Below are 105,816 nucleotides of genomic sequence, written 5' to 3'. Positions count from 1 at the left end.
CCCCCTGCTGACAACTGACTCCCAGGGTAGGAGTATTGGAAGGAAAGGCACACCTCCCCAACCCAGGCCACGTGGGATACGGAAGGGGAAGCCTGGGCACCACTAGTCCTTCCCTTAGAGCCTTGCATCCTCTTCAGGCCCCTGAACAGAAAGCAGACACACTGAACTCTGAGGAAATGTTTAAAAAAATTTTTAACTTTTAAGTCCTTGCGTCTTACAACATTCTGGCACATCTCTTGCATCAGCAAAACCAGTAAAAAGATTTGTGATACATTGGTCAGAGCATGGATAAAAAGAAACTCTCGTGAACTTGTCAAAGAATAATTTTCGAAAGTTAGAAACAACACAGTAAACACAGGTCAAAAGATTTCTTTAACTTATTACCAAAGGATCCCAAAGGATGATAAAAGACGATACTGGAAGAGAATGCAGGAATAACATTACAAAGTCAAATGATTAACGTCCTACAAGGCTAAACAACTATGACCTCCTTTCTACTAGAGAAAATGAATAGGTCACTCTACCAAATAAAAATCATTTGCAGCTTATCAAGTTAACACCAGGCCTTACAGAGTCTGGGCCCTAATCAATCCATCAAACAAAAAGGGTCAGTTAGCCATTAGGTGGATTTGGTTAGATAATGCTCTACTACAATGACTTCCCAAACATTTTGGTCTTAGGACTCCTTCACAGTCTTAAAAATTATTGAGATCTCCAAGAGCTTTTGTTTATGTGGGTTATATTTATTCATATACATAGCATTAGAAATTAAAACAAAATTTAAGCATATTAATGCACTTAAAAACAACAAACCATTTTAACATAAATGACATTTTTTTAAATCTCTATATTCTAACACAAAAAAATATTCGTGAGCTGAGCGGCATCATTTTAAAGCTTTCCAGATCACTGGCATTTCAAAATAATAATTTATTGATGACATTAATTCAATAATTACAAGGTTACAAAGACTATAACAGGCATAACCAAAGATAGCTGGTAAAAATACTGAGAACAACCTGAGTTAAGCTCTAAAAACTCCTGTATGCTTATCCTCAGCCTACCAATTTAGATAATTCTAGACAACACAAGAATAACCAAGGACGCCTCCCATTAGCTGTCATAGTGATAACAGCATCATATATCATACAGCTTTTGGAAAACTCTATCCATTCATAGAAGAATGAGAGTGAAAAAGGCAAATAATGTCCTAGAATTGTGAAAATAGTTTGAATTTCACAGACCCCCTGAAAGGTCCTGGACCACACTTCAAGAACCACTGCTCTTACGTGACACTGAAAAGGCATACAGGAATCTATTTTCTTATTTCAAGTTTTGATATGCTTTCTAAACATATTTTTAATAAGAATGTAATTTGGTATACAGCCTTTTAAAGGCCATTTGACCTTTGAGCTCAAGACTCCTACAGAAATATTCATAGATAAAACACACATAGAGTGTGTATCACTGTAAATTCAGCAGTGATCACTGTAGTCTCATTAACATTAGAGAAAAATTGGAAACGAATTTCCCCATAGGGGAATGATTTAAAAAGTGAAAGCATATATGCATACATGCATATATTTACATATATATATAAATATTCATGACATACTGGCAAATGAAAAATTTGCAAAGCAATATCTATGACAATTTTTCTATTTAAAAACAAAATTTATATAAGCATATTTATATATTTGTAAATATATGTATCTTAAAAGTCTGGAAATATACACCAAACTTAACAGTGGCATCTCTGGGTAATATGATGAGAAGAGTATAGGGCAAAACAAACCTCATTTTTTATTTTATACACTACTGGATTATTTGAATTTTTACAATGAGCATATTACTCTTGTCATAAAACAACAACAACAAAATGAAAAACAAGGTAACTGAGAGATACAGTGGCTAAATGCAATGTGATATCCTGAACCAAATCATCAGAAAGGACACGATGGAAGACTGGAGAAGCCCAAATATAGCCACTATTTTAGCTTTACAAATTAAATAAAAACATAAAAATAACCAGAAAAACATACAGATGCTATATGTTTGCAAAGACTTGACCCAGGAAATGGTGGTACTGCCCTCTGCTAACCGGACAAAGACTGCCGCAAACCACAATATGGAAACCCTCACACAACCTATGAAAAGTTCCTAAATGAAGACATTGTAGGTTGTCCTGGGGGTGCACAAAGACACATTCAAGTTGACTGGGACAAAAGATCAACAGAAGACCCAGAAAGTGTTCCAAACAGGAGCCACAGTGTGTCACAGGGTGCGCTGCACGGCAGGGCACAGTCTAGGACAAGAGTGATCAAGAATGGAAATGTCAATTCAGGTATGTTCTGAATATCTGTCTTCTTTATTACTCCATGTACTCACATTTACTGGTTTTCTCCTCTCCCAGTTTTGAAATGATCGTTTCCTATGCTGCTCCCATCATTTCCTATGCTGCTCCCAAGAAGCCCCCAGCTATGCCAAGAGGAGACTGTTCTGGAACAAGTCTGCCGTCTGAAGCTCCTGCTTCCACCATAGTCAAAGTGGCTTCTCCTCTCCCGGAGTGACCACTCGGTCCATTTCAGCCTTGTGTATCAGGCAAATAGTGACTGGACAAAGGAAGTCAATAGGGCAACTCTTAAATGCTTATTAAAATGCTGACAACCCCCCCCCCCCGGCCCCCGCCCTGGCCTCTTCCTTCAGCAGGACTTTCCTATCTTCTTCTCCCCTCACAACAGTAGCAGCCGTGAGCTCTACTGTGCTTGGCACTGCCATTTTCGCATTTAAATGAAGATACTAGTCCATTTTGGAATGTAAATGTCTCCTTTTTCATGGAAAAGAGGAAGGTGACAATAGTAGTAAATACAATAAACAAGTTGAGCAAATTTTAAATATGTCCAAAATATATTTCTACAATCTGATACTTGTGATATATGAACAAGGTACAAAATGAAATACACAGAATGATTTCAACTGCGTCACCTTAACAAGTTAGAGAAACTTCATTTGTCTGATTGGACAGTTGAGGGTCTTAAGAAATTCCTAATTTTAAAGATATGGTGGGGATTTTTTTTTAAGTCCTTACCGTCTAGAGATACACACTGAAATATATAGGAATAAAATAAGATACCTGGGCATTTGCTTCAAAATAATCTCAGGTGGGATGGGGTGGGGAGGGATAAGTGAGGTGTGGATGAAAATAAGACTGGCCACAGACAAAGTATTGAAGCTGCATGACAGTTTTGAAAAGGGGTGTCATTACATTACTCTCTATACTTTTACATATGTTTGAAATTTTCCAAAATGAAATGCTTTTTAAAAAAACATAAAAAGGAGACGGGGCGCCTGGGTGGCTCAGTCAGTTAAGCATCTGCCTTCAGCTCAGGTCATGATCCCAGGGTCCTGGGATCGAGCCCCACGTCAGGCTCCCTGCTCAGCGGGGAGTCTGCTTCTCCCACTCCCTGTTCCTGCTCTCTCTCGCTCACTCTCATGGGTGCACGTTCTCTCTCTAATAAATAAAATCTTTTTTTAAAAAAGCCATAAAAAGGAGAAAATTTTTTTAAAGAGGCTTACTCTAAAACTGAGGACTATGATGAATGAAGAAATTAAATTAAAAGTCTAGATTAAAACAGTGGACTACCCCTCTCCTTATGCTCCAAATTCCTTGAAATGATTTTTTTTTTTTAAAGAACTGGAGATTTACAACAGGGAAGGAGTACAAAATAAAGGGTAATATTGGGGTGCCAGTGGTTTTGAGAAACTCTTAAGTTCCTCACAGCGGTTCTTAAAATGTGGTCCTCCAGACAAACTTCATCAGCATCACCTGTAAACTTCTTAGAAATGCAAATTCACAGGCTACATACTAACCTCCTTTATTATAATCTTTAGGGGTAGGGCCCTACAATCTGGATTTAACAAGCCTTCCAGGTATTCTGATGTCTGCTGAAGTTGGGGGACCACTGTAAAGCTGATCAGAATGACAAAAAACAAGAGTGGAGAGCCTCAGTCCAAACCAGCCCATGAGACAACAATCAAAAAGGTAAAAGCAATCCCAAGGATACCCTAAGCTGAGTCAACAAGTGACAGAAAAGTGGGGGCCTCCAGCCACGACTGTCAAGTCCTAAACTTGCCCACTTCCAAAACTAAGTGGTTGGTGGGAGTGGGAGAGTTCTGCCCTGGAGAGAAGAGCTCTATCCTCAGAATAAAGCCCTCTGTATTTTGGCCAACAGAGGCACAGTGACTGTCCAGTGATGGGGCTGAGGATGGGACAAGAGCCTAAATCTCCCGCCCACTCCCCATCCACGTATTCTAAAAAGTCTGCATGAACAAGCCCCCTTTTCTCAGTCAAGGTAAAGTCTTCTGGAGAAAAGAAGGCTCATACCAATGTGGGGAAAATCCACACCCACCTACCAGTACATTAATCAAGTGAATCTCTTTCATAGGTAAGAATGATCCTTTAAAAGACAACAAATAGTGGTAAAGATAATTAGTAAATTGAACAAATTAAGACAGTTGGCAATAGAGAACACAAGTAATTGAAAGAATAGAAAATAATGTGAAGATTCCAATTGATATCCCCAGAAATGTAACGGTACCACATCTATGAAAAAAGCAGTTAGACCAAGAAAGCAATCTTGAATATTTAAAAACAAATTACTAAACTTAAAATGAAATAGAAATGCTAAAATACTAATGTAATGGACATGCCTGAAGAGGGAATCAGTAATCTGGACAATAACAGCTGAAGAAGTCTTCCAGAATGGAGCAAAAAGACCAAGACAAAATATAAATGTCCAGCAACAGAGGATCGCAAGAGGTCCCACGCTCACTCAATAAGAGTTCCAGAAAAATGAAACCAATAAAATGGAAAGTCATTAAAGAAATCATTTTAGAAAATGCCCTTCATCCAAGAATGGTACAATTTTTCAGAGTGAAAGGACCATGGGGTATGACAAACGTCCCACATACCTAGACACATAATGGTGAAACTTTTAGGACTCAAAGCATAAAAGGAAAATCCTCAAAGTTTTTCAATGACAGAAAAAATAGGTTTTTATCAATAAATAGAGAAGATGAAAGAATCAGATTGGTGTCTGGTTTTTAAGTCAACAATACTGGACGCTAGCAAACCATCATGTTAGGGCTTCAAAATTCTGAAGGGAAAGGATTTAGAATCTAACACCCTAAACTCAATTTTTAAAAAATTTAAGTGAAGGATTCAACCTGATGGATTAATTGATGATCTGCTGCAATAAACCAAAAAACTAACCTTGGGATGAAAGAAAAAGCCGTGAGAAGGAACCAGTAGAATTTACAGTTGTCTAAATAACTATGCATACTGTTAAAACACACACAAACACACACATCAAGATAACACAGATTAATCTGAAACAAATCCCACATGATGACACCAGGTGAAGAGGTCCGGGTGGGGAAGAGCAAGAATGCTAAGGGAGAAGCGCGGGAGATAACAGCCACTGTATCTGCAAACTCAGAGAGAAGAATCACCACTAAAGGAAGAGCAGTAGGTTTAATTCTTTCCAAAGCACTAGAAAGAAAAACTAAGAGAAAAAACAATACTCAATCATGTCGCTGAAATGCTGAAGATACAAAATAAAATGGCAGGGATGGTCCAAACATTTCAATAATTTCAATTAATATAAATGGATTAAATTCCCCAGAGACTATTAGATTGAACTCCCAAAAAGCTGTTTTGACTACATTAATTGGGGGAAATAGGTCAATGCCAAGAGTATTAAGGACAGAGAGTACGGAGGACAAACAAGAGTACTTCCCAGTTATAAAAGGCACAACTCAACCAAGAGTCATCATATGATGCTTTCTTTCACATTCAGAAATCAATTCGTTACATGAACAGTAAGATAGGAATGTAAACTGTATGAACAATTAACAAGCTAAACCCAAAAAACCTCGTATCCAAGAAAAGGCACCCCTCTCCCCAAAAACATTCACAGAATATTTACAAATATTAACTGCGTGTTCCATAAAGTAGAAACCACATGGGCTATATTCTAGGTGCTTAAAAATGTTAAATGCACTTGAAGAATTCCTGGGTTAAATATATAAAGGCAACTGAATGTGAAATTACCCGCTAGAAATAAACAGCAACAGTGACCAGAGCTCAAGACTGCCAGACATAGCCGAGGCAGTTTTCAGAACAGCATTTTCAGTCTTAAATATATTTATTAGAAAGCAAGAGAAATTGAAAATAAAAATTTTTGCACAATACACTTTAAAGCAGTGATTGTGAACATTTCTGGAGTCATAAGGGTCTGTGAAAGCAGCCTAGGAGTCTGAAATCATTTATGTATTTAAAGCCAATGGAATTTGTATGCCAACCTGTGATAAAACTGCAGTCTAAATCACACCTTAGAATATCAACCCAGTTTGTAACACTGGTTACTTTATCCTGATGAGATGAATTGGCTTAAGAGTCATAATTAGGAATAATATAAAAATTAAACTGAATTCCTTAAAGTCAGGCAAGGCCTCATTCATTTTTATATTTTCAATTCATGCATACTGGTGGCACGTAAGATAGCACTCAACAGTGTTATATAAACCGAATTAAGTAATGTGCTGAACAGATAACTTTCTAAAACATGGGATTCACTGCAGGAGGAGAACGAAAAAGAATAAGTCTATATGGTGGTTACAAAGTTGGGAAACACCGACCTAAGTATCAATTTGATCTCAGGTCTGTAATATCACAGTGTTACATGCCAGATATTCCAGGATTCTGGATAGGATCTTACAAATATATAGGAGCAAGAGATCTTTCTTCAGGGCCACCATCAGCTTTCTTGCCTTTTTCTTGCAGGCAAGATTCATGGACTTCAATAATCACGATGTCAGATAAAGTCAATTTTTCAACAACAGACTAATTTTTTTAAAAAACCCAGTCAAAAGGGGAGGGCTCCAGCTCTAGCTAGCACAAGTGACTATAACGTAATATCAAAATCTCTGGTATTAAAGGACTCAAAAAGATTATTTAAAACATTTTTTTAAAGGGTTCAATTAATAGGCTCATACGATGAATTTTAATTACATCTTAAAACTGGTTTTAAGGTTTTACATTATTTCACAAACTACTGTTTTGGCTATGAATTAGATGGACCTCGTCAAGTACCATGCTTTACATAGTTTTCAACAGAGAAATTAAAAAGGTCCAATTTTGAACCATACTCAAAAGAAGCACTCTCAGTGAATCTAAACACACACAGTGGACTTATCTATATTAATATTCCAAATTCAGTATCTGAACTACTTAAGCAGTGCCAATAGATGAATTTCAAAATGCCCTTTGAACTAAACACGGAAATCTTAAATTTTAAGACTTTCTGAGTGTATTAATTTGATATGTTTTATTTTTTAAATAACCCCCTTGCTACAGTTAAAGAATGATTCTTCCTCTCCTGCATTAAAAACAAAACGACTATACGTCTCTCCCTAACCTACCATTTTGCTTAGCTGAATTAAACATTTTTAAAGCTTTTTTCTTTACTACTAAACCAGTATCTTCGATTCTTTTTTTTTTTTTTTAAAGATTTTATTTATTTATTCAATAGAGATAGAGACAGCCAGCGAGAGAGGGAACACAAGCACGGGGAGTGGGAGAGGAAGAAGCAGGCTCCCAGCGGAGGAGCCCAATGTGGGACTCGATCCCGCAGACGCTTAACGACTGCGCTACCCAGGCGTCCCAGTATCTTCGATTCTTAACTGTCCCCTGAGCAGACTTTCTTACCTGACAGCAATACATACAAATAAACATAAATAAAAATAGAATTCTGCCAGCAAATATGCACAACCCCAACAATACAGACACAGTCTTAAAAATCAGTTAGGTATTTATTTGCATAGATTCAAAGGAAAGAATTAAAAATCCAACATAATATCCCATGAGGTCTACAGTTTAATTACGAATCCAGTTTTTTTTTTTTAAAGGTTTTCCTCCACTAACTTTAGGATGGGACTATGTCACATGATGCTGAAATATCAGATACCTATACATCTTTAGTTTTTGCAGAATTAGTATTAAGTCCAAAAAAGTCCTTTTTGATGATGTATCGAACACACTGCAAAATCACATTTCTTTCATGTCGAATGTCCGGAGCTAAAAGCTAAAAAATAATAAATAAAATGATTAGCGGGTAAATAAAATATATCCAAGAAACACAATCTAAAATATTATATGTGTCTTCCCATATAAAGAACACAGAACAATAAAGATATATACTTATACTTATTATAATTTATAATATATTTATAATATAATACATATTTAAATATATATTTTAAATTATTTTGTCAAAAAATAATACAAGAACATTTCCTTTTAACGTATACCAAGACTATCTAGCTTTTTAAATAGCACAAATGTTCACATTTGGGGTCCTCTCTAGGAGTATCTAACAAAGGACAGGAAATACAGGTTTAAAAGTTTGCAATTCTTTAAGCGACAAATCATGTCAAGGAGGACCCTCCTACACCCAAACTTACAAACAGTACAGAAACTGATAAACAGATATAGTAAATACAGTAATGATGAAACCAGCAGTAAAAAATCCCAACATTTCTGGACTTTCGCAACTTTTCATTTTTGTGTTTATTGTAATTGAAGGAAATCTAAAAATCCCTGGTATTGAGAAGAAATCCATAACCAAGGAATCATATGTGATTTGCCAAAAAGGACAAGATCATTCGATTTATTTTCTGATGTCATTAGTTAGTTTAGAAACATCACAAAGGAATGAACATTCAGCGAAGAGATGACTTAATTTACCACTTACAAGGTATTTTGAAAATTCAATTTACTTTACATAAGCACTGAAATTTACAAAATAGAGATTCCCATTTCCGATCAATTTAAACCAGAAGTAACTGTGTCTACATGTAACACCTCAAAGAGTGTAGCCACAGAACAATTCAGCTATAGCATAAACACTTAGGTGACAGGGCTAAAACAACTTTCACACATTGTCAATAGTTCTACAACTCTAGTAAAAATTTCAGAATATTTTCTATTACTTTTAGCATGAAAGAACTGGCATCTTTGAACAGCTTCATGTCCATTACTTAGAATCAAAAGATGTGCTTCTTCCTCTTTTAAAATCTGAAGAAACAGATTTTTCAGCACATCATTCTAAGAATAAAGTCAATAACGCACAAAATAAACACATAAAAACCTCTTTCTCCCTTCAGTCTGCCTTTCTATTTAGTTGTGATTTCAATGGAAACTTTAAAAATGTCACTACACCTCAATACATATTTCCTTACCAATTAGTTAAATCTATAGATTCTTTTATTTTAAGCAGTTTTGAAAAGTGTAACTACTCCACATTTGCTGAACACTGGCTATATTCCAAATGCAGCTTCAAAATTAAGATACACAAATGAGTCTTCAAGGAGCAAATGTCTTTGGTAAACTTTAAAAACACACACGCATGAACCCATGCAGAAACCCAGTAGCTCTATCTTCATCATCTGAGAACACAGATTAGAATGTAAAGAAAAATCATTTACCATTTCCAGGAGATATGGGTGGCGTGTCCTTGGTTCAAATAACGATTGATAGTTGTGATAATCTTTTTTCCTCTTAGGGTTTGTCGTTTTAAAACTCTTCTTTTGGCTCTCGTGCTTTCTAACAGTCACTTTAACACTGGGACTTGGGCTCCTCGGAGTATTGCTCGGAAGAACCTCATCTGCCACCACAATGTCTGCTTCAGTCTTAATGGGAGCTTCTACGTGCAATGAAAAACAAATACAAAGATAACAACAAAAAACAGGTAAACTTCCAAAAGAGCCATAATACTGCCCCCCAGCAGCCATAATACTGGCCCTTATTAATAAAAACTAGGCATTTTCAATGTAGTATGATATTTTTCAAATTGGAAATATAACTGCCAAGAACTGAAGAGATTACCATAAAGAGTTAAAGAAAGCGATCTCTATGAAGGAAACAATACCAGATAGAAACTTGGATCTACACAAAGGAATGAAGAGTGTCAGAAATGTCAATATGTGCATAAATACAAAAGATATTTTTTTTTAATTTAAAATAGGTTTTAAAGATAACTGACTATTCTATGCAAAAACAGTAACAATGTATGTGGAATTTATAAAATCTGTAGAAAACCTAGTAACAACAGCACAGAGGAGGGGAAAAAGAGAGTGTAAGTATATTACTATAAAATTCTTTTTTTTTTTTTTAAAGATTTTATTTATTTATTCGACAGAGATAGAGACAGCCAGCGAGAGAGGGAACACAAGCAGGGGGAGTGGGAGAGGAAGAAGCAGGCTCATAGCAGAGGAGCCTGATGGGGCTTGATCCCATAACGCCGGGATCACGCCCTGAGCCGAAGGCAGACGCTTAACCGCTGTGCCACCTAGGCGCCCCTATTGCTATAAAATTCTTAAATCCTATATGAAGTGAGATAATATTACTGAAAGTATATTGTGATAAGTTGAAGTTGCATACTATATACTCTAGATAGACCAACTCCTAAAAAGTAAAACAAAGAGGTTCAATGAATAAACCCATATTTGCACTGCCCTAATAAGGCAGCATAAATCCAAAGGCAGGAAAAGAAGGAAAACAGAACAAAGGGTGAGATAAGAAGAAACAAGCCATATCAATAATTACAATATATATAAATAGTTTAAACATCCCACTTAAAAGGGTGAGTGGTCAGACTGGGGCGGGCTGGTGGGGAACAACAAGACCAACTACATAATGTCTACAAGAAACCAACTTTAAATTATAGGCAGTTCTTGCTTTCACAAACAGAACTGAAACTAAATCTCAGTTACCAAGGAAGTACAAAGCAAGGACTGCCTGTGACCAGTCACAGGTTAAAAGTAAAAGGAGAAAGAAAAGACCATGCATACATCAATCATAAAAAAGTTGGACTGGCTATATCAGTATCAGACAAAGGAGACTTCAGAACAGGGACTATAATCACGGACAAAGGACAGTTCATAATGATAAAGAAATCAATTCAGCAAGAAAGCAAAACAATAACACCTAATAACAGAGTTTCACTATACAAGTAGCAAAAGCTCACAGAGCTGAAACAAGAAATAGACAAGTCCATTATTAAGGTTGGAAACTTTTAACACTCTGCTTTCAGTAACTGAAGAACAATTAAACAGAAAATGAGCAGGGATATAGAAGACCTAAGTACCACTAACAACTCAAATTGACACACTGAACCCAATATACATTTTTGCCAAGTTCACATGAGCATTCACTTGGTTAGGCTAGAAAACAAGTCTCAATAAACTGGAAAAACAAAAACACTCTGAAAGTGTACAAAGTATGTTCTCTGACCGTTAACAGAATTAAAGTCATTAACAGAAAACTATCTACAAAACCTCCAAATCTCTGGAAACTAAACAACATACATCTAAATAACCCATGTATTAAAGAACAAATCACAAGAGACATTAGAAAATATTTTTAAAACAATAAAAACGAAAACATAACATAAATTTGTAGGATGCAGCTAAAAGCAATGCATGGAGGTAAATTAATAGCTTTGATTGCTTTTATTAGAAATGAAGGGAAAAAAGAGAAAAAAAATCAAAAATAAAAAAAAAGAAATGAAAAAGAATCTAAGATCAATTATCTGAACTTCCACTATATGAGATAGAGAGTGAGAAGGGAAGAAATAACAGAGTGAAAATCAATGAATTAGAAATAGCCAATAGAGAAAAAGCAATAAACCCAGAAGTTGGTTCACTCTAAAAAGATTAATAAAATTAATAAACTGCTAGCAAGAGTGATCAAGAAAAAAGGAAAAAATGCCATTTAATAATATGAAGAATCAAAGAGAGGACATCACTATAGATCTTACAGATATCACAAGAAAATGTTGTGAGCAACCTTATGCCAATAAATTTGACAAATTAGATGAAACAAATTTTTTTGAAAAACACAAATTACCAAAGCTGAACAAGAAAAAATAGAAAACCTAAATAGTCCTATATCTATTAAGGAAATTTAATTCATAATTTAAAATCTACCCCCCCCAAAATGCTAGGTACAGATGACTCCACTATTGAATTCTACAAACAAGAAAAAATGACAGCAATCCTACACAAATCCTTAAAAAAGAGGAGGAAGAAACAGATCCCAACTCATACCAAATCCAGAGAAAAGTAATCCATTACAGGAAAAGAAAAAGACAAACCAATAATCCTTCGTGAACACGGAGGTAAAAATCTTTAATAAATTATTAGCAAATCAAATCCAGCAATGTATTAAAAAGGTAACACACCATGACTAAGTAGATTTTATTCCAAGAATACAAGATTGGTTTGATATTTGATAATCAATCAATGTATTTCACCATATTAACAGAATAAAGAAGAAAAACCATATGATTAGTTGAAAACTCACAAGTTTTAAGGCTCCCCTCCTCTCATCCCTAAAATGGTTATTCTGTATTTTTTGATAAGCTGATGTGATATAAAGACTTCAATTCTAGACGCTGGGAGACTGGGTTCAATTGCCTGGACAAGAGTGTAGGAGTCTAATCATATCCCTCAAAACCTTTACACCCAAATGTTACATAGGACCAAATGTGTTAATTATGTTTGAAGGGAAGTACAGGGTAGTGTTAGAAGCACAAACCCTGGTCCCAAACTGTTCAAGCTCTAGTTCCATCACATACTACTTGTGATCTTGGGGCAAGCTACTTATCTCTGCCTAAATATCCCCATAAATAATGGCAGCTGCTTCATGAGGTTATTGCAATAATTAAATGAGTAAAGCACATAAAACGGCCTGACACAGAATAAGCACTATACAAGAATTTGTTATGACGGAGCACCTGGGTGGCTCAGTTGGTTAAGCACCCAACTCTTGATTTTAGCTCAGGTCATGATCTCGGGGTTGTGAGATTGAGTCCCCATGCCAGGCTTTGCGCTGAGCATGGAGCCTGCTTGAGATCCTCTCTCCCCATCCATCCCACCTGAGTGCACATGCGCATGCATGCTATCTCAAAAAAAAAAAAATTGCTACGATGAGAGTGGTTTGATGAGCCCTCAAAGTGATGGAAAAAAGAAAAACAATTAGAGAAATGGAACCATAAAAGAATGGAGCAAAGAATTCAAAGTGGTTTGTAGAGTTCAAAACTTTGGGAATAACAAAAGACAAAAAGAAAAACCAAGGTACTACTTTTTATTTCCTTCCCCTTCAAGTATTGATCTTCTGGGCGCCTGAGTGGCTCAGTCAGTTAAGCCTCTACCTTCCACTCAGGTCATGACCCTGGAGTCCTGGATCTCGAGCCCTGAGACAGTCTCCTTGCTCAGTGGGGAGTCTGCTTCTCCCTCTGCCCCTCCCCCTACTCATGGTTTCTCTCTTTCTCTCAGATAAATAAAATCTTTAAAAAAAAAAAAAAGTATTGATCTTCCAATCCAGGAATACAAAAGTCAAATGAATCAGAGCTTACACTGTCAATTTTCTGCTAAGGAATAAGGAACTGGGACCATTTATATTTTTCTTGAGGCTCACAACATTTCCCAGCTTAGTACCATATTTTAATGCCATATTTACCAATCCAAATGAATTTAAAATATAACCATTGAATTTTTTCAAACCTATAAATCACACTTTTTGATTTGTGGCCTTTAAAACTGAGTTTTCAACTTGGAGGACCCCAGTCATAGCCCAAACCAGTTTGAAAAAAACAGTTTTGGAGAGCTACAAAACTGCGCTTAACTTCTAACATGGCAAAACAAAAACAAAAAACGAACATGCAAAATCTGGAAGAGATATCAAACTAACCCATCTGGAAGTATTACTCACTGACATTTTCCTTCCTATGTGTATCTTAATGATTTTGACGTCCCCAGAGCCAAGCAGAGCCTCTTGTTTTGCTTCAGTCTTTCTTGAGGGGCCCCTTCCTTGTTTAAAACTCTTTCTGGAAAAGCACTAGCCATGTTTAGATCCTCAATACACCTTTGTATTAATTCCTAAGTTGAGAAAGATCATAACTATGATGACACAAGTGTTAAAATCTGTGAGGCATCAAACAGCTCCTCTCCATTTAGAATCCACTTAAATAAGCAGCCGTCTAGAAGCTACTTCATGGTTCAGAGAAAGCCCACTTTATTTCTTTGGTTTATTTTTTCCAAAGTCCCTATGTGTCAATACCCTATCCTATAGCCCAGAATTTACAATGGAAGTTGGAAACTTGCTAGTGACCTGGATGGCTTAATAAAGCTGAATTCAAAATACATACAATAATTCTTAAGCATTAGGAATGTAAAGCAAGGGCTTTTTCCTTCAGACAGGGGATTTCAGATAATTAGTAAAAATAAATTCATATAAAATAAAATTTATCTTTTAATAGATAATATCTATAAGAAAACACTACGCATTTCTGTGCAGGAAGACAGAAAATGTAACACAGAGAACGACTATAATGAAAGACAATACAGTTGGCTTTTTTTTAGATTTTTAAGTCCCTAAACCTAGGCTTTACATCAGCTCTCCCACATACTAGCTTTGTAAATTTGTCTTCTTTAAGCTTAAGGTTCTACAAATGAAGTAGTGGGAACTCAAAGATCCCTCCCGGTTTCCTTTCTTCCTTCTAATTTAAAAATGGTGGCAGCCTCAAAATGAAGACCTGAGGGGCGCCTGGGTGGCTCAGTTGGTTAAACATCTGCCTTCGGCTCAGGTCATGATCCTGGCATCGAGTCCCGCATGCGCTCCTTGCTCAGCAGGGAGCCTGCATCTCCCTCTGCCTGCCGCTCCCCCTGCTTGTGTGCGCGCAAATAAAGACATGAGAATGAAAGTATTAAATGTTTTATCTTAACAGAGAGAGAGAGAGTGAAGAGAGCACTAGTGCAGCTTGTTTTTGTAACATTCAGTAATCTGGTAATAGCTTTCATTGCTATCACCTGTCATAAATACAAGCGATAAGCAGGAAATGTAATATGTGTTTAAAGAATAACTCCATCTTCATATCAGTGTACTGGAAACAAGAGTAAAGAAATAAAAACTGTTTTCTTAAAATCAAAATAAAAACAAGAAGAGGTAACCATCTGTTAAGAAATACTCTGATAAAACCAAAGTAGTTTATATTTCAAAATTCAAGTAGCTTTTAACCAGCTACCATAGTAAACCATGGTTCATTAAAAAAGAAGAAAAAAACCCCTACGTTACAGATACATCTAAACATTATCCTTCATATTAAATCCCAACTCTTTCTCCTTCAACATCTTCCAACTATACAAACAGTGATTATTCCTAGCTTAAACAACATTAAAAGTGCCGCTATCTTTATCCAATTACACTCAAATCTTCCCTTCTTTCTACACACTCACTTGTAGACCCTGTACTCTTATCTTCAGTTCAGCTCCTACTGTGATTACGCATCTTGTCCAGAGACACAAACACATGAATTCTCTCACGGTTGGTAAAGCCCAAATAAATTGACCATGCAAAGCCAGGTTTCCACAACAGAAGGGCACAGACTTATTCACTCAACATATGCTAATTATTTATATGAACCTTAGGTTTAGAATTGCCACGCTACAACAGATCAGAAACATACTCACAACTTTTAGGTGACCCCCAAAAAATATGCTAGATTAAGCTGGTTTGTTGTCATCTTTAAAGGTTAGACATGTATCCTGTACATCACTGATTTCTCAGAAAGAACCCTGAAAGAATTCCATTTCATCCAGTCTTTAAAACACACAGGCTAATTTGACACAAGTATAGGGTTACTGTGTTCTCCAAATGAGGTAATTTATGTAAATGTGCCCCATAAAAAACAATGCTCTACATACATGTAAGGAATTCTGTCATTCACTTTGTCACAAAGGACCTCTCTTCACCTAACAAAGGTGCTATAAACATGTTACGACAATGGCTCTTGAGAGTAGAAAAAAGAAATTAACTTTCTTTGCACTTTCTTTGCTCTTTTAGAATTTTCTTTGATTCCATTAATGGAATATTCTCTGCTGCTCTTCCTAGTCTGTCATTATATTATTTTGGCCTTTTTCTCCTAGACTAGCAACACATTTACTCGTTTCTCAAGTTTTCCTTTATCCCATGCTAACATCAAACGAAAAATGTGAAGACTAAATAAAGAATGTGCCTGACACATCTTGTCCTCAGAAAGACACACAGGAAGGGATGTTACTGATGCACCGTGTACATCAAATTCAAACAGCAACTGAACGAAACCCACCCACCTGTAACAAATGAGGCCATGACTTACCTTCTGGCTCGCTCTCTGACCCCGAGAGACTGCCATAGCTGCTCATGAGTGAGCACAGGGCTGGCGTCACTTCCTTGGGTATGACAGTACCTTGTGGCTTCTCCTCTTTATCAGACTCTGAAACAGAGCGGGAAAGAAGTAAAACAGTATACCAACCACATCCACCGGCATAAAAAAGAAAGCTGACAGCCCCCCCTTCACATGCTAGTAAAAAGAAAGTCATTTCTGATCATTTGCTTAATCTGCCCCCAAAACAAAATTCAGGAAACCTGAACATTTTCCCTTGGTTTAAACCTTCATGGTCAGAGAATCTACTTGCCCCAGAGAGAAGACAGAGGCCAATGGAAGCTGTAGCACAGCTCAATTACTTGCCATGCTCCACAGGTTATGGAATTTGGGCCTTCTCTAAATTAATTATACAGTCTTCGCTACTAATTTATTTTACTTTATTTAGGCTATTGTGCTATTAATTAATTTTATTAAGGTAGAAGGAAGGCCAAGGCCAGAAATTCATTAACTTCACTGGATTAGGATGATTGACTATAAAAATTAGATTTAGGAATAAGTAATATAAAAATATCTACTTTTTTTGTTTTTTATTTTATTTTACTTATTTGAGAGAGAGAGATTGAGAGACCGAATGGGAGGAGGGGCAGAGGGAGAAGCAGACTTCCTGTGGAGCAGGGAACCGACGTGGGACTCCATCTGGGATCATGACCTGAGCCAAGGCAGACACTTAACCAACTGAGCCACCCAGGCGCCCTACCCTTTTTGTTTTTAAGACTGGTTTCAAGGGCACAAATAATAGTTAAACCATTCTATATATAAAGGCATAGTCAAAGAGTAATGCTGAAATGAATTCACCTGAAGTTTTTATTATTTAGAACTTCTAAGAACTTAAGTAAACAAGCCAAGCCAGAGAATTTGGCCAATACCAAAGAGCCTGCCAAAGGTAGGGTTTGATCAGAGCCCAGTGAGCCTAATTGTAGCCTCAGGACACCACCTATTACATTGATTTTGGCAGCTCTTAAAATGTGTTAAATCTATTCTAAACAACCAATAAAAAATAAAGCCTGACTGAAGAATGAAGACAGGAAGTAACCTGTCTATGTAATGTACCAGCTCAATCCACAACCAATATGAAACGTTTCAAGACAGCATTTAACATTCACCAAGTCAGTCCAGGGGAAAACAAAACATGCCAGTAGGAATGGGGTTTACTTCCGTATGAATATGGAACTACCATCTGCCGGTGGATGAAGTTAAATACCGTCTCCTCCACCCATCCACGCTACGCAGCACCACACCCTCTGAAAACTGCTCCTTATCAATTTTAAGCTAACTTATTATCTTTTCTCATGAATTAATAAGGGGAAAGAAAAATAATGCAGTTCTACATACAAATTACCAGTGGACTAAACAGAAGTCTACAACAATATTAATATGGAGACTGCTCATCTCACTGTTTGAATGATGATAAGCCAAACTATTATTTCCTTCTAAGACCCAAAGAGAGGTACTGAAAAGCACAGTACAGTTGACTATAATGCTCTTTAAAAGTATGAGCTTGCTTAATTCTTAGGAGGTATCATTTTCACTATTAATTACAGATGATGAAACCAAAATTCAGAGAATCTGAGTAACTTTTCCTTCAGGTAACAAAAGTAGACAACAGTTGGCTCAAAGTTAAATCTGGGCTACCTGACTCCAAATCCCAAGTCTTAACTAATGGGCTAGAATCTCTCCTACAGATACATAAAGTCCTTTTATTAAAGGACTTTTATTAACATGAAGCCATCCTACCAAACTGTCTCTATGGTCAATAATAATGCTATTAAGTGTCTTCTTCCAGCTATGGTTCCATTTCTCTGTTCCCTGTTATAGCAAAACTCTAAACAACTATCTGATGCACTTTGATATAAACAAGTACAAGCTGCAGGAGGGAAAGGGTTTGACTTTGTTCAGTACTGTATCATAAGAGCCTAGAACAGTACGTAAGTACTGAACAAATATTTGAAGAACAAACTGTTGCATGAATGAGTAAAGACGAGTTCAGAAAAGGCTAACTGGTACAAGACGACAGGGCTGTGAAAAGGTAGAGCCACAACACAAACCTAGTTCTGTCTGGATTCAAAGCTCATCTTTCTTTCTCTTTCTTTCTTTCTTTCTTTCTTTCTTTCTTTCTTTCTTTCTTTCTTTCTTTTTTCTTTCCTTTAATAACGTGACTCCATTTTTATTTTTAAAAATCATATACATGTAATAAGAAAAATATTAAAAGGATATATAACAAATGTGAGCAATGGCTGTCTCTGTAAGTAGAGGTTTTTTAAAATGCTCTTCAGTTTTTTCTGTTTTTATAATCAGAACATAATAGAAAAACATAGGGAAATAAACCCTGGAGGAAAGTGTTTCCTTACAATTCAATTCGAGAAGTGGAGGGCAAGGCTTTAATAGGCCTACATATCCCCTCTTTTCCCGCCTTCCCCTTTTTTAAAACCTTATATTTGAAACACTTTTAGATCTACACAAATGTTGCAAAGACAGTACAGAGAACTTCCATATACCCTGCCACCTAGCTTCCCCCTTACATAAGCATGGCACAGCATAGCAACCAATTTAACACTGGTGTAATACTACTGAAACTACAGTATTGTGATTTCACTAGTTTTTCCACTAATACCCTTTTCTTGCTTCAGAATCTAAGCCATCATATCACATTATGCATTTAGTCATCATGACTTCTTATGTGTGTCTTCTCCAAATCTGTGACAATCTGTCAGCATTTCCTTGTCTTTAATGAACTTGACACTTTTGAAGACTACTGGTCAGTTATTGTAGAATGGCCCTTAGCTAAGGTCTATCTGATGTTTTTTTTTTGTTTTGTTTTTTTTTTTGTTTTGTTTTTTTAAGATTTTATTTATTTATTCGATAGAGATAGAGACAGCCAGAGAGAGAGGGAACACAAGCAGGGGGAGTGGGAGAGGAAGAAGCAGGCTCATAGTGGAGGAGCCTGATGTGGGGCTCGATCCCATAATGCAGGGATCACGCCCTGAGCCGAAGGCAGACGCTTTAACCGCTGTGCCACCCAGGCGCCCCAATATCTGATGTTTTTTGATGATTACACAGAGGCTATGGATTTTAGGTAGTGCCCTTCTCATCGCATCATACCAGGAGTCCATGACATCAACATGACTTATTACTAGTGGTGGTAACCTTGAGCTCGTGGTGCTCTGCCTGGTTTCTTTGCTATAAAGTTACGATTTTCCTCTTTCATTATTCTTTTTTTTTTTAAGGATTCATTACGTCTAGCCCACATTCAAGGGGAAGAGAATTAAGCTCCCCCGTCTTAGAGTAAGGAATATCAAAGAAATTTAGACATGTTAAAACCACCATAGTAAGTAATATTTAAGGGGAGATATTTTGAAACTACATAAATACCCTGTTTTAAAGTTTTGCCACTAATTTTATTATTCATCAGGTCTCGCCTGAAACAATTATTACTGTGGTATTTTAATGGTGACTTTTTGTTTCCTTCATTTCTTCTACATTTATTAATTAGAATTTTTCTGAAAGATCTGTCCCTCCCTCCCCATTTCTTATTTATAACAGTATAGACTCATTGATATTTATTTTATTCTTTGGGTTATAATCTATTACTATTTATTCTGTGGCTTGAATTGTTCCAACTTTGGCTATTTGGAGCATTTTCCAGTTGGTCCCTATATCCTTCTGACATGCCACAATCCTGATGGTTTTTTGAGCACTTTCTAACCTTCTGGCACTATTAAGATGCTCTAGGTTCACTTTGTTATTTTCTCTGTCCCAGCTCTACAATCAATCGTTTCTCCAAAAGGCCCTGGTTTCTTCAACTGGAGAACCACAATCTGGATGCCTGGCATACTCATTACCAGGACTGTCACAAAGTTCACTATACTGGAATGTCTCCCCATGGGTAAGAGTTAGGAGTTCACACAAATGAACAATTGCTCCCTTAGGTCGTCCTCCCTCAGTTATGTTTCAGGAATCCATGACACATAATAACACTTTGAAAAGAGGTATCGTCCTTTTGGCCCTATCAAAACATCCTTTAAAGTGACTTTTCATCTGAAAAAAGGGGGGGCTGTTCCCAAAGTCCCTTGGATCTACTAGCAGTTCAAATATAGGCATTTTCAGCAGTTGGAAAGATTACGTTGAAGGCACTTACTGGCTGACAAAATAATACTGAAGAAAATTCATTCACTTTTTAACAAAAACAGCCAAAACACCTCTCTAAACTAAAAATGCCAGTATAAAGACAGGAGTAATGAAGATGATAAAATCAAACTTTAAAATGATTACAAAATACCAGCTCAAATAATTGCTCTTACTGCTAAAACCCTAGCAATACTTCTCTTAGAGTAAATCTCACCTCTCTATCTCATACATACCCATCATGTGCCCTCTGACCAAATATATATATATATTAATCTAAAATTTATCACTGGACTATGAATTTCTTGAAGTTTCAGAGAAACTTCTCTGAATTACAATGGTGGACAAGCAGAATGTAGGACCTCAAGTAAATCCCTGCTGACATGAGAAGGAAAAAAAACAAAAAACAAAAAACGCCCTTTGTAAATCTTGTGTAAGTATAAACACTAATTGTAAAAGCTTCCTGTCTGGATTCTTTCTACAGCTTCTTTCTTTCTTTTTTTTTTTTTTTAAGATTTTATTTATTTATTTATTTATTTGACAGAGACAGACAGCCAGAGAGAGAGAGAGACCACAAACAGGGGGAGTGGGAGAGGATGAAGCAGGCTCCTAGCAGAGGAGCCTGATGTGGGGCTCGATCCCAGAACGCTGGGATCACACCCTGACCCAAAGGCAGACCCTTAACGACTGCGCCACCCAGGCGCCCCTCTACAGCTTATTTCTTTACTTGTCTCTCCCCACTTCATCCCCTTACTATTTCTTATTGCCTTTATGAACTGAAACACAATTACATGCTCTAGCCCCAAGAAGACCTATAGATAAAGTACCCTAAAGAAAACGCAATATGTTGAAAAAGTCACCCTAAAAAATGGAAACCTTGCTTTATGATTTCCAACTCTCAAAAACAAACATTAACAATGAGCATTCCTGACAGCTGATGGGCTAGCTTATATTCTTATTTTAACATCTACATTTAAACACCAGAAGCCCACCTAGCTTAATGTCAGTGCATACACTGATGTCCCCCCATGTTCGATGACAATAGCGATATTTAAACTATAATGAGTGAATAACAAATTGGATCTTTTTCATTTTGTGAATGCGAAGGCACTTCAGTCACTGATGGTTGATGCACCTTACTGACCAGCTCTTCGCTTTCTAGCTCAGACAACACTTGTTAAAACCACAGGTCAGGAAAGTCATAAAACATGTTGTATATACATTTAAACAACAGCCACAAAATAAACGTGGCCCTACCTAATGAAATACCAAAAAAAAAAAAAAAAAAATTTAAAACAACAACAACACCTAGAGGACAATAGTTAGCAGAACATACAAGGAACTAAAAAATAAATAAATAAAAAACGGCACCATTAAGGACGTCTAGTGAAAACAGGCCATATTCAAAACTGATTAATTTGGAGACTCAAATTACAGGCTTTCCCTTTGAAACAATATCAATCCCCAGTTTAAAGCACCTGCACAATTAATGAAAGTTCACATACTACCAATTATCACAAAAAATACTGATTTTCTAAGCATGATATGAAACACATCTGTGAATATCCTTAAGAACTGTTGTTTAGGGGCGCCTGGGTGGCACAGCGGTTAAGCGTCTGCCTTCGGCTCAGGGCGTGATCCCGGCGTTATGGGATCGGAGCCCCACATCAGGCTCTTCTGCTATGAGCCTGCTTCTTCCTCTCCCACTCCCCCTGCTTGTGTACCCTCTCTCGCTGGCTGTCTCTATCTCTGTCAAAAAAAAAAAAAAACAAAAAAAAAAAAAAAAAAAAAGAACTGTTGTTTAAAATGTGAATGCTGTTATCCAGATAAGGTTCTGAGCCAAAAAAAAGGAAAAAAAAATATAAGGCATCAGGACATCGTCATTTTAAAAGTGAAATTAGTGATGAAAAGTATTAACTGCCACCTGAGAGCATGAACAGGGCCACATCACTGCAATGCTGCCCTGCCAACAACAACCTAAATAATGGGCACAACAACTGGTCTTAAGGTTGAGAGAAGCAAGAGAGAAGAGAGAAGCAAGAGAGGCCCAGAGAGAAGCAAGCTGCTTCCAAACAAGTGTCACACTGACAGATCAGAGAGCAGACATGCTGGGACTATCTGGGCATGTGAAAAAATGGCACATGTCGTTTTCTGTAACTATACTTGCAGTGAAAAGTTGAAGAACCAACGGTCTAAACATCGATTTGGAAAATGTAAACGTCCAGAAGAAATCCCAGGTAAAGGATAACATAAATTTAAATGAAATCTTTCCTACAAAATTAAGTTACCCTAACTTGATCATTGGTTTTTCCTTAAAGAATAATATTATAAATGTATAACTTAAATTGTAAGATTTTTATATTCAAAACTTACATAATCATCTTTGACCCTCAGCATAGGTAAAGGTTTCCACATTTACACCAAACAAAATTACTTGAGGCCTTTCATACAATTGCTCTTAGGAATCTGACTAAACACTTTCTACCATGAGGATGAAAGATACTACTGTTTCTCACATCTAAAGCATCTGCTGAAGACCTAGATACAGGCTTAAATAAAGCAAAATACATAATCATCTTTTTGTTGGTATTTCACCAGATTACCACCAACTGAAATATTTCTTTAAAAATGAGAAAACAGGGGCACCTGGGTGGCTCAGTCAGTTAAACGTCAGCCTTTGGCTCAGGTCATGATCTCAGGATCCTGGGATCAAGCCCCACTTCAAGCTCTGTACTCAGCAGGGAGTCTGCCTCTCCCTCTCACTCTCCCTCTGTGCTCTCCCCCCTCTCTCTTATATAAATAAATAAAATCTTTAAAACAAATAAAAATGAGAAAACAGAGGGCGGCCTGGCTGGCTCAGTCCATAGAGCATGCAACTCTCAATCTCAGGGTCGTGAGTTCAAGCCCCACGTTGGGTGTAGAGATTACTTTAAAAAAAAAAAAAAAGCGAGAGAGAAAGAAAACAGAATTACCCACCTACCAAAGCTAACAGAATGAAGACTATTCAACATTGAGTCCCTTGAATGTTCATTTAGAGAATTGCATGAAGAATTACATAATTTTCAGATTAGTAATTTACTAATTATAACAGTAGTTTTTGTATTTGTGTTTCAAGTATTTTAATGACATGAAAGTTTATATTTGGACAGAGGGTTTTTATCATCAAGGTCACTCACTGTAAATCTGAAGAAGTGTGTGGGGCTCTAACAACTTTTGAAGGAAAACAATCAGTGCCCAAGAGTAAACTCAGCACTGGCCCCAAATGTTATCTGCCTTTTCCTCGCTAACAGCAAGGATAAAAAGATGCCTTTCCTAAACTCTCTCCCACATCTCCAACTATCCTAGGCTCATACAATATTTTTTTAGATAAATTCAGACTTCACATTTAGAAGAAGCGTAGTGTCTAGTAGAATCAGACTCTTAAATTCAAACTCTGGCACCGCTGCCAACTAACAGCGGGGCTGAGGTAAAGTACGTACCCTGTGCTCCTGAGTTCTAACATGCAAGTAGCGGCACATGCTCATTGAAAGAGGTCTGGGATGAGGAAAAGAGTTCGCATGTAGAAAGCATGTAGCCCACCCTAAGTACCTTACTCAGTAAGTGTTAGTGGGTGTTAAAATAATTACTATTATTCTAACTAAGTTATATCTTATTAATCTTAGCCCAAACCATTCCCTTATGCCACAATCCTTTCCATCCTAATTCAGTTAGTTATTCCAATTTCTTCCCATCCGTAAGTTTAATAATTTGCCACGTGCTTATCATAGAAGCCATTGTCTTCTAAGCTAAACAGAGCGTGCTAGCATCAGTCCACTCACTAATACCACTCCTTTGCAGAAGAGAAAACACATACAATAAGATAAAGCCTCATGATGTTATTGGAAGGAAAGGTGGTAGAAATATTTACACCTACATTTTCACTTTTCGGAAGGGGAAATGGAGCCTCAGAGGCTGGATGATTTTCTGTGTGGTTAGCAGCATTCTGGTCCTTTAATTTTTCAACTTATTAAGCAAGAGTAAGGGAATTCAAAGCTTATAGCAATATATTCTATGCGCTGAGGAAGAACAGTATCAAATACAATGAAATAATATTATTTACCCAAAGAGAGCACATTCATGCTCAGCAGCATAAACAATAAAGGCTTCCGCTGAAATTACGCACCTCATAGGTGGGGAGAAACAAACAAAATTGAGCAAATTTGAATCTACAGCATCAATACATTCAAAAGAATCTTTTTTTTTTTAAAGATTTATTTATTTTAGAGAGAGAGTCAGAGCGCAGGGGGAGAGGGGGTGGCAGAGGGAGAGAGACAGAGAGAATCCCAAGCAGACTCTTCTCTGAGAGCAGAGCCCAATGTGGGGCTTCTTCTCATGACCCTGAGATCATGACCTGAGCCAAAAATCAAAAGTCGGACACTTATCCTGCTGAGTCACCCAGGTGCCCCCATACAGAACAATCTTAAGAACATTTCCAAGATTACACCATACTATGAAAATTAACCAATAAATATCATCTTTCTTTCACATCCTGCCTGTCTCATGCACCCACTCCCCAAGATTCAGAAAAGATGTCCTGACATGAGGGTTTTGACAAAACACTCCTACTACAAATAAAAACAAAAGCATTGTTATATTTTTTATATATATATACATATTTGCCATTAAATTCTCCACAAACAATGCTGTGAAGAATCCACTTGAGCATCGTGTCGACACACTTACAAACACCCTACTTGCCTGTTCAGCTTACCAGAATCAGTGCTGACCAGAACACCCAGGGGGTCTGCACCTGCTTCAGGTGCATCTCCAGGCTTCGAATCACAGGCTGCTTTGTGTCCAACATGGTCATTTTTCCATTTGTGATGCCTGCCCGGACTTCTGATCTTTGCCATCTGTGAATGTCTGGACATCCCCTTCATCTTGCTGCAGTGAGAAAAATGCAATTCTATATATAAAAGACGCTGATCTCTCAAGAAAAATCTAAAGGAGGGTACTGAATGCAAAAGAAACTTAGCTGCCATATCAATTATGTGTAGCCTAGTACACTAAAGAAATCCAAATAAATAAACTCAATGGCTTCCAAAGACAGGGAACTTTATGGTAGATCTTGAAAAGAATAACACACCACAATATACTAAACTTTATTAATTCTGAGATGCATATTTCCTCCCATATTTTAACCCCTCCGAAAATGGCCTATGTTGTATGATCAACAGCGGTCAATAGGCAGAAGAATTCTTTCATTCTGATTGTACATAAAATAAAAGTGTTTTTTAGATTTTAAAGTGTGTTAACTCTTGTCTATTCATTTTCCAGGAGTCTTAAAAGTTTCTGACGCATTTACAAATATGCTGCCTTGTTTGACCTTCATGACAACTCTTTGAAAGTAGATTAGACAGGTATTATTCTCTTCACTTTACAGGATAAACTTAAAGATCATAAACTGAGCACAATTTCACAGCTACCTCAAATCAAGTGCCCTCTCAACAACTATAATTACTTCTCTTAGAAGGAAAACAAATGCTTGTTTGAGCATATTCTAAGGTAAACCGTGTAGGAAAAAATTTTCCAAAAAAGGTTCATTATACATTCTCAACAGACAACAATACAAGGTATCCTTTGGTAGGGCTGAGTTTTCACAAAAATACTTGTTTTTTCTGATTTGTCATTTATTGGCAGAATTCTTTTTTTTTTTTCATTAATAATGGAGGCTGCAGTTAGGAATACAGAAGTTAGGAATCTGGGTTCAAATCCCAATTTTGCCACTTACTAGCTGTGCCTCGTGGACAATATTGATAACCCTGCGTTTGTTTACTCCCTCATTTGTTGAAAGGGAATCGTAGAGACATAGAATTAATATAAAGTGCCACATTGAGCCCTTAATAAATGGTAGTTCTTATCATAACAATTTCTAAATAATTTTCTAAACCAACATATTTGGTTAATATTTCTGCAATCCAAAGGTTCTTAATCCTTTTAGGGTCACCATAATCCTTATCGAGTCTCATTCCAAAAAATCATATACATACTCCAAATTTTGCAGAAAACTATGGGCCAATTTCCAATGTGCAACCACAGAAGTCAGGCCTCAACAGTATCATCACAGGTAAAACAGGTAGTTTTGGCCTCAGGCCCAAGGGCCCCATGAGAATAATGAAGAGATGCCACTTTCCTTAGGCTGATTCACAGGTGCCTTCCCTGTATCCTGCTCCTATAGTACCTGACTACAGATGGCCTTTAAATGATCATCTTAAGGTATTCACATCAGTGAATGAGTTAGAATGACTTGTTTTTTATAAGATTTTTTTAAAAGATTTTATCTATTTATTTGAGAGAGAGAGAGAAAGAGAGAGACAGAACAAATGGGGGAGAGGGACAGAGGGAGAGGAAGAAGCAGAAGCAGGCTCCCTGCTGAGCAGGGAGTCTGATGTGGGACTCAATCCCAGGACCCTGGAATCATGACCTGAGTCAAAGGCTGACACTTAACCGACTGAGCCACCCAGGGGCCCTAAGATTTTGTGTTTTTTTTAAGTTATCTCCACACTCAACATGAGGCTAGATACAACCCCAAGATCAAGTCTCACGCTCTACCAACTAAGCCAGCCAGGTGCCTCTGGAATGACCTTACCTGATCAGACCAATAAGACTTCACTGAAAGTGGTACATCTGGTATTTGCACTACCCCCACCTTCGAGGGAGTAGTTCCTTTACACTGTTGATTGACAATAATTTAAAAGGAAAAGTTTATTTAGTCAACACTCAAAAATACTTATACACAAAGTATAATGTAAGATGTAGATACATATAAAGTAGAGATTAAGGAATAATTATAACCAAAATGCTAACAGAAAAGAAGTAGAACATTAAAAAATTATTTCATTAATTCAAAAGAAGGCGGGGGGGGGCGCCTGACTGGCTCAGTCGGTTAAGTGTCCAACTCTTGATCTCCACTTAGGTCTTGATCTCAGGGTCTTATTGATCTCAGAGTCATGAGTTCAAGCCCCTTGTTGGGGCTGGGTGTGGAGCCTACTTAAAACAACAAAAACAAACAAACAAAAGAAGGCAAGGAAGGAAATAAAGAAAAAAATAGGTCATATTAAAAAAGAACAAATAGAACAATGGTAGACTAAAACCCAACTATATTAGTAATTACTTTAAATGTAATGAAAAGATACAGATTGTTGGCCGAGATAATAAAAAATAAGACCAAATTATATATTCTCTAAGAAATACACTTTTAAGTATACAGATACAAAAGTTTAAAAGGAAAGGGTTGAAAACACTATCCTTTCCCCACTGCACCATATTGCCATCAGCCATAAGTCAGGTGACTGTTTGCCAGAGGATCTGTCCTGTTTACCTATCTTTGGACAACACCACACTACCTTCATCTCTTTCTTAGCTGTCTAGATCCTTCGGGTTTTCATATAAATTTTAAAGCTTATCAATACTAACTCCCCCTTCCACCACCCTACAAAACAAAACAAAATTTGCTAGGATTTTGATTGGGATAAATTTGGAGAGAAAATCATATAGAGTCTTCTAGTCCATGAACATTACGTATATCCCTCCATTTATTTAGCCCTTTATTTTTAAGCAACATTTTACAGTTTTTAGTACAGAGGTCTTATAAGACTTTTGTTAGACGTATTCCTAGGTATTTAATATTTTGATGCTATCACAAATAGTATCTTCTAATTTTCATTTTCTAATTATTGTTAGCATGTAGACATATAATTGCTTTTTTAAAATACTGATTTTATATGTATTCAGCACACTTGCTAAATTCACTATTAACTCTAATTATAGATTTGTTTGGATTTTTTTTTACAGACACAATCACGTCAACTTTTAACAAATGACAGTTACTTCTTCCTTTTCAATTTTGTATGTCCTTTTTTTTTTTTTTTTTCTTTATTGTACTGTCCAAGACCTCCCTATGATGTTGAATAAAAGTGGTAATAGTGGCCATCTCTGTCTTGTTCTCAATCTTGGGGGAAAACAATCAGTATTTCACTACTAAGTATAATCTGGCTATAGGTTGTTTGTAGATATCCCTTATTAGATTGAGGGAATTATCTTTTATTCCTAGTTTGTCAAAAGTTTTTTTCATAACTGGATATTGAGTTTTATCAAAAATTTTTTGTTATTTAAGATAATCGTATCATTTTATTCTGTTTTGTTCACGTGATGAATAACATTTGATTTTCAAATACCAAACTAACCTTGCTCCTAAAATAAATCCCACTTAGTAATGATGTATATCCTTTTTTCCTACTTCCAGACTGATTTGCTAACATTTTGTTTAAGACTTTTGTGTCTCTGCTCAACAGATATTTGCTTCTGATTTTCCTTTATTATAATGTCAACTTTTGTTATCAAGACTATACTGGACTCTTAAAATGAGTTGGAAGGGCACCTGAGTGGCTCAGTCAGTTAAGCTTCCAAATCTTGATTTCAGCTCAGGTCATGATCTTGGGGTTGTGAAATCAAGCCCCCTGTCGGGCTCTGCATTGGGTGTGCAGCCTGCTTGAGATTCTCTCTCTCCCTCTGTCCCCATTCCCCACTCTTGCTCTTTCTCTCAAAAAAAAAAAAAAAAAATTTAAATGAGTTGGAAAGTGTTCTCTTATTTTTTATTTGCTGGAAAAATTTTTGTAAGACTGGTATTTATTTTATAAATGTTTGGAATTTTTTGTAAAAAGGTTTTTAATTATGGATTTCATTTCACTAACAAATACAAAATTATTGTTTTTTTTGAGTCAGTCTTAAAAATTTACATTTTAAATGTACTGCTTAAAATAAATAAATAAGTAAATAAATGCTTAATTTCTAAGCACTGGAATTTTTTTAGCTATCTTTTTGCTATTGATTTTTAGCTTATCTTATGTTGGTCAAAATAAAACTTTTGTATTGTTTCAATCCTTTGGAAATTATTCATATTTGTTCTATGATCTGTTTGATACAATGTATACTCTTTACATAAACAAAAAGTTGTTGGGAATATAAATATTCTAGATTAGACTAGTTGTATTCAAATCTTCTAAATCCTACAGCTCATTTTCTAATAAATACAGGGAAAGGTGTGTTAAAAATCTTCAAGTCTGTGAATTCATCTAGTTCTCCTTTGAGGCAGTCAATAATTTTTGCTTTATGTATTTTAAAGTTATGTTACTAGTCGCATATAGATTTATGGATTATTCTGTCTTCCTGTTGCTTCCTGTTCCTTTTAATATTAAAAAATATCCATACATATCTCCAGTAACACTTCTTTCTTTAACACCTAGTTTGTCTGATAATAATACTATTGTTATCAGGTTACTTTTGGTTGGTGTTTGCATAGTAGAACAAAATTGGTGCTGGATCAACCACAATTCATATGGGGAGGGAAGTAGAAAAGAATCCCAATCCTTATGCTATGTGTAAAAATTAATTCAAGACACAAACATGAATAGTAAAGAAATAAATCTAAAAGAAAACATAGAAGAATAGCTTCATGACCTTGCTGTAAGAAAAGATTTCTTAAATGGAACACAACACTGGTCATGAATTGGACTTCATGAAAATTAAGAACTTTTATTATCAAAAGACACCATTAGGGACTTCTGTTTATGGCCAAAATAAAGTAACAGGGACTAGATTTATTCTCCCACTTCAAACAACCAAAAATCTAGGCAAAACACAGAAGTGTACCAGAAATGGTTAACTATGTAGGTATCCCAGCCTTCAGCCAGGCTAGATTAGCCATCAGCTAACCAATGCCCAGCTGTGACTGAGCCTTGTCAAGATCAGCAGATATGTCTAACTGAACTCCAAATGACCCCGGTTGTTTGAACAATTAATACTTACTACTATATGGGGGGAAAAAGGACACCCATTAAGACAGTAAAAAGGCAAATCACGAATTGTGAGGGTGTACTTGCAATATATCTACTCTACTCAAGAAAGGATTTGTGTCTAAGTAAATAACTCCTACCAATCAAGAGAAGCAACCCAATTAAAAACTGGTCAAAAACTTGACGAGGAAATACCAAAATGGCTGATAAGCATATAAAAAAATTTCCAACATCATTAGTCAAGAGGGAAATGGGAGGACATGAGGAAACGGTGTAACCAAGCATGAACCAAAGACAGAGCAATTAGATGCACGAGCAGGAATGTAAACTGGTACAACCATTACGGAAAATTGTTTGGCTTTATCTATTAAAACTAAACATACAGGTGCCCAATGATTCAGCATATATATATATGACCAGTGAAAATGAGAACTTAGGTCCCCAAAAGACACGTAAAAGAATGTTCACTGCAGCCTATATTCATAATAACCCAAACTGGAAACAACCCAAATATCCAAAAGTAGAATGGATATTCTCACAAATGAGTAATACACAACAATAAGAATGAACAGTTTAGAGCTACACACAATATGGGTGAGTACTGCAAAACAATTCCACACCACAGAAATCACACACCAAAAAATACACATCATATGATTCTACTTATATAAGGTTCCAAGAGCACGTAAAATAAATCTATGATTACAGAAATCAGAAAAGAGGTTATCTTTGTGGGGAGACAATGAACTAGGGAAAGCTTAAGGAAAATTTATGAGATGAAGATGTTCTGAATATTATTAATCTGTGTGGAGGTTACATGGGTGTGTAGGTGTGTGTATGTGTATAAATTTGAGTTGTACACTTGAGATTTGTGTCTTTTATTTATATTAAAAATAAACTTCAGTTAAAAAAATAAAATGGAAAAAATTCTGAAAAAAATTCTATGAAGGTGAGGGGTTGGGGAAAATAGGGTGTCTCATACATTGCTGGTGGGAGAGTTAACTATGATAGATACTTGGCAGTCAGCCATTAATACTACTAATACACATGAATATAGGGCGCCCAGGAGGCTCAGTCAGTTAAGCTTCCGACTCTTGACTGAAGCTCAGGTCATGGTCTCGGGATCATGGGATTGAGCCTCAAATCAGGCTCTGTGTCAACAGGAAGTCTGCTCGGGATTCTCTTCCTCTCCCCCTCCCTCTGCCCCTCTCTGCCATGCTCTCTCTCCATTGCTCTCTCTAATAAATAAATCTTAAAAAACAATAAAAAACAAAAAATAAAAAACAAAAACAAATACAAATACACATATTATCTTCTGACTCAGCAAGTCCACTTCTAGGAATCCATCCTCAGGAATACCTGCATATGTGTAAAACGTATATACAGGGCAATAATGTCAAATTTTTATTAGTAAAAGACTGGTAAGAACTTAAGTATCTGACAATAGGAAATTGGCTTCAAAAAAAAAAAAAACAACAAAACCCTGTGGGACACCTAAGGGTTCTACACATCCTTGAAGAATGAGGAAGCTAGTTATGCATTAATATCTCCAAGTATATCATTTGGCTAAAAAAAGCAAAGTGTAGAATAGTGTCAAAAAGGAAAAAAAGACTATTATCTCATGTGCTATATACAAATGAAGTATCTCTGGAAGGATAAAATGGGTTGTCTCTGGGAAGGAGAACCGTTTAGTTAGGAGACAAAGACAAAAGACCTACCTTAATAAATAATATAAATAACATCTTTTTGAAAACCACATGAATATAGGGTACTACTTATTTAAAAATATAATTTAAAGAAATTCTGAAGTAAAAAAGTTATAAAAGATAAGATTTCAGAATTAAGAGTGTAGAAATTTTAAGATTTGGGTACACGCTCTTGTTTATTATTTGTAAGTATACTCGTTTGAAATAAGCATGGAGAATGCAAGCAATTTTAAGGAACTTACCCATACTGTGTCGTTGTCAAAACTGCTCCTCTCTTTTCCTTTTCAAGTTTTAACTTTTTCTTTCTTTCAATATTGGCCAGAGTTGGGTAGTTTCTAAGAAATAATAAAAGTCAATTATAAAAGGGCTTTTAGAGTACAAATTTAATTATGCAATCAAGCAATTACTGCATTTAGCAATTTTTGTTTAATTAATGACTAATACAATAAATCATTTTAAATCTTTAATTCTTTCTAGAATTTTTTTTTTTTTTAGATTTTTTATTTATTTACTTGACAGAGATAGAGACAGCCAGCGAGAGAGGGAACACAAGCAGGGGGAGTGAGAGAGGAAGAAGCAGGCTCACAGCGGAGGAGCCTGATGTGGGGCTCAATCCCAGAACGCCGGGATCACGCTCTGAGCCGAAGGCAGACGCTCAACGACTGCGCCACCCAGGCGCCCCTAGAATTTTTTTTAAGGGAAATAAGTAGCCTGTGCCAATGCTACTCAAAATGTAAACCAGCTGTCAGTCTACAAACTTTGCTACCAGTCTATGTGCAGGTAAGGAGCTTACACTAGAAACTGAATTAAATATCATAAAATGTGCTCAAACTGATACAGTTCATTTACTTGCCATGTACCCATAAATGCTATTTAAAAAAAATAAGTCTGTGCAACTACTTATGCAAATACATACTAGGTACACCCAAAGCTACCAAAATGAGAAAGAAAAAGTTCTCAAAAGAGGTAGTCTGGTAGAAGGATAAGAAAAACACACAAATAACTAAAACAAAGGTCAAAACATAATAAAAATACCCCAAAGAGTAAAAACACGAGGTGGAAGGAAAAGATCATATCTAGCTGGAGAAATCCAGAAATCCAGAAAGATGAAAGAAGCTGGTCTTACATGGAGTTGATAAATAGAAATTAGGTGGAAAAGCTTCAGTGTTCTAAGTAGAGCAAACAATGCAAACAAGCCAAGACCTCAGAAGGTGTCAAGATATCCAGGGAATGGCAAGTGGTTCATTATGTATAGTTACAAGCAAGGGAGGCCATGGCCATTAAATAACGTGCCTTGAATACCAGATTAGAAATTTTATATTTAATTCAGTGGCAATGGGGAGCCACTGAAACTTAAGAACAGGGAGAGATATGTACAAGGCAGTGATTAAGATTAAATCTGATGACAGCGTGCAAGGTGAATTGCTCTGACAAAGCTTTCTTTCTTCTTCGGCCAGTTGTGCAGAGATGCGAGCACCAAACTCTGGTGGTGAGGGGAACGGATCCTAGGAGTGTAAGAAAGTACAAAGGGAGGGGAAACATAGACAGCCCGCTACCACTCAGCTTGGCTAGTCATCAGAGTAAATTTTAAGAAATACCAACAAATTGCATTCTGCCATTGTTTCTAGGACATTGTCCCCCGCTGCTTCTTTTCTTTTTTTTCTTTTTTTTAACATCTGCATAACTGACTTGACTGGCACAGACAGTATGAAACCTTTAGGTTGGCCACACTGGAAGATAAGCATGGAAATGACATTGAGTAAGTGGTGAAATAATTAGAAAAAAAGGCAATGAATTTCAATGAGGACAGTGCAAAGTATTCCAGCCAAGATCTATCCAGCCAAGAAAAGTAAACTCCATAAATAAAAGATGATGAATGTACAAGCTATAAATAAACATAAGAGGGAAAGATCAAGGTCATAGGAGATAAAAATCTGACAGCCAGTCAGCACCATATGACTGGACTTCTGGAAAGCAAACATCATCCAAGGTTATGTGAAATGGAGTCTGGCGCATGTACAAGTGTGAAATCTTCCTCTCGTAGAACTCAAAAGTGGTCAGAAACTCTCAGGGCACTGTGTCCAGCTTTGTGCTTCTAAACTGAAAAGGAATGTTAAGGAAAAATAAAACTTGGATGGGATTCAGAAGAGACTCAAAGATGATTAACAGGCTGAAAACTAAAACCTCTGAGGAAAGATGAAAGGAACTGGAACTATTTGCAGCCTCTAAAAGAGGAAGAGAAGTGACAATAAATGCTCTTACAGAAAGGATGGTAGCCAGCTGGTCTCAATCTGAAGACAGAAATATGCAGAAGCAGAAATGGTGAGAAAAACAGTGATGACTTTCACAGGCCCCACGCTGTCTAGGCATATAACTCACAGCTACTCAACACCCTTCACGTCTCCGAAACGCACTTATTCTTACTACTAGGGTCTCTTCAACATTTTTCTTCTGAGTATTGCAGACCCTTAACATGTTGAGCCATATGCTGAACAATAAAGATTTGGTACTACAGTGTACCGTGTACAAGCGGGCAGATGCTACCTAAGTGCTTCCCAACGGAAAAAATGTAAATGCTTGTTATGGCAAGTGGATTTTACATGAGATCTAAGAAAGAATTCCTTAAACAAGATATTAAGGATGTTGTGCAAACTCCTTTGGTGGAAGTCTTTTAAAACAGCTCACTTTCTCTTTCTGGCAGATCAAAGTACCACTTCCTGAAAGTTAAGGGATCTTTCAATAGCCCTTGCAAAGCTAGAAGATGCCACTTTTCAGTGCTTAAAGTAAAACCCTCTTCCAAAATGTATACCATTCTTATTTACACTGAACCTAGAGACTAAAACCTAGGAAAAACAAAGGCACTAGAAAGCAAATGATCCCCCCCCAAAAAAAAAAGGAAACCAGAAACACAAAACCATGTTACACATACAAAAAAAAAAAAAAATCAGAAAGCCCCCTCCAGCAACATAATACTGAAATACAAGAATAAGGAGAAGTCTGGAGCTTTGATACATGAAAACCAAAACACAGTTAAGATTCCTAAAGTACACTTGAAATAAATCCAAAGACTGTTGAGAAAAAAAATCATATACTGTCTGAGGTTACACAATTACAAAATACAGACAAAACTTAGTCTGGTGTCTCCTGTTAGAGAATACCCGGGTATGATGAACTTACAAAGCATGTGACAAGTGCTATTTTCAGAGTTGGTTTCTCTGCTTTTACCTGCTAAAATCACTTTTTCACTATACTTCCACCTTTCCCAATACTCCATGAGGAAATGGCCCTGAAACCATATGTCCTTTCTCTTTCTCCTCCTTTCATGTCTTCCCTATCCTTTGCCCTCCCCTTGCCTAAGCCTTAAGTCTGCAGTGACAATCCTTAAGCACTGCAAACGATAAAATGGGCAAAACTGTGCCACCTGTGATCCTAGAACCATCATTTTGGTTACATTATACTCTGACTCTTTGCCGCTCAAATCACCACCCACTTACCGACTTTTCCCCCAAGCCTATTCTCTATAACACAATCCCTCTTTATTGGCATTGACCCACAACTGTTTCAACACAAGCCATACCACTGTATTTTTATTTCAAAGTCTTTCTGAACTTCAAAAAGACATAGCATTTTTTAGAAGCCGACCCCCCTCTGTTGGAATTCTGAAAGAAATGGAGATACAGTTTAAAAGGATTTCCTCAGCACCACGGTAACTACTGAAACATAGATCACAAAACTACTCCACCTAGTGGACCCACAATCTACTGTAAAATATGTTTCAGTGTTTCTAGCCAACTTCTGCTGCTGCTTTCTATAATGCCCAATCATACAGCATTTGTACCTCACAGGCCAGGAATTAAGAAAGAATCACTTCTGGCAGGGTGAGGTGGGGTAAGGGGCGGGTTGAAAGCTGTTAGTAGAAAGACTTAAAGTTTTTAATTAAACACAGTGGGCATCTCTGGATTTGGATAGATAAAGGAATAAGAGCAAAAATGTGCCTTCTTTAAAAATAAAGAACAATATACCAAGCAAATCTTTAGCATTTTCTTCCAACTCTAAAATTCTTGCTATATGAAAGTCTTTTACAAGGTTTTCTAACACAGCAATTACATAAAGATCTTATCTTTCCTGCATGTTAAAGAATACAGTGCCTTCCTCAGAGAGAATGTGGCCCTCAAAAGAAAATTCAAGACATAAGGACTATTCTGCCACATCAACGTGAAATTTATTCTTTTCAGGCCTTCAAATAACATTTTTTAAAAATTGAGAATGATAGAAATTTAGAAAGTAAATATATTTTTATAATAAGTTTTTTAAAAACTGCTAGTGGAGAAAATGTTAATGTATTCTTGAGAAATCTATCAAATGTGCCAAAAGAGAAATGTTTCCTATACTTTTTATTAATAAAGTACATTTATAGAAATAATGTATGAGCATGTTATAGCAAAAGAACTTCAGAAACAAGATATGGAATAACCTCAAATGAATCAGCAAGTGCCAAGCAATAATTTCAGAACACTGTATTAACAAGGCCACATCACAGGTACAAATGCACTTCATCCCAAATTGTCATCCTCACCCAATTTCCTCATTCTCTTTAAACATCTCTAAATTTCACAAATATGTAATTTCATTTATTCACTTCAAAGGTTTTGCCCATTACTCTTTCAAGACATTTCTGTCCACTATCACAGTATACCTGCAGTCTACATTCTAGAAACTAGAACTACACTCTATCCTATTCCCTGTGCCCTCACCTATCTTACATAAAAATCATCAGTTAGCATATTAAACACTTGTTCAAATTTATCCTTTATTCAAGATAGACCTGCTTCCAAAAACCACTTACAAGTTTTGAAATACAATGAGCTTTAAACTTCGCCACCAACCACTGACGCGAACACTACTACCTGCCTGTTCTCCCCTCCTCCTTAACAATTTCATCTGCGGATGTTCCACCGACTCTGTTGTGACCAAGGTGGTCAAGCAACCCACTTGTAGCCAATGAGAGCTACGTAGAAGTCTCCTGGTTGGATTTAAAAAATAAAGCTATTGTTGTCCCAGTGAAAAGAGGAAAATTCAGCTTTGTGTGCCTTTTGCCTTTTTCTCATCATCCTACCTGGAATGAAGGCATAATACTTGGATATGCAGGAACCTTCTAGTGGACATGAGGATGAAAGCCACCTACTAAGGAGCAACAAGCAAGAAAATGTGCCTGATGGTACTGCTAAGCGGCAACAGTAGCCCTGGAAATTTTTCCACCCAGGAAAAATAGCCCTCTTTGTGCTAAGCTAAGGTAGTAAGGTTGCTTTTCCATTTGCTGAAACAGGATCCTAACTGATGCAAGCACCACTGTATCCTACCCATCCTCTTTCATCTGGATGCTGTCCAAGCCCTACGAGGCACATCTTGATTTAAAAACTTGCCTCCTAAAAGCAGTTTCTTATAAAGTTAACCATATGCTTCTTATAAAGTTATACTTATTATATGACAAAACAATTCCACTTCCAGGTATTTACCCAAATTAAAAAAAAAAGAATATAAACAAAACAAAAACCTGTATTATCAATGTTTACAAAGACTTCACTCATACTCGCCAAATATGGGTAACATCCCAAACGTCCCTCAATTGGGAAATAAATGAACAAACTGGTACATCCATATAATGGAACAGAATAGCAACAGAAAGGAACAAACTACCACTACATGCAACAACAAAAATGAATCTCGAATGCACTGCGCTAAGTCAGAGTCAGACTCAAAAAGCCACACACCGTATGATTCCAGTTACATCATGTTCCGCAAAGATATGAATATAGGAGCAGGAAAAAGATCAGTGGTTGTCAGGGATTAGAGCTGGGGGTAGAAGTTGACCACAAAGGGCATGAGGGAATTTTGGGGGTTTAATGAACAGTCCTATACCTTGATTGTGGCAGTGATTACATGACAATATACATCTGTCAAAACTACATATTAAAAAGGATGAATTTCACTGTATCTACAACATACCTTAAAATAAATGGGGAGGATGGGTGGATGGGCACTATACCTCCTACAAAAGGTCTTGCAAAACAAATTAGTAGCCCTGCCTTCCAAAGATTCCAAGCACCCCTTGACCAGACATTATTAACCCTGCATGGCTAAAATTAAACCTTCAGTTGTCTGTGGTCTCATGGCCATCTCACATATATTTATGCTATATCTCATATTAGGGTAAGAGTCCTAAAGGCAAGACGAGTAGACACTCGTGTCTACTCCTATGTGTTTTTGGTGACCTCAGCCATATATAATAAAACCCTTGCCTTTTCAAATACCAAATGTTTACCTCTAATTTTTAAGCTAAACGATTGTCAAGAAGTTAGCCAAAGGTATCATAATGTATATTAACATAAGGTATCATAACAAACATATCATAATTTACATTAACATAATATAAATTCAAAGGTTACTAAGATTTCTCGCTAACATTAGAAAATCAAACTAGCCTTCTACCAGAGCCTTTACACTTGCTACCTAAGCTGGTTTTTGTCTTCAAATGTTAATATACCTTAAGTTTCTCTAGCCAGTGGAAATTTTTTCCTTTAAAGCACTTTTTACACAAAACCACAAGGGGGCATAGTTCATATTCACATAGGGAAAGCTACTCTAGAAAGTAATGCATTCAAACACAGATCAATTTGGTTTGTCCAGTGATGATCTGTCCTATGTGGTAAGAATTTAATGTTCAAAACCACAGCAGTTTAAGTACCATTAGCTATTCTAACTGATTTCCAACCACAATTATTAGTCAGATCAACACACTTTAACCCAATTTCTTTAAAAAAAATAAAACAGGTGGGATGTCTAGGTGGCTCAGTCGGTTAAGCATCTGCCCTCAGCTCAGTTCATGATCCCAGGAGTCCCGCACTGGGCCCCATGCTCAGCAGGAAGCCTGCTTCTCCCTCTGCCTGACGCTCCCCCTGCCTGTGTGTGCTGGCACTCCCTCTCTCTCTCTGACAAATAAATAAATAAAATCTTTTAAATAAATAAATGAACAAATAAACTGGGTAGGGAGGTGAAGACAGTAAGGGATGACAGAAGAAGGTAAAGGGGGTATGGGATGGGAGGTCTCAACTAGTGCCATACCAGGCAGAGGTGACAGTGAGAGCTGGATAGAATGGAGGCTATGATAAAGAGGAGTATGCCCAAGGGCACCTGGCTGGCTCAGTCAGTAGAGCACATGACTCTTGATCAAGGTTGTGAGTTCAAGCCCCACATTGGGTGTAGAGATTACTTAAAAATTAAAAGTCTAAGCCCCACACTGGGTGTAGAGATTACTTAAAAATTAAAAAAAAAAACAAAAAAACCTAAAAAAATTTATAGAAAGATGAGTATGCCCAGCTTTAAGATTTTCAGGCAAAAAGTCCAGAATATAAGATCCAGACTGTGATCAGGAAAGGGAGTGGCTAAAATTGCATGGAGGGGAAGGACACCAGAAATCTGAATATAAAAAGGCTCTAATGAACTATTATAAGCTATGAGTTTCAAAAAGTCAGGGGAATTTTAAGTATACACCCTTCTGTGGGAGCATCTGATATGCCAATGGCAGGTGGCAAAGGCAACTGCAATCCACTACAACCCATCTTGTTACGAATCACTGGGGAGGGTGTTAGAACTGCAGAGAGCTGTGTAGACAGATGGCAGGAAATTCAAAGAAGGGTGAAGGAGCAATCATCTGCGTCCACATCAAGAAGGCCCTACATGTCATAAAATCAAATAGTCACTTTTTGTTCTTGTTTTATTTCACCTTTCCACAGCAAACTACACTATTACTACTAACCACATCTTCCTTCTTGAAATCCTGCCCCCTACTGGCTTCCACGACATGTCATATTCCTAAGTTTTCTTCTACCTCTCCAGCTCTCACTTGGCAGTCTTACTGGTTTTTCTCTGTTAGGCTGTCTTCTCCTTTCACTCTATCCTCTCTCTCTGGGGGGAATGTGTTTACATTTATAACTTCATGATTTAAAAATATATATCTCCAGCCCAGTCTGGTCCCAGACCCAATGTCTATGCAACATCTTCAAATAAGTATCTCAGAATGTCCTCATGCTCAACAATGTAATGTCCAAAATCAATACATCCAAACCCTCTTCCAGGATTTACTGTTCACAGGGGCTCATATCAGGAACCTGGAAGTCTCCTCAAAACATCTTTCCTCTTCAACCTTTTATCATTCAATCCCCAAATAGTGCCCATTTACCTCCCAAATGTTTCATATCCACCTAGTTCTTTCTGTCTGCATCACTGCCATCTATTAAAAACTTCTATCATCTCTTACCTATATTCAAGTTCCTTGAACATGCCAATCCATCTGGATACTACTCCCTGCCTCCCCTCATCTTTTCCTAGTTAGATCTGAGTTCAGCTCAACCTCCCTTTGCCAAGGAACACTGCACTCCTCCAGACTACATGCTAAGAAGGAGGGAAGGACTGTGAGAGAGTGAAATAGCTAGACTTGTAGAACAGAGTCATTGAAAATGGTGACTATTATTAATAGTGGTCTAATTTTCCCAGAGTTCATGATTCCATTTATACAGCCACTAGAGATAAGAGAACCAAGACTGGCAAATCAGAAATTCATCTCAGACCTTTCCTACTGACTTAAGTGAACTCAAAACTTGTAAGATTCAACAACTAAGTTTAGTTAACTTCCTATCTACTTTATAATCTATGCTGTCTTGCAGCCATTGTCAACCTCCTCAAAAGAATTAAACACTTATAAAAGGGCCTGGCACCAATAAGCTGCACTAACTTCCAACTGATCAAAGTCAGGGCTAAGTGGCAAGGGGAACAGCCTAGTGTTTTAGCAGTTAAGTCACTTCCATCACATCTAGCAGGATACAATCTTCAATGCTGTCAGCATCCGCTCTTCAAACACTGAGTATCAGACAGGAAATGGAGTTAATTCTTCTTGTTTTATTATTCCTCTGTGTAAAATAATAAAAAGATATAACCTATTGATAAAAACAAAGAAGCAAAGCAAAAACAAAACAAAACAAAATAACCATATACTTAGGGAGTTGTGAGGAGAAAAAATTGTATCTATAAAGAAGCCAGCTAAAGGGAGCAAGGTGCTTCGATAGGCCATGCTTCAGAATTCTTCACTAAGCAAACCACGTCATGGTCCTAACTACTCTGACTTCTAAGTTTGACCATGCAACTGGAGACGCTCCCTTTGTGCTGAGACTGGGTCTTCCTACCCTGCACCACTTAACAGAAATTCAATCAACAAATCTTCATTCTGCACATGCTAAATTCCAGGCACAGTGCAAAGTGCAGCAGAACCAAAGATGTGCAAGACTCGGATAACTATGCTATAATGCAACAGACGCTACTGCGGTGTGCTCACGAGCTACGTTGTACCAAATGAGGGAGTAAATAGTGCCTTGGGGAGGCGGTCCCTGGATTGGCAGCCAGTCCACCTGCTGACATCAACTCTGTTACTAAAGAAAATATTTAGATCAGCTGACATCTTTTTCCTACCAAGATTTTCTCTCAGTAGGGGCACCTGGGTGGCACAGCGGTTTAGCGTCTGCCTTTGGCTCAGGGCGTGATCCTGGCGTTATGGGATCGAGCCCCACATCAGGCTCCTCCGCTATGAGCCTGCTTCTTCCTCTCCCACTCCCCCTGCTTGTGTTCCCTCTCTCGCTGGCTGTCTCTATCTCTGTCAAATAAATAAATAAAATCTTTAAAAAAAAAAAACTTAAAAAAAAAAAGATTTTCTCTCAATAAAAAGAGTAATGTATCAATTGACATTCTGATACAAGTTCCTTATCTCATTACAGACTAGCACTCTGGCGGCACTGAGATAAAGAAAATGAAGATGAAGAAGAGAGTGATAAACCAGGTGACATTTGAGACAGACCTTCCAAGGTTATAAGATTCTGCCAAAGAGATAAAGAGAAAAAGGCATTCTAGTATACTCTACTCCGGGTGGCCTAAACTCCTTCATTTGTTAGTCCAAGATGTGACTGAAATCTATTAAATCCACCAAGTCCATGCTGACTGGCTAGACTCTACTTGCTTAAAAACTAAATTCTTCTGATTAAGCCTTCACCCTCATCCATCTCTGCACATGTAAGTGATACTTATATGCACATTGACTAAATTCTGTGTGTTCTCAGCTGGTTCTAAATCTTTTTGTTTATGTTGGTTTCCCACAGAATTACCTCCATAGCTTTCAAGGGCAGTCACTAACTTTTTCACCTAACAGTATAACATCTGCCACAAGACTACACATGTAAGTAGATTTAAACTAAAAACTTAAGATACCATAGATGGACCTAGAGGGAATTATGGTAAGTGGAGTAAGCCAGAAAGAGAAAGACAAATACCATATGATCTCACTTATATGTGGAATCTGAAAAATAAAACAAATTAAATAATAAACAAACAAAAAGCAGAGTCAAACCTATAGATACAGAGAACAAACTCATGGTTGCTAGAGGGGAGGTGGGTGGAGGGATGGGAAAATGGGTGAAGGGGAGTGGGAGACACAGGCTTCCAGTTATGGAATGACTAAGTCACTGGGATAAAAGGTACAGCATAGGAACACAGTCAATGGTATTATAATAGTGTTGTATGGTGACAGACGGGAGCTACACTTGGGATGAGCACAGCATAACGAATATACTTACTGAATTACTACACTGTATACCTGAAACCAATATGACATTGTGTGCCAACTATACTCAAATATTAAAAAAAACAAAAACATGTATTTTAAGAGGTTTAAAAGTGAGACAGTGAGTGCTAAATAAAAGCATTAAATTACCCTAGGTGTATTTCATTGGTACTTTTATTCACAACCTCACAATGTACCCATGGCACATGTTAACATTTGTTGGGCATCTGATCAAGCTTATCTCACTCACATATCCAAGACTTCGAAGAGGATGATGGTGCTGATAATAAATACCCATAATTTTACTAACATCCTCTTTCCATAAAGTCAATGTGGTCTCAAATTATTCGTCACAAATAAAAATGTTGAATTTAAAAATAAACTAAAAAATTAAGTTGAACAAAGCAAAAATTTGAGCTGCCGGTCAAAAGAGTTTTAAGTATCTTTCTTGACCTCAGAAGATAACTATCCACTTTTTCATCTCAGGCTCTCCTCATTTTCTAATTCCACAAAAACACCATCCGACTTAAAAATGCATCTGATTGGGGCGCCTGGGTGGCACGGCGGTTGAGCGTCTGCCTTCGCTCAGGGCGTGATCCTGGCGTTCTGGGATCGAGCCCCACATCGGGCTCCTCCACTGGGGGCCTGCTTCTTCCTCTCCCACTCCCCCTGCTTGTGTTCCCTCTCTCACTGGCTGTCTCTGTCTCTGTCAAATAAATAAATAAAATCTTTAAAAAAAAATGCATCTGATCATTCTAATAGTTCTCCCTAGTTTCGGCTGCTGGATGAGCTGTCATATTCCTTTCTGAGAAGACAGTAAAAGTGTCCTACTGGGATTTTTCATAAGTATATTCTAGCTAGACATCTATTAAATTTTCTTCCCTAATAAGCATAAAGACACAAGTCACATGGCAAGGCTCAAATTTCTTAGACACTACTAATAGGAAAGAATTCCTGGTCTTTTTTTAATTAAGGATAAACCCATGTATCATTGCTCTACTTTGTCTACCTCGCATACTACAGTCATTGAGCAAATTTTTGTTGGGGGGAAAAAAAATCAAAAGAAAAACACAGCAAGTATATTTTAAATAAGAGCACCCACTCATTACTGCCTGAGCACTGAACATCTAACATAGGTGGCATGTAGTAGCTCCCCTCAAAGAGTAGAGTACGGTCCCATTATGACACCAGTTATTTACAAAGAGTTCCTATTAGGTCTTCTCAAAACTTATTCAATAACCACCTCGTATAATACAGCTCACAGCCCCATTCCCTAGTACCAACACTACAAGGGAATTCAATGAATCAAAACTACCCTAATAAAAATTGTAAGCTTATTTTTAAAACATCAAGTAACAATCTCAAATTCACTATACACCAACTCTGAAGAACAGCAAAATTAGGACTAGTCATTCTCAGAGGAATATTTGCAATGTTAAAAAACCCCGTATTTCCTTTTTCGAATTACTCATTAGAGCCAGGATGGGAATTACTTGGAAGTACTCAGCCTTGCCACAGTACAAGAAAGTCATTTCACTAGTTCTGAACTCTTGACTCACTTCCTTCTTTCTTCCCTCCATCTTGCAATCTCCTCTGGAGTGTCTAACTTGATCTTCTTCATACCAGGAGCATGCATCTAGGGAGAAAAAGCCTGCTGAACATCAGGAAGCATATTGTATGTGTTGGTTTTTGGTTTTTTTTTTTTAACTTTTTGTTTTTTAAAGTAGGCTCCATGTCCACATGGGGCTTGAACTACAACCCTGAGATCAAGAGTCACATGCTATACCGACTGAACCAGCGAGGCGCCCTCATATTGTATGTTTCTGACTAAATTTCCAGTATCATGGGGGATAATGGAGACTCTGTACTCAACATTAAATTTACTAGCAGAGACAATTTTAAAACAAAGTAAGCGGGTTTTATATATCCGTTATTATGACTTCTCCCTTAAAGGAAAAGGAGTAATTTTTGTGTGCTTAGATTAGTGCTACTGATAAAAAAGGAGTAACATAACTTTGATTACAAAGTAGGTATGTCACCATTTCTCAACTGATATCAAATACCCAAATGAATGACCTACCAAGCACAACTGATTGAGGCAGCTAAAGAAATAATGAATACACAGAATGATTTAAAGCAGCACAGTGTAGTAAAACAAGTATAGAATTTACGGTCAAGAATCTCAAGTGTGAGAATCAGTTCTAAGGTCCTGGGCAAGTCATTTTTTTTCATCTATTAACTGTGGCCAGCATTTATCCACTTCACGTAGTGGTTTGTGAGGATAAAATTGAATAATACAAAGTACCCCATGAATGTTACTTATTATTAGGCTAGGTAAACGAAGAGCTGTGAAGATAACAAATCAATGAAATAAAAAGAGCATGAATTAAAAAAAAAAAAAAACCCACACAAGAACTTACATTTCTCCAATGAAACTGGACAATCTTCTCGTGTGCACTAAAAGAACAATCTACTTCAGGACACTGCAAGAGTTTAGAAAATAAAGACCGTTCAATGTTTCCCATATTAAATTTACCCTACTACTACATATTCAGACATAATCTGGTTGAATTTCATAGTTATTCCATTTACGTGGTGTCATCATTCCATACTTGTGTCAAGAGCAAAACAAACAGCACTCCAAAACAGGATTGTATTTAAAGAGGAATGACATTCTCAAAGCATATTGAACAGTAATATATATCACTTACTTCTCTACTTAGTAAATGCATGACATCGGCAATGCTATAAAATTTTCTTAATTCCTAAAGTTGAAGGGGCATTCCTAATAACTAAAAAGAACCTTTCCAAACTAAGAACATTCTGATTAACTATTTTTTAAAAGCATTTAATAAGGTCCAGATCATCCTTAGAGAGTGATGGGCCATGGCAAATTACAGGGTGATTAAACGGTCAAGGGCAGCCTTAAAGAGGAAAAAACACACAAAGGTGCATAGAGGAACTGGAGGTGGGCACCAGCACTCTTACAAAGCAAGAGGTGCACACACACAGCTGTCAGACCTCCCTTCTTTGCTGCCATCTTGCCTCTTCCTGAAGCAGTGGGCTCCCCACCCCCAAACCACAAATTCCAGGGTCTCAGTCTCAATTTGTCAAGTAATCAAACAACTTTTCCATGAAAGTTATAAACTTTTAAGGAAAAAAGCTCAGAATTTCTACCAAACATACCCATTTTGTTAAATAAATTTCAGGGTAACCAAGAAAAACCTACTTTCGTATGTTCAGACATGTGTTTATCATACTTTTCTTGATTTTTAAAACCACGATCACAGGTATCACAAAAACAATGAAAAACTGGTTCTTTTCTTTTCTGCAAACAAAAACAGAGGGGCATTAGACTTTTGATAAAAAATGTTTAATCAATAATAAAAATATAACTATCCGTCCAGTGGTATATACTTTGATTTTTCACATAACCCCTGTATGTGGGAGAAACTTCTGAATACATTTCTAATGAAGAGATAATTCTGTTATCCCTTATTTTATTTTTAGGAAATATATTAGGAAAAGCCAGGCATGATAAAGAAATTTAAAATCTGAATAGAGCTAATATAATCTGTGAGTAGATTTCAAACTGGTAATCTAATTAAGAGTACAGCATATGTCAAAATGACCTAATAATCAATATTCACGGTAAAAACAGCATTTCAACTTTTAGGAAAAACAACTATATCACATTTTTTTAAACCCCAAAAAGGAAAAAAAGAATCATTTAGTAAAGGTCAGTTATTTGCTCCAAGTTTGCTATTTTTACGCTTAAACATAAAACAAAAAAGATTACTACAAAGATAAGACTATATAGGAAATGATATCCCATTGTTTAATGTTGGGATTATGTTAATAAATACATTATACATACACAATATTTTCTTAGTATTAGCTACAGTTTCCATGCCAAAATGAAGGATACTAAATTTCACGCTGTAGACTTCATTCAACTCATTCTAAAATAATGACATTACTTTTTTTAAAGATTTTAAGTAATCTCTACACCCAATGTGGGGCTCAAACTTACAACCCCAAGATCAAGAGTCACATGCTCTACCAACTGAGCCATCCAGGCACCCTGATATTTATACACCTTAAAACAGGCCAGATTTATAAGCCTCATCAGAATAAAAGAAGCCTGGGACCTGGGTAGTTCAGTTGGTTAAGCATCCAGGACTCTTGATTTCGGCTCAGGTCATGATCTCCGGTCTCGAGTTGAGCCCCGGTCTGTTCGGTGCTCAGTGGTGTGTCGGCTTGAGATTTTCTCTTCCTCTGCCCCTTCCCCCTGCGCACGCATGTGCATGAGCTCTTTCTCTCTCCCCCCCCCGACTCTCTAAAATAAATAAATAAATCTTAAAAAAAAAAAAAAGGAATAAAGGAAGCCTATTTTAAGATTTGGTCTCTGAAGCATAACCAAGAGTTGACCCTGATTTAAAAAAATAACTTTTTTCATAAAAATGATAAATATCCACTACTGAAAAGAATAGAAGCATTACAATGAATTAAGATAAACAAATAATAAATAACAATAATAACTTTAAAAAACCCTGTCTGAACAATTTCAGACATTGCTTCAGGCACAGAAGATAAACTAATTATAAACTATTTTAAATTAACATTAAATTTTAATTGAATTTGACACAAGAAAAACTGCTGCAAATTCTTTTTTTCATCACAGAAATATTTATTCCTAAAAGATCCGTGTCAAAAAGAAAAAGATCATAAAAAATAAAAGGTTTGTGTCACTGTAATTTGTTCAACTCCATGCTTTCAATTTTACAAGAGAAAAAGTTTGGACTTCCATTCTTCTCCCTATATTCCAACCTTGCCGTCCCAATTTGCTAATGTACACGTACACATATATACATATACATATTTTTTTAGTTCACCAAGGTTTAATAACATTTACATTTACTAGCAACCGTAATTCTCATATTTATTCATGAAAATATACTGAAATGGATTGAATGTTTTTCTTTTCTTTTTTCTTTTTTTTAATTTATTTGAAAGAGAGTGAGCGAGAGAGAGAGCACAAGCAGGGGGAGCCGCAGACAGAGGGAGAAGCAGGCTCCCCTGGTGAGCAGGGAGCCCAACGCGGGGCTCGATCCCAGGACTCTGGGATCACGACCTGCACCAAAGGCAGTTGCTTAACCGACTGAGCCACCCAGGTGCCCCTGAATGTCTTCTTTTTCTACAATTTCTCCATTTATTTCTCAAAAAATTTTGCTTAAAGTTTTTACTTAAAGCTAAGATCCTTAAAGATCCTATTATTCCAAGGCCTCGCTGTCTCAATAATGGATGCAAAACACTGAGACTGTTATGACAGAAACACAAGGCATGACACAGGGACCCAAGTGTCACATTCAAGAATATCTTTAAAAATACCTTTTTTTTCTGTTTCCTACTGGGAGGGAAGTTGACATCAGTGAACTTTCGATCATATTTTCGTGGAAAATAAGGATGTTTAACTAAAAAACAAAAAGAAATCCATAAATATTTGCAACTACACAATTTTTTAATTTTTATTTGCCCTAACATGTCAAAAATACTTGAGTAAAAACTACCTCTAAGAAGAAAAGTATTTCAAACAAATTAACAAAGATTAAGACTAGTCTACCAAATAAATATTTTTCAAATGAATTCATAATTGGTAAGATTAAATGTCCATACATGCTTTAGGTGTCAAAGTAAAGAAAGGAATGGCCACTTTAACCCAATGAAATTTCTTGTAGTTTTTTCAAACATTAGAAATGTAAACAGTGAAATCCCAATATAGTGCTTTCAGCATCAATTTTACATCAGGAAAACAGAACCTTGTGACATATATTTTCTCTCAAATTCTTTCCTTTCTTAGTGTCATGAGCCCACTCTTTCACCCTTATCTTTCACCTAGATTACTATGAGAGCCTCCCCCATTGTCTTCCAGTTCCTGAGCCCTCTCTTTCAACAGACCCTGCATACTGACACCACAAAAATAATCCTCCACTGGTCACAATCCTGCTGGAAAAATCTACAAATGGCTTCACAGAGTCCTTTAATGAGATCCCAGTTTATTTTCTCATCCTACTCTTCCCCCCGTACCCTCCACTTACTTTGCTTCAGTCATACGAGAACAGCACAATTCTCAGAACTCACCTTGTACTCACACTTCTTTGCCCCTACCTAAAAGGTATTTCTTCTTAAATCCTAAACATCTCCCAAAACGCTTCTTCCAAAAGCTTTCCCCAACGTCCTCTACACTCTGAAACCGCCTTTCATATGCCTCCATCACCAATTATGCTGTGCTGATTTACATTTATGAACCCATCTCATCTGACTTAGAACTGTCTTAGGCACGTTCCTATTCCCAGCATTTGGCACACAGTAAACACTGATTTGAATTCAAGTTAATGTAAATTAAATCTTATGCAGAGTTGGAGAATGGTTTTAAGTGAACAATCTCGTGGCTTTAAATATGATCTACATGCTGGTGACACCCAAATTCACAGCTCCAGCCACAAATCTCCCCTGGAAAGTACGAACTAACAGCCTACTCATATCTCTATTTTACATAAACATATTCCAAACTCTACTCCTGGTCTTCCTTCCAAATCTGTTCCACTCTCATCTTTCTGCTTGTTTGGCAAAAAACTTTAAGTTTTTCTTGTCTCAGCTTTACCTCACACCTTATATCCGATTGTTCAGCAAATCGGGTTGGCCCTACCCTACCTTCTAAATAGATCTAGAATCCAACACTTCTCATCACGTCCTGGGCTCCACCCTGGTCGAGGTCCCCAATATCTCTCACTTGGATAACTGCAATAGCTTCTTTTTTTTTTTTTTAAGATTTTTATTTATTTATTCGACAGAGATAGAAACAGCCAGCGAGAGAGGGAACACAAGGCAGGGGGAGTGGGAGAGGAAGAAGCAGGCTCACAGCGGAGGAGCCTGATGTGGGGCTCGATCCCAGAACGCCGGGATCACGCCCTGAGCCGAAGGCAGACGCTTAACCGCTGTGCCACCCAGGCGCCCCTGCAATAGCTTCTTAATTCGTTTCCCTTTAAGTCAACTCCCATCAGTAGCCACATTAATCCTTCTAAAATATAAATCAAATCATGTCACTCCGCTGCATCACCCTTATCACAGGAGTAAAAAGTCAAAGTTCCATCATCTACAAGGCCCCAGCAGGTCTGCCCTCTTCCCCAGTCTTCTACAATCCTACCCCAGACTCCTCCCTCTCTAGGCACACTGGCTTGGGTTCTGATCTATAGCTCCCGCCTCATGGTCTTTGCACTTGCAGTTGATTCTGCTGGCATCCCTATTTCCCCAGATATATCCACAGCTCTGATCCCTCACCTCCCTGAGGTCTTTGCCAGAATGTCATTTTCTTCATGACTGACACTGACATTTAAAACTGCACTATCTATCATTCTTCTTTGCTTTATCTCTCTCCATAGCACTCATTGCCTTCTAATACACGCTGCTTTATTCTGTCTTCCTCCACCAGCAAATAAATGGAAAGCTCCACAAAGATAGGGATTTTTGCATGTTTCGTTCACTGCTATATTCCTAGTTCCTCGTGCATCGTTGGAATCAATAAATAACTGCTGAACTGACTGAATAGACGGGGGGAACATTACTGTCCGACAAACTGTGAGACATTACTGAACAGATTCCAAGAGTGCAAGGCAGAATCAGAAGCAGAGAGAGGAAAAAGGGGAAAGTGGGAGAGGGAAGAAGGGGAGAAGAAAAGTAAAGGGGTGGTAAGAAGAGGAGTAATAGCCTACCTGGAGCGTTCTGATGCCCACGAAAGACACCAGGAGACTGTCTCCAGTACCATGATGTCGAAGCCTGTAAATTCCAAGAAGGCTGGCCGTTGAGGTGAGGCTGAGAATCAAGGGGGAACTGGGCGTCGAAGGGAGGCTGCGCCCCGGGAAGAATCTGGGCGTCGAAGGGAGGAGGCGCCTCAGGGAGAGCCTGGGCCTCCTGGGGGGGCTGCTCCGCTGAGGAAGGCTGCGACCCTGCTACGGGAGGCGAGGATGAAGGTGGCGGCGGCGGCGGCGGCAGCATTGCCCAGAACATCCAGTTGTCCCGCAGCGAAGCAGTGTCACTCAGAGGCCCCAACGTGGGGGTCAGCTCAGATGGTGGAAACCACCCCGCAGAAGTCACGAAATCACTAGCCGGCTCAGCCATGCCTCCCGCCAAGTAGGGAACCCAGCATGCGAATGTGGAACAAGCCTTAGGCGTCACTTCCCTTCTCGCGAATTACACGACTCCGCCAACCACGGGCTGCTACGTCATTTGGTAGGCGCCGGGAAAGCTTCCTGCCTTTGCGACGAATCCCGGGCTGCCTTGGGGTAGATCTGTATCTGCGTGGTTAGAGTTGTACGGTTGATCAGTGTCCGCTACCTCGGATGGCGAGGGATCTGATCGGGCCGGCGCTGCCGCCCGGCTTCAAGGCCCGCGGGACAGCGGAAGACGAGGAGCGAGACCCCAGCCCTGGTAAGCGGCTGCGTGTACGCTGGCCGCCAGGCCCGCCTGCCCCTTCTCTGGCCCGGCCCCACTCTTTGAATAGAGGTCCAAGGCCTGGTGGCAAGTGGGCGCGGGCGACCCGAGCTGACTTTGCTTCTTTAGCCGTAGCGGGCAGGGGAGGGGGCTGGTCATCATTACAACGATGATGTAGTCTCATTTAGCACTGAATGGGCTAAACGATCGATACACATTCAGTCATTTAATCCTCCTTGCAACTGTATAAGGTAAAGATTCTTATTTCCGTGTTACAAACAGGAACACTGAGGCCCAGGCTGTTGCCCAGATCACACAGCGGGTAAACGGTGGAGCTCGATTTAGAACAAAGCCAGTGCCCCTAACCTCTGTGCCATATTGCCTTCTGACGTACAACGCTCTTGGCTCTTGCAGAAGATGCTTTGCTCCCTAGCCCCCGACCTGCCTTCCTAGCCTCTCTCTCTGTCATTGTATTTAACACACACACAGCCCAGTGCTGACACCAGTCCGGGTTTCTGCGCCGTTCCTCAATTCTCTGGGCTCTTTTTGGCCTCACTCCACTTCTTGACATGCCCGACAAACTCCTGCCCCATTCTCCAAGGCCCAGCTTCAATGGCAGTGAAGGCTTCAGTGAAGCATTTCCAGTTTCTCCCAAGAATTGTCCCGCCTTCCTTTTTCCCCCACGGGGTTTTCTTCTATGTAATTACGTAGCATATTTAATACACTTTTTAAAAATAACCTGTGACATATCCGCCTCACCATTGCAATATGATCTTCGCACCTTAACACAGAGCGGGCACTTTGTATTTACCAAATAAATGCTTCCTATCTATCTCCGTTAATGTTTGCTCTAATTTGTAGACTGGGATTGACACCAAAGTTGGAAAAGAGTAAAGCTGGAAAACTAACCCTCTCATTTTTCTTTTCTTTTTTTTCTTTTCTTTCTTTCTTTCTTTTAAGATTTTATTTATTTGAGAAAGAGTAGAGAGTGAGCGAGAGGAAGAGAGAGCATAAGCTGGGGGGAGAGGGAGAATCAGACTCCCCGCTGAGCAGAGTTCCATCCCAGGATCCCAGGACCCTGAGATCATGACCCAGTCCATGGGAAGGCAGCCGCTTAAGGCACTGAGCCACCCAGGCGCCTCTACCCTTCTGATTTCTTAATCTTCATTCTTTGACTAAGCCAGGTTGGCGGCGGCAGGGCCATGTCTCCAACCTAGAGATTTTCTTCCAGATCTCCTTTCTGTTACAACGGCTAACAAGTCATGTTTTTATTTTTAGCAAGGAAAGATCCGTTCAACTAAAGTTGAGGAAAAGTGGAGTTAACCAGGTTTTTAGTTGGGTTTCTACATGTATGTTGTTTTTGGTTCACCATTTTCCCTGATTTTAAACCAAAGCCGGATTTGCAGGTAAATAACCACTGTCTCCCAAATAGGTACTTTTATTATGATTGGCTTCAATCATTCTGCAGATTTATTTCAGGTACTCCTTTCTCCATCCACTCTCTAATGTTCGTTTATTTTGTGTATTCCTTCTCTTCTCACCCCCACCCTCAGCACTTAACACTGTGTGTGTATGTACCCCACTCTATCTTGACCAAGTTTTCCCCCTGCCTGGCACGTGAAAGATCTTTGGTAGCTATTTGTTGGCCCCTCCTTCACCAAGCACAATCTCTTGCACACAGCATATCATTTTTAACACATAAAATCCCCCCTACTATAATTCCATTCACTTCGTAACCTCCTAGATGGGTGGTCCTAAAACTGTTGCCAAAAAAAAGTCTTGAGATATTTTTTATCTCATTATTCTTCTGTCTGGTTTCTTAAGGAGTTTATCAGTACCAGTACCCTTGAAATACACATGGTCTCACCATAGAAGTTCCCTTGGTGCCATCTTCCAGTTGCTACCTGCCTCTCCATCCCTCTTTCAACCAAAGGGTAACTACTGTCTTGACTTATCATAGATTGGTTTTGTGTGCTTTATGTAAATGGAAAAATACATTATGAACTCTTTTGTAACTGGCTTCATATTTTGGCATAACATTATTTTGTGAGATTCATCATGTTGATGAACTATTGTGGGTGTTACTCCAGATTGTTTATTGTCACTGCTGTCTAGCAGTCTATTGTGTGAATGTTCTGCAGTTTCCTTACCCATTTTACTCTTGATGGACTTTTGAGTCATTTACCTTTTTCGGCTGTTAATAAAGTCCTGCTATGCCTTATAGTACATGTCTTTTAGTGAACACATGTTGCATTCCTTTTGAAATTTTTGGATCACTGGATATGCATCTATTCAGCTTTAGTGGATACTGCCAAACAGTGTCCAAAGTAGTACCAATTTACACTCCCACCAGCCTGGATGAGAATTCTCATGATTCCATATTCTCACTTAGTTGTTTCTGTCTTTTTAATCTGATGGTTTGTAGCAGTATCTCATGGTAGTTTTAATTTGCAGTTCTCTGATAACAAAAACCTTTTCAGTTGTTGTTTTTTTTTTGAAATGCGGATGTGTGTCAGTCTTTTGTTCATTTTTCCACTGATTTGTCTGCCTTTCCTTACTAACCTATTGAGTTCTTCATATAGTTTTGACAAGTCATTTTTCAGTTATATGTGTTGCAAATATCTTCTCTAATTCTCTGGCTTGTCTTTTAACTCTCTCGTTAGTATGTTTTGAGGAACAGAGGTTTTTAGTTTTAACATATTCTGATTTTTAGATTTTTTTTTTCTTTTATGGTTACAACTTTTTGTACCCTATTTAAGTAGTCTTTGCCTCCTCTAAGGTGATAGAGTTGTTCTCCTTCATTTTATCCTACAAGCGTTACTGTTTTAGCTTTCACATTTATATTTGCGGTTCATCGGGAATTGATATTTGTGTATGGTGTGAGGTAGGGGTGAAGATTTATATTTTTCCTCACTGATATCCAGTTGATCCATCACCCTCCCTTCTCCACCATACTGTAATATCACCTTCTTTATAAATCATGTGACAGTATATGTACACCTAGTTTTTTCTTTTTCATTCTGATAAAATATACATAACATTTACCATGCTAACCATTTTTAAGTGTATCATTCATCATTAAGTACATTCACATTGTGCAACCATCACCACTATCCATTTCCAGAATACTTTTCCTCTTGCAAAACTGAAACTCTGTACCCATTAAACAGTGAGTCCCCATTCCCACATCCCCCAGCCCCTGGCAATCACCATTCTACTTTCTGTCTCCATGAATTTAACTACTCTAGGTCTTTCATATAAGTGGAATCATACAGGAGTGCCTGGGTGGTTCAGTTAGTTAAAAGTCTGCTTTGGCTCAGGTCATGATCCTGGGTCCTGGTATTGAGCCCTGTCTCAGGCTCCTGCTTCTCCTTCTGCCCCTTCTCACTGGTGCATGCGTGCTCGCTCTCTCAAATAAATAAATAAATAAAAATCTTTTAAAAAATAAGTGGAATCATACAGTATCTATCTTTTTGTGACTGGCTTATTTCACTTACGATAATGTGTTCAGGGTTCATCAATGTCGTAGCATGCGCCAGAATTTCCCACAGGTGGGAATTCTTAAAGCCAGTCGGATATCTCTCCTTTGGTCCTCATACTGAGCTACCTCCCTGAAAGAGATCACTGACAGAATTCGGAGGAGGGAGTGAGCACACAGTTCTGGGATGGAACAAATCAACTTTGTTCAAATACTCTAGAATATCGAATGCTGGGAAATGTCTCCTCAGATCATGTCATTAGAAAAACTTAAGGTGGACATATTTTATCAAGACCAGTCCATATACTGCAGATACTGCTTTGTGGAAGCTAAGTGGATCCTTGACTATTTTGACTCCAACTCCAGACGACTCATGTGCAATGACCTTCACCTCCACTAATTTTAGCTGTATTTGTAATCACACACTGGATTCTTCTGTCTCTGAAAACTTAAATTCATATTTCATTCAGAGCAAGAGCCCTTATTCAGCCATTATTCTCACTCAGTTATTCCTGTTATACTTGTTTTTTTAATTTGTTTTATAACCTCATTGAACTATGCAGTCTCTGCCCTCTGTCCTTTTTGGCCTCCTTCTTTTAATCGCTTCTGCCCCTGCTTAGACTTCACGATCCATCATTCACTCTCTTGAAGAATTTTCAACTGCCTTACCCATTCGGGATTCTGTTAAACCCATCCGGCAAAAACCCAGCTCTGGATGAATCCAAATGTTGACCTCTCATGAGCCTACGTCCAGCCTTCCCCGTGCTGCTAGAAAAAACCTCAGACTTCCAAAGGCTAATGTTACCAGAAATCACAGGCTCCTCCCCAGTTGGGTTCTCAGCTCTGCCCAGCAATCCTCAGAGGCTTCCTCATGCAGCTCTCTTTCCCCATTATCAACCGTGGTTTTCTAAAAGCCTCTTTTTCTTTCTGAAACTATCTCCCTCTACCTTGCTGAAGGAATAAATGCCATCTTAAAAGAACTTCCTCAATTTTCTGTCACTATGCCTAAGACTTTCCTGAATCTACGCCCTGCATTTTTGTCTTCCCTTTGATTTTAGTAGAAAATGTGCACTCCCTCCTTCTAAGGCTAGTCCTGCCATTTTCACTCCGAATCCCTTCCCTTATTTGTTGTCAGGGCTCCCTGCCTGTAGCACTTGACCAAAGTATTCCAGTCTTGCCCATCTTTATGAAAACTCTGCTCTCCACCCACCCACCCCCCACCCCCCCGTAGCTAGTGTTCTTGCTCTCTGGAGCCTCTCCTCTCTCCTTACCCACTGTGTTGTAGCTTCATAAGCCATTACATTCTGGCTTCTGTTCTGGGCAGTCAGCTGTGAATGCTGTCACTAATTCCACTGTGAAAATAAATGAAGACCACTCACCAATTGTTCTTCAGCACACTTTGCTAAATCAAGGCACTCTTGAATCCTGACCTTGTTTGACCTCACAGCAACATTTAACCCCATGGATCCCTCCTTTCTTTACATTCTTGGTTCCAGCCCCCTGATCACATTTTAGTTTTCCTAAATGTGGTAGGCCCTTACGCTTCCAGTTCTTTGGAGATGTTTTTCCCTCTGCCTGGACTGCCCTCCCTCCAGTCCTCACCCCTTTTGTCCAGCCAAGTCACTTGAATCCTTCAGCCCCACCCCAACCATCACTTTCTCTAGGAAACATTCTCTGACATAACTGTCTATTCCCTAAAAAGACTGAGTTGGGTTCTCCTTACTGATATTTCCATGCTTAATCTTGTCACAGAATCAGCCATCTTTTCCTATAAAGGACCAAATAGTAAACATTTTAGGCTTTGCAGGTTAACAGGCAAAATCAAGATTACTGTGGGGGCGCCTGGGTGGCACAGCAGTTGGGTGTTTGCCTTCGGCTCAGGGCGCGATCCCGGCGTTATGGGATCGAGCCCCACATCAGGCTCCTCTGCTGGGAGCCTGCTTCTTCCTCTCCCACTCCCCCTGCTTGTGTTCCCTCTCTCGCTGGCTGTCTCTCTCTGTCAAATGAATAAATAAAATCTTTAAAAAAAAAAAAAGATTACTGTGAAGTATGTATACTATAAGAGAGAACAATTTTTCATAAATTTTTGTTGAAATTCAGAACATAAAGGAGTACAATTTTATTGTAGTATGTAAGTCTACTAATGAGAAGAATGGGATTGCTTTTGGTGGGAATAATGTTTTGTTTAATTGGGATTCTAGGTTAGTGTTCCCCACCATCAGAGTCTATTACTGATCTGTAATGAGGGTTGTTTTTTGAGAGAGAGAGAGGTCATGTGTACGTGGGGTTGGAGGGGTAGGCAGAGGGAGAGGGAGAGAGAGAATCCCAAGCAGGCTCCAAGCCCAGTGTGGGCCCGATGCAGGGCTTGGTCTCATAATCCTGCAATCATGACCCAAGCAGAAATCAAGAGTCAGATGTCTAATCAAATGAGCCACCCAGGTGCCCCTGTAATGAGGTTTTATATACTGTCCTGAGTACATTATTTTTCTGTGCATAAATTTGTGTTATAGATATTACAAGGGAAGAATAATGAAATATAAGGCATGACTCCTATTCTCATTGAATGTATTATCTGTTTGTAAAATTACCATTGCAGTGGGAGAGCTGCCTTAATAATTATACTATAGCATTACTCTTTTAGGACAGAGATGAACTAGTTCATTACAAGTGCCTAAAATAATTTTGAGGCAGTTTATACTGTTCTAAAGAAGGGTACCTAAAAAAAAGTGAAGCCAGGGGCGCCTGGATGGCACAGCGGTTAAGCGTCTGCCTTCGGCTCAGGGCGTGATCCCGGCGTTATGGGATCGAGCCCCACGTCAGGCTCTTCTGCTATGAGCCTGCTTCTTCCCTCCCACTCCCCCTGCTTGTGTTCCCTCTCTCGCTGGCTGTCTCTATCTCTATCAAATAAATAAATAAAATCTTTAAAAAAAAAAAAGTGAAGCCAGGTGTGTCCTTAATTTTATTAGAAAGTCTATAGTGTGGCTTATACCAACTTGTATTTTCAGAATTCTTTCTCCTTTTTAGGTCACTGCCTCTTAGTATTCTGTTACTTTATTATATAATAGTTATTACTTTTGATACAACCCAAGTGGAATCTCACTCTTATTACATTATTTTTCCTGTGATCATTTTTCAAAAATAAGGCTTTGCATTCTTTTCAGATGAGTTTTATCTTCATCTGTTTATTCTCTTTTTTTATATAATACCTCACTTGTTTCTTTAAAAATTTAAGGCAAATTTATCTGTTGGTTATAATACCAAGGACAACACATATTTAGACCGTTTAGTCTTTTAATCATTTGAACTGTATAGAAGAATAGTAAAATCTCTTCTTTTTTTCTTTTAAGATTTTATTTTTTAAGTAATCTCTACCCCCAACGTGGGGCTTGAACCTACAACCCTGAGATCAAGAAACACAAGCTCAATGGACTGAGTCAGCCAGGCACCCCGTAAAATCCCTTCTTGATCCAAACCAATCCAAAATTAGCCAGTTAATGTCAAATTGACAAATTACACTGGTAACACTCTCATATAAGAAAACTTGGAAGCGAAAGAGAAAAAAATCTCTTTAATATGTAGAATGAAGAGGAAGATGTAAGAGCCAATCATTATGAAAGGGAAGTGTAATCCTCCAGTCTTCTTCATGGTGACCTCTAGAATTTTGAAGAAGGGGTTATTTATGGAAGGTGGTATCCTCCCCTTCTTGCTGTAGTCTTAAAGGTGTTTTCTCTAGGAATTAATATACATAAAGAGATAATTAGAAATTAGTAAAGACATTATTCATTAAGGTTACAAGTCAGATATGATCTCCACATATAGTTGGGGAAATTCACATACTAACTTCAGTCATTCTTTTTTTTTAAAGATTTTATTTATTTGACAGAGTCAGTCATTCTTGAACAGGAGTTGGAGATATGGATCCTATCCCTTAATTCTTAATGTTTTCTTCTTTTTGCTTCTTAATTGTTCTTTTCTAGGCATACTGTGTTACTAGTTTAGCATGTTCTAAAATTCCTACCTTTATTTAATGACATATAGAAGAATATTGAAAAAAATGCATCAAATATTTTAAGATAAAAATTTGGATTTTAAGTCAACTTATTGTATACTATTTGTTCTATAAAAATACATCAAGAGGGGATAGGAAAAAATGTTCAGAAATAGACCAAATGTTCCAAAACTGGCCCTAACTTTTTCCCCTCAGCTTTATACCGGTATACCCAAGTACCACTGGTAGTGCCACTGACATGTTTAGTGGTCATGTTAAACTTAAAGTGTGAAAAGCAAACTCTTGGGGCACCTGGCTGGCTCAGCCAGAAGAGCTTGCGGCTCTCGATGTTGGAGTCATGAGTTCAAATCCCATGTTGCATGCAGAAGTTACTTAAATAAATAAACTTTAAAAAAAAAAATTAAAAAAAAAAAGATGTGGAAAACAAACTCTTGACTCTTCCCCCAAATCTGCTTCCCTCTTAGGCTTCCCCATATTAGAGAATAGCATTACCGTCCTCCTGGCTAGCCAATCAGGCCAGAAACCTAAGACATCCTCAAGTCCTTTATTTTTTCCTTTGTTTTTTTCCTCACTTCCTTCATCCGGACCATTAGCAAGTTCTCTTTGCCCTTCCTTCAAATTATGTTGGAAATCAAACCATTTCTTGCCAGCTTTCTAACTCATCTACCTTACTCCTGATCCCCCAGTCTATTGTCCATAAGCAGACAGGTGTTTAAAAAAAAACAAAAAGTAATTCAGATTATGTCTCTCCAGACTTAAAACCTCTCAGTGACTGCCTATTATTAAAATCCAAACTCCTTACCAGATCTCATATTAGTATGTTTTAAGTGCTTACTGTATGCCAACTACTATGTTAGATGCTTTGCATGTGTTAACTGACGTAATCTTCACAACAGCCTCGTGAGATTGGAAATATTATTAACCTCATTTTACAGATCAAGGGTATAACACGGGAGGGTTAAATAACATCCAGGGACGCCTGGCTGGCTCAGTCAGTTGAGCGACCAGCTCTTGGTTTCAGCTCAGGTCATGATCTCAGGGTTGTGAGATCAAGCCCGGTGTCAGACTGCCACTCAATTAGGGGCAGGGACTGTCTGCTTGAGATTCTTCTTCTCCCCTCCCCCCAGTTGCATGTGCGTGCTCGCTCTCTCTCTCTTTTTCTGTCTCTCTCAAATAAATAAATAAATCTTTAATAAATAAATAACATCCAGATCACACAGCTAGTTAGCAGCTAAGCTGGAATGCAAAGCCAGGGTCTGACTCCAAAGCATACAGTCTGGCCCCTTTAAACTATCCCAACTTCATCTTGTCATTTTGCTAACTTAGCTTTAGCTAGGCAAGTCTTTTTGTCCTTCAAGCATATCAAGCTTGTTTCCTCCATAGGACTTTTGCACTCGCTATTTCTCCATCTAGAATGTTCTTTTCTCAGATTTTTGGGTGGCTACTGTTATCTCATCATTGAAGTCTCCATTTAAATGTTTTCTCTGAGAGGCCTTCCCTAACCTCTGTCTTTAAAATTACTTTTCCACATATTCACAGTCACCCTTTATGTTTGCTTCCTTTTTATGTTGTTTTTGTAGAAGTATTTACTCAGTATTTGTTGGATGGATAGATGTTGACTCTTTGTTGAATGTTGTCTAGTATAGTGATTAAGGGTATAGGCTCTGAAATCAGACTCCTGGGCTCATATCCCAACTCCCCTGTTTAATTGTGTGAAGTTGGGCAAGTTGCTTTCTGCTTCAGTTTCCTCATCTGAAAGATAAAAGTAATAATACTTCCCTAATAGGATTGTTGTTAGAATTAAAAAGTTAATGGTTAATGCATGTGAATCTTTTTTTTTTAACTCACAACACTGAGATCAAGACCAGAGCTGAGATCAAGAATCAGACACTTAATAATGATATACTATATGGTGACTAACATAACATTAAAAAAAAAAAAATTAGGTTTCAGGGCTCCTGGGTGGCTCAGTCAGTTAAGCGTCTGCCTTCAGCTCAGGTCATAATCCCAGGGTCCTGGGATCAAGTCCTGCATCAGGCTCCTTGCTTAGCAGGGAGCCTGCTTCTCCCTCTGCTGTTCCCCCTGTTTGCGCTCTCTCTCTCTCTCTTTCTTTGACAAACAAATAAATAAAATCTTTAAAAAAAAAAAAAGAATCAGAAACAACCAGCTGAGCAACCCAAGTGCCCCTGCATGTGAATCTCTTAAAACAGGGCATAGAAGGGGTGCCTGGCTGGCTGAGTCAGTGTAACGTACAACTCTTGATCTCAGGGTTGTGAGTTCAAGCCCTACGTTGGGTGTAGAGCTTACTTTTTAAAAAACGTGCATAGCGTTATCAGAACTCAAGACATGTTATTTCTCTTTTATTTGTTATTTTCAGGTTTTTGCTGTTATTAATATTGAATGAATTGCATACCAGGGAAGCTCTTTGGAAAATCATATTTTCAGGCCCTACTCCAGGCCAGCTGAATCAGAATCTCTGTCGAAAAGGCCCAGGAATCTTTTTTAAAACGTATTTTGGCAGTTGTGATAAACACCCGGGCTTGGGAGCTGTGGCAATAGAGTTTTTAGCATCACCGCTCAGGTTCAGCGTAGACAGGTGTGACACCGTGATATTATGCAGGGGCATTATGCAGTAATTTGTAATTTTGCTAAGTTGTAAAGGGACAGCAAGTCATTGTGGTGAGTGGGTCCAGAAGACTCCCACCCGCCTCCCTGGCGTCCCTGTCCTGGTACAGCCTCATTCTCTTCTCTGTGTCTCTATAGTAAGCAGTGAAGCTTAGAATGTGACTCTAATTTTTGTTTCTGCTTGAAAAATCATCTCAAAAAGAAAACGGAGAAGTACGATGATGTCAGTAAAGATACTTTTTAAAGTGGTGGTTCTTCATCAGAAACCAGAATGGGGGGCGCCTGGGTGGCACAGCGGTTAAGCGTCTGCCTTCGGCTCAGGGCGTGATCCCGGCGTTCTGGGATCGAGCCCCACGTCAGGCTCCTCCGCTGGGAGCCTGCTTCTTCCTCTCCCACTCCCCCTGCTTGTGTTCCCTTTCTCGCTGGCTGTGTCTCTCTCTGTCGAATAAATAAATAAAATCTTAAAAAAAAAAAAAAAAAAGAAACCAGAATGGATAGTTTTGATTATTGATATGTTAGAGTATGGAATGGCAAGTTCGTTACTTGCTTAGCACCGTGGCATGAATATTGTCGACCAAATGCTGTCTGTAAGAACAGAAATTCATAAAACTATCCTGGCAGTTGCACCAACCAAAATTGCAACCAGTGCAGAAATTGTAAGATGTCAGGGAAGTTACATGCCATTGTTAGAGTTACAAGTTCGGGTATTAAATTTTTTGTGAATCTCATACTACATAAGACACGATTTCTGCCTTTCTGGAGTTAGAAAGACAAGACCACTGCACACAAAACAGGAACAAGTGAGATTAAAGTTCGTAATAAGTGATAGCCAGCGAGTGCTGTGAATTTCAGAAAAGAAAATATAAAACGTCAGCGAGGCGATTCATTGAAACAGTTGTGGCTAGTGAGGACTTACACAAGACATTTTCTTTAAGTTGCAGGACCAGCTCTGCCTCCTAATTATAAAAGCAGTAGCTCAGAGTCCTCAGACAGCGATGAGGACAGCAGTTCATTGTATGAAGAAGAAAATCAAGAATCTGAAGAAGATGACACCGGTCCAGCAGCAAGGTCAGTCACTTACATTAAATGATAAACCAAGCTTCACACCTAGTATACATTGGCTGGAACGGACAGCTAGTCAGAGGACACCGTACCTGTGTTTTTACAGCACAAGAAGAAAGCCTTTCACACGGTATTGCCTTATGAACTGTACCTTTGAGAAAGAAACTTATTCTAGTAGCAGATAGCTGTGCAGATACCTAGGATTTCAATTAAATTCTTATAGAAAGGATTTTTCCTGAAGGTATTACTGAAGTGACTATTCTAAATAAGCCATAGCATTTCTTTGAAAAGTTATTTATGCAGTGGATGGTTTTTGCTTAAGTAAATGAATGATTTCCCTCTATCTTACTTACCATAGGTCTATGTAAAGAAGTGGAATCTTTGTTTAGTATGGGGTAGCAAGGTTTTTTTGATACATTTTAAAGATTCTGAGACAGAAGTAGCTACTTAGAACCCTGCCTGAATGAGATTAATATCGAGAGTCATGAACTTTTTGTTCAAAAATATTCGGCATGTAGACTGTTCAAAACCTCAGCAAGTGGAATCTTTAATTAACACTGGAGAAAATATAGGAAACTGATTAAGTATTCCTGCCATAGAGAATTAACCAATCTCTAGTCTAGGCCAAAAATAAACTCCAAGGCAAGGTTAGTGTAAGATCTACTGTGGTTTCCATTTGTTCTTATTGGGCAAGATTAATTGATTGTTTCAGTAGTTCTACAGCTAGTTGGAGTTAGTGCTTCTTTTAAAACTTAAAATTTCTCTGTGAAAAAAATTTGCATAAAGTTGCGCTGCTGTGTTTTTAGAAAACAGAGGAGAGATCAAGATGACGATGATGATGATGAAGGGTTTTTTGGACCAGCTCTTCCTCCTGGATTTAAAAAGCAGGATGATTCTCCTCCAAGGTGATAATGTGTGATAGTTCAAGCCTGTCTTTTCTCAGTATTTCCATGAGTGTTTGTTAATTCACTGGAGAGTTGTCCGAATGTTGTTTAACTTACAGATTTATCTAACATTTGAAATGCATAGGGAAAAAATCGTTGTTTCCTATAACAAAAATTATTTAATTGCGTATAAATACTTTTGTCGTTTATAAAAAAACTTCCACATCTCTTAGTTGATGCTCACGAGAGTGTTTTGTAGTAGATCGACTGGAGCATTATCCTTCTTCCCCCCTGTTTTTAAATAGATAAGATTGCATACGTGGTGAGTATCCTGTCCGGCCTGGGGCTGGAATCCTGGTATTTGATGCTTTCTTAGTCATTTGGTGATAGAAGAAACAATTCCTGTATGCCACATTAAACAATTTGACTAACTTCTCTGTACCTCAAATTTGCCATCTGAAAAATAGGATAACAACAAGTGCCTTTCAAAATTGTTGTGATGATTGCGATTTCATATTTACGTACATATACACGTGTGTGTGTATGTCTCTTACGTGATGCCTGGCCCCAAGTAAGTATATAGTAAGTATTGGTTCCTCTCTTCTTCTCAGAATTGTAAAATTTTTAAATGCTGGATATGAAATTGCACACCAAATTATTTATACTTCAGAACACTATTACTAATACACGGGAGCAACTAGAAAAGGCTACTGTACATTTTACATTCAAACTTTGTAATCACATTCATCAGCTCCAATTTTCATATTACTTTGATCCTTTCAGAATTAACAGGGATAGACTCTCTACTGATTTTGTATGGCCCCTAAGTCAAGGATAATCTGTAAGGGGTCATTTAAAAAACAAAGACAGGCATGCCTAAGAGCCCCATAGATGGCCTTCAAAGCCTAAAATGTCCCATCTGGCATTTTACAGAAAATTTGCTGACCACTGGGACAGAACATTCCTTTCAAGAAAACACATTATTAGATGTACAGCAATTTCTTTGTTATATTTTGGTTATTGAATGGCCAGGCTCAGAACCCAGACCTGCTGACTCTCGGTAGTGTTTTCCCTCTGCCAAGAAGCTTGTCTGTGAGGCTCTAGTTGAATGCAGTGCAACCTAGAAAATTCAGCTTAGGACTTTGTTGGTTGGTAATCCTGGCACAGCAACACCTCTGGGGAAAACATTGGTATGAAAGAAAGGATAAAGGAACCTGAGAGCACGAAAGAGAGGAGAAAATATCTTGTCTCTGTTATTTTTTTCCCCTGACGTAAGGCTTTCTCCCTTTAAGACCCAGATTTTAGGCACTTCTCCCATTTGGACTGATGTCCGTTCTCTCAGAAATGTGGCAGTGGGGCAGCTTGAAAGAAAATGAATTTTGGCATCAAGGAGACCAAGGTTCAAACTCTAGCTCGGCCACTTACTAGTTTGTAATGTCCTTGGGCGTGATTTTGCTCACCTAGAAAATGGAGTGACTTATACCAGCCAGGGTTGTTTGAAGGAAACAGGTTCTCTGGTTGACACGTGATTAGCACAGCACCTTTTCCCTTGTCTGGAGGTCTCACATGACTTATGTTCATTCTTATAGACCTCCATATCATTATTGGATCATTAATGAGGACAGTGTTTCAATTTTTATGCTACCTTGGCACACATAACCATAAATTGCCAACATCTGTTGTATGCACGTGCTGTTTACATTCTTAGAACTCAATTTCTGCTTAAGGAGTTCTGACTATAATTAGATTGCCCCTAAAGAACATGTCGGTGAACAGTGACTATCAAAAGTGAAAGCCAAGGCACAAAATAGAAAAAGATATTCACAGGCTTTAATTCTTAATAAGGACTTTTAAAAAATTGTTATTTTTATTTAATGTAGTTCTTTGAGGAAGTGGGTATACAACACTGCCACAAAGATTTGAGAATTACTGGTTTAGTATCTTAGCATTGACTAACAAATAGAAAGGAAAGATGAGAAAATTAGATTTTTTTTTAAAGATACTACTAAGTGGAAAAATACTGTTATGAAATAAAAATATATATTAAATAAAATTCTCATTTTCAACATTTGTTATTATTTGGCTTTTTATTATATTTGTCAACTTTTATTCAAAAAACTGCTTTTTAAAGTCAGGGAGAATGTTAAAGGTACATTTTATCTTTCAGGCCTATAATAGGTCCTGCACTACCTCCTGGGTTTATTAAATCTACCCAAAAAAGTGACAAAGGCAGAGATGATCCAGGACAACAAGTATCATCATATTTCAACTCTGAGGTTTGGAAACTTTTTGATTAAAGATTTAGATGTAGCGGGGCGCCTGGGTGGCTCAGTTATTAAGCGTCTGCCTTCAGCTCAGGGCGTGATCCTGGCATTCTGGGATCGAGCCCCACGTCAGGCTCCTCCACTGGGAGCCTGCTTCTTCCTCTCCCACTCCCCCTGCTTGTGTTCCCTCTCTCGCTGGCTCTCTGTCTCTCTGTCAGATGAATAAATAAAATCTTAAAAAAAAAAAAAGATTTAGATGTAGCAAACTCAAGACTTTACCAAGTAATAACTGTAATCCTTTGCTCAAAAATAACCAATATGCAGTCCTATTCGCATTTATCTAGGTTGGTAAGGTAGACAGATGAAATCAAAAGCTTGTCCTAGAGCTGAGATGTTACAAAAATAACAAGGCAGTTACATGATGACAAGGATGTTACCTATTCATGTTTCTCATCTTTGAAGGGAAGCTTTAAAGCGCTAGGAAATAGAACATGATGAAAAGTTTAAGGAATCGTTGTGATTTGACCTGAAAAAGAGAAAGCTGAGGAATTTGTTGACTGTGATCCTTGCCTCGAAATCAGCTCTTGCCTGTACTAGGCTCTGCTGCCTGTATATAACGAAGCTGGAAGTTAAGTGATGTTATGAGAAGATAAGTCAAATGATTTTAGAGTCAAGTATGAAAGCTGTTTCCTTGTTAGTGGCCTGGTCCTTAACAATAGCTGAGATCTGTAGAGTACTTTATAACTTGTAATGCTTTTTCCCCATCTATGGATGGCTATTATTTTTATCTTCCCTGCGACCATATGAAATAAATGTGATCTGCCATCTTATAGATGCTAAAAACCAAAGAAATTAGGTAATTTACCCAAGATCACAGTTTGTACTTATCAAAGCTACGGCTTAAACCCAGTTCTTTTTTTTTTTTCTTTTTAAGATTTATTTTTTTAAATAATCTCTACACTCAACTCAGGCTTGAATCCACAACCCCCAAATTAAGAGGCACTTGCTCTACCAACTGAACCAGCCAGGCACCCCTTAAACCCAGTTCGTGAGACTTTGGATCACCTGTTCGGTCTGTTATTCCACAGTAGCTTCCTGTACGTTCATCTCTACTGAGAATTCAGCAGTTACACTGAGGTTGTTACTAAGGAAAATACAGTGCAGTGGTTAAGACCATGAACTTCAGAGTCGTGTACTCATTCCTTCAGCAGATGTTTATAGAGCACCTACAATGGATCAGAATAGTCACAGAAATGAGTCTGTCAACAAATCCTGTTGTTCCTCCCTTCAGAAGATACCCACAATCTCAACCGTTTCTGCATTCACCCTGGTCTAAGTCAACATATTTCACCTGTTTTATTGGTCTTAATACTTAAGTCCTTGTTTTTCTCCTACCTCTTCTCAGTACAGTGACTAGAGTGGCCCAGATAAAATGAAGTTAGATCGTGTCACCCACACTCAAAACTATCAGATTGCTCCTCCTGTCTCTGCGTAAAAGCCAAAGCCGGGGGTGCCTGGCTGGCTCAGTCGGTAGAACACGCAGCTCTTGATCTCAGGGCCATAAGTTTGAGCCCCACCTTGGGTGTAGAGATTACTTTTTTAAAAAATGGAAAATAAAAAAAATAAAAGACCAAAGCCCTTCTACACTCTGGTCTCCTTTAGCTGCCTGATTTTCTTTCTTACTTTAATCTGACCACACTGTGCTCCTTGCTGTACCTTCTCACATATGCCGGCCAGGCTCCTACCCCTGAGTGTTGATACCTGTAAGTCTCTCCAAGATGGTCTTCCCCTAGCTATCTATGTGGCTTGCCTCCCAGAACTTCAGGTTTAGCTAGAATGTCACCTTAATGAGGTCGTTTCGACCTCCTAATTCAAAATTGCTAACTCCTTTTCCCCTTACCCCTCCTTCCCTCCTTTAATTTTCTCCAGAGCATCTGTCACCACCTCAGATACCATTTCTTTTACTGCTTCTTTTTGTTTATTGTTGACCTGTCCCCACTAGGATGTGAGTCCGTTGAGGACAGAGGTTTTTGTCTCCTCTCTAGTGGACATTCAGAAGTATTTGTTGAATGAATGAATAAGTTAGACCTAGTCCCAGCTAATCACACCTGCAGTGTAGTGGGGAACACAGACATTAAACAAACATCTGACATTATGAGTGATTCAGAAGGTGAGACAAAATGTAGTGGAACCATGACAGATGACTCTAAGCTAATCTGAAGAAATGAGAAAAAGTCTTTGTCTCAGAAAATGTCTAAAGATTGATGAGTTGGAGATATCTCAGCAACGATGTCAGGAAAAATTGTTCCAGAAAGTACAGATAACTTCTTTGAAGGCAAAAGAGTGTGGGGAAGGAAAGGTAGGGTTTAAGAATTCCAGTGTAATTGGAGCGGACAGAAAGGGAGAGAGAAGGCAGGAGCTGATCGAGCTACAAATCCTGGGTGAGCTTAGTTTCTTGTCGGTATCCTGCGGGTTGTTATCCTTATTTTAGAGGGCTGTTGCAAGAATTAAGTCAGAACAATAGGTATTCAACTTATAATAGCTCTCATCATTGTCATTATTCTTACCATCTTCACTACTGATGCCACGAGAGTATCTTTGAGAAGTTTAGTCTCGGTACAAGGAATCCTTCTAGCAGGGTTGCTAAGTACAAGAATAAATTACCCAGCCTCCTGAGTGCTTCCCTGCTGCTTGCCGGTGTGGCCATGGCTGTGGCTCACGTGGCCCCGAAGTTTCCGGGTCTCCCTCAGTCTGGTTGGCATGTCGGCAGCCCAGACAGAAAAGCTAAAGTTCATTGTATCTTTTATATTTCCTCATTTTGTGTCACCAAGTATTATTTTGTAAGGGCTATAAATAGGTTTAAGATAATATCTTTGACATCAAAGAGCTTACCTTATAGAGATGAGCTATAAACACTTTAAGGTTAAACATTAGCAGTTGAAATTAAAAAAAAAAAAAGGGGGATTCTCTCGTGTAAGCAGAAAACATACTGGCCTTGATCTTAGAATATTTTCGTCTTAAATACCAGTTTTATAACCTTGAGCAAGTTGTTTAACCTTCCTAAATCTACTTCTCCAAGCCTAGTTTTCCTGGAAGAGAGAACTGGAATAATAATGCCTTTTCGTGGTTTTGTTATTGATGCATCATATACCAAAGTCCATAGTTAGAGAAAATGAGTGTGTGTGTGTGTGTGTGTGTGTGAGTGATTTGGAGTAAGCCAAGAGATAAAATGTAACTAATGATTTGTGCCAATAGCAATTATTTTAAGGGTGCAGAGAAGAAACTGCAAATAGAAAGTTACCACTGAGTAGCTAGTGGGGCAAAGGTAAACAACACAAATGAACTTGATCCTGATAGTTTGAAAAAATATGAGCAAGAAGCTGCCGCCGTCAGAGCTGGAGGGCAAAAGTCTTACTGTTGTTCATCTTAACCTGTCTCCTTCTGGAGGACAAGGACTGCTTGAAGCCCTAGAGTATCTAACCTTTAACATGGAGGCTTACATACAAACCCTTTATTCAAATGATTTATTGAGAACAAATTGAATTCACTTATTACGATACTGTTATGTCTTTAGGGTAAAGGGGGTGCTTTGGGAACGAAGTTAATTCACTTGGGCCAGTATTTGTGGACTGTTGCACAGCATTTGTATTTCTGTGCACTGTGCTGGGTCACAAAGGCTCGTACAGCGTCCAAGAACGTCTTACTTGTGTGTGCCATATTCTGAAAAGCTTTTTCTGTACCAAGAATGAAAATAGTTTCAACTCGTGTCATCTCTGACCAACTAGTAATAATTAGCTGGACTATTACTTTGAGAGGAATTGTGAGGCCACCTCTGTGTCCATCAGGAAGAAAGCTGAAATAATTTAATGAGGTCTGCCATGGGCATGGGAGGGTGGGACAATCCATATTCTGTGTATGTGTCATCTCTGGACTTTAGGAAGGCGGGGAAAAGTCCTCATTGCTCAGTGATTAGCTAGCACCGCATTGTTTGCATTTTTGTTTTAGTGTCTCTAGGTAACCCGTTTTGGTGAAATTTTAAGTAATTTAGGATCATTTTCTATAACCTGTGGCTCTGTTGCTGGTTTAAAGGTAATGTCTTATTTCAAAAGGAAACAGATAGCAGCGAAGATGAGGACATTGTTGGACCAATGCCTGCAAAAGGACCAGTTAACTATAGCGTCACAACCGAGTTTGAGAAAAGGGCCCAGCGAATGAAAGAAAAACTGACCAAAGGAGACAATGTAAGTTTTTAAAGAGACTGTACTCTGGGAGATAGGCTAAATGGATTAAAAATCTAAATTTTAAAAATAGACATGAAAGAAAATACATGCACATATGTATATAAAGAAAATTTAGGAGCAAGGTAACCCAGAAGCTGGAAAAGGAAAAGACGGGCAAATTTGCCTATCTAAAAATTTCTGTATGGCAAAAGATAACAAAGTCAAAAAAATAATAAATTAGATGGAGGTATTTGTAACATACATGACATAATATCAATCCTTTATATTAAATTCTTTCTCTCAAAGTGTGTTTTTTAACCCTAAAGCCCCAATTGAAGAACATGCCACTTCTAGAGTATTTTACACACACACACACACACACACACACACACACACACACACACAGGCTACCTTTTTTTTTTTTGGACTTTTTATTTCTCTTAAAGGATTCATCTAAACCAATGACAAGAGAATCATGGATGACTGAGCTGCCTCCAGAAATGAAAGACTTTGGTCTTGGGCCCAGAACTTTTAAGAGAAGAGCCGATGACAAATCTGGAGATCGATCAGTCTGGACAGACACCCCAGCGGACAGGGAGAAGAAAGCCAAGGTGAGAGGGTTTGTTTGTTCATGTATTTCTGCCCACATTCGCTCTATTTTGAAAAGTTATAAGGCATAATTATTTCAGGGTACTATTTTTAAAATTATGATTCCAAAGGGAAAATAATAGAGTTCCCCCTGAACGAAAATAAGGAAAGTGACACCAGTTGCTTACTATGTCCCAGAGAACTGTCTCATTTAAATCCCAAGAACACCTAGAGATATGGACTTACTGACTTCATTTGATAGCAAGAGAAACTAACTTTTATGAGGTCAGCTTTTCTGGAATTAGAGGGCTGGTAGTAATGAACAGTAATTCTGTTCTAGACCTTTCTGTAACAGCAGAGGAGGCAACAAAAGAGGTGGTGTGGAAGTGAGCCGCACACTTTGAATGACTAGTGTTGGAGTGCCTATCTGCTCTTTCTTAACTGGTGTTTTATAAAAATAATATGTTGGCATTTTTATATTTTAGCCTTTAAGATTATTTCAGAAAAAGACATTCCCTTGTTTACATGGATTTATTCATGCCTGCATTTAGTTGTGCTTTTCTCTGTCCTTCTGTTCCTCATTATAGGTAAATAGCTGTCTAGCCTAGAGCCAGATATGCAGGGAGTCTTCTTCAGAGAACAGTATCACAGAACAGGGAGCAAATGGAAATTAGACAACACAGTGATTTTAGGCCCTTTGATTGAGTTCTTTAGATCCTTTTCTTTTAGGTACTGAAAGTGTTTTACTCAGTTTTACAGCAAACTCATAAAGGGATTATTAATACTCCTTAAATTGTATGCTATACTATATTAAACATATAGTACTACAGACTTATATTTATGGCATAAACTATATAGTATCAGTATCAGAGAGCTATTCATTTTTGAGGTAATCCCAGTAGTTTATTTTTTATTTTGTGTCCCTTGCCTTGGGAGACATATTTAGAAGAAATTGCTAGGGCCGATGTCAAAAAAGTTACTGCTTGTGTTCTCTTCTAGGATTTTTATGGTTTCAGGTCTCACATTTAGGTCTTGAATCCATTTTGAATTTAGTTTTGTGTGTGGTGTGAGAAAGTGGTTCAGTTTCATTCTTTTGCATGTTGCTTTCCAGTTTTCCCAGCACCATTTGTTGAAGAAACATTCTTTTTCCCGTCGGATATTCTTTCCTGCTTTGTCGAAGATTAATTGATCCTATACTTGTGGGTTCACTTCGGGGCTTTCTATTCTATTCCATTGACCTATATGTCTATTTTTGTGCCAGAACCATCCTATTTTGATAACTGCAGCTTTGTAATATAGCTTGAAGTCCGGAATTGTGATGCCTCCAGCTTTGTTTTTCTGTTTTAAGGTTGCTTTGGCTATTTGGGGTCTTTTGTCCTTCCATACAAATTTTAGAATTGCTTGTACTAGGTCTGTGAAAAATGCTGTTGGTATTTTTATAGGATTGCATTAAATGTATAGATTCCTTTGGGTAGTATAGACATTTTAACAATATTTGTTCTGCCAGTCCATGAGCCTGGAATGTCCTTCCATTTCTTTGTGTCATCTTGAATTTCTTTCATCAGTGTTTTACAGTTTCCAGAGTACAGGTCTTTCACCTCTTTTTTTTTTTTTTAAAGACTTTATTTATTTATTTGACAGAGACAGCCAGTGAGAGAGGGAACACAAGCAGGGGGAGTGGGAGAGGAAGAAGCAGGCCTCCCAACAGAGAAGCCTGATGTGGGGCTCCATCCCAGAACGCTGGGATCACGCCCTGAGCCGAAGGCAGACGCTTAACGACTGCGCCACCCAGGCGCCCCGAGGTCTTTCACCTCTTTAGTTAGGTTTATTACTAGGTATCTTACTGTTTTGGGTACATTTGTAAATGGGATCAATTCCTTAATTTCTCTTTCTCATGCTTCATTATTGTTGTGTACAAACGCAACAGATTCCTGTACATTCATTTTGTTCTTTGTGACTTTACTGAATTCATTAATCAGTTGAGCAGTTTTTTGGTGGAGTCTTTTGGGCTTTCTGTATAGAGTATCATGTCATCTGCAAATAGTGAAAGTTTTACTCCTTCCTTGCTGATTTGGATGCCTTTTATTTCTTTTTGTTGTCTGGTTGCCACGGCTGGGACTTCCAGTACTATGTTAAATAAAAGTGGTGACAGCGGACGTCCCTGTGGTGTTCCTGACCTTAGGGGGAAAGCTCTCAGTTTTTCCCCATTTAGGATGATCTTAGCAGTGGTTTTTTCATATATGGCCTTTATTATGTTGAGGTTATGTTCCCTCTAAACCTCCTTTGCTGAGGATTTTTATCATGAATGGATATTGTACTTTGTCAAATGCTTTTTCCGCATCTACTGAAATGATCATATGGTTCTTATCCTTTCTTTTATTACTGTGATGTCTCACATTGATTTGCGAATGTTGAACCACCCTTGCACCCCAAGAATAAATCCCACTTGATCATAGTGAATGATTTTTTTAATGTATTGTTGGATTCAGTTTGCAAGTATTTTATTGAGAATTTCTGCGTCTATGTTCACCAGGGATATTGGCCTGTAGTTTTCTCTTTTTTTATATTTTATTTTAAGTGGGCTTCATGCCCAGCGCAGAGCCCAGCACAGGGCTTGAACTCATGACCCTGAGATAAGACCTGAGCTGAGATCAAGAGTCGGTTGCTTAACTGACTGAGCCACCCAGGTGCCCCTGTAGTTCTCTTTTTTAGTGATATCTTTAACTGGTTTTAGTATCAGGGTAATGCTGGCCTCGTAGAATGAATTTGGAAGTTTCCTTTTCTATTTTTTGAGAATAGGTATTAACTCTTCTTTAAATATTTGGTAGAATTCTCTGTGAAGCCGGGGCACCTGGGTGGCGCAGTCGTTAGGCGTCTGCCTTCGGCTCAGGGCGTGATCCCAGCGTTCTGGGATCGAGCCCCGCATCAGGCTCCTCTGCTGGGAGCCTGCTTCTTCCTCTCCCACTCCCCCTGCTTGTGTTCCCTCTCTCACTGGCTGGCTCTCTCTGTCAAATAAATAAATAAAATCTTAAAAAAAAAAAAAAAGAATTCTCTGTGAAGCCGTCTGGTCCTGAACTTTTGTTTGTTGGGAGTTTCTGATTACTGATCGAATTTCTTTGCTGGTTATCAGTCTGTTCAACTTTTCTATTTCTTCCTGTTTCAGTTTTAGTAATTTATATGTTTCTAGGAGTTTATCCATTTCATAATATTCTCTTACGATTGTTTGTATTTCTGGGGTGTTGGTTGTTATGTCTCCTCTCTCATGATTTTATTTATTTAGGTCCTTTCTGTTTTCTTTTTGATAAGTGTGGCTAGAGGTTTATTAATTTTATTAATTTTTTTTTTTTGAAGAACCAGTTCCTGGTTTCATTGATCTGTTCTACTGTTTTTTAGTTTCTATCACTAATTTCTGCTCTGATCTTCACTATTCCTGCTGGCTTTAGGCTTCACTTTTTGTTCTTTTTCCAGCTCCTTTAGGTGTAAGATTAGGTGGTTTATTTGAGACTTTTCTTGCTTCTTAAGGTAGGCCTGTATTGCCATTCACTTCCCTATGAGGACTGCTTTTGCTGCATTCCAAAGGTTTTGGACCATTGTGTTTTCATTTTCATTTGTTTCTGTGTATTTTTTATTTCTTCTACTCATCTTTCTTTTTTAATATTTGATTTCCCAGCACAATCTTCCATGCTACTAAGTTCTCACATTCACTTAGCCAACATGGCCTAAAATAAGTAAGATAGCTCTTTAGAAAGAGCAAGTGGTCAGTATAAATTGACTGACATCTATTATGTCCTCACCTCCCAATCTTCACTAGATCTATTAACTCTTCATATTAAATGGTCATGTTTTTAATCTCTATCTTACCATTACATCATTTTCCCCCTAATACTTATAAATGAAGCAGCTGTTTTCTAGGAAAATTTTTATGAGAAAATAAGAGCTGAGCTATTCCTATGTTTTTAACAGTACTTTATTAAATACAGCATTTTGTACAATTTTTTTTAAGTAGGCTGCACGCCCAATGTAGGGCTTGAACTCACAACCCTAAGATTGAGAGTCACATGCTCTACCGACTGAGCCAGCCAGGCACCCCTGTTTTGTACATTATTAAGATAAAAATTGTAGATGATCTCCTTGGTTTTCTTAAGCAGATAACAACAACAATATAAAAATATGCTTTGAGAACAGTGGTTTTTGATTGTCTTTATGTGGGATTTCATCATCCCTGGTTGGAACTATATTCTCTAGAATCTTTTTTTTTTTCTAATTAAAATGTATTGGAAATTTACCTCAGTACTTCATCTTGTGTATGCACTATTGTTAATTTTTTTTTTTAAGTTCAAATTCCATCGTCAGCATATTTTGTGTGTTAACCTTGTATCCTGCAGCTTTGCTGTAGTGTACTTGCTTATTAGTTCCAGGAGTATCTTTGTAGATGCTTTGGAGTTTTCTATATAAACAATCATGTCATCTGTGAATAAAGATAGCTTTATTATTTCTTTGTCAAACATTTTAAACCTTTTCTTTTTCTTTATTTTTTTCCCTCAAGATTGATCTTACTGGTTTTAAAAACATATAATTTAGAATTTTTTTTTTAAGATTTTATTTTTACGTATTCTCTATACCCAATGCAGGGCTCAAACTTATAACCCCGAGATCAAGAGTCGCATGCTTTACCAACTGAGCCAGCCAGCCACCCCTGTAGGATTTCTTTTAAAGCATAATTTTCTCTCCTACATCTCATCATTTATCAAACTCCTTTGTGAGTTTGATAAAAAAGGAGTTTGAAAAATAAGTGATTTCTTCCAGTTAGTTGATTGGATAGGTTTTTCCTTGTTTTCAAGAAAATCATAGAGTAGAACATGAACTGATCCCTTATCAATTCAATATATAATCCTAGTGGGAAAAGATCCAACAATCTTAGTTTAGTCTCTTATTACTCAATCTGAGTAAAAATAATAGTATTTCTTTTTTAGTATCTCTTAACTAATGGTTCAGTAACGTGTACCTGTGTTCATTCTTCAGGAAACACAAGAAGCAAGAAAGTCGTTCAATAAGAAGGAGGAAGAACATGTATTGTCAGGAAGGGAAAAGAGATTGGCTGAGCAGGTATCCTCATACAATGTAAGTAAGAATAAAATATATAAGCTTTTCTTTTTTCTTTCTTTTTTTTTTTAAATGGAGTGGTCATAAGTTTTGTTGTTTTTTAAAGATTTATTTATTTGAGAGACAGAGAGCATGCGTGAGTGGGGGAGGGGCAGAAAGAGAGGGAGAGAGAGAAAATCCCAAGCAGAACCCCCACTGAGCACCAAACCCGACTGGGGGCTCGATCCTACGACTCTGAGATCACAACCTGAACGGAAACTGAGAGTCAGACGTTTAACAGACTGTGCCACCCAGGCACCCTAATCTTTTTTTTTTAATCTTTCAATGTTCTTCTCATATTTTTTCCTTTCTTGTTTCTCTTTCTTTTTGTATGTCTTCCTTTTTACCTTGGTCCTTTTCTGTACATCTGCCCTGAGAAATACTCCACTGTTGTGTTATATATATTTATGTAAAATCCTTTTTATAGGATTTTTTAATGTATCCCTATAATATTTTCAATTTGTGTTTTACTTAAGTCATATATCAGAAATTTAATTTGTAGAGCTTAGTAACAGATTAACAGAAAGCAAGAGCCCTGGCCTCTGACCTTGCAGCCCCTGCCCTTCCCCACCCACCCAAAGCCACCTGCACCACCCAGCCATGGTCAGTCCCACCTCCTTCTTTGATGTCACCATGGACTGGGAGCCCTTGGGCCGCATTACCTTGGATCTGTTTGCAGACCAGGTTCCAAAGACAGCAGAGAACTTTCATGCTCTGAGCCCTGGGAAGAAAGGATTTGGTGATAAAGCTTCCCGCATTTACAGGATCATTCTGGCACAAGCGCCAGGGTGGGGACTTCACATGCCGTACTGGCACTGGCAACAAGTCCATCCATGAGGAGAAATTTGCTGATGAGAATTTCATTCTGAAGTACATGGGTCTTGCCATCTTGCCCATGGCAAATGCTGGACCCAACACAAACGCTTCCCAAGTTTTCATTGGCACCTCCAAGACTGAGTGATTGGATGGCAGGCAGGTAGTCTGTGGCACGGTGAGAGAGGGCAGGAATATTGTGCAAGCTATGGAGCAGTTTGGGTCCAGAAGTGGCAAGACCAGCAAGATCATCATTGCGGACTGTAGACAAAGCGAATAAATTTGACTTGTATTTTATCTTAACTACCAGACCAGTCCTTCTGTAGCTCAGGAGAGCACCCCTTTGTGCTCTCGCTGCAGTGCCATGGGTTCCATATTTTCCTTGCTCCCCTCCCAAGTCCAGCTGGATTGCAGAGTTAAGTTTATGATTATGACATAAAAACTAAACAACAGCAAAAGAAAGCAAGAGCCCTATTAACTCCAGAGATCCTCAGTTTATATTTTAAATTATAAGCAGATTTGGAATGTTTGATGTGAAGATTTAAATATGGGAGAAAACATGGTTTTTAAGATACAGTTCAATCGAAATTTATAAACTTAAACAGTACTCATTTGACATTTTGTTATTTCATTATATTCTCTTACTTTGAAAACAAAAAACAAACTGGTGAGTGATCCAGCTAAATGTAGATCATTAAACCCTTTGACCCCTTCAGTGTTCAGGTGTTTAAGGAAAATTACCTTTGTTCCCAATGTATTAGTTAATGAAAAGTTCTGTAAACATTAAAAATATAGTTAGCATGATAATTGAACATATGTAGACCAGTACACAAACAGTGAAGCATACAGGAAACATTTTTGGGGGGCGCCTGGGTGGCACAGCGGTTAAGCGTCTGCCTTCGGCTCAGGGCGTGATCCCGGCGTTATGGGATCGAGCCCCACATCAGGCTCCTCTGCTATGAGCCTGCTTCTTCCTCTCCCACTCCCCCTGCTTGTGTTCCCTCTCTCGCTGGCTGTCTCTATCTCTGTCAAATAAATAAATAAAATCTTTAAAAAAAAAAAAAAAAAGGAAACATTTTTGGAAACTGATCAAAAACTCAGCCCACATGGAACATTCTTGAAAACTGAGCAGCTTAAGAGTCAAATCTCAACAAAATTGAAAGAATTACTATCATTAAAACCATATTCTCTGACCTCAAGGAATTTAAGTTGAATTCAGAATAATTTAAAAGCCTTGTACAACTGGAAATTAGAAAAATTCAGAATTTAAATTTTACATGAAGAACAACATGATAAGATGTGAATAACACAAAAATATGACATATCAAAAATGCGTGCAATACACTATCCGGCGGTACTTACAGGCAAAATTACAGCCATAGCGAGTTCTGTTTGAAAAGAAGAATAGCTAAACATCAATAAGCTGGGCCTTTTTCCAAATAGGCATTTCCTATAGTAAACATACACCTGCCCCGTAACCCTACAGTTTCACCCTGGGGCATCTACTTACGGCAAATGAAAACCTCTCGACACAAAGACTTGAATATACTTTATTCTTAATGTCCTCAGGAAGACTTCTACAAGAAACTCTACCTCTGAAACTAGTAATACACTATATGTTAATTAATTGAATTTAAATTTAAGAAATGGTTTGCACATAGAAAAAAAGACTTCTACAAGAATGGTCATAGAAGCTTTATTCATAATAGCAACATTCTGTGGACAGCTCAGGTGTTCATCAATAAGAGAAAAAAACGATACAGTGAAATACTACTCAGCAATAGAAAGGAACAAATTACAAATCAGTGGAACAACTTGGATGAGTCTCGAAGTCATTACACTGAGTACAAGGAAGTACATACTGCACCATTCCGTTTACGTGATGCTCTACATTAAGCAGAATGAATCTGTGGTTGAAAAAAATCAGAATACTGGTTGTTGAAGTGAGAGCATGGGCATTGACTAGGAAGGGGCAAAGTGTTCTCGGTGATAGAAATGTTCCACATTTTGATAAGATTTTGGACTGTAAAACTCAGTGAATGTACACTTAAGATTTGTACATTTCATTGTATGTGAATTTACCTTAAAGGAAAAAATTGTGGGTAAATATTGAATTCTAGCTAATGAAGTGAATGCTGAAGTGCTTTAGGGATATGTTTAGTAATGACGTCTGCCGTTTACTTTAATGCATCAAAGGGCATCTGGGTGGCGCAGTTGGGTAAGCATCCAACTCTTGATTTCGGCTCAGGTCGTGATCTCAAGGTCCTGAGATGAAGCCCCGAGTTGGGTTCCATGCTGGGCATGGAGCCTGCTTAAGATTCTCTCTGTGCCCCTCTCCCAGCTCCCCTCACACGCACGCTCTCTCTCTCTTTCTCTCAAATAAAAAAAAAAAATAAATTTAAAAATGTACCAAAACGATTAGAGTTGTAATCTTAAGCTGAAATTTTAGTTATTCACAATACATACTTTTCGAAATAGTAATAATCTTAAGACCACCCTCTAACTCTTGGTTTTGATAAAATCAAACACTCTTTAAAGTATTACCATGAAGATAAAATAAAAACCAAAGAACTAGACCCTTAGCATAAATTTTCAAAAGCAGCTAAAAAATTATTTCATTCAAAATAAATTGCACTGGCTTTTATAAATGGTTACAAAACAAATATTTTGTTAAATGATTAAATTTGGTAAATCAACAAGTTGGTCATTTAGCAAATTGCTCTGTACATGAATTGTCCTCAGGGTGATTTTTAGTGAACTGTTTCTGGTTGTTTTCATTTTTCTTTTTTTTTATAGCTCCAGCATTGGAGCTCATGGGTAGTTTGTTGGAGCTCATTGGTTTGCTCATGGGTGCCACAATGTGCAAGTTATGCTGAGACAGACAGTATCCCTGAAGCTGCAGATAAAACAGTTCATTTATCATAACACGTTTGAGCTCTTGAATCATTTGAATTGCTTGTCATAGTCCAGTGGTTTAATGTACTGATGTTTAATTACTAAAATAGGGGATCAGTAAATTGAAACCTGCCATCTTTATTTCTCCATTATTGTTTGCTTGTTACCTTTTGTGCAGTTTTTTGGTTTTATTTTTTTCGAAGAGAGGGATGGGGGAACAGCAGGAGAGGAAGAACAAGTTGACCCGGTGCTCAGTCTCATGACCCTGAGATCATGACCTGAGCCGAAATGAAGAGTCGGACACTTAGCCACGGAGCCACCAGGCGCCCCGTACTTTTGCGCGGTTTTGATCATCTGTACCAGTCCTGTTCCTCAGCGGCTTCGTTCTTTCTCACCTCTCCACGCATCTCCTCCAAACCTTGTTCTCTGTTTTCTCCAGCGCCTCCTTAGATCTTCAGCACTTCCCCTTCCAACTCTTGATAGCCTGTCTGCCTTCATTCTTATTACCCCATTAATGAGGTATTTTCTCATTCATGAGAAAGGGAGGGAAAATGGAGAGAAATGATGCTGAAAGATTAAGGTTTTCTAGTATGGCGTTCTTACATTTATACATTCATACATAACTCTGTTACATTATAGTCCCTCACCCTGCAGTTAACCCTGCTCCTTGTGTCCTTTGTGCTGCTTTCTCTCTCCTCTCTGTTAATACCCGGTCACCAGAGCGATCTGCATAGCACGTTCACACCTGGTGGGTCACTTGTCTGAGAACCTGGGTGATTTTTAAAGGCACGGGTTTCTGAGACTCACAGTTGGCAATTTGGATTCAGGAAATCTACGACGGGGCTCAGGAGTCTGTATTTCTTGTCAGTCCGTCAGGAGTGGAGACCAGCAGTCTTCAGGTGTTTTTGCTTGGTATTGCATAAAAGAAACCTTTATCCTTGACATCTAAAAATTTTATTGTGTTTCAGTAGTTATCAAAAATGTATTTTATGGGGCGCCTGGGTGGCACAGCGGTTAAGCGTCTGCCTTCGGCTCAGGGCGTGATCCCGGCGTTATGGGATCGAGCCCCACATCAGGCTCCTCCGCTATGAGCCTGCTTCTTCCTCTCCCACTCCCCCTGCTTGTGTTCCCTCTCTCGCTGGCTGTCTCTATCTCTGTCAAATAAATAGATAAAATCTTTTTAAAAAAATGTATTTTATAGGGTATTACTCTGTTAAATGTTTCAAATGGAATCCAAGTGCCCTAGCAATTCAGTATCAGTTATTATCCATTAAAAAATATACCTGAACAAGCACTTCCTTAACATTTGGAAATTTTATTTCATCCCATTGTCTCCTTGAATTCATAATTTTATCTCTCTTCTGCCACAGAATTTTATCATAATAGAAAATCTTTTACACTTGAAAATCTTGAAAAGATTTACACTTGAAAATCTTTTACGATTATATTGACAAGTGTCTCTCCCTCTGCCCCTCCCCACCTGACGTTCACTCTTTTTTTTTTTTTTAAGATTTTATTTATTTATTTGACAGAGAGAGACATTGAAAGAGGGAACACAAGCTGGGCGGGGGGGAGAGGGAGAAGCAGGCTTCCCGCTGAGCAGGAAGCCCGATGCAGGGCACAATCCCAGGACCCTGGGATCATGACCTGAGCCAAAGGCAGATGCTTAATGGCTGAGCCACCTAGGCACCCCCCTCACGTGCACTCTTGCTGTCTCTCTCTCTCTAAAACAAATGAGTAATTCTTAAAAAAAAAAAAAAAAGAAAAGAAAAAAAAAAGAATTGGAAAGCTCTTGACTTGCAAATCAATTTGTTTCTAAAAGATTTTACCAAGATTTATGAAATGAGTGAGAGGGATTCAGAAAATGGAAATAGTGGCAATTCAAATAAATACTTAATGTAATATCTTTTGTACATTCTGCTAAAACCTGGAGCTCCAGATTGAGCTTATTCAGTTGATGGGGAGTAACTACCACATAACCTAATTGATAAAGTCAGTTCCGGTTGTCAGATCACCAAGTAAGACTTACTTTCTGTCAGAAAATCTCGCTTCATTTTTCCATTCAAGTAGATGTGTTAATAATTATTCCAGTGACACTTCTGAATTCTAACACAGATAGGTAGGCATGGTAGTTCGTCTCCTGGTTGAAAGAGGATGCTCCCATTTTCAGCATTTCTTACCAGTGCCTTGTTACGTCGCTTTCACTAAGCTCTCTTTACCTCTTTGCTTGCAAACACATTCTTTAACAGGGTAGGGCCTTCAAGAGAGGTGGTTGCTAAGCAAAAATTACCCCTTCCTCCACTGCCAGTCTGTCTGAGCACAGAACATTCGAACAAAAACCAAAACACCAATTTCTGAGGGACACCCCACACACTTATAAGAAATATGTTTAAGACACAGAAGAACAGTGCGCCTGGGTGCTTCAGTCCATTAAGCATCCGACTCTTGATTTTCACTGAGTTCACGATCTCTGGGTCATGAGATGGAGCCCCACTTCAGGCTCCCCAGTAGGTGGGGAGTCTGCTTGAGATTCTCTCCCTCTACCCCTCCCCCTGCTCTCACTCGCTCTCTCTCTCTCAAATAAATATTTTTTTTTAAAAATATCCTCCCCCCTGCCCTCCCACTCCTACTCTCTAAATAAATAAATAGAAGTCTTCCAAAAAAAAAAGACACGGAAGAACACAAAGCCTTCCTGGGTTTACAGTACCTCAGTTAGAGGAAGTTTCCTCGTCCCAATATTCCACATTTTTTGTCTCAAACCATGGAGACTTGCTCTCCTAGCCGATATTCTTACAGTAAGATTCTGAGAGGCCTCTCCTTTGTTATGTGGCAAGGGGCTATAATAAAAAGTGAGAGTTCAAGATAACAAGATGCGTTATGGAGCAAATCAGTTTTAAGTGAGGGTACGTGAAGAAGTTGAGCCTTGTCGGTGGATAACCTTAAAATTATGCATGCCTTCATACCACATGGACCCCACTCTCTGTAGCCTGCAGGCCCACATCTGCCCCCTTTTGAAGGCTGCTGGTCTGTCTTGCCTGCAACGACTGCAGCATTCCACTCCCTGTTTCTTCAGTCCAGGGCCATTCTTTCTTGTACTTTACTCAATACTGAAAGGTCTAGAATGAATCTCCAGTTGATGAAACCAATGGCCTTTGCTCAGACCTCATCCTACTAGGTATATTTGAAACTGTGAGCATGTGTCCCAGCTAAGAAAGAAAATGAGGGATGTCGGAGAAAGAATAGAAAACTGAAAGGAATAAAAATCTCTCAGCAAATGGAATATGCCAATATATCCTGAACAGGCCTTGAATTTTGTCACTCCTGGGCCATTATTTTTCAGGTTTGCCCTTGTTTCTGCTTCAGCCTGGCCGTGCCCTTCCCTTCCTCTCCACCCGTTCAAGGCTTCATAGATTAGCGCAGCCATGACATTTTACCCAGGCTTCTCAGTGACGATATAATTGCCCTTCCTTTCTCACTCATGTTCTTGGCTTGGACTCTAATTGTGACACACCGCACATGGTTATTTCAAAATTTATTTCCTCTCTGTCTTGCTTCTTTTTCATTACTATTATGTAATGGTAGTTATAGATATCTTCATTTTGGTTTCATTGAATTTGCCTCTAATATACATTTTCTTCATAGATTGTGTCTTGGATTTGGCATAACCTGATAGGGTTTGTAAAGTGTTCATCATTTCCTTAATGTTCATCATTACCACTTAGTCATTTTGCTTCATGATCATATTCTGTCCATAATCTATACAAACAAAGATTTTCATTTCTACTCTCTTGCTCTCCCCCAGGAATCAAAAAGATCGGAATCTCTTATGGACATTCATCATAAAAAATTAAAGAATAAGGCTGCTGAGGAGAAAAATAAGCCCCAAGAAAGAATACCATTTGACCGTGATAAAGATCTCAAGGTTAATCGGTTTGACGAAGCTCAGAAAAAAGCTCTGATAAAGAAGTCTAGAGAACTAAACACCAGATTTTCCCATGGCAAAGGCAGTATGTTTTTATAAGTAAGTATTTCAGTGAGGTATATTTTCAAACTGTTAATTTGAACTTCTCTAAGTACTCTGTTATCCATAAATAATTGTGTGTAAAAACCTATTTGCTTTTATAATAAAGTAGATTATAAACCTGAAAATCTTTTTTGATAAGTCAGTCATGATTTTTTGAATATTCAGCCCTGCGGGATAAAAAATGTAGTTTCCTGGAAGAGTAGCCTTGTCTTCAGGCATTTCCTATTAAAGATACTAAAGTTAAAGTTTAGTTTATAAGAAATGGCAAAGGAAAGAGTGCTTTGAAGCTTGGTTAAATATGCGTGCTTTTTTAAAAAGAACGGAGAAAGGAGATGTGTTTATAATCTCTGTGTTAAACAAGGTCACGGTTAGAAAACATCCTTTGCTTTGAAAGCTTCTCTGTAAGTTAAGGTTCAGAATCATTATATCCTTCATCCACAGCCCAGTCTGACAAGGGTTCCTAAAGGTGAGTAAGGAATTAGTAAAAGCTGAGATTGCTTCTTAAAATCTTTATCATTTTTAATTGTGTGAAACCTACATCAATATTAAAATGTGGCTTTAAAGGAAAATACAGGGGCGCCTGGCTGGCTCAGTCAGTGGAGCATGCGACTTTTGTTCTCGGGGTTGTGAGTTCGAGCCCCATGTTGGGGTGTAGAGATTACTTAAAAATAAAATCTAAAATAATTAAAAATAAAAAAATAAAGGGAAATATAGTTAAAGTCAAATATTTTCCAACTTACTGAACTTTCTTATTCTTCAGGGGGATTTCCCTGTGCAATGAAGAAAAGTTGAAGAATACTCTTTTATCTGTCTGTCCACCTTTATCCCTTTGTTTTGAGTTTCTTAAGATTAGAGATGACTTGAGTGTTAAAAACCATACAAACTTACCTTGTGCTGTATGTCCTGTAAGCCCTGTGGAAACCTAAAGTCAGTATTTCTTATGTGGAATAGAATTTTATGTGTCTTTGGCTTCTGAGGAAGTGTGGGCTTTTCTTCAGATAATTATTTTGAGGATCTCCTATCTATTCCCTAATTTTTGTGGTGTCTCACAAGTATCCTGTAAGATCTGGTCAGGACTAGCCACCGAGTCTCCACCAGAGCTTAGATCTCTCATCAAATATGACTCACCTGCCCTGGAGTAAGCGAGTCGGGTCCTTGCAGTAAATCCACGAATTTGAAATTGTTTGGGTTTTCCCTCCAAACTGCAGCCCGTGAATACACATTAACAAATAGAGGGCTCCAAGGGTTTCATCTGTTTTGTTCACATTTTGCTTGTTTGGGCAATCGGGGCTTTTTATTTGTTGTTTGGGCTTTTGTTTTTGTTTTTTAAGGGTTGGTGGTTGGTTTTTAAATCAGAAAGAAGGGCCTTTGCATTATCTCATGTGCTAAGGAAAAACTATTTTGATTTTTCCAACTTTCATAAGGATTTCTAAGGGAGGCAGTCTGAGGGACAAAATCTGCCATTAAGCATTGGCAGTGTGAAGTCTAAGACTTGGTCTCCATGGTCCCAGCCTAAGCTTTCTAAGTCTTTAAACTTTGCTTTGCAATGATCTTATCTTACCCATTTATATTTAACAGATTTTAGCTGATTTATTGGGGACTGATCCTTTATATCAATCATGAAATGCCTTTTTAAAAAATCAAGTTCATAATCGCTGAGTACAAAAATGTAAATGGAAACTCTAATCATAACCACCCTAATGAGAGTATGTAAGTTTGTAACTCTTGAGGTACCATCTGTTAAGATGTTAAATAGAATATTCTAAATAGTTAAAGCCTAAATTCAAATTCTCTAAGTTATGTTTTCTTACGGAGCCATCCTAATTGTTCACTACTTCTGTGTTCTAGTTTTGACAAAGCATGAGAGGTTTTGTTTTTTGTTTTCTGTGGGAAAAAAAGAACACAAAATGAGAGACTAGGTGGGAAGTGTGAGCTTTTAATGGAAAAACATTCTGATTCCTACTTCATTTAGGCTTTATGACAATTGAGTGAACTGTTCAGATTATGGCACAAATTATTCTTTGCTTTTATGAGATCAGCATAAACAGTAGCCTACTCAAGGAGCGTAGCTCTTAAAAAGATGAATTCTTCTCCTAAGCAAACTGAAAAAGCTTGTCTAAGCAAAATTGAACAGAGCTGCCATTTGCCTAAGATGTCATTTTTAGTGAGTAATATTTTCTGAACACAAAACTTTGTGCAAAAGCATCCATTGCTCTTATTTAATTTTGTTGTAATTTTTCCCCAGTGAAAAATCATCCTTGCATAAATTCCTAACATATATTTTTGAGAAACTTGATTTTTTTTGAAGTAAAAATGTCACCTTTGGTTACTTATTTTTCTTTGTTTTCTTCATCTTAATAAGGGGATAGGATATTTCCGTATCACGTATTCACTGTGTTTTCCCTCGCCTTGAAACGTCTTTGTCCCAGCAAAAGGGAGAAAAACCTCTTCTCTCTGCTTTCCATGAGTTACCACCTTACCGCTTCATGTCATCCCAGGCCAGTGTTAATCAAATGTCAGGCCAGACCAGAGGTTTTTATTCTCCCCGGAGAGACTACGCCCAATATAACAGCATTGATAATAAAAGAACAGAGTTGCTGTTTCCACAGAATGGAAAGGTGCTCATGTCAGTCCCTCCCCTTTTCCAAAGTGGTAAAAAGCCTACTTAAATCAGGTCTCCATCCATCTGGCAGAAAATTGGCATCGTTGACATCTTGTAATAAGAACTTTGTAATTTCCTATACTTCTTGGCTAAGTTTTATAGAACTGTGACCTCCTCTGAAACTTAAAAATGAAGAAAAAAGAGCAACACTCAGTTCAAAAGGTGCAGCAGGTACTTTCACTTTCTTTTCTGTCGAAGGTGACATCTAAGTTCGTTGTACCTGCAATTACATGATTTTTTCCACCTCTATAAATTGTCATCTCAGATTGATTGAGTTACCTCCACGGGTAACCATATAACTGATAAATAAATGGTGGTCTTTGCAAGTAAGGGAATTGGGAGTGGGGACAGAGGTGAGAGATGATGGCTTCACCCATTCATTATCAGATAAATTAAAGCCTTTTTATATTGGGCAAAATATTGTAAATTAAGCCCGGCTCTTAAAAAAAAAAAAAAGCCATGGTCTTACTAAGAGCTTTTAATCGTATTTGAATATAGCAACCATGTGACATTTAATTTATCACTTGAGCTTTTAAAATAGTTCTTCGAATTAATGACTTTTTCTAGCAGTGAGGTTGAGATTGACATGGTACCAAAGCTTACATGCTCCAGAATAGATTAATAGTTATTCTATAAATTATTTGGTCCCCAAACATAGTGGCACATTTATTTCTCATATAGGGTGGATAATGTTAATATTATTACTCAGAAACGTATGATCATGGGAGATAGGTTGTTAAACTATCTACAAGAGTCCCGTCATGTGTCATTTGTACTTCTTCCATGGTAGTGATAAGTATTGTTAGAAAAAACAATTCTCTGTTGAGTTATGTACCCAAGAGGAAGAATTAACATGGAGGGAAGTGGTTAGAGATAGTGTCTGTGTAATATCAGTGCCAATTCTTTCTATTTCATGATATTAATTTATTTTACTTTGGCTTTTGACGCTATCATGAGATTTAAGTCTGCAGTTACAGAGGTCATGCATTTCCTATTATAGGAGAGGTATATTTTTTTGCAGCTTAAAAAATTGTTTAACTGTGACTCTAGTTTGTAAAATATTATAAAGAGCTATACACTGCCCCTTTGAAACTTTTCATTTTGAACTTTACAGGAAAAGACTGTTTTTAGAAAAGAATTCCTGATGTATAATTTTTTATGTGTAAATAAAGTTTCATCTCTATCTGAGAAGTTGTGGTCTTTTATTTTTCTTCTGTTTTAATATAATTAACTCCTCTGAAGCCGGCAATATTGGCAAAGAGAATATTCCACTAAAATATATTCTAGCCAACCAGATCATTTTAGGAAGAAAACTCACTTGCCCGGTTTTCATTATCCCAATGTATCTACAAACAGTAATTGTTTCTTTAGATATGCAAGACAAATTGGAAATGCTCTTAAGAGCACCATGGCCCAAGAGAGGCTAGAACTGGTTTATAACCAAGATTCCATTGTTCTACATATCATAAGGTTTTATAACAGTTGGTGGGTGTTTTCAGGGGTGTTTGATTATCCGCTTTTTTTTTTTTCCTTTCTCTACTTCCCAAATTCTTTCAGAAAGCATGTATTCTTTTATAATTTGACATGGGGAGGTTATCCCCCCCTTTTAATAAAGTCCTAATTTTTTATTATATATGGTTAGTTGAGGATGAGAAACTTTTTAGGTAAAATGATAAAGTCTTTTGAAGAGACATCATTTAAGCTGAAACCTAAAAAATGAAAAAGATGTTAGCTGTGTGAACAGTGACAGACCACACATGCAAAGGCCTTGAAGCATTAGTTCTGAAGTGTTTGAAGAGCTGCACCAGTGTGAGTGGTTTATAAGAAATATGGGGGCTCAGGGTTGGTCCTTGCTCCTGAGGCTAGGAACCCCATATTAGGGCATCTGATCCAGTTTTAGAAGGTGAAAGGAGGGGCGCCTGGGTGGCACAGCGGTTAAGCGTCTGCCTTCAGCTCAGGGCGTGATCCCGGCGTTATGGGATCGAGCCCCACATCAGGCTCCTCCACTGTGAGCCTGCTTCTTCCTCTCCCACTCCCCCTGCTTGTGTTCCCTCTCTCACTAGCTGTCTCTGTCTCTGTCAAATAAATAAATAAAATCTTTAAAAAAAAAAAAAAAAGAAGGTGAAAGGAAGCCTCTCAGAGGAGAGTATACTTTAGCCAAGTCATAAATGTCACATAGGAGTTAGCTAGATGGGTCCTACTACCAAAGATCTACCCCACTAGCCTTCTAGAATTTCCCAACCATGTCTGAATTCACCCTTTAGGCCCTTGCTGTGAACACAGCATGTACTCCACTAATGTCATCAGCAGAAAATTGAACTTCTGCCCACACCTGTCACCAAAACTAATTATTTTAAGTAGAGCTGGGGTGGTTTTCCTATTTTTCAAAATTTGTTATAAATTATTGTTCATTTCCTCCTCATAGGCCTAATTATTAAAGATTATATACAATATTTTTAAGAGCTAAATAGCACCAGATGAATGCAACAGATATCAATTGAAGTAATTAATCTTTAGAATTCCAGGATATGGAAGAATATTTTCATCTATCTTTTTCTTAATTCGTGATCTTTAAACCACCATCAGAATCACCTGAGATTGATTAAATGCAGATTTCCAGGCCCACCCCTCTTGAATGGGAATCTTTGAGGTGAGAGTCAAGGAATATCTGTTTTTAACAATTTCCCAGGTCATTCTTTGTAAACTCAAGTTTGAGAATCACTGCACTTAGTATCTGATGATCTGATGTTGCCTAGCCACAATCACCAGTGCCAGCAATAACTTGCATTATGAAGAGTAGATTGTCATTTCTCTTGAGTGAATTGATGCCTAAAAGGCTTTATTCTTCAGACATTCTTACCAGCCAGCTACTACAGGGCTCAAGATTCTACTGTCAATGATAATTTGCTTTCATTAGACTGTCTTCTCTCAGGCTCCTTTTAAAATAGAGTCTTGGGATGCCTGGGTGGCTCAGTCGGTTAAGCTCAGGTCATGATCCCTGGGTCCTGGGATCGAGTCCCACATCGGGCTCCTTGCTTAGCAGGGAGCCTGCTTCTCCCTCTGCCTATCACTCCCCATGCTTGTGTGCTCGCTCTCTCTCTCTGACGAATAAATAAATAAAATCTTTTTAAAAAATAAAGTGGAAGAGTCTTTAGGAGGAGTAGTTAGGTTATAAGATCCTTGTCCCTGGCTGGTGGGTTCCATGAGATCACTGAATACCCTGGAAATGCAGAACACTGAAAGGGCCAGGGGCGCGATGAACGCTAATGATGAGCTCCAGAGGTGGTCTCTGCCTTATGACTTTTCCTTAACAAAATTCATCAGTGTTACCGAAATGCTTTGAGGTCTTAGATAACTGTGCCTTGACAGCTAATTATTTTAACTAAAGAACTTTGAAAGCAAGTGAGTTTACTTTTAGATATCATTTTCTGCATTTGCTAATGAAAGAAAGGTGACAATAGATAAAAGAATGTCAAAAAGAAACAAACGGGCTTGATTGTGTTAAGGCTGAAAATTTTCAAAAAATTCAAGACCCATGCTAAAATATTAAAAAGAACTGCAAAACTCATTTCAAGTCTCTCTGATAACCATCTTTCTGCTGTCCAACCCTTCCATTTGGTTTCCTTAGGATGGGGTGATGTTGGCCAAACAGGCCATATGATAAAGTATTTAGTCCTAAAGTTTTCTGTTCATATAGTCAATGCTCTGAGATAAAAACAGGTGTGCTCCTCTTATCCCTTGGCACAATAGCCCTCACTAACATAGGGAGTTAGTTATACTATGCTAATTAAGAGTATACACATTGGGGGGCGCCTGGGTGGCACAGCGGTTAAGCGTCTGCCTTCGGCTCAGGGCGTGATTCCAGCGTTATGGGATCGAGCCCCACATCAGGCTCCTCTGCTATGAGCCTGCTTCTTCCTCTCCCACTCCCCCTGCTTGTGTTCCCTCTCTCGCTGGCTGTCTCTATCTCTGTCAAATAAATAAATAAAATCTTTAAAAAAAAAAAAAAAAAAAAAAAAGAGTATACACATTGGAAGCAGCAGCCTGGAATGGAATCCAGGCCCTGCCACTAGCTACGTAGACTTGAGAAATTTCCTTAACCTATTTCACCCATAATTTGTCTTAAAATGAGACCAGTAATACCTCACAGGCTGTTGCGAGGATTACAGAGATGACACATGTAAACAATTAGCACAAAATCAACAATAAATCGTTATCATTGTAGACCCCTGGATGATAAGCCCATTCAGACTTTTGTAGACATGTCCACTCATTTCTTATAATCTCAGAGTAGTTCTATATTTATGAGGGCTCTGGGCAGCAAGTGATAGAAACCTAACTCAAACTGGCTTAAGCAAAAAAAATAAAATCTATCCCTTCATGTAATGAAAAGTCCAGAAGGTAGCTCTGGTTTTAGGTACAGCTGGATCTGAATGCCCCAACTATGCCATCAGGATTCTGTCCCTGTCCCTCAGTCTGCTCTCCTTTGTCTGGACTTCATGGTTAGGTGGGCTTCCTAGTTAGTGAAAGTGTGGATAGCAGCCCCTCTAAAGCGACATCCTACCCCCTTAGCAACCCAATGAAAAGAAAGCTTCTTCCCATTAAATCCAGCCAAAACCCAAGGACTAATGCTAATTGACTCCCAGGACAAGTTTTGGTCATTTGTTCATCCCTGAATCCATCATGGTCAGGAGACACAGCACCTGGTAACCCAGGCTGGTTCCCATCCCCTTCCTGTGGAGCTAAATCCTACCCAACCACACGGACTTCAAAGTTGGGAGGGTAGTTTCCTAAAAGAAAATGAAAGTGCTGTACCTGGAAACAAAGTAACATGCTACAAAGGCAAAAACAACTGATGCTTGCGTTAGCCCCCACCCCAGTTTTCATTCTCACCAATTTTCTTTTTTTTTTTTTTAAGATTTTTTATTTATTTATTTGACAGAGACAGCCAGCGAGAGAGGGAACACAGCAGGGGGAGTGGGAGAGGAAGAAGCAGGCTCTTAGTGGAGGAGCCTGATGTGGGGCTCGATCCCAGAGCACCGGGATCACTCCCTGAGCCGAGGGCAGACGCTTAACGACTGCACCACCCAGGCGCCCCCATTCTCACCAATTTTCTAATGAGAATACCAGTATTCTGTTTACCAAAATGGGATATCACCCACCCGCCTGTCAGTTCTCCCCAGGTTATCACTATTACTACCTGGGCACTGTGAGTCTCTTTTCCCTTAGGTATCTTCTGGTCCACGTCTCGGGAAGACGAGTCTGTATGTGGGGAGGCGTAGGGAGGGAACGTGCATACACTGAAGTGCTTTACAGATACCCGAGCCGGGTCAGGATCCTCCCAGTAAGACAGTCCTGCTTGTCTCCTCCTTCTTGGCTTCCATCAAATCTTCTGACATCAAGAAGCATGCTGAGCACAAAGCAGATGAGAAATGAAGCCATCACAGTGTATTCAGCACATTCTGCTGCAACGTACAAATCACAATACAATCTGCTGCAATGTATGAATCACAATACGATTCAAAATGATTTATTTAGCCTTTCTTTTTACAAACAAGACAAGAAAAAGGAAAGAGAAATGACAAATGATGAAAAATTGCCAGCTTCAATCCAATCAATAGCGAGGAAGCTTGCCTGACCTTGCCAATTAATCATGTGTCTTGGATAGCAGGTGTTCAATGTCTGAGGCAGCTCTTGAGAGGGGAGAGCCAGAGAGAGGGCCACAAACCCCAGGTCATAAAACTAGGTGGCAGCAAGAAGAGAGTTGGGAGAGTCTCAAATTCTCTCCTGAGCACCTGGAGGTCTAGGTCTGGAGAAGTTCCAAGGGCAGTAGGCTGCATAGTAGCCCTCAAAGCCATGTCCACCCAGAGCATCACAATGTGACTTGTTTGGAGTAAGGGTCTTTGCAGATGTCACTAAACTCAGGATCTCAAGATGAGATCATCCTGGATTGAGGGTGGGCCTTACATCCAATAACTGGTAACCTTAATAGAGAAAGTTCTATTTGCTACAAGCTACCAGAAGCTGGAAGAGGGGAGGGACGATTCTCCCCCTGGAGCCTTCAGAGGAAGTGTGTTTCTGCTGACACCTTGATTTCGGACTTGTGACCTCCACAGCTGTGAAAGATAAATTCTGTTGCTTTAAGTTGCCAAGTTGTGGCGTTTTTTTTGCAGCAGCCCTCGGAAACTAATACCAAGACAGCAACTATATTAACCTTCGCTTTTTCAAGCCCAAGATGGCGGCCTCGTGTTAGCAACTTCTAGCTGGCCATTGGCATTGACTTAGGGCACTGATGGGCCACTAGATTCATCAGGTACTCTGCTGGTTCCTAGTGCCCGTGCCATAATGTTTCTCTCAAAGAAACGAGGTATTTTTACCTCAAGAAAGGAATATATTCTTGGCAGGTAAAAACTTGAAAACAAACACTACAGTCGGTAAAAAGCCTGACAGGAAGTAGTGAGAAATGGTTGTTTTGAAGTGTTGCCAAGTGGAAGTAGTTCTTTAATAAATGGTTCTTTAAAATTAGCCATCAAATATGTTCCCATAGTGCCACCGGCCTTCTATACACTGCAATTAGACAATTTGTGAATGTGTCTTCCTAAAGATAGTAAGGTGAGGGCTTTAGGGGCGCCTGGGTGGTTCAGTCGGTCAAGCGTCTGCCTTTGGCTCAGTTCATGACCCTGGGATCCTAGGATTGAGCCCCACTTCAGGCTCCCTGCTCAGTGGGGAGTCTGCTTCTCCCTCTGCCCCTCCCCCCCACTCATGCTCTCTCTTTCTCTCTGCACTCTCTCTCTCCAAAAAATAAATAAAATCCTAAAAAAAATAAGTTGGGTTTTTTTTCTTACATAGGTAACTCTTTTTAAATGAGCTTTGTTTGTGCTGCCCCAAGCAATTGCACTCCCATGTGAGCAGTAATCACATTGATTTGGGCATTAATAATACAAATTAGACTTACTAGAGCATGAGCTTTGAATTCTTAGTTATAATGCAAAATAAGGTTCTAGGAGTCATTTAGACCAGCGCAGTGTGTAGCTATAGCCAAATAATAATAATAACAATAATTGTTATAAAGCTAATAGATTATTACATTAGAGAGAAAAGAAATACAAGGGGGAAAAAGTGGTGCTACGTTTGGACAAACCTATAATGTGTCTACCTAGAAAACTGCTGCTTGTATTAATTTCTATACCTCAAGAAAAGACATAACGGGAGGGGCGCCTGGGTGGCTCAGTTGGTTAAGCATTTGCCTTTGGCTCAGATCATGATCTCAGGGTCCTGGGATTGAGTCCTACATCGGGCTCCTTGCTCAGCAGGGAGCCTGCTTTTCCCTCTGCCTGTCGCTCCCCCTGCTTGTGCGTGGGCTCTCTCTCTTTCTCTTTCTGACAACTAAACAAAATCTTAAAAAATAAATAAATGTAATAAAATGAAACCATAAACGTACTGGAAGAAAATGTGAGAGAACTTTATTTCATAATCTCAGAACGGGCAAGGATTGCCAAAAGATAATGTAACATCTAGAAGTCCTAAAATAAAGCGTTGAAAAACTGGATGATATTAAAAAATATTCTGCATAGAAAGCCATCAAAAAACAAATGAATATTTGCAACTCACATCATAGGCAAAAGTGTAATTTCCTTAGCATTTGAATAACTGATAAAAGTCAATAAGAAATTCAACAACAACAAGGGGTACCTGGGTGGCTCAGTTGGTTAAGCACCCAATTCTTGATCTCAGCTCAGATCTTGATCTCAGGTTTGTGAGTTCAAGCCCGAGTTGGGCTCTATGTTGCGTATGGAGCCTACTTAAAAATAAATAGATAGATAGATAAATAAATAAATAAATAAATAAATAAATAAATAAATAAATAAATTCAAGAACAAAAAAATCAACAACCCAACAGATAAATGCGCAAAGAGTATGAGCACAATTCATAGAAGCAAAATAGTATAAGAGTAAATATATGAAGAGAAATTCAGGGGCACCTGGGTAGCTCAGTTGTTAAGTGTCTGCCTTCAGCTCAGGTCATGATCCGGGCAGCCTGAAATCGAGCCTCAGGGCCGGCTCCCTGCTCAGCGGGGAGCATGCTTCGCCCTCTCTAGCTCCCCCTACTTGTGTTGCCTCTCTCGCTGTCTCTCTCTGTGAAGTAAGTAAAATCTTTAAAGAAAAAAAAGAAAAGAAAAAGAAACTCAACCTTGCTCATAAAAAGGACATGCAAATTAAAACTACAATAAGAAATCAATTAATAGGTTAGGAAAAGTAAAACATGTTAAAACACTGTTGGCAAGGGTGGTAGGAAATGCGTTCTTCACATTGGTAGGAATATTAACTGGTGTGGCCTTTATGGTGATTTATGAATATTCATAAAAATTTCATACAACAAATTTCACTAAGAATTTAGCTTACAAGTATACTCGCACGAGTATGAAATGACATGTCATTTAAAATTGAGCAGTGTTTGTCATAGCAAGAGATTAATGCCCATCTTAGGGGACTGGTTATGAAGAAATGGCAACACTGCTATTTAAAAGAATGAGTCAGTGGTATATACCCTGACATGGGACCATCTTCAAGATACATTAAGTGAAGGGGGCACCTGGGTGGCTCAGTCAGTTAAGCGTCTGACTCTTGATTTCAGCTCAGGTCATGATCTCAGGGTCATGAGATTGAGCCCCGGGTGGAGGCCCCCCCACTCCGTGGAGCCCCATGCTCAGCGGGGTGTCTGCTTCTCTCCCTCTCCTTCTCCCTCTGTCCCTCCGCCTCGTGCATGTGCATGCATGCACACTCTCTCTCTAAAATAAATAAATAAATAAATCTTTTTTTTTTAAGTTCTTTCCAAAAAAAGTTTACATCCCCAGGCAGACTGCTTTTTTTAATTCCAAAGCCTCTGCTTGCTGGACACCTCCACTTGATGTTCCATAGGCCCTTCAAACACAGGACCAAACAGCATGCATTATTGGCTTTAAATCGAAATATGCCTGTAGAAGCAAAGACTGTCCGTGGGAGAATACGCAAGAGACCTGTGGGTGTGGCTGCTGTGCTCTGACTGCTCCTAGACTGCCTCTTTCTGTGAACAGGCCCACCGTCAGGGAAGTCACCCGATCCAGAGCACCAGAGTCACTCTCGAACTTAGTTGTGAACACAACGGCATAATAACAATCTTCGTAATCTGTACATTTGATTGTGTTGCTTCCCTCCTTAACATCTTTCAATGACTCCATGACCTTCAGATTAAAGGGCCTTCTCTTCTGACTCGCTCCAAAGCCTTGCCTGCTGCAGTGGGGGGGGGGGGTGCCTCCCTCCCAGCCTCTGTGTGTACCTCTCGGCTCACACACTCACCCCACCTTCTGCCCCGTGAGCAACCTGATCCTTCCAAGAGGTGCCTACCATCTGTGCCCATAAATGTCAGCCAGCCGGGCTGTGTTGGATTCAGTCTGCCACTGACACCCTCTTCTCAGGTGTTCCCACCAGCCCTGTCTCTGTTCCTGCTTCTGATGCAGAGAAGCAAGCAGACGGACCCAGGTAAAGATGGGTATTCCTGAGTACTATACTCCGGTTTTGTTGTAACGGAATCCCCTGCTTGATGAAATAATTGTCTTGATTTCATCTTTCAACTTTGAGGGACAGGCTCTTTGAACATCCAGCTCAAAAAAGCCTTCTCCTTTCATAGCTTACACGGCTTCCCCCCGGCGGGTGGGTCCCACCCTCTGTCCCACTGGCTCCTATGACTATTAGCACTTGTTTCGTCCCTTCCCCACACCCCGACCCCGAACTCTGTGAAGGCAATACCCTCTTCTTTATGAGTACTATTTCTAGAGCCTCACTGAAATGTGATGGATACCCAGTACAGTTTGTGGGAGGGCAGGAAAGAAGGATGGATACATTAATCCATGGAGAAAGACTAGTTTTGCTTCCAAATTCTAGCAGGAAAACCTCGGTGTGGGGTTTGTTTTCCTGGAGGGTGAGGTAGAGCTGGAAATGTAGGAGATGCCACAAGGAGGCACTAGAATTCCACCTGGGCTCCCTCTGCCAAGAAAAGCCAGATCCAAGGAAAATGTCTTGACCTGGGCTGGTGCCTTGTCACAGACGCCTGGTGGAGCCAAAAGGGCCAAGAGACATGATTCAAAACGAGGACTGTGGGGGGAATTAATGCAAGGAGGCTACGGCACCGCTATGGCAAAGAGATAGATAGTCCCTCTAAAGGGACTAACATGGAACATGGAAGAATTCCCTCCATCTCTGGACAATATCCCCCCTGCCCCTGGGAGCCAGGTCCAGACAATATATTGCTCCCCGACCCGTTTTCCTCCTCTGCTAATTAAGCAAAACACTGAGGCTCATAATATGGGGATATCATTCTACTGCCACAGTAGGTCCCCACGGAATCCTTTCTTCCTCATTCAAAGATCGATGACAATTGTCATGAATATTATTACCACCTCCCCCTTCCCTTCCCAAGAGGTCACTGAAACTTTCATCTCAGACCTTCGAACCCTGGATTTCTGTGTAGGCTGGCGAGAGAGGAAAAAAATCCTTTGAAATTTCAAATACATATATCTAACTCCTGCTAGGGACTGGGAAATGTAACCATGGAAACCAGAGCATGCCTGTAACCATGGAGACCCATTTAAACCAGCTGGGCCATTACCGCCTTGAAGCTGACGGGGCTTGGCTGTTAGGATAGTTAATAAGGTCGAGTGATTTCAATTGTTTAGGTGAGATTTTACAGACATTTTAAGCAATTTCTAGGTACTGCTAACACTTGAAAATGTTAAAGAAAAAGCCTTTTAAAAGGACTTCCTCTGTTACACTAATTTCTAAAGGATCCCCCAAATCTCTTCCCCACCTTCTTATCACACCTGCAGAGCCATCACTTAATCAGACATTCATTCGGTAAACACATGCTATTCACTGTAGTGTGCTGGGCACTTTGCTGGATCCCACCATACATGTTTTCCAGATAATACATATTATCTGTTCCATTAGCTTTAATGCTGAGCCAAGTTCTCGAATAAAAGGTCTATTTATCAAAAGGCTTCTTTACCAGAATTCATCAGAATTTGGCTTTGTGTTTCCAGTAAGTGAGATGTGAACTAGTCTTTTGTCATTTTGAAGGAAACTTCCCCTAGTCGATGTCCTAGAAGAGCTTCACAGAGCCAGATTGTTGTTTATCCACGGGTTTTGTTCTTTTCCCTGCTCGCGCCATAACCCCATCGCTGCCCCGCAACCACAACTTCAAAAGCCGGGTGACAGTCTGGGTTGTGAGCTGCTTCGCGGTGTGTTTGCACCCCGTTGTGGTTGAAAGATGGAGCACGGAGTCGAATCACTGGTTCCTGCTGTGACCAGCATGAGCCCCTAGCAAGTCCCTGGAATTCTCGAAAGCTCAAGTTTCCTCCTGTATAAAAGGCAAACAAAGCCTAACCCTTTAGGTTATTTGCGGCTCACTTCACACAGGCTGCTCGGGGTTTCGGGGTTTCGTCTCCTGCTCTTACCTGCAGCACCCCCCCAACACTCAGCAAACTTTCAAACTTCCCTGTTCTTCAGTCCCTTCTCTTTTACTCAACAGCTGGTCCAAATCTTTAGAACCTCCAATCACGTGCCAGGGACCGTTGGGCTCAGCGGAGAGTGACCACCGTGGGGACGACACCAGCAAGGACAGGTGTTCCACGTGGCCTGCGGAGGGCCAGGCACTACTCTGAGCCCTCCCGTCCTGTAACTCATTTCATTCTCACCACAATCCATGGCGGATTCTCATCCTCTCCATTGTACCGATGAGGAAACTGAGGCACATGGTGTTGGGGTGAATTTCTCAGGGTCATGAGCTAGGGAAGGGCAGGAAGAGAAAGTGAGCCCCAGCCGCGCCTTCCCGTTCTGGCCTGCCGACCGTCAGGCGGCAGTCGGCCTCCCTCAAACGACTGTGTCCTGTCCCGGCTCCCTGGGAAGAGAGTCCACAGGCCCAGACCCCCTCAAATGTCTCCTGTTCAACCCCTGCACTTGCCACACTAACCAACACCTTGCTCGGCACCTGCCCCAAAGCCTTCCTCGGGGTTTCTGAGGAAAGGATCAACTTTCCTCCAATCCTCCCCCCACCCCCATGTCAGGTTCCTTGCTCCCCCAACTCTTCCCTTTTTTCTGATGTTCAGTCCTTCCTCTCATTTGGCACTTTCCTCTCAGCATGTCAGTAGGTCCAAGTCTCTCCTATCTTACTAAAAAAAAAAAAAAAAAAAAAAAAAAAAGTGACTCTCTCTGCTTGTCATCCGCTCTCTTCTTTTCACAGCCAGACTCCTAGAGAATTTTCCACCTCCACCTTTAGGCTTCCTGACTCAACGCTCTACTTCAGCTGTTGTCCCCATGGCCCCTCCAAATTCTAAAATAAATGACCTCGTGCCTTCCTCTCTCCCCCCCTTCCTTCCTTCCTTCCTCCCGCCTTCCTTTCTTCCTCCCAATACCTTTCTCCTCCCCCTCCTCCCCTTCCTCCCCCTTCTCTCTCTTTCCCTCTTACTCATTCTCCCTCTCTTTCTCCCTCTCTCAACTCCTCTTCCCATCTCCACTTCTTCTTCCTTGTCTCCCCATCTGTTCCTAAATAAATAAATAAATAATAAAATAAAATAAAAGGCCTTGTTAAGGTACCGGTCCTGCCCCTCTTTGTAGCATTTAACTCCACGGATCACGCTCTCCCCTTTACTACATTCACCTCGGCCTGACCTCCTGGTCTCCCGCTCTCCGGCTCTTCCTCCTCCGTGTCCTCCGCTGGCCCCTCCCTCGCTGACTATTCCTTACATCTGGGTGTCCCTGGAGGTCCTTAACCTGGGTCTCCTCTCTCTAGGGACAGTCAGTGTCGTGTCAGTATGTTTAGTCACAACTTTCCCCTGCGGGTCAGAGCAGTAGATGAAAATGAAGATTAACCGTTGTGACCTAGAGGGTCCGCAGACTCCTCCTCCCCTTCAGCTTGCCACCGCCCTCCACCCAGAAGCCCATCACCAAACCGGAAGTCATCCTCCAGTCTTTGCCTCTCACCCACCTCACCAGGACCCCTTACATGTATATCTGAAATATCTCTTCTTTCTGCTCCTCATCCCATCCCTTCCACCACTGCCTTGGGCCAGGCCCTCGTCCTCGTCCTTTCCTGCAATATTAAAATCACCTTCTTACTTTATGCCTCAACCTCTATCAGCAAGGTCTTTCTAAAATACATACCAATCCACCGCTCAAAAGTGCTCAAAGATCCTCAATGCCAACTAAAGAAAACAAATTCCTTTGATTAACAAGAGAGGCCCTTCATGACCTGACCCCGGCCTCTCTCTGGCCTCCTCAGCTGCCTCTCTACCTCCCTAACCACTGCCTCTCTAGCTCCATGGCTACAATACCGAACTCCAAATGTGATAATGGCCCCAAGCATTTCGTGCGCACTTCCTTGCTTGGCATATTCCATCCCTTCTTTCTAGAACTGCTGTCTCAATTTGTTCATCGCCACCATCGACATCAGAAAACACATACCAAATGCTACCAATAACTGAACAAAAAGAGTTGACCAGCTGGCAGCATAGAGCCACGGGGATGTATTAGTACAGATACCCACACATATGACATAAACGCGGCGGCACGCAGACACCACCAACACCACGTGACGGGCTGTTCTAGGTGGTTTGTAGGGACTCTTCAAATACTGACATTCTGTGAGCAAAGGCATGAAACCAAGACATCCACTCAAACCAACCGCCATCTGAGTGCCTATTATGTGCAAGCTAGTTCACTCAATGCTATAATAAATGGGTAAGAATAGACACTTACCAGTATTTAAATCAAAGATAAATATAATTAAAAGCCATTTGGTTGTGAGATTGGGGTGGTTAAATCGGGAAAGACAAAGGAGAGAGCTCATTCAATTGGTTCAGCAACCCTTGTCAGGGCCCAGCTCTGCGGCAGGAGCTGGGGCATAACCATGAAACCATGCGCTCACTGTCCTTAGTGTGTTCATGGCCTGGCGAGGCAGACAGACAGACAACCATCAAATGCAAAAGGCAGGAGGGGAAATGCTCTGATTAATTCTGCCTGTGGGGAGAACACAGGATGGAGCTCAGACCTCAATAAATTTCCCAGTCATGGCATTTGGTATGGCTCTTGAAGGGCTAATGATTTTTTTTCAAGCGGGGAAGGGAGAGCTCCACAGCGAGAGAACAGAACAAACAGAAGAAGCACACCGAGTTCGCAGCTGAGGCACCTTGGAAACCATTGATTTTCGCCGGGACGCGCACAGCCACCACCAAGCCACTTGCTCGGAGCTGCACAGGCTCCTCCGGGGCCCGATCGTAGTGACATATGGTCCAGGGTGGCTGGGGCACACGGTGCTGATTGGGAAGTGGGGAAATACAGCAGAGTCACAAAAAGCTAACACACATTTCTCAGATATGTAGAAGGAAAAATAATTTTTAATGTAATCTATCACTGATCAAGTGTTCCTTCTCTGCCCTACCCACACCTTTGCCAAGAACAGAAGTAACTAGACAGTGAATACAGTCGTTTCACAATCCGTGTAGGTCACACGTGTCTCTCGGATAGCTCACCTTGCCCTCTGCTTCTCTTCCAGAGAGTGCTGAGGATTATGGGTTTTACAACCTCATGATGTCCAGAAAGAGGTGGGGCGTTAAGAAGCTATGACAGCACCCCCTTCCCCTGGGGTGCTGCCTACTAACCTGGCATTGGAGCCTGAACGTCCGTGGTTACTTGGGTCTAACTTCGCTGGACCCAGACAGCCAGCAGCACTCCCGGACTCTGAGCCCTCATGGGGCCCCCCCCACGCTGAGGTCCATGACTCCCTATTGCCCCTCGCTTGGGCACTCTTCCCTGCACAGGAATTTACTGCAGAACATCTTCACCACATCTTGAGCTCCTCAGCTGAACCCTACATTTTACCTGCACCATCCTGGAATCAAGGACGCGTCTGGCCATGAAACCTCAGAGACTCCCTCTGCCTAACCGAGATGAGATGGTTGCTCCCAGGAGCAATTCAAAATATTTAAAAGCCCTTGAAGAGATATCAGCATGCCCATGTTCATAGCGGCATTTTTCACTCTAGCCAAGATGTGGAAGCGACCCAAGTGTCCATGGCTGGATGAATGAATAAAGAAAATGTAACCTATACATACAATGGCATGTTATTCAGCCTTTAAAAGGAAGGAAATCCTGCCACGTGCTACAAAATGAATGAACCTTTAGGGTATCATGCTGAGTGAAAGAAGCCAAATGCAAAAGGACAAATACTATATGATTCCACTTATATGAGGAATCCAGAGTAGTCAGAATCATAGAAATAGAAAGGGCTACAGGGAGGGAGGAAAAGGGGGAGTTTCATTAAATAGATAGGGAGTTTCCGATTTGCAGGACTAGTAAGTTCTGGAGATCTGCCTTACAACAATGTGAGTACATAATACTGAACTACACTTAAAAATGTTAAGATGCTCAATTTATGTTACATGGGTTTTTTTTAACCACAATTTAAAAAAAAACTAAAAATAAAGAAATAAATCTAAAATATTTTAAAAGCCTACAGAGCATAAGCATAGCACCATCCACGTGGACCCTGGTCCTTACGAACCCAGTCAGACTACCAGAATAGGCTGTGAACCCCCAGAATGGCTCAAGTAGTGCAGACTGGCACAGGAGCGCCCACTAAGAAGGCCTCCGTCCCCCCAACTTACCTACATTCTGTCCCCTGTCCAAGCACATAATCGCCCACTCTGTTCTCCTATCTCTTGCTCCTCTGTTCTTCTCTCCACAACTTCTCATGCCTAAGAAGGCTTTTATTTCATTTACCACTCATAGATTTTATTTATTTATTTATTTATTTACTTACTTACTTACTTGACATAGAGAGAGCGCGCACGCACAAGTGAGGGGAGCAGCAGGCAGAGGGAGAAGCAGGCTCCCTGCTGAGCAAGGAGCCTGATGTGGGACTTGATTCCAGGACCCTGAGATCATAACCTGACCTGAAGGCAGACGCTTAACCAACTGAGCCCACCACTCATAGATTTTAGGCGCCCACCACTCATAGATTTTAGGTGCAAGGAACAGAACCGACTCTGGCAGAGCCAAGGGACAAAGGAGCTCATGAAAAGGCAACGGATAGCCTGCAGGAGCCCCAGGAGGGCCAGAACCAGGCACCGAGGCTCTGCAGCCAGGAACACTGCTCACAATAAGGCCTTAGAAACACTGTTGTTGCTATGGACACTGGACCCCACAAGTTCCTCCACTGACAACACTGGACACTGGATGCAGCCAAGGCCACTGTCGTCACCCAACAGCAGAATAGGTTCTGGGTTACACCTGCTTCTTCCAAATACCAGCTTTCAAATCAAAGTCAGGATAGATGTATCTGACTGGCTTGTACCTCGCTTGTTTTCAAGGGAAGCTAGGAAAGCAAGTATCTGGTATTTTTTTATTCTTTTTTTTAAGATTTTATTTATTTATTTGAGAGAGAGGGAAAGCACGAGCAGGGAGGAGAGGGAGAAGCAGGCTCCCCGTGAGCAAGGAGCCCGACGACCCTGATGATCCCAGGACCCTGGGGTCATGACCTAAGTTGAAGGCAGACGCTTAACTGACTGAGCCACCCAGGCGCTCCTGGTATTTTCTAGTTCTACAGTAAGTGCAGGCTCTGCTCAAATAGAGAAAAGGGCTTCAAAGCTGGTATGGTCAGTCTGACTAGCATGCTGTAGACTTCCCCTCACATCTTATTTTCCTACTACATGGTATTATTTGCCTGGCTGTCCCGGAAATTAGGGATAGGATTAGGCCAGGCTTAGCAACTAAAAATAAAGATGCCCAGATAAATTTGAATTTCAGATAAACAGCAAATAATTTTTTAGTGTAAGTATGTCCCATGCAATATTGGGAGCATACTTGTATTTCTACCAAACATACTTATATTTAAAAAGTTTTCATCGTTTATCTAAAATTCAAATGTAACAGGGCATCCCGCATTTTATCTAGCAACCCTCCTTAGGGCTATCTTTTCTATATGACACCACACTTTCCTACACTATACCAGGGCCTGGGTCCTGGGCTCACTAAAGATACTCACATTTAAAATCCATATTCAAGACAAGAGCCCCACTGCTGAATCCTGGCTCTAAATGCCCCAAATTGGAAATTACCCAGTCTTCCTCTTTGCTTTCTTCCCATAACAGGATTTCATCTCCTCCAAATCGGATATATGCTTAGAACCAACTAAGGGGAAGATTATGTCCTTGGGAAAGCGAAGGAGAGAAGCACATTAATATTCTAAAAACAATTACCCAGTGGCAACGAGGAAAAGGAGAGTAAGCAGAGCAGAAAGATTTCATGAATTTTTTATACTGGGCTCTCTCGAATTCTAGGGCCTCGAGTTTACTATGACTCACACTTAACAGGGCTTTAATAGGAGGTGAAACTATAAAGTAATGAAACGGATTTTCATGTGCTGTGTATGGAAATGAGTCTCTGAGTCAACGATTACTGTAGCTCTCACCTCCCACGTGGCAAGGTGGACCCATTACCCAACTGCCAATGTGTTCCTTTGATGTGAAAAGGCAAATGATTTTCAAAGCCACCCCATTTCAATGTATTATAGAAAATTATAGGACTATTTTGTAATGTTACTTAAAATTGTAAATAACACAAACAAGGCACGCTTTGCCAAACTCTTCTAAGGAAATACACAAAGACTTTACTCATTTGTTCAGGTCTTACATAAGGAATAGTTAGACTTTCCCAAACCAGTGTCAGCTTTCTCGGGGCTGCCAGCTGGATCACAGTGCGATGGTTCCAAGCCACGGGAAATAAATGGTGTCTTTGAGAGCTGATGTGCATGCTAGAATATATTTCACTAGCCAGCCTCGGGCCCTCAGGAGGAGAACTGATTTATGTATTTGCTTAAATTAAACCTTCTTTCAATTCCTTGAACATACTCGTGCCTCCCATTTCAGGGCCTCTGAGCACACGGTTCCCTCCTCCTAGAACTCTCTTCCTTGTTTCATCTAGTGAACTCCCTTGGACCTCGTTCAAAATCATTGCCTCAGGAAAAAGTCAATTCTCTGACTCCCCCAGACAGGATCAGGACCCCTCTTTGTACTTTCAGAGGTCACTCTACCCTTTTATCACAGTTTATTAGGATACAGTTCTGAAATTTTGGGGTTAATGTCTTATCTCCCTGTCTCCCTGAGTAATGAAAGTTTTAGCAGGACACAAACCAGCCAGACCCATATTTCCCAGCGTCCCTTGCAGCTAGGTGTGGCTATAGGACTAGCAGCTAGTCAATGGGAAGAGTTCACCTTCTGAGTGTAGCCTTTTGAAGGAAAGGAGCACACCCTCCCGTTTCCTTTTTCTTCCTCTAGCAGGCTGGAAGGCAAAAACAATGGTGAATGGCCTTCACCTTTGCAGGGATGAAGGGATGAAAAGAACTTGAGTGTCCATCACCATAGAGCCATCTTATCCTTCTGCCATTAACCAAGCCTTTCAGAGATGATGGCTCAGAGCTGCAGAACGGCTCTGAACCCTTACCTGAAGAGGAAACAATTCAGCTTTTTCTACATAATTTTTAACAATTTTTTTCTATGCCATGTATAATTTTACATAAATGCAAATCGTATGTGTTTTTATTATTTTGGTGCAATGCTTTTTCTTTTCTACTTGATTTCCTCTTCCTTTCCTCTTCTTCGTCCTCCCCTCCGACACCAGACATTCCCCCACCAACCCACACACAAGCCAGATCACCTACCAACTGTGCGTTCTCCAGATTTTCTCCTCCGTGCTCACAAACTTGGGTATAGAGATTTGGAGGGCTTTTTGTCTCTTTTATTGCTTTACAAAAGTGGGATCACATTATATACGTTTTCTGCATCTTTCTCTTCTCACTCAACAGTACCTCATGGAAATCTCTCCAACTCAACTGGTTTAGATTTAATTCAGTCTCTTTAATGCCTGAGTAATAACTTATGGTGTTGTGTACTATAAATTATTCAGCCATGGGCTTTCTTTCCAGCTTTTTGTCACAACAAGTAATGCTGCAATGGCATCCATGCACATGTGTCTTCTTGAACGAGTCATTTTGTCTCTGTGGGATATTACCAGGTATAGGCTTTCAAAAGATAGACAATTTTTTAATTTTAATAAATATTATTTTCAGTTCCAATTGCTTGCTTCCCTCGAGCCAGCCTTTTTCCTCCTCCACTCCCTACAGTTCTCCTTTTTCCCCACTTTCCCGTTACATCCTCCCTGTCTTTTATTTTCCGTAATTAGAAAGTTGGCATGTTTATTTTAGGTCCAATCTAATAGGCTAAGATGTAAGCTATTTGTGCTAATCTATGAAAATACAATAAATATTATTTTAAGAATCATCATCATATTAAAAGTCTCAACAGGAAGAAGCCCTCTTCGGCAAGGGACTGAGTGATTAAGAAAGTGCTTGTACTCTCCCTCTGCCCCTCCCCCAACACCTCCTCTCTCTCTGTCTCTCTCTCTGTCTCTCTCTCTCAAATAAATAAATAAAATCTTTTTTTTTTTTTTAAGTGCCTGGGTGTGTGATCACAAAGACAGCATGGTACTGGCACAAAAACAGACACATCGACCAATGGAACAGAATAGAGAACCCAGAAATGGACCCTCGGCTCTTTGGGCAACTAATCTTTGATAAAGCAGGAAAAAACATCCGGTGGAAAAAAGACAGTCTCTTCAATAAATGGTGCTGGGAAAATTGGACAGCTACATGCAAAAGAATGAAACTTGACCACTCTCTCACACCATACACAAAAATAAACTCCAAATGGATGAAAGACCTCAATGTGAGACAGGAATCCATCAAAATTCTAGAGGAGAACATAGGCAACAACTTCTATGACATCGGCCAGAGCAACCTTTTTCACGACACATCTCCAAAGGCAAGAGAAATAAAAGATAAAATGAACTTATGGGACTTTATCAGGATAAAGAGCTTCTGCACAGCCAAGGAAACAGTCAAAAAAACTAAGAGACAGCCCAC

The 105,816-nt window shown here is 39.2% G+C and overlaps 2 protein-coding genes and 1 pseudogene across 3 annotated transcripts; 2 read left to right on the top strand and 1 right to left on the bottom strand.

The window, feature by feature from the left end:
* Positions 1 to 7,853: 7,853 nt before the first annotated feature.
* On the bottom strand, positions 7,854 to 50,875 carry NUFIP1 (nuclear FMR1 interacting protein 1). Of its 2 annotated transcripts, none has more exons than XM_002914962.4 (10): positions 50,425 to 50,875; positions 48,044 to 48,126; positions 45,882 to 45,980; positions 45,073 to 45,135; positions 44,212 to 44,288; positions 32,232 to 32,324; positions 25,201 to 25,373; positions 16,260 to 16,376; positions 9,547 to 9,764; positions 7,854 to 8,144 (listed from the first exon to the last, which is right to left on the bottom strand). In XM_002914962.4, the coding sequence occupies exons 1-10, from the start codon at positions 50,828 to 50,830 to the stop codon at positions 8,028 to 8,030; spliced, it is 1,446 nt and encodes a 481-aa protein (XP_002915008.1). In that variant the 5' UTR covers positions 50,831 to 50,875; the 3' UTR covers positions 7,854 to 8,027. The 2 variants fall into 2 exon arrangements, with proteins under 2 accessions (XP_002915008.1, XP_034521091.1); XM_034665200.1 differs by having other exon boundaries at positions 9,547 to 9,761.
* A 77-nt stretch (positions 50,876 to 50,952) lies between these two features.
* GPALPP1 (GPALPP motifs containing 1) lies at positions 50,953 to 85,698 on the top strand. Its single transcript, XM_011219387.3, has 9 exons — positions 50,953 to 51,139; positions 62,190 to 62,322; positions 63,123 to 63,221; positions 65,368 to 65,476; positions 69,574 to 69,705; positions 70,131 to 70,295; positions 75,295 to 75,393; positions 82,925 to 83,143; positions 83,907 to 85,698. The coding sequence occupies exons 1-8, from the start codon at positions 51,052 to 51,054 to the stop codon at positions 83,141 to 83,143; spliced, it is 1,044 nt and encodes a 347-aa protein (XP_011217689.1). The 5' UTR covers positions 50,953 to 51,051; the 3' UTR covers positions 83,907 to 85,698.
* On the top strand, positions 75,448 to 77,132 carry LOC105235713 (annotated as a pseudogene).
* Positions 85,699 to 105,816: the final 20,118 nt, after the last annotated feature.

Source organism: Ailuropoda melanoleuca, chromosome 7 (genome assembly GCF_002007445.2).
Source record: "Ailuropoda melanoleuca isolate Jingjing chromosome 7, ASM200744v2, whole genome shotgun sequence".
NCBI lineage: Eukaryota > Metazoa > Chordata > Mammalia > Carnivora > Ursidae > Ailuropoda > Ailuropoda melanoleuca.
Note: the sequence above shows the minus strand (reverse complement) of the source record. Positions and strands in the feature narration are given on the sequence as shown.

Coding starts and splice junctions, on each gene's coding strand:
- NUFIP1 (XM_002914962.4), bottom strand. CDS start 50,830: ATGGCTGAGCCGGCTAGTGATTTCGTGACTTCTGCGGGGTGGTTTCCA. Junction 25,374..32,231: donor TTGACAACGACACAGTATGG/GTAAGTTCCTTA, acceptor TTCTCACTGCAG/CAAGATGAAGGGGATGTCCA. Junction 8,145..9,546: donor ACCCATATCTCCTGGAAATG/GTAAATGATTTT, acceptor ATTATTTTTTAG/CTTTTAGCTCCGGACATTCG.
- GPALPP1 (XM_011219387.3), top strand. CDS start 51,052: ATGGCGAGGGATCTGATCGGGCCGGCGCTGCCGCCCGGCTTCAAGGCC. Junction 63,222..65,367: donor CAGGATGATTCTCCTCCAAG/GTGATAATGTGT, acceptor TTTATCTTTCAG/GCCTATAATAGGTCCTGCAC. Junction 65,477..69,573: donor CATCATATTTCAACTCTGAG/GTTTGGAAACTT, acceptor TTATTTCAAAAG/GAAACAGATAGCAGCGAAGA.